Source organism: Chelonia mydas, chromosome 1 (assembly GCF_015237465.2).
Source record: "Chelonia mydas isolate rCheMyd1 chromosome 1, rCheMyd1.pri.v2, whole genome shotgun sequence".
In the NCBI taxonomy this organism is placed as follows: domain Eukaryota; kingdom Metazoa; phylum Chordata; order Testudines; family Cheloniidae; genus Chelonia; species Chelonia mydas.
The window spans coordinates 294017457-294137754 of NC_057849.1; the positions used below are offsets into that span (position 1 = coordinate 294017457).

The following is a 120298-nucleotide window of genomic DNA, read 5'->3' on the forward strand; positions in this document are numbered from 1 at the left end:
GTTTGAAAAGTTAACTTTCATGCTTCCATACAATGCTTGCTCGTGGTTTGGTAAAATGCAAATGATGAAAGAAAACAACACTTCATCCTAGAAACACTTACTTGATAGGTATTTTCAAATCATGTTAGTAGAATTTGCACAGTACTGTATTAGTGAAACCCCTGTTGTTAGGAAATAGTATTTTGTAAGACAGCTGATAATAGGATACAAAGATCCTAATCTGATTAGATGAGGAGTTGATAATGGAATTTTTTTTTTCCCATACCGGGGACTTACATTTTACACTAGCAATGCTGATCTCTTTAATATGATATAATAAAAAGCTGGGCATGGTGTCAAAAATGGAATTTATGTTGCAAAGTCAATAAATTTTGCAGATCTAGAAAGATTAGATTTTAAAATAATGTTAGGAAAAAAGTATTTCCTAAGGCAGCACCTGTGGGTCTTCTAGTACATTATGTATCGTCTAGGCCCTGATTCTGGAATTTGTTCCATACGGACAGACACCTACTCTCTTACAGAGCTCCACTGAAATCAGTGGGGTTCTGCATTGGTGCAGGGTTTTTGTGTGGAAAAAGTTGCATGACTGGGGCTGTATTCTGTAAACTTGTTTCCTTGGGTTAGAGATTGTGGGTAAAATCCTGGTCACATTAAAGTTCCATGGACTTGAACAGGGGAAGGATTTCCCCTCTTCTGTTTCTTGTATGGAACAGAGTGCACCAATGCTTAACATTATAGTAAATATTATTTCTAGAGCTAGTCAGGAGTTTTTCAACTACATGTTTTTTCACTGGACAATGCCAATTTGTCGGCCTTGAAACATCCCCTAGGAATGTGTTGACTTTAATGAATTGTTTGTTTAAAAAAAATTAGAAGAAAAATTGGAAGGAGAAATTGTTCTGTTTTGATGTTTTTGGAATAAAACATTCTAATTTTCAACTAGAAATGACATTAGGTTTTGAATTTTTTGTTTAATTTTTGTCTTAAATTTATTTTAAGAAAACAAAATCTAAATGAAACAATCTGAAATTATAAAAATGATAAATTTCAATCTACCTGAACCATTATTTCCCCTGGGTTTTCTGTTTGTGAAAATTTTTGAAATTTTGACTTCCTGTCCAGATGGCAAAATTTTTCAAACTCTTGACAATTATTATGGAAGAAGACAACCACTTCTTGTCCAGCTTTAATTATTTCAATCCTGCAATATGCCTGCATTCCTGTCCTATCAATTTTCTTACTCTTATTTCAGTGATACCAAAACAAAAATTACACTTTTTTTTTTTTGGTTGACAACTTCCCTATGCATTTGTGAACAATTAATTTATTGTCATGTTAGTGAAGCTAAAAGTATGATACTGTATTGACATATGAGTGGTTCACTAAAGTCTGGAATTATCCGTTCTGAAGTGCCAGAGAGTTACTGATGACAGGTTCAAAAAAATGAATAAGGAAGGGTTTTTTCCTTAATAAAACTATGAATCTCTCAGCAGTAATGTTGCTGCAGCAGCTTTCACAAGTGGAAGTTGAGCGCATGTGGCATCTTATAGGAAGGTCCCTTTTCAAAATAGGCCCTAAAGGAGGAGAAGTGACCTGAATGACGACGGCTCCAGAGTTATAGCCAATCTCATTTTAAAGAAAAAGCACTAGTAGTACCTGAAAGTCAAAGCTTTGATTGGAAAGGGAAAAAGCTACTATTTACACCATAGTAAGAGGGCAAATCTCAAGGGGAACCTATTGCCATCGTCATCTTTTTATTATTTTTGTATTACTAATATGGTACAGAACATACCACTCAATGTAGTAGAGTCCGTCTTTGTCTTTCTAAATTATTATTATATTACCATCTAAAGGTTGTTCATCGCTGACAAAGGCCACAGTATGATGTAAAATAATCCCAATAGCCACTATTGGCCTGTTAGATTGGTGACCAACAGTTCAAGCTTTGCTAATATGATATAACTAAAATGCAGTGTGATGAAACTGGTGATTTTTTTTGAAGTTTTATTTTTTGGGGGGGCTGGGGGTACTCAGGATAAGGATGATAATGACGAACACAACAGTATTTTAGGAGTAACAATTACTCACATGAGCAGTCCGGTTGATTTCATCCATTGACTTCATGGGAATACTCAAATGAGGAAGGAATGATTATGAGTAAAAGGTTACAGGATCTTGCCCTTAATTCCTGCATACAGAGTTTTGTTGTTTTCAATTCTGAAGGATTAAAAGGTGGTTGACAAAGTAAGAGGGGGTCACTCAGCTCCCTCTGATATGCAGCTATTATACTTCTGAGGCGGAAGGGAGCGGCTCTTTAGTGGCAGCAACACTACATCACAGGATTTTAAGGTGGGGAAAACAACAAACAACTAGTTTTCGTATTTCCCTTACAATTTTAGGCCAAAATTGGCAAAAATAAGAGCCTAAATTTAGGATCCTAAACCTATATTTAAGCAGCTAAATAAGTGGCCCGATTTTGGTAAGTGCTGAGCACCCAGCAGCTCCTACTGAGGTTAGCAGTTGGTCATGTAGAGTTGTATTTTAAAAAAAATCTTGGCCTTAATCTTAACCTTTACTGGCCTTTTCATTTAGTACCCTGTCAAGCTCTGACTCTGTTTAACCACCAGCGGCATAAATAAATGGCACACTAATTTTGAGTTCACTAACATTCTCAACAGCCCAGCATGGGGATTTAGTTTAATTATTATTTGTATTACCAGAATGCTTAGGAACCCTAATCATGGGCCACAACCCCCATTGTGCTAGGTGCCCTACAAATACACAACAAAAGCTGCCGCAAACAGCATGCTGAGCTCGGAAGGATAGAGCTCTTGTCCTTCATGTGAGAGAGAGGCTTGACAATGACAATCAAGCAAATCTAATTCAGTTCAAATAGGTAGGTGCATCTTGGCTTTTTTGTCATTTGGTTTTATATTTGTCCCACCTTTCCCTATAGCATCAGGGGTTTGCCTCTGCTGCAGGCATGATACTGGAATTGATGGACCAAGGTCTAGCCTTCGTTGGCAAGCAGAAAGATAACATAGTCCTGGGTGCTCTTTTTAGAAATCTAGTGTATCCCCCTGTACGTGAAATGGAATCTCCTCAGGCATTTAATAACTCAGCAACAGCTGATCCTGTGCTGGCAAGTATGACTGCTGGATTGCTTGGGGAATCTCCGACGAAAAGTGTTGGCAGTAGCAGTGGACGGGTTTCTTTCCTCTGACTTATTAGCAGCCAAGTAAACTGCCTCCAGTGGCAGTGAAGAGTCGCTCCATCAGAGGCCTTGTTTCTACACCTTGGTCAGAGAGAGTGAAGGCCACATCCTGTGGGATCTGACCTCAGTTACACCACCTCTTCCACAGAAGTGGATGCCAGGCATAACGTGTACTCCAGCTACCACTCAGGTAAGCCATCCTCGGCTCAGGAGATAAAGTTCTGTTCGCTGTTCTGAATGCCAGTACCATGGGAGAAGAGGAGGATGCTCGACAAGGGAAATTTTACTTAAAGGAGTTTGTTGAAGTCTTTCCTTTTTACCCCAACCATCATCCTTTCCTTACCTACTCCGTTCTCTTTCCTCTATGATGCCTGGCTTTTGGACTCTCTAGATGGGAGGGTGGGAAATGGCATCTGCCCATATATGCTCTCAGACTTTCGCTATTCTTTGCCTCCTTGCTCTGTGGTAAACAGCATCTTAAAGCCAGCTGTTCTGTACTGCCCACAGGGTGGGAGAGTAGGGGGATGCTTGATAAAATAGGGATGGGCATAAGTCTTGATATTTGGCATTTAGCTTAGTTACTGTCTACCAATGCTGCATGCAGTGTTGGATTTTCCTCTTCTCAAAGCAATGGGTCTGACCCAGATGGAATATTTGGTAGCTGATACAAGTCGTCTTCACCATCTCCCATGGAAGAGCCAATTAGGGTAGTCTGGGTGGGGATAATTTTTCTTCCCAACCCTGCCATGGAGAGCAAGGAAGGGGGTGCTGAGGGTCAGAAGGGTTCTTTTATCTTTTCTCGTGTGGTTGAGAAGTAGGACAGCTTAGGTCTGATGGCTCAGAGGTCATCAGGTCTTCTGGCAGCTGGAGCAATAATTGATTATTGCTTCCCATCTCTGCCTTTCCGTTTCTTTGGAAATTTCAGAATTTCCTGTGAATTTTTCCTGTTCCAAAATGAAATGAAAAGGGGGTGGGTGGGAGAGAGAGCTATTTCCTGCCAAACAAAATTCTAAAAAACATTTTGTTTCATGTCGATCCAAACATTTCATTTCAATAAAATAAAAATGTTTCATTTCAATTTTGACATTTAAAAATTCAAATTATATTTTTATAATTGTTTGGGTTTTTTAATTATATTTTATAAATGTCATTTTGAAGTGGAAAATCAAACCATCTGTTCTGAAGCAGTCTGTTCTGACCATATCAGAATACTCCATTCTGCTTTGTCTAAATAAAATGTCAGAATCAACACAGTTCCACAGAACATTTCAATGAATCAGCATTTACCTTATGGAAAAACATTGTCAGGAAATTTCCAAGCAGCTCTACTAGTCACTCAGCAGCAGACCCACTCTGAATATTTTTTGACTGTAAATATTACATAGACTCTATGGCCAGAAGGGACCATCGTAATCACCTACTCTCACCTCCTGCACATTGCAGGACACAGAATCTCACCCACCCACTCTTGTAATACACCCCTAATCTCTGGCTGATTTAGTGAAGTCCTCAAATCATGATTTAAAGACTTCAAGTTACAGAGAATCCACCATTTACACTACTTTAAACCTGCAATGTGATTAATATAATTTGTCTGAACACGAGTATTACAATATTTACTATCTGGCAGAGGTGGTAGATAGAGGGGTGGGTGAGTTAGTTTTTTCTGAATGATACCAAGTACAAATAAAATAGTGTGCTGGCAAATGGTATTAACATTGTGTCTAACAGACATATTATTAATAACCATAGTTCATATCGTTATAATTCCAACAAAGGGTCCTTATGCTGCAATAAACCACAAGAACAAAGCTCAACTGTGGGCTATAATTGTAACCTTGCAATCAGCATATGCAAATGCTTCTATTTGTAATAATGCATAACTTTTAAAATATTTTTTTCTTGCAAGAAGAGAGATTATCTCACTAGTCTTTGCCACCTTTTCTCCATAGGTTATTATTTGTGTATTACTAATGCTTATTCGTTGGAAATATGTTAATAGTTTAGAAATGAAATTGGGATTTTGAAGTATCTGATGCCCTTTTAACACATTTATGCTGTGCCTTAAGCAATAGTACTGGTTCTAAAACACAACCAGGTTCAAAAAATGTGGCTTTCATTACAGTGTATGTGTCTGGATTACAAGCTAGAAAACTGTCACTGATTGCTGGGGTATAATTGACCACTACATATGATAAACACATGATTGATTGATTGAATGTGACCTGGTTGTGTTTGAAATGTCAAAGAAAAAAATTGAATTGTCATATTATGTTGTGTTCTTGTTTGAGAAACAGACAAATATTATAACTAATGACAGCCTACCAAGGGTTATCTCAAGAATGTAGGGAATATTAATCATATGTGGTAGATCCACATTGATTCATCTTTGGTTATAAGAAGTAGACAGGGAAATAACGTTATATGCTTTGCAATGTGTTTTTTTTTTTTAAAGAGGCACTTCTTTAATTACGCAGATCCATCCTCTGTGACTGTCTCATTTTTCACTATGAAAATCTGGCTACTCTACCCAAGAGATGACACTTCCTGCCCCCCAGTCTTCATAGTGCCTCCAATCTCTCTGAGGATGCATACATCAGGACTTAGTCCCTCAGAGATTTCACAGCTTGCTCCTTATCATTTGGTCTGAAAGAAGAGGGAGGAGCCAGCTGTAATAGTTATCCTGTATGGGTCCCTTCCACTTCAGTTTTGGTAGCTGGCCCTGCAGAAGCTGCCCTGGTTCATAGTGTGAGAAATCGGTGATGGGGAAGGCTTACTGGCTCTGCAGTCTTAAGGCTATGCAGTAAGAAGCAACTCTCTTGATAAGCAAAGAAACATGGGAGTGAGTTTTTTAGTACTTTATAAATCAGTTGAAGTATATTATGTTTTATTTATGATTATTTTAAATATATTTGAATTTTTATTATACATATTTTTCAAAGATCTATGCATTCCTGAGGGGAGAAAAGTATCTCAAAAGAATACTGGGGATGACCTGATTATGAATAATTGTCATTTCTTCAGCCAATCTAGTTGAACTGACTCTCTAAGGGGCCAACTTGGCATAGAATTCCAAAGTTTTGTGCATGGTCTTATTGCAGAAGGTTATAGGGAAATGATTTAGGATTGCCTTTTCTGGAGAATAGATCTTTCCAGAAGCTCAAGAAAAGACAATGACGATGATATTGTGAGCAGAAAAGGGTTTCTAATGGTACTGAAAATATTTTTAATTTAGTCCAAAGAAAAGTGTTGCCATTTCCATTAGGGAACAGTGTCCTGAGCTGGAAAAAGGCCCAATTTCCATCCTAGACTTAATTTCACATTTTCAAGCTTGACCTTTTTGACTAAATTTTTTAAAATTCAGAGCAATGTTACCACTTTTTCAACAAAAACATGGGACAACATGCAGTGGTGTCACTAGGCATGGTGTCACTTAGCAGCTTAAGGGGTGCCTGCTATATTATTACCCCCCCCCATCACTGTTCATCAGATTTAATGTGGACTTGTTAGCAAGTGTATTAGTATGTGTTATGTTCATATATATTTTTTGATTTGTGGAAATAATTCAATTAGTATTTGTAGGGGATTGGTGAGGGGTAAAGGGGGTCCTAAAATATTCTTGGTTAGGGCTCTCAGTGGGTTAGCATTGCCTCTGCCTCCATGAAAGGAGTAAGAACCCCTCTAATACACCTGCATGGGCTACCCTAGAATTTGGGTCTGGGTAAGACTCCTTCTGCTCCCACTCCAGATCAAGTGGGCAGAGACTGGGCAGAGCCTTGACTCCATTCCCCCATTGACTGTCCAGTGCAGCTGAAATGACAGGGAGGTGACTGTTGAGGGTGGAAATGATCATAATGCAATTTTGCTGCACTGTATACTGAATGTCTGAATCCAATTAATTTGAAATGGCAGCTGGTGACAAGCACACACTAATCCAGCCACTGAATAGCCAGCTGCTATTGTGAAGCTTCTTGATCTTTTGAGAACATGGAAAACAAAATTACACCTTTCTAAACAAGAGGCAACCAGTTGTATATGACAGTTGTGCACAATGGATAATGTTTTCAGCAAATGTTTAATTACAATAGACCGGTGCCTAAATTGTCATAATTAATATGAACCTGTGCTAGAGTTCACAGCAGCCAAGACACTTTATACTGGTGGATCACTCTCTTTGAAATACTCTGCACTTAAATGGCAGGAAAAGCTGCTATTAGAAATCTCTGTAATAGCTTTTATGAAAGCTATGGCTAATTTAGAGCCCAATTAAACTCAGAAATCCAATTATTTCTGAATAACATAATTGCAAGAAAGTGCATACTTACAATGCTAGCTACTAACTATTATGGAAGATGCTTTTAATAAAAAAAAAATCAGTTCTGTACCAGTGAAAAAATGTTTGTAGTTATCAAGATGGCCTGCAGATTCTGGAATTCTTCTCAGTCACTACGGTACATCAAAAGTAAGAAATCCCACATTTTGGTCCCATGCATGTTTTAGTATATGTATTTTCTAACTCCAAATGGAGAACAAAAAAACATATTAAAGCAGAGCCATTTAAATGAATATCTGAATAAATATTCTCCCTTCAAACCTCTAAAGTACATCTACACTGCAAACCCTCCCCCACCCCCCCAAATTCTGTGTCAGTGAGTCTCAGAACCTGAGTCACTTAGACTTGTGAGGCTTACAGTATGGGTCAAAAAATAGCACTGTAGCCATTCCTGCTCAGGCTGGAGCCTGGGTTCTAAAAGCCTCCCCTTTTTCTGTGTTTTAAAGACTGGGTGCCAGCCTGAGGGTGGGGGAGATGTCTATACTGCTACTTTTATCTCAGTAGCATGAGCTCAGATCAGTTGACGTGAGTTCTGAGACTCATTGACATGGTTTTTTTTTTTCTTCAAGTGTAGATGTACCCAGAGTCAGTACAAAAAAGCCCTTTTTAGCGAAAGACCAATGAAACTGCTAAGCTCTCGCTGTACAAATAAATACAATTGACCTGATCACCTTAGACAGTGAAAACCAATAAGGACGATGCTGGAAAGAGGAGATCCTTGATGTGCACAAGCTAACAAAAGACCTGCCTTATAACACCTCTGGATGAATATGAGGGATGAATAACAACAAATCTGGAAACACAAAGATGGATTTGCCAACTCTGGATGTTAAATGACAAATTTGCTAGGGGCACACTCATGGCCCTGGCTATGCATCTGCTCAGGTTTGTAAGGGGCAAAGGTAGCTCTTATTCCCTTGTGTGGGCTTTCTGTATCTCTGCTAGCAGCACAGGGAGGAGTCCTTTGAAGGACTGCAACTCCCCTTCCTATACAGGTGGTCAGAGGCAGGGAGTAAGCAGAGCCTTAGCTCCACCCCTCCAACCACTGACCTGGGTATAGGGCTGCTGAAGATTACTTCCTGCCTGAAGCAATGGGGAAACAGGAACTGGATTGTGACTCTCCAAGTCACTGGCTGGTCCCTAGTCTGCCCATACATGCTGCTTTTTACCCAGGGCTTGTGGCAAAGCCACAGTGGAGTCTAATATGGGCTAAATATATTGCTTGAATGTATTGGGTTAACTCCTGCAGTCCCTTACTAAGGGTCAGATCATATCATTCTTATTTATGCAGTGAATATAGGCAAACCCACAAAAAAGGATGCAAACGGTGAGGGAAGGTAGAGAGTTTCAGCCCTTTTTTGCACCATTTCACAGAAAACCCTACCTATAATTTTGCACATTGGGGACTCTATAGTTCCTGGGAGAGTGTGGATGAGGAGGGCCTATGACTAGAGGAGAATTCCTCTCTGTGGCATCATTAATTTCTAAGCCTGTAGGCAGACAATGTCTTCAATATCTTATACAGAATCCTCACGCATGCTATCAAACTCTCTCATCTCCCCATGGGAACTTTGGGCCTAGGGAACTAGGGAGCATGGCTGCCAAAGGAGCTGGACTGCCATGAGTTTGAAGTAGGCCTGAGAAATAGCACAAAGCTACTGGACCTGCAGGTAAATGTACTGGTCATCTGAGGATGCTCAAGATCTGCAAGACTCACCCATGGATCTTGAGACAGCCACAAGTGAGAAGGGTACTGATCCCTTCCCACTCCATAGGGCAGGTAAAAGCATACACTTCCTCTACGTCAGGAGATGATTTGGAAGAAAGCCCACAAGCTGAAATTCATGTTCCTGTGAAGTTTTTACCTTAGGAGACCACAGTTTGGCTTTCAGTCCTTATTCAGGCAAAACTACAGCTGAAGTTAACTGAAGTTTTGCCCGAGTGAGGACAGAATAGGACAGCAGGATTTGGCCTGCTGCTGCTAAATTTCATTCTTGCTGATTTACATTATTTTATAACAGATGGTGTGACAATATGAGACAATAGGAATAAAATATTATACATGGGTGGGGGAGGGGGGAGAAAAGAAATGTCCTGATAAAAGATTAAAATCTGTAAAGATCTGTAAAATATCTTATCCATGTACCCAAACAGAAAGAGATTTCATGAGACTCTTGAGCCCCATTACACAAAAGAATAAATCTGTTCAAACGAATAACATGGTTTAGCAGCAAGGTTATCTGTTTAACATGCCTCTGCTGTACATACAGCTTTGTGCACAGCCTCTCCCAGTTTGATGAGAGCCAAGGTCATTGAAGCTAAAATGCTTTGTCTGTTTTTTTGTTTTTTTTAAAGATGTCTGAATTATGAGCACTTAAAAAACTATCTGTACAGAGCTGACAGGAAGAATTTATTATTTCAATTCTGGAAACAAGATAAAAGAAATGAAATAAAGTCTAACTTCAAAGTGTAAATTAGGGAAGGAAAGTGTTCATCTTCCAAGAGCATGTAAACTATCTATTTGCCATGCTTAGACATGTCATCTTTTGTTTTATACATGCTGTGAAATAATTGCCCTAAAGGGAATCAGATGTATTAAATGTAAGGTATTAGTTTTGCATATTGATTTTTAGAAGGTCAGTGGCCTTTTAGGACTTAGAAGAAAAATCTGTTATGCCCTGTTTCTGAATAGTGCCAATGATCCTAATTTGAAACTATTTCAGCCCTAGAAATATTTTTTTCCTTGCTGCTAATACTTTTAACATGGGGGAATATTTTAAAACATCAAAGGTATATGGAAGATTTCTCCAAGGATGATCAAATCAATTATTGGGAAAAGGTTACACAAATCAAATGCATCGGTATTTTGTCCTTGGTAAAACAAACTAAAGAAATTATATTGCAGAAATCAAATTATGATACTAGTGGAAAGCATAATGCTTAATATAGTTGGCAGAACCCTGCCAGAATCCAGTGCCAGTGAATTGAAGGTCTCTCTAACCAAGTGCTTTGGTGTGGTTTTTTTTTTTTAATTTGGTATCAGCATCATGTTAAATTTACATGTTTAAGTTATAATTAGCAAGCCTGATTACAAAAATCAACTATCATTTTAAAATATAAATTAACATAAAATGACAAGCATTAAAAGTTAATATCAACTCTTCTCATTTATTTTTGCATTCAAATGAATCTTATTACACTATTTAGTTCATCTAAATATCAGTATAATTTTCAGCTAATATAGGATGAGTATCATAATCTTCTTTCACTACCCCTCCATTATCTCTTCTGTGTCTTTCCAGTTTGTGTAATCTAATACAATACTTTAGAATGATATTATTTTCATGTTAAGTTAACTTGAGTATAGACAAATAGTTTTGATGCAAATTACCCCTTTGGGGCCCCTGTGCTGCTTTGATTCTACTTCTGCTGGTACAACTTATAGTTTCTCTTAGATCAGTAGGACACAGCAGTGAAATGTACAGAAAGAAGCAGTATCTGAATTTAAACAAGCAAATCAAGCCAATTGGCTTAGAATTATGATGGTTGGTTTTCTAATGCATATTCAGAGTAGGCTGAAAAGAAAGTATGAAATTTAATTGTACCATAAAGCTGTCCAGAGGAAAACATTGAATATCAAGCAGGATAACACTCTTTCAGTAGTGATAATCTCTGGGAGGTTTTTTATTTTAGGAAGTTGTTTCATTTTTAATGCTATATATCTGGACAAAAAAGGTAATTCTCAGAACCTATCCTTTGAAAAAAAAAAAAAAAAAAAGTAGCATGAGAGTGGATAATAAAATATAATGGGCCAAATTCATTCCAGGGAATGGAAACAGCAGGTTTCTGCACCTTCTCTGTATTCAGAATTTCTCTATTCAGCATATGGAATAAAGAATTAAGACGAGTGAAGGATCTCACTGAGTGCTCCTCTGTGTTCATGACAACATATGTACAACATCCTTCAAGACAGTGGCGCGAGGCCTACAGAAGTCTGTGAGTTGCAAAACATCTAGGTCCCAATTAATTACATGCAAGGCTCCTCCAGAGAATTTAAATGTCTCATGGACCTGCAATTGTGTCAACACTTTAACACATCTAGGGCTTATATAGTTCTCACTAAAACCCATCACTAATTTGTATTATATACATGCGCACAATAATTTTGTACGTCTCTTCTTTGTTCATCTTGAAGAAAAATAAAATGAATAGCTCATACATATCAAATATAGTTTTCATACACACATCACGTAGCATCCTGCATAGCCACCTAGAAGTCCTTGGATAATAATGCTTATTCTCTTCTGTAAAATGCTTTGAGAACTACGTCTGGCAAGTACTATACGTCATGATTCAAAGCTCATTTAAGTCAATGGCAAGACTCCCTTTGACTTCAGTGGGGTTTGACTCAAGCTCTGTTGGAGCTAAATATTATTATTACTTATTGCCTATGCAAAGGTGAAGACATTTCTACTGCTACTTATAAAGAACAAATAAATTAACTATCCTGAATATGCTTGTCGCATACAGTGTCAACAACAGATTTTTAATTCTCATAAGCACCACCTGAACATTATTTCTTCATTTTAATGTACAAACGAACTATGATGATTGACTATGATGACTGCTAGTAACTGAAGATGTCAAGAAGACAGGGAAGCGATGCTACCTATGTAAAATGTTGACACTGCTTCCCCTCTAAGTAGAAAGGAAGGGGAAGAGTTGTCACACCTGACTTTTTCTTCCTGATGCTCTCTGAAATGACAGACCCTGTTTTGGAGTCAGTAGCCTTATCTGATCAGCCTCTTTCTTAAGATTAAGATGATGCTCTTCCCACACCTTTTATAGCTACCTTTTTCTGTGTGACAGTACTGAGAAGAGAGTTGAAGATTATAATAGATTAATCTCATTGTTAATGCCAGAAGATCGAGCGACGTGATCGTTCCCCTCTATTTGACATTGGTGAGGCCTCATCTGGAGTACTGGGTCCAGTTTTGGGCCTCACACTACAAGAAGGATGTGGGAAAATTGGAAAGCGTCCAGCAGAGGGCAACAAAAATGATTAGGGGACTGGAACACATGACTTATGAGGAGAGGCTGAGGGAACTGGGATTGTTTAGTCTGCGGCAGAGAAGAGTGAGGGGGGATTTGTTAGCTGCTTTCAATTACCTGAAAGGGGGTTCCGAAGAGGATGGATCTAGACTGTTCTCAGTGGTAGCAGATGACAGAACAAGGAGTAATGGTCTCAAGTTGCAGTGGGGGAGGTTTAGGTTGGATATTAGGAAAAACTTTTTCACTAGGAGGGTGGTGAAACACTGGAATGCGTTACCTAGGGAGGTGGTGGAATCTCCTTCCTTAGAGGTTTTTAAGGTCAGGCTTGACAAAGCCCTGGCTGGGATGATTTAACTGGGACTTGGTCCTGCTTTGAGCAGGGGGTTGGACTAGATGACCTTCTGGGGTCCCTTCCAACCCTGATATTCTATGATTCTATGAATCTCAAAACATGAGGTTCCATTTGAAAAAGTATCTATATTTAAATAGTCACATTCTGACACACTCTGGCTCAGAAATACTGCAAGAATCACCTTCCTTGAGATTTTTCAGTGCTGGCTGAAAATAGGAAGTGCAGAGCTGCATGAAAATGACCTGGCTATTGTTGGCTGTTGTGATTTCAGAGAAAAATCTCAGACTGGAGTGTTTTGGTCTAAGTGGTTCTGAAGTAGTACAGACTTTCTCAGATAAGATATTTTTCCCCATGAGAAATGGAGTGTTTCAATTTCTAAGAAAAAAATCCATTGGGACTCATATGACTGTAGCCATCCACCTTCATCCTATATAGAGAATACATTTGAAATACAAATTTTATCTTCCCAGCTTTCTGCCAGGTCAAGGGTTATAGCAACCCTGTAGATGACTACTGAGAGCTGTGGGAGATGTTCCAAGACTGGCCTAAAGATGCATAACTTGCTGACAAAAAGAATAATTTAACCAGCACTGGTCTCAAAGCCTCTGATACAGACCTTTGTGTACTAAACATCCTTAGAATAAGAAATTCTTAACTAATATTAGTCTACATGATTTTTTTATTGGGTTCCATGATTTGAATGCATCTTCGATATTTAGAATATGTGAAGAGGTATTTAAGGATTAAACTTTCATTTTGGCCTCTTGTTTTTCAGTATGCAAGGACAGAGAACAGCCTACCTGTCAAATCTGTGAGAAATAATATCTAATTGTGAGATACCTGGGTCTTTTCACCACCAGCCTATTGCTTAAAATCCAGCACAGTGTCCAATAATATTAGTCTCCAAAAGCTGGTAGTAATGTTTTGTGGCCTGTGATAAATAAGTAAGTTGTATCAGTCTACTTCTTAGTGGGAAGATAATCACACCTGTATTAATTGAACACCAATGGCTGATTCTCAGCACAAATGCAAAATATTTTAAATGGGCCTGGAGAGCAATTCAACCCAAAAGGTAGTCCCCCCTCCTACCCCGAGCATGTTTTCTCTGAGACAAAGGATAGTTTGCAGAAGTTCCATGTCTGGAACAAAGGATAATAGGCTTCTCACTCTAGTGCTTTGCAAGAGTACTAAATATATTTTCAAAGAAAAAGTTTGATTGTATATTTTTCTTCATATGCTAAGAGGAGAAGAATACATTATTGTTGGTTTATTCTAAATCCCTTACACTTCATTTTATTTCTAGCAGGCATTAAGATTTCAGAGAAGACCTTTGTGCCCTATGTTTATCCACACATCTAAAGTCTAAAGCTACTTGGACCCTGCTCCAAAGAGCTGACAGTTTAAAAGAGACAAAATATACAAAGATTATGCAGAAGGGTAAGGGAATAGGGATACAAAAATAGAAGTGAAGTGTTCAAGGTGATGATTAGTCACATTTTCATAACATAATGTTTGAGATCACAAAGACTTTGGGGACTTTTTGTTAAGCTGTATAAACCATTTCCAAATCCCCTTGGAACTTACTATAATGAGCAAGGCTACGATTTAGTCATGGAGTCAGTGACTTCCAGCGACCTCTACAATTTCAGCCTGCAGTAATTGGGAGCTGTAGGGTCCCCCGCCACCTGCAGGGGCAGGGAGCTGCGGGGTACCCCCACTGCCTCTAGTGGCCCCTGGAGCTCCAAGCTGCCACAGGTGGTGGGGTACCCTGCAGCTCCCAGCTACTATAGGGGGAACCCCCAAGCTCCCAGCTGCTATGGGTCCCTGGAGCTGTGGGAAGCATGGGTACCCCACAGCTCCTGGTTCCTGTGGGCAGTGGGGGCACCCCACAGCTCCCAGCCACTGTGGTTGTGGGGGAACCCCTGAGGTCCCGGCCTCTGTGGGCCCCTGGATTTGTGGGTGGCAGGGGTACCCTGCATCCCCCAGCTGCTGCAGATGGCTCCGAGCCCCTGTGCAACTGCCCCCACTTCAGGCAGTGTGGGGACCTGCAGATCCCCATTTTGTCCTGGATATTTTTAGTAAAAGTCACGGACAGGTCACGGGCTTCCATGAATTTTTCTTTTTTTGCCTGTGACCTGTTCATGACTTTTACTAAAAATATCCGTGACAAAATCATAGCCTTAATCATGAGTTAGCATCCAGACAGTCTCAGCAAATCCAGCATAGTATGTTACATTATTGAACCAAGACATGTATAGGTTGGTACACCGATTCCACTTCTGAGCTCCTTTGATAACCAAGTATTGACTGGTCTCAGCACAATATAGAGAGATGGAAAGTGTTTTCGCATGCCTGGTCGTGTGCTTGATTACATTTACAATCATATTAATGCCTAGCCCTGCTGAACATGTGAAAAGATAATTATGACAATTGTGCCAGTTATTTTAAAATGACTATATGCCTATACATTTTTACATACGTTAAGGGCGTGTCTTTATCAAAGGAAAAATGTCTGTCTGTTATTCATTCATTAGCAAAATTGTGTATGCACAGTAAAATATTTGGCTTTAACTGAAAGAAGGTTCATTACACCTCCAAAATCAAAAGTGCAGAATTAGGTGGAAATTCAATTTGTGCTCTCTTTGACAGCATGCTAAAATTCTATGTTACAATAATATAGTTGGAAATTACTATGATCTAAAGTTCCCCAAGAATAGTCTTCCATTTCTGCAACAAAACACTTATTAATCTTATTAGCAGCAGGTAAAGTTGTTAGTGTAATAAACGGGAAATGACCATTTCATTTATATTATCTTCCTTTAAACGTTTGCTGAAAACTTACATCAAGATTCATTTCAAAGCATATTAATGGGGTATTGAAGGTTACATTCCTAGGCCCTCTTGCTAAGCTTCTTACTTTGTAATCTACTGTCAAGAAGATGACTGACCTTCCCTTTGATGCAATGCAAAAGTCGGAAGGTTGAGTAATAAAATTTCAGACCTCTTAGTCACGCATGAAGCCACTTATTCAGAGAGAAAAGGCTGGTGTGTGTGCTCAGCTTAAGGAATGGAGAACTTTACTGTACAGCACAGAGGTTTCTGTTTCATGAAGAAATATGGGTATGCAAATGTGGAAATAGAATGTGATGGACGTTGTGTAACTCTGAGGAAGGCAGGCAAATTATGAAGAGAAAAAGGAGGATGGGAGGACTAGTAGAAACATAAAATCAGCCTGGAGGACATGATGAAAATGATCTCTAGAACGGTGCCCACTCTTTGTAACACAGTTTGGGGGACTCATAGGGTCTGAGGTACTTTTGGATGCCCAACTAGTAGCAAGTGGCTTGCAGTGCTTTTCTTCCATGTATGCTTTTCTGCAAGAGTTTGTCCTTTTCTTTTGGATGAGACCCTTGCCACAATTTTCCATTGCTTTGGCTCTCAAAGATTAGACTACTGCAATAGGGTGCTACGTGACAAGGCCATTTGGGAATGCAAATTAGTGCAAAATGTGGCTGCCTGCCTAGTTCCACACAGTGAACACATCACTCCAGTGCTCAGGGATCTGCACCGCTGCCAGTAAGTTTCTAGTTAGAGGTCAAGGATGTGATTTTAATTTAGAACACTAAGTAGGTCAAGATTTTTAAATGGGACTAGAGGTTTTTGAGTGCCTCCATTTTTGGGTTCCCAATTTGAGACACTCTCTAGAAGCTTGATTTTTTTTTTTAAGGTGGGTGCTCAGCTCTTTTAAAAAGTCAGGTCTCTTAATGTCTTGCAAGTGCAGCACCCAAAAATTGAGGCACTCAAAATCACAGGTCAGTTTTGACCTAAATGGCTTGAGATCTGGTTGCCCAGGAACTGCCCCCTCTCCACATGAATTATTGCTACCGCTGAGAGTAGCCGAGGTGTTTGAGCTGGAGCCCTCTTGATGAGAAACAGAGGTGGTTGTCTGCAGGGCACTTGCTGTGAAGACATCTCAGGAAGTAATCCAAATGGCAGCAGAACTCTGGCACTGAAAATATGTTGGCTTTTAAGAATGAACCTCTTACACATTGTAACTAAAGTTAGTACTGTGGTTCAGTTCATATTTTACTGGTATAGGCCCAAATTTTGCCTTGGGATACATGGGTGCAAATCCCTTTGAAATAAATGAGTATTCACAGGCTAACCCAGGGCAAAATTATACCCCTGAAACTGCAATTTATGAGACACTTCAGAAGCTGTTTTATCCTTTTCTTAAAGCTGTAGGCTTCTTCAGATAGGGCAACAATTTCAGAGGGAAGCCATCAGATGTACCCTATGTAATTAGCATAAAGGAGAGGCCACTGCAGAGACAGTGCCTGAGACTATTTCAAAAAGCTCTTTGAGAATTTATTCCCCAGGAAATCTTGCAGTGGATTAAGTTACAAGCTTGTTCCCATTGAAAGGTCAAGGGAGTTTTGCTATAAGCTTTCAATGGGAACTGGATAGGGCCCACAGAGAAGGAAATGTCTCAATATTAGCTAAGGGGAAAGAAAGGAGTGAGCCTTCCTAGTCTCTAAAGACTGAGACATCAACTAGGATGTGCAATTCTATTCTGTTCTATTTTATATAGGTTCCTGGACTGTGCTCATCACAATAGTATCAGAACACGTTACTGTAATGTGTTAAGGTACGTCACTACACATCTGTCACATGTTGTTTACTCTCTTTTCTTCTGCCCAGAGGGAGAAGTGTGTGCAGTGGACTGTCTTGTTTTGATAGGGTGTAGATTATTTTTAACATAAATATACCTGTTGCTATGTGTTTCTATTAGAGAAGGCAAGGGCAAAGAAATTTAATCAAGCAGCAGTTCCTCTCCATATCAAGTGATTTTTTATACTTTACGAGTGAAATCCTGGCCCCATTGAAATCAATGGCAAAACTCCAATGGAAGGCAAGTTGACATTATTTAATGCTGCTAAAACCAAGAGATTTAGTTGTGGTGTCTGTAGAGTGGCTGTTACCCAGACTTTTACTGGCCCTCAACAACATCCTGAATTAATACAGTCCTTTTTGTAATCCCTTCACTTAGAATCAGTTGTGTGAATCCATAGGCAGCACAGGTGCTGGTGCTGGTATTGTCAGCTCCAAGCACTCAGAAATTATGATTCAGACCACAAAAATCATGAGACTGGCTTCAAAATCATGGGTTTTTAAAAATAAATGTATGGGTTTTTATTTCCCTTCTGGCTTCTGAACTTTTAGAGTACACTTGGGTCATCTTCTCAAACTTTCTCCCTCCATGAGGAGTCTAGAAACCCCTTTTTTTAAAATGAAGCCTGAAATTCTCACATCACCACATGACTCCAGGAGCTGGGACTGTAAGTAAAACCATGAGACTTTTAATAACATCATGAGAGTTGGCAGTATTGTGATGCCAATAGTTAAGGTTGCCCAACGCTTCTCATTGTAAGACTTTGTTTTCAGTTGCATATAACTACACTAACCATTTTGGCTGAAGTTTTCCATGCTGGGTTGTCTGCCCCAGTCTGAATTTGTTTGGAAATTTCAGCAAAAATGGTTCAGCCATCTCAGAGTGAGATTAAGGATTGGACCCCCTTTCCAGGGTCCCACTGAGCCCACCTGTCCCACGATCCTGGATCCTTGCTCCACTCTGTGCTGCTGTGTCAGGCTCTCAAGCCCCCCTTTCCAGCACACACAGGCATGGACATGCCCAGCTGTAGAATCTCACAGAGTCTGCAATCAGCTCTGTGTGGAAGGGCTCAGCTTGGGGAATTGCCCAGCACTCTGGTGCATACCCCTTCTGGAGCGTAAACCCAAAATTATATTGTCTTGCGCTGTATAGAGATCTATATAGCATAAGTTCATGAAATTTGCCCCCTCCCTCAATGTGGAGGAAGATCTGCACAGCTTTTTGCCTCCCCAGTTATGAATTGCACAAACTGGGTTTTGGAATAAACAAGAAACAAGTTTATTAACTACAAAAGGTAAATTTTAAGTGATTATAAGGGATAGCAAACAGAACAAAGCAAATTACTTAGCAAAATAAACAAACACGCACCCTAAGCTTAATTCACTAAAGAAACTGGTTACAAATAGTAATTTCTCACTCTAAATGTTGTTTTAGGCAAGCTGCAGAGTTTCTGCAGTTTAGAGTTCCAGGTATTTCTCTTTACAGGCTAGACCCCTGTCTCAGTCTGGGTCCCAGTCCTTTCTCCCCAGATCAGTCTTAGGTATTTAAACCCATTGTCTTTTGTCCTGCCCTCTGTGGAAAGAGAGAACAACTTTTCTCAATCTTTTTTTATGGCAGCTTTTCAAGTATTTGAAGACTGCTATCATGTCCATCCTTAATCTCCTCTTTTATAAACTAAACATACCCAGTTCCTTCAGCCTTTGCTTATGTAGCTTGCATTCCATCCTTTTGATCGTCTTTGTCACTTGTCTCTGGATCCAGTACTCCAGCTGAGACCTAACCAGTGCTGACTAGAGTGGTACCATCATGTCCCATGCCTTGCATGCTATGCCTCTGTTAATGCAACCTAAAAATGCATTTGCTTTTTTTGCAACAGCATCGCACTGTTGACTCATGTTGAGGTTGTGATCCACCACAACTCCAGATCCTTCCTAGCAATGCTGCTGCCAAGCCAGTTATCCCCCATTCTGTATTTGTGCATTTGCTTTTTCTTCCCTAAGTGTAGCACCGTGCATTTGTCTTTGTTGAATTTCATTTTGTTGTCTATAGCCCAGTTTTCCAATTTTTCAAGAACTCTTTGAATTTTAGATCTATGTGCTTGCAACCCTCCCAAACTTTTGTGTCATCTGCAAATTTGATCAGTATGCTCTCTCTTCCTACATCCAGGTTCTTAATAAAAATGTTAAATAACACTGAACCCAGAACAGATCCCTGTGGAACCCCACTCAAGACCTCCTTCCAATCTGACATCATTCCATTAATAGTTACTTGTTATTTGCGGTTGTTTAACCAATTATGTATCCACTTAATGGTAATTCTGTCGAGTCCTCATTTCGCCAGCTTACTTATCAAATGTCATTGGGACTGTGTCAAAAGCTTTGATAAAGTCCAGGTATATTATGTCCACCATATTCCCCCTATTCATCAAACCAGTTATTCCTGTCAAAGAAGGCAATCAAGCTGGTTTGGCACAATTTGTTCTTAGTAAATTCTTGCTGGCTACTAATGATTACCCCTTTATCTTTCAGGTATTCACAAATTGAATCTTTTATACATAGTTCTAGTAGCTTCCCAGGTATCAAGGTCAGACTGTCTGGTCTATAGTTCCCCGGCTCCTCCTTCTTTCCATTTATAAAGATGGGCAGTAGGTTAGCCCTTCTCCATTCTTCCGGGCCCTCTCCTGTCATCCATGCGTTTACAATCATAGAAGGACTTCAGCAGGTCATCTAGTCCAGTCCCCTGCACTAAAGGCAGGATTATGTAATAGCCTGTTCCTGACAGGTATTCCTGTCTAACCTCTTAAAAACCTCTCATGATGGAGATTCCAAAACCTCTTTAGGCACTTTGTTCCTGTACTTAACCACTCTGACGGTTAGGAAGTTTTTCCTAATGTCCAACCTAAACCTCCCTTGCTGCAATTTAAGCCCATTGCTGCTTATCCTATCATCAGAGGCTAATGAGAACAATTTTTCACCCTTGGAACTATATTTTCTGTACTTGAAAACTGTTATCATGCCCTCCCTCAGTCTTCTCTTCTCCAGACTAAACAAACCCAATTTCTTCAATCTTCCTCAGAAGTCATGTTTTCTAGACCAGTGATTTTCAACCTTTTTCATTTGTGGACCCCTAAAAATTTTGAATGGCAGTGCAGACCCCTTAGACATAGTCTGTGAACCTCCAGAGGTCTGTAGACCAAAGATTGAAAATCATTGTTCTAGAGACCTTTAATCATTTTTGTTTAATCATGCAGTTTTGGGGATGTAATAACAATTAGAACAGCAAATAGCAATGGGAGTGTAGGGTGAAAATAGTGGACTAATAGCTTAAATGTTTGGAAAGGCCAATTAGACTTCTCCTTAATCTTGGAATACCTTTCTCCAGAAAGGCTTTAATACTGTTGGGAGAGAGGGCACCTGTTATAGTATATTAACTGTTGTATTGTTATACAATTTGACTTTCTGTGAATTAGAATTGCAATTTTATTCAGTCTTTTAGGATTTTTTCCAGATGGTAGATGGCATTAAATATTATTCAGCACAATGTTTTACTAGCTCTCTTGTATTGTCATTTTTTCAGCTTTTCCACACAATTCATGAAAGTCCTAATTGAATTCCCTTTTCTAGAGGAAAAAACCATTGACATAGCATTCCTATATTATTTCATATCCAGAAAGTGGGTAGAGTTGACCCAGAAAAACCATTGGAGGTGAATTGTACTGTGCAGACAAGTGAGAGGACAAGATCCCTGCCCTAAGAAGCTTACAAGACTGATAACATAATGTATAATGACAATAGTCCAGGAAGGGTCAGGAAGTGGTGGGGGTGAAGAAGGAAGAGAAGTAGTAGAAAACAAAGGCCAAGGAATTCTGTGCATGAAAGAGTCATTATTTACAAAGAATGGCAATTGATACTTTGGGTTTTTTTCTAGGATTTATTTTTTGCTTTTTTGTATTTTTAATAATCAGGCACAAGTGAGAGAGTGCATAGCACTAGGGCTGAGATTAAAGATGAAAGGCTAACTGGAAGCCAGGACTTTTGAGGAGGGATTTGAAGGGAGAGAAACATTTTATTTTTTTCAGTCATGAACCAAGGTGGTTCAGGCATAAAACACACTTGTGCTTCATTTTAACTACTATGAGTACTTAATTTAAGACAATGCATAAATCTTTGCAGGAATTGGGAACTAAGTGGGCTGATTACTATATAATTAACTGCAAAGTTTGACTAGCAACAACCAATAACATAAAAGAAGCCAAAAAAACCCTAATAAAATTCTGACCACGAAGACATTTTTTGGAAAATGGGCGAACCCTGCTATTATACGGTTAATGCCAGCAATAGAAAGAACAGAGGGAAAATCAGTGCTTATTATTATAATCATTTAGAGATTTTTTTTTTAAGATTGCCTCAATTTATCTCATCTGGCTTCAACTCACTGTTTCCCCCTCAGAAATCATCGTTCTGTGATGTCACAAAGGAAGCACTTATTGGATTTTGGAACTGGTCTGTAGGGGGTCAGGTAAGTGGCATTATGTAATATATGACACAATTTTGGAAATGCTTTTATATATCATGTCGACTTCCGAAAGGATCTAAACATTTCTTAACAAGTTTTGGAAATGGACAGAATTATCCAAATTAGAAATCAACGGGCATCTGGCCTAAGTGTACAGGGATCAAATGAAACCCAGTCAGGAGGTAATACCAGAAATAAAAGATTTTTCTTATAGACTAAGACACTGTGTGATTTACTTTGTTACTGCACAGAATGTATCTAATAACTCAAAGGCTAGTCTCATTTCAAAATATACATCTTCCATGTGTCAAAGGTGTAAGAAAAATGAAGGCACTTTTCTTCATATTTTCTGGGATTGCCTCAAATTAAATAAATTCTTCAATATATGCCTGCATATCTAAAAATATCCATAAGTCCCATTTTCTTTCTTCTGTGTATATTTGATGAGAGGATAACAGATAAACAGGGGGATAATTTTTATGAATATATTTGAATTTAGCAGAGCCTTGTATTGCCAAATTCTGCACCATTTACAACACAAACATGGAGGAGTGATTTTTAAGAATATTTTACCCTCTGAAAAAAGCAATGTATTTACTTTGAGGAGCTGGAAATTGTATTCTGAGTTTATATGGAATTCTGTTGTTAACATTCAACTGCAAAAAGTATGTAAGATCCTGTCTCTATAGAATATATATGTATGATATATCTTGACTTTAGCAAAGCTTTTGATACGGTCTTCCACAGTATTCTTGCCAGCAAGTTAAAGAAGTATGGATTGGATGAATGGACTATAAGGTGGATAGAAACCTGGCTAGATTGTCGGGCTCAATGGGTAGGAGTTCAATCCTTGAGGGGGCCATTTAGGGATTTGGGGCAAAATTTGGGGATTGGTCCTGCTTTGAGCAGGGGGTTGGACTAGATGACCTCCTGAGGTCCCTTCCAATCCTGATATTCTATGATTCTATGAAAGGTGTTAGAATCTGGCCCATAAACTGTGATCAATGGTTCGATGTCTAGTTGGCAGCTGGTATCAAGCAGAGTGCCCCAGGGGTTGGTCCTGGGACCGGTTTTGTTCAACATCTTTATTAATGATCTGGATGATGGGATGAATTGCACCCTCAGCAAGTTTGCAGATGACACTAAGCTGGGGGGAGAGGTAGATACGCTGGAGGGAAGGGATAGGATACAGAGGGACCTAGACAAATTTTCAGCCAAAAGATATCTGATGAGGTTCAACGAGGACAAGTGCAGAGTCCTGCACTTAGGAAGGAAGAATCCCATGCACCACTACATGCTGGAGACCAACTGGCTAAGCAGCAGCTCTGCAGAAAAGGATCTGGAGATTACAGTGAATTAGAAGCTGGATATAAGTTAGCAGTGTGCCCTTGTTGCCAAGAAGGCCAATGGCGTATTGGGCTGTATTAGCAGGAGCATTGCCAGTAGATCGAGGGAAGTGATTATTCCCCTCTATTTGGCACTGGTGAGGCCACACCTGGAGTACTGTGTCCAGTTTTGGTCCCCCCACTACAGAAGGGATGTGGACAAATTGGAGAGAGTCTAGCAGAGGGAAATGAAAATGATTAGGGGGTTGGGGCACATGACTTACGAGGAGAGGCTGAGGGAACTGGGGTTATTTAGTCTGCAGAAGAGAAGAGAGAGGGGGGATTTGATAGCAGTCTTCAACTACCTGAAGGGGGGTTCCAAAGAGGATGGAGCTAGGCTGTTCTCAGTGGTGGTAGATGACAGAACAAGAAGCAATGGTCTCAAGTTGCAGCGGGGGAGGTCTAGGTTGGATATTAGGAAACACTATTTCACTAGGAGGGTGGTGAAGCACTGGAATGGGTTACTTAGGGAGGTGGTGGAATCTCCACCTTTAGAGGTTTTTAAGGCCCGGCTTGACAAAGCCCTGGCTGGGATGATTTAGTTGGTGTTAGTCCTGCTTTGAGCAGGGGATTGGATTAGAAGACCTCCTGAGGTCTCTTCCAACCCTAATATTCTATGATTCTATGAGAATAACATCTTTTATTGGGGGGATAGAGCATTGTGATTGAAATATTGTCATAGCTAGGGAAACATGGGGGAAAAATCTGCTAATTCTAATCCCATAAAACCTTGGCTTGTGGATGGGACCTAAATAAAGAGTGTATGGGATATTAGTTTGGCCTTCCGATCTTGTTTAAGTTTCTATTTAAATTTTCAGGATTATTAAAATAAACAGTGCATTTTAATGTCCAGAAGCAATATAACCCTTACCTCTGCTTTGTACAGGCAAACAGGAATTCTATACAAGTTCCCTCTCCTCTTCCTTACTCTCTCTCTCTCTAGCTGTATAGTATGTGTCTGGGTTTACACACAGAAAAAAATAGTCCCTTTCCATTTTTGCGCCTGGGCTCAAAGGCCAATTTCCATGTTCCATATACATATATATATGGAGAGACAGATTATATGGAATTCTAGTTTACGCATGTATAAAAAAACTAGTTGTGATATGTTCTAAGAGAGAGTACACAAAACAGAGCCATTACCTCTGTGAAAATGAGTCAAAATGGCTTCTAGTCACCTTTTAGACCACATGAATTTGGCTCAGCCAATCAGGGAAGAAGAATCAATATCACATTTTGAGTTTTGCGACCAATCGCAACTGATCAACACAACTGGAAATTTGAAGAAGTAACATGAAAATTAGTCACACAAGATTTGCAGTTTGCCTAGCTGCAAAGAAATATACCCCGACACCAACCAACCAAAATCCCAACCAAGAAAAATTTACTTGAAAATTTTAAAATTTTCTACAAAATTCCCTCTTTTGTACTCTCCCCTGTTATAATTTTACCTATCTGAATTTTATTATGGTTAAAATTTACTCTACCTGCCACCTTCCATCCTTATGTACTGTGTATAAGGGTCAAGCAATCCAACCTCTGCATGCAGTATAATTACAATTGTATCATGTAATCGTAATACTTCCCTGAATGTAATGTCCATTAAAGTATCTTGTTGTTGCAGTTAGTGCTTTTATTTTAGTGTACTTAGGGTGCTGTGTGTATTATACTATCCTCTGTCACACCCATTTATGCCAGGCAGTCTCAACCCCCTGTACTTTTCAAATTAAAGTGAATCCTCCCCTTGCCAGCAACTCTATTAACTGCTTTTTATTAGCCTCCCTGGTATTATATTGCTTTCACAGATCTGATGCAAAAGATTAATCTGAGACAGCTTGATATATTAATGGTAAAAAAAGGCCTGAGTACAACAATTGTGTCAGTGTTGGAATATAAATTACTATTTTCAGGGTGTTCGATCTTGGCTAGATTCAGTTGCAGTTGGCAGAATCTTGGTATATACAACCTGGATGTGTTTTCCGCTTAACCAGAGCATTTTCACTGCCATCAAATGAAGCCAATGGGGAAATACAGATGTGGCCAAGAACAGAATTTGGCCCTTTAATTTTCTAGTGGTTTAAATTTATTTTTTTGGTTGTGGAATAGCCATAAAAAATATACATTTGCATGGTTTCAGATGATCTCTGGCTTAAAAATGCCCTTAAGTGGAAAGCAGAGGTGGGGTGGGTTTGCTCACATTAATTCTAGTTCTTAATGCAGATTGGTAAATTTGGCTAATTTGAAATTTATTTTTAAACTGCTCAGAGGTTTATATTTGGAAACAGCTACTGAGCATGACATAGTAGCTACTTTCTGCAACATTTTATTATCTTGACTATGCTTATAATGGTGATTCGCTGCACTGTCACTGACATCTTTATGGCTGCAGCACCAATAGTGATGTTGGTGGAAGTATATGGGACTGACTTTAACATCTATGATATGGTAATGTGAGCCATTACAATGTCAGTGGTAGTTTATTGACATTATGGTTTAAGATTATGAGGGCATTACAATGCCACTGCAAACAAATGCTGCTGTTTTTTAAAAATAAGCAAGTGAAACACAAAAATGTGTCAAAAGACATGTAATATTAAACCCACAATAGCAAAAAATGTTTCAGTTAAGGAAGCCACTACCCCACAAGTAATCTGTGAGCACATAATTCAGCAGTGCACATAATTCAGCAGGACTGCAGGGTATTCTGCTGGAGTCTCCACATCACCAGCTAGTTGTTAAGAATGACCCAGCCCCGGTAGATTCTCATAACCAAAAAAAAATTGTGAAAGTTTTATAGAATTCAACCAAAATGTTAGGCCCTGATCCTGCAGTTGACAGTCAATTGCAAGTCAGGACCTTAGCTTATGAGCCAGGTGAGAATATTTGTGAAGTTCCAAGTATGTAAATTATAAAACAAAACCTGTATTCCCCCCCCCCCTTTTTTTTGGCTATTATAAGACAAAGAGGATGGCTGGAAGGTCGAATAAACAATCATGCAAAGCAGGCAACATTGTTTGATTAAAGACTGTCCTGGACCAAAACAAACAATCTGTGAATATCTGAACTCTAGGACTGGTCAAATTCTACACTCACACACTGATTTGAATTTCACAAATAGCCTTGATTTTTATAGGATAGGATTTGGAAAAGCATTCTGTGTTGGCCTAATTCTGCTCCCACTGAAGTCAATGAGAGCAGAGCTAGGCTAAATGATGAACATTTTGAAAATCCTGACAATAATAAACAGAATCGAAATCCCAGTTCTGAACAGCCCTAGACTTCAGATCCTGTCAGATCCAGCTCTGAATTTTGCACCTTGGATTCATTGAGTCATGCCAATCCTTTCTTTGAATCCTTCTAGTGATTCTACCTTTTCTACTGCATCAAGTTCAAGCCACTAACCCTCACTTTCAAGACCCATTTACAACTCTGCCCTTCCCTATTTATGTACCCTTATCTCTCATTGCCTCAACCCTAATTCCTTCTGCTCTGCCTTGATACCAGCATTGATGCGCTGTTTATCCACTTCTCACAACCATTTCCATGCCTTCTTTCATGCTGTATTCTGCACATGGAATTTATTTCCTGAGCAGGCCTGCAAAGCCACTGCCCCATCTATCTTCAAATCCTCATCAAGACCCACTTCTACCATAATGCTCACAACCAACCAACTAGTAATGGTGATGTAGAGAGCCAGCTGGAGAAATATGACACTTAATAAAAATGGATTTGTATGTTCTATTTGTCCATCTACCTACCTATCTCTAGGTTCTAAATGGTACATAAGGCTGTCTTATCTAAGCTGTTCCCTAGAAATAAAATTAAATAGGACAGGTTTCAGTGGTAAGTAACTTGGCTTAGGCTTTTGGGGGGAAAGTGAAGGAGGCAGGGTTGAACTAGTGTGTGTGAAGAACTACTATGTGAAAGTCAAAAAGATTAGTTTCATATTTAATTCCAAATGCTGTGAGGTTAGTGGGCATTCTTTTCTCTTAGGAAGGTAATAAGTTCCATGGCCTTGGTCCAGCTGCTGTGAAAGTAAGTATCCTGTGCTCATAAGTCTTCCCCAATTTGTTGACAGTTTCGTAGCTGCAGTATAACATAGCTGTTCTGGAAGATCATGACTGTGGAGGGATAGTCAATCTCTCAGGTATGCAGAGCCAGTCTTATACAGGGTTTTGAAAGTTAGGACAGAGACCAGGAACTGAGCTCTTTATATTCAATGGGAGCTAGTACAGAGAATAGAATGTGAGAGTGATGCTCTTACCGTGATCTATGTACCAAGCATATGTGCTGCTGAGTTATGTATCACTTGGTTTTTTTTCCATCGTGTCCAGTTTTATTTCTAGATATAATGACATGCAGAAATCAAGCTTGGAGGTTCCACACATGTGAATTACCATAGCCAGGTCTATGTCTGATGGGCTGGGGTTCAGTCTTGTGGTCAGTCACAGATGGAAGTGGGCTTTTTGCCACTGTGACTCTTCAGGTATCCAGTAGCTTTGCGTTGTCCAAAAAGATGCCAAGGCTGAGGACCAATTTAACAATCTGAGGGCAGATGCACTTAATAGTAGGAAATAATATTGAAAAGACAAGTTTTCTGAGACATTTCCCCTTTCCCATCAGAATCACCTCAGTCTTGTTTATGCTCAGCCTTAGCCATGTAGTCTTCTTCCAGGTTCACATTTTTGGCTAAGCTCTGAGAAAGCTAGACAAAGTTGCTATTTATATTTGGAGAAGGGAGGTATAGAGATGGGTGTCAGCTGTGTACGGCTGGTAACTGAGCCTGTTTTAGCTCATTAGCTCTCCCTATGGCTTCATATAGATGTTGAACCATAGAGAGAAGTGAACCATAGATGTTGAACCTGATGGGTCACTGCTAGGGAGGGTTTTGGAGATGGAGGAACAGGTGCCCATAATGCTTCTTTAGATTTGGTCTGAGAGAAAGGACTCAAGTAGTTTTAGGTCATTTCCATTCACCCCTACAGACTCACAGAAATAGGACAAGAGTATTTGTTGATGAATGGTATCAAAGCCACAGAGAGGTCTGGTAGGATGAGTATAGATGTATGTCCCTTATGTATAGACAGAAGGTTTATTCATCGGAGCAAGAAGAACTGTGTGTGAACTACACCTTGGCTTGAAGTCTGAGTGAGATTCAGGAAAATGGAAAACCTGCTTAACTGGCATTGAAGATTTTCTGCTATCTTCTTGGTTAGCTTGCTCAGAAAAGGGAAGTTAGCTGCTGGGTGGTAGTTTGAGATCTCTAACACTGAGTGTGCAGTTTTTTTTCAGTCCTGGTTGGACCATTGTATGGTTTAGGGTGAGCCCTTGGTAAATAATTTAACTATTTCTGTCAGTAGGAATCACTCCCCTTTTCCTTTCATCTGTTGCTTGTTGTCTTCTACTGTAAACTCCGTGGGGGCAGGAATTGTGTCTTCTTGGGGGTGTGTACAAACATGGCACATTCTGAGCACTATTGTAATACTACTACTAATGTTGATGATATGTAGGACAGCATGGAAGAAAGCATAGATATTCATGCTTCCATACCACCACTGGATACAGGAGACTCAAATGGGCAAAGTGCCATTGAAGTCAATGAAACTAAATTGATTTATACCAGCTGAGGATCTGCCCCAAACTTCTTAAAATTGATGATGGCAGTAGTGCTGTTAGAGTTACCAACAAGTCAGAGGAAGAAAGTTTAGGATAAGAGTAAAGTTTTTAAAAAAGTAGAAATAAAGGTCCTAGAGAGAAACCAATTGAAAGGTGCAAAGTTAATAGAGAGGAGTATAGATGTGCATCACTGCCCAGCAACCTGAAAAGAAAATTGCATCTATCTAGAGTAAGAGGATGGCAGCGATGTCTATTGGACATACAAGAAAAACATTGGTAGAGGGCTAGAAGGTACCCATATTATAGCATCTGTTCTAACAAGCCACTTGAAAAATAGCCTGAATGGAAGCCGTGTTTAAGCAGGCCACCAATGTTGCAGAAGGCAAAAGGTGAGTATGAGGAAATGGGGGATGAAAGTGAAACCAAACATAGCAGCTCGGAGGCTAGAACAGGAAACCTATGGAGTGGCATAATATAACCTTTATGTGTATGCATATGCATTGCTCTTCATGCAATGTCTTTTTTCACTCCACCTCAGCAAGAAGTAGCTAGTTATCTCGCCCACTGACCTGTGTCTATCAGCAGGATACTCTGCACAGGCAGCTGTAAAGAAACTATGCTGCAGTGAAATGCTGAAAGGGGCTGCATGCCACAATCACATAAAATACAAGAATAGAGACAGCAGCCTGTCTTTAGTGCTCAGCTGAACTTCTGCTTTTCATTTACAGTTTGTGCCCAGCTAGGGAAACCAAACAGCATGAACTCTGTGCCAGCTCACCTAGGGGACGCCAACCAGAGGCATGTCACCCTTTTATGTAACCCTTCTCCCCGGTGGAGTCGTTAGCAACAAGGGCCGGGTTCAATATCTAGGGGTTCCTCTTAACAATACAAAACAGAACTGGCTTGAGCCCCCACCCAGTAATCTGGGAAAATTAAAAAAACACCCCTGGGTGCCTCTAAGAGGGAATACTGCCCCACTTGCAAGGGGGTCGGTGTATAATAAAAGTTTTCTTTTGTTAAAAGGGAAAGGGAACCTAGCATTAATTTGGGAAAGCAGCACAACCGTAACTCAAAAGTTTGCAACCACGAGCAAACACCCACCCCACGGTGTGTTGGGCAGTGTCCTTTGCCTCAGTTTTCCACTTTGTGGTCTGAAAGTCCAATGAACACATGTGCCTTTACAATGTCCTGCCCTTTCTGTGTGCTACACCCCACTCACAGTTGGTGGCTGTTGGTCAGTGAGGACCCAGAGTTCAGAGGTGCATTCATGTATAGGGCCCTACCAATTTCACAGCCATGAAAAACATGTCATGGACCGTGAAATCAGCCCTTCCCCATGAAATCTGATATCCCCTGCTGCTGGGAGCCCAGGGATCCCCTAGCTGCTAGTCTGGACACGCTGGGGAGAGACAGGAGTTGTCCTTCCCCAGCCTGGCCACTCTTGGTGGGGAGATCAGACCCACCTCCAGAGACAGTGCAAAAACGAGGGTGGGACACCCTCACTCCTGCACTGCAGCAGCCCGGGAGCTGGGCTCCTGGCTTCCTTCCCTGCCTCCTTGTCCCCGGCTCCTGCCGCGGCTCTGGGCACTGAGCTCGGGGCTTCCTCTCCTAGCTTTTTTAATTTAAAAATCCTCTGGCCATGAAATTGATCAGAATGGACTGTGAATTTGGTAGGGCCCTATTCATGAGGGTCCACCACCATGCCTCTAAAAGGGGGTGGGGATCAAGCAATGTCTTTGTGGCTGCTGTTGTCTCTGCCACTGGCTCACTGCTGCTGCAGTTATCTCTGGTGCCACTTGCCGCTGCCTCTGTTGCTGCTTGCTACTGCTGCCATTGTTAACTCTGCCATCGCTGGCTGCTGCTGTTATCTCTGCCGTTGCCTGCTACCGCCTCTGTCACTGCTCAGCGCGGCTGCTGCTTACCACTCACTGCCGCCTCTGCAATGCCACGGTCTGAAGTTCCACCACGTAGCCCAGCTCTTAACGATTCCGCTGCTCACTGCTCGTGCAGCCTCTCCACGGGTTTTCACTACAACTCTGTCCCCACACCAGCTCTGAGGTTTAGCCCCTAAGTCTGTTCATCTGTGATGTCAGTGCTGGTAACCACTAAACCGAAACGAGGACACTCTGTTGAGTTCAATCAGCTCCGTCTTTAAACGCTGGACAGGGAAGGATCAAATATGTTTAGGACTCCTTAAGCAAAGTCCACACAACCAAGTAGGAATATCTGTCCCCTCTAACTTTCACTGGGATCCCTACCCAGTGCTTAACAAGTGAGGTTCGGTTTAGGATGACCCCTTCCACCAGAGCATGCTATGTAGGGTTCTGCTGCCCTTTACTTGTACAATAAGGATAACAACATTTTCTTACCCCTACATTCCACAATAAAAGTGAATAATAACCCCAAACCAGCCAAAATTGACCACTTTGGCAAAGCAGCTCTGTCTGTTGAACATCTAGGCAGAGTAGGAGTGTCTATTCAAATACAGTCTGCTTCTGAAGTCTTTCCCCCGAGTTTGTCACTAGATGTCATGAGAAAGCTCATTCACATCCTGCCTACATGCACAAATAAAAAGGAAGAGGAAGAGGAGGATGGATGGAGGGTATAAACAGGGCCCAATGTATTATGTACTTCTGTGGCCTCCGAAATAACTCTGGAATCTCCTTTTCTATATAAAACAAGTCTGTTGAGTTTGAGGTACCTTGAAGAGTCCCCTCCCTGACATTTTCAAAATCCCAAGATGGTCACTTTGTGGTGGTGTGATCCTGGTATACAGAAGTCATTTACATTTGGGAGTGTTGAAACATTGTTTTGCAGACAAGTTTTAGCAATTGGATTGCTAAAATGCTAAGGCTGGCTCTTTCGGTAACAGCAAAGCAAAATTCCCCTTAATGCCCTCTCAATTTGCCTCCACTTTCAGACTGGCCTGGAGAGAGCTCTGCTAGGGGTCTCCATACCTCATGCTTTCCTGGCACGTCTGCTGAGTTGCCAACAAGCATGTCAACTGTAACACTACTTTTAGTGCTCTGGATGCCTCATTACTAGAAATTGGCTGGGAGACCACTAACTCATTTCACACACCAGCAGGCCACAAAAGCCAAAATTCCCAGTAACTACCAATGTGGGTTACAATCCAGCAAGTGAACTAGAGGTGAAAGATCATTACATTCCCTTAAAGGACTCTGGTTCTTACAATTCTGATAAACAATTCTTACATAACTATTATTCTCACATGGATCAACATGCCCTAATAAATTAAAAGCCAAGAGTAAATGGTCAGTAGAGAAAAGAAAGTGGTTATCTATTTCCTCCAGCAGCAATATGGTGACCCAAGCAACCAAACAGCATGTGAGAGAAAGCCAGAGGCAGGTCTCAAGCTGTTATCATCCATCTGTGGAACTCGCTAAGGAACCTATTATTGCAACTGAAAAAAGGAATATTTTCTTCTGGGGCCTAGTAAATGCAAATGAAAAATCATCCTATTTGAAAAATCTTTTTGTTTAGGAATTTTGTATAAATACAAATAGCAAAATCCACAGAGTGAAGTAATATGTAGGGCATCACAGAAAAGGTAATAAAAATATACAACATTCTCATAGAATAAAACCATATTTTAAATTAAGTTTGGGGGTGAGATTTTTTAAAGCACCCTAGTGACTTGTACTTGTGACACTTGTGCTCCTAAATCATGTAGGCACTTTGAAAATCCCACCCTGAGAGTTTAACACAAAACCCCCAAGAAACACTCAGTTAAGGTTCCCACACCAATCTTAACTTGCTCTTGGGGCGGATGCAGCACAATAAGAATTAGAGTCAAGCCATAACATTTGTGAAGAGAAGCTCTCTGCTAGGACCAAGAGAAAAGGACCCGGGAGGTTCTTGTGGGGGAAAAGAGATTAGAAAAAGGGGAGAGAATGATTCAGCCTTTGTTTGGAGTTGGGGAGGAGAATGACAGATTTATGGATGGGATTGTTGGTATGTATCTGGGAAGACTGGTGTGTATGTGATTGATATGGGAGTAAACTGATGGATTTGGAGAATTTGTGTTGTGAAACACCCATTTTGGGATTATATGCAAGTTTTCTCAGGGTTTTTGTTGGGCATTTCTGATTATAATTAGGGCAGAGAGATTCCATATGCTGGTCAGGAGCCGTGGAACTACTCATTCAACCACCCCTCCTTGGATCCTGATCCTCTTTCCCCAAGTTGGGCCCACAGCTACAATAACTCTTGTGGGGCTATGGGGGAGAGAGAAGGCTGGGGAAAACAGGGCCTAGCTAAGTCCCCACAGAAAAGGGTTTCAAGAGTTCACTGAGGGCCTCTCGCCCTCTCCCACTGGATTGCTGTTGTTTCTTTGTCCGACGGGCCCCATCCTTTCTTGTCTGAGAGCTCCAGGGCTGCATGGCCCATTCAGTCTCCCCAGCTGTCACTTATCTGGGCAGGATTCCTTCTTCCCCCCATATGGACATCAGAGAAGTACAACTGGCAGACACTATGAAGGAATCATAGACTGTGCCCTTCGTGTGTGTAGGGGAAGGGGGGGTGTCTGCAAGAAAAGTGGGCACTATAGCCTAGATTTTTAGAAGAGCTCAGGGCCATATTTTCAGGTGCTCAGTGTCCATTTAGGTACCTAAATAAGGGTTCAGCACCCAGCTAATCTTAGGTTTTTAGAAAATCTAGCCATATGCCCACTGCTGATGGGTGCCCCTCTGTATCTGCTTTAGCCTTTGTGGTGGTGTAACACAGCCAGGCACCACACCAGGATATTCTAGGGACAAGAAGTGGACCCTAAGAAATTAAGTTTCACAGGAAAGAGCACAGGTCGGATATAGTGTTTCAGAGTCATTTTGAAAATATTGCCTTTTTAGATATACTATGATTTTTAAAGATTGATATTACTAAACTTATAGTTAGCGACAGCTTTGGGGAGAACTGTGAAATCACTTTGTTCTCATCATGATATCCCAGGGAGTATGAGCTTTCATACTTAGTAGGAGGAGCCCATCAACAGCAGTCCTAGAGGAGTGCTAGCAGGGCTTTTGGAATCTTCTTTGAAAATTTTAGTAACTATGAGCTTCCAAGACCCAGTGGGAAATTGGGAAACATACACAGAGTGGTTTATTGGCTAGTAAAAACTTTGAGGGTGGGAATTTCAAAGCCACCTACAAAATTAAAATGCCCAATTTCAATTAATTTCTAATGGGAATTGAGTTTCCAAATCCTCCATGCAACTTTGAAAAGCAATTCAACTCCATCTCCTCATTCCCTTTACCTTCCACCCCAAAGGAAAAAACCTTGATATTTCCTTGAAAGGAAAAAACCTGAAAACTTTTGAGAGAACATTTTGAAGTAAAACCACCTTTATATTCAGGCCACTATGTTAGAAATGCACAATGATTTGAACATGTTTCATGAATAAAGCTGTGAGAGCTTATCTCACATACGCACCAATCTCTTAAATGTTACTGGTTGTACCAATTTTTAAGTTATGCATTTCAATAACAATATTAATCTTTAAACCACTCATTGATATGGTTAATGGCTGGCTCGTGAGAGCATTAATAGCCTGAGGCAAAGCATGTTTGCTGTAAAGACCTCAAGAAAATACAATGGCTGCTGGTGGTGACTAATTTGCCAGGAATTATTGATGGAAAAATGTTCAAGGAGCAAGATAATCATTATTGTAAGGGAAGAAAACTTTTTCTCTTTTGAAGTTTTCGGAACAAAAGTTGTGGGAGGAACTGATTTGGTGATGGGAATTTAACTTGGAGAATCACCATGATTTCAGGGTATCAAAAGACAGGAATAGATATTTGGTTAGTTCTGGAAGCTGACCTATGATGTGTATCATAGTTGGCAACTTTGTAGACCTCATGCTCTCTTCCCTGCGTAACACCCCCCTCTTTGGAGTTTGCCAGCTGCTGCAGCCCTGGATTGGACTTGACGGGAATTACCCTATTGACTACAACAGCAATGGCTCCAGAGCCTCTGGACACCATTTCCAAGTCTAGTTACAGTCTGGGGCAGGGACAGAAAAGGCTGGAAATTCTTGCAAAAGCCAGTAGAGGGAAGCTTCTGATTGGGTGATTTATACAGACAGTTTGGTAAACCAATGAGGAGCCAGGACTGCATACTCCCTCAGTTGGAGGGGACAGACTCAGAGACAAAGGGATGACTAGTTTTAGTTCACTTTTGGAGCTTTTGAGTTTGGGACTTTAGAAGCTGAGATGCAGAACAGCTCAGGGAGTGTCTGCTTTGAACTGCTATGGGATGTAGTATATGGTCAGACAGTTCCTGCCCTGCAGCGACCAGTGGCCAGAGAGACAGAGGATCAACCCTGCACTGGCTATTGACAGTCATCTGAGACCTCCAGAGCACTCCAGACCAGGGAGCCTGGAGAGGACTGTGCCCCACTAAAGGTTGAAAACACTGTAAGAGGGCCTCCTTGCTCTTTCCTTAAGATGGCCAATGCATGCAGCACTGCTACACCCATCTCTGGACTCATCCTAGGCATTCCATCTGCCTGGAGAGGTGCCAGGGAGAGAGCTGGGGGTCGGCGTATAGTTGTGAATGTTGGGAGGTGGGGAATTTGTTATATTGTTCATGTTAGCTTTTTAGTTACTCTTAACCCTTTCCTTCTGTTTCTTGTCCCCAGTAAAGTCCCCTTTGCTGTAGTGTTATTTTGGAATATGGCATTTCATTTGTTGAAGTTTGTATTCGTGTATTTTGTTTCTTATGCACTGCATTATATTCCTTGCTAAGATTAGTAGTATTAGTCATTTTCCCAGAGGACAGCACCCACTGTGTCCCATGCACGGAGAGGCGTCACCTTCAGTGGAGGCACCAGGCATCACAACAAAGCCCCTAGGATCCAACTGAAGAGGGAAAAGCCACTCTGGTTGGTAAGCACCAGGGACCAGGTTTAAGCCAAGCCTAGGAAAAGGGGCTACACTCTTTTTCCTAGTAGAAAGAATCAAATGTTGAATGTTGCTGAGCTTCTTGAAGGTTAGAGCTTCTTCCAGATGTGTGTACATGTACAAAGGCTGTTTGCTTGGAGAAGTCCTGCAAAATGTCTATGCTGACAACCTCTGAGCTATAACTTTTGATATACTGCTATTGTTTTGTATGTATGGCTCTTTTAAAGGAATCTGACTCTGAATCTTTGACTTGTGGAAATCTTGGATTCAAGAATTAATTCAGAAAGTCATCACGGGTCAGAACTGCAGTAATGTTAGGTGCTTTCCCTACAGTATTTTCAAGTACTTGACACATATAGTCAAGTCTAGATAAGATATCCAAGCTTATATTTTTCAGATCTTTTAAAAACCTTATGTAGGGCTCTATTCATCAGTGTCATGCCATGTGTTGTTTGGTTTCACATATAAGCATATGAAAGTGGCTGGGAAAGGCAGCACACTGCATTGCTATGCAGGGGATCTGCATTGGGATTGGGAACCAAGCTTAATCCCTTGCTTCTAGACCAGGAGAGGGTGGAAACACTATGAAGTGGCAGTGTGTTTCGTCATTAGGGGAGAGGAGGAAAAAGGGTAACTCCTGCCATATTGGAAAGCTCCTAGACATCCAGGATATACATTGGCAGACTTGGAAGAAAATCACAACCTATCCTGTTCTTCTTGTTCAGTGGGCAGACAACTGAGAGACCATTGAGAGGGGGAAAATAGCAGGAACTGGGGGCACAAACACCTCTTAGAACAAAATATAGATAAAAATGTCTCTGATTGACAGTATTCCTGAAGTGCTCTGACATCAGGCAACTTGCACGCAGGCTGGGTCAGACACAACAATCCTGTTTACATTACAAAAATACAGGCTGGCTGAATCCATATTTAGAGTACATTTTCTGAAAACCTCATTTAAAAATAGGTTAAACTTAGCACAGATTTGAATACCCGGTGCCTGACGGGTGCATGTTGTGCTGACATTATGTCCCAGTGCTATTGCTTGCCCTAAGAGAGAGAAGGTCTGCATTCCTGGTTTCTTATTCCCCGGACTGGGAGTGATATGGAGACAGCCTCTGTATACGATTGAAGAGTAGTGTCAATAGAGCTGCTGCCTTCAAACCAGGAAGGGCCTTATTCAAGTTCTGGCAGCCATAATGTGCAAGCAAGTCCAATGACTGGATGGGGGATCCTGTTAATTGCTTAAATCTGCTCTGTCTGGTCAGCATTTGGCAGACACAGTTATATTCTATTGTTGATGTGCTTGCTAACTTCCTTTAATGTTAATGGGAGTTATTCCTGCCTACTGAGGAGTGAACAAACCTCACAGCCTATTTGAAACAGATCAGGCAGGCCTGCAAACATTTCTGTTGCATATGTTTTAACTCATTACTGTTATGCTCCATATGCTAAATCTATGTCTCATCCTCTGTTCCAATCAGTTGTTATTTCATCTCCTTACTTTAGATTGTTACTTAGAGCTTCTCTTTATTCCTGTAGATTGTCATATTTCCGTGCCTTTTCTTCCCTTGCATCAGAACTTTGTTACTATTTTCATTTCTGTAAAATGGTTCCATTGCCTTTTCTTTTCACGCGAACAATATTAATTGAGGGCAGAAGCTGTTGGTAATGTTTCCCAGACTCAAATTTGGGCAGCAATCAGCTGAAATAGCAGCATACTACAGAAGACTTGGAAGAAAATGTAAAGGGATATGGTCCATTTGCAGGGATATTTAATTAGAGCCATCTGGGATAGAAATGAAACTCTCCATTACATCAATCATTGCTTGGCACCTAATGGCTTACTGTGACTGGGAACCATACCACATTATAGAGATTTCCACCTGTTAAAATACCTCATATGTAATTAGATATGGACTTTTTGATGGAAATAAAAGGAAATATTGTACCTCCTTTCATGATCTTCTAACAATGAGCACCTCCTTAACACCCATACTACTTATAAAGGGACCCATAGAAAAAAGAAAATTAGACATAGATTTTAAGTATTCAGCTCTCACATCCATTTCTTTGTTTGAACTGAAGCTTCTTGACACATGGGAACTGTGGGTCTTTCAAAATTTGTGGCAAAATAACTAAACCCAGGGAGAGGAAGAGAAGATTGAGGAAGAAGAGCAGGGGGATTCATGGAGAGCCAAATCCTATGTGCTTAACCTGCTCTGTTCTACTAAAGTCAATCAGGCCTAAAGAGTAAGGAGGCAATAGAAAGATTAGATCATATAAGAATATGAATGCTGAACAAACTGATTTATATTGCATGTTCATACCACTGTGACAGGTGGCCTCAGAAAAACCTAAGGTGAATGGATTAAGAAAATGAAGAGACCAGTGAAAGAATGAGAAAAAATGTTAGTTTACTGACTGGTGGGAAAACGGTGAATAATTAATTTTAATGACTGTTGTCTGACCTTTGTTAGAACTAGTTGAATAGAGGGAAAAATTAAATGGCAAACAATTTTATTGGACAACTGATGGAACAAATTAGGAGCTAGATTGTGAGCTTGACTACTTGGCCATATACATGAGTAAGAACATCCAGCCAGAGGCTACCTAGTCTGTGGGTCTGGACACAGAGGATTAAGTGGTTGCTATGTGCCTGCTTGCTCCCTTCCAAGAGCAGACCTGGGGTAGGGAGAAGGTGGGGTAGGGAATGGGCATAGATGTGGCTCCACTCCTTCATACTCACTAGTATAGACCAGGCAGAAGATGGGGGAAGCAGAGGAACTGTTGTGACTCAAAGGTGAGTCACATCTATTCTCAGGGCTACTCCTGGGTGGGGCAGTTGATATACCACAGCTTGCTCTGGGCTGTACCTCATCACAAACTGGCTCCTGTTGAATAAAATATTCTGGATGTTGCTCAGTCATCTCTAACAGATACCTAGGAAAAGGCATCACCCTGACCAACAAAAATGTTGACACTCCAAAAATGTAGTTTAAGAGTAAAAATGTACCGTATATGCCTAGGAATGGTTTTAAACAGTGAACAAGCTGGTAGGAACTAATGCGACAGACAAGATAAGTAACTCTGTAGTTGTGCTGTTGGAATATCATTGGATATATGCCCTCCTGTAGGGTAACCCTCTCTTTCACTGTTAGTGTGGCCCAAATCTTGTTCTAAGTTGATAGCATCTCTCTGAAAAGCTGATATATTGACTTATTCGTTAATAGGCTGCTTGTATGAATAATTCACCATCTACATACTATATCTGTACTTTAAATGCATTACAAAGCATATATTAGATAGAGATTGACCTCTACTGTGGTTAACATCAAGATTTATTGTTCCAGGAAGCTCCAGAAATATTGACTTGAAACAAAGCCTTGAGGTACAGTTAATGTTGATACTGTATTACCAAAAGGACACAAGTCACATTTCTTTTATACTTTAAGTTTTGTGGCAGATGTCAGTCCCCCTTTCTTGGTTTGTTATTTTAATACTGTAACTTGAGTGTGGCTTTAATCATAAGCCACTCACCAACATCAGTTAGGCTTTGTGTTTTGTTCAGCTGCCTCTGGGGTCCTTGCTAAATCATTATTAATGTGACTCCTCCTTTCAGCCTGAAAATAATGTTTGTTTTCATTTATTATAATAAATGATTTTCTTTATAAATCCTTTCTCTCACTGTATTGTTATTAATTGTTTGGTTTCCCCCCTTCTAACTCAGACAGAGGAAAACCTATTTTTGTTTAAATGAGATCCCATCTGAGGGCTCTGATGCTGGCTGGAGCTGCTAACAATAAGATGGGTACGGGGGAGAGAATTCTTTGTATTTATCTCCCCTCTTTTCCCTTAAGGTTGACGGTAAATGAGGAAGGAAGATTTTTCTAGACAGTCTGGGGATCTGCTCTCCTCTCTCACCGCTGCTACTAATGATTTTCTAATTTATTGACGGATTACTACCTATGTGGGTTTCTTTTGTTTAAAGAAAATGCCCTTTTTGTGTCTTTAGTCTTATCACGTGCTGCAGGCTTTATCGCAAAGCAGCAATTATCAATGTGAATCCTATGTGCTGCTATTTCAACTGGTGCTTCCTCTGTATTTTCACTTTCATCTCTCTGAAGCCTGGTAACAGGGCTTACTCTACCCCAGAAGCTATTCCTGGAAGAGGATGTGCCCTGGAATGGAGAGAGAGCAGGGAACTGACAGCATGCATCCATATTTCTTTCTGTGTATGTGCATTTCAGCTTGGAGGGGTTATTCGTGGAAAAGCTTACTCTAATTAGACACACACGACACTGTGGAAGTAACATTAAGAGATGCAGCCAAAGAAGCAAGGCAATCCTGATCTGAGGATGGGAACTGACAAGGATATAATCATTACAAAACCCGTGCAAGAGCGAAAACTACAGAATCCTCCATTTCTTTCAGCAAAGAACCTCATAAATACATTGAGGAGGAACTCTCCCTCTACCTCCACATGAATCCTTCCCACACTATATCATCAGTGCATAGACAAACTAGAAAAGGGGAACCAAGGCTAGTTTCAGAAGAAATTGATGCGTGGGGAATAAATTAAATAAGTAAAAAACCTATTAAGAATCTTTCACTTGCCAAAGGAATACAGTCATTTCTCAGTGCATGTGCATAAATCTCACTGAAAAGTCACAAAAGTGTACAAGGTTGTGTCAAGAAGTGGGATGTTCCCTTGCAGATAAATGTTCCAGCTCTTCAGAGATCTACTGTAGAAATCTGAAAATTACTGCCCACTGTATGTTTCTGAAGTCTTTCTAGCTTTGCTTCTGGTAGGAGAGCACCTCTGCTGGTCTTTACTCTGACCCTTATCATTAATTACAATCTGCAGTATACTACAGAGAACAAAAACAAACTACTTATCCAGAAAGATTGTAATGTTCTCAAACACTGCCACCAATATATAACTATAGCTGCCTGAATTTGGAGGCATCATCATGGGGTTTCAAAAAGAGAAGGGAACCAAGTTGCCCTTAGAGTAAGAAAGAATTGGGGATGCCTTTGACAGGCCAGAAGGTGGCCAGAAGACGACACTGGCTAATGAGCATGGGTGGATTGCTATTAGACTGTGGTTTGTTATCCCTATGAGATCATTCAATGCTACATTTTGCTGGAGTGCCTGAGCCTATTAGTGAATCTTACTCAATGTTCAGTCAATGGTCTCTTGATATTTGCTTATGGTCTTCACTGGGGAAGCAGCTGATGAAGGAACCTCTGTATGGGACCACAGGGAAAAATTCGGCTAGTGGCCCATCATAACAAAAGCTGGGGAAATTCCAATACCTCTGTGCTTAGCCCCCTCATGGTTGGATATATTGTTTGTTGTAATGGACAGCTCCAAACAAAGTATGCTCAGGCTGCTTTTAATTATCTGGTTTAACTGCTTCATCTAGCATTGAGTTTCTGCTATCTGCTGTATCCTCCTGTTTTGTTTTTTTTTAAAGTATGTGTAACTACAAACCGCAAGCCATTATCTATAGTAAGTTTCCTGGGCTAGGCTCAGTCTCAACAACCCCTGTCTCTTTTATTGTCTAGGATTATTCCTTGAGGAACTTTAATTGGCTTTATCTTGAGTAGGATTTAAAAGCTTGTTGTTACAGCATAGTAGCTAACACCTTCTAATGTATACAAGGCAATGTGTACTTTAATAGGTACTAAACTGGAGCATTCAACATACTTCTCAATGGAGGTTGCTGCATACTGCTGATGGCTACTGGAAAAGCTATGACAGGATATATATCCTGCTACTGTGCTTATGTGCTGGAGAAGCAAATGCTTTGGAGTTTTACTACTTTAAATTTGGATTCCCATATTTCAGCTAGACTGTGCCACTGTGCCCTTTGTGGGCCATCCAGAAAACCCTGATTCTAAATAGAGTGGAAAGCAATATTGGTTTGACTTTGAGTGGTACAATACTGACTACAGACTGACCACCTAGCCACAGAGTCTTCAGGATCTAGTTAGAAATTGATCTGAGTGATGCTCAATCTGCAAGGAGGCTACACTCTGGGAGTTGCCTTCATGATACTGCTCTGTCTGCTCTTCATTTTTAATTCTACTCAAAGGCTGGAAAGCCAGTTTAACAACCATTGCCAGACAACATTCCAGTTGCTGGGTATGTAAAGCAGTGGGTAGAAGATCCTGTTATTCTCCTGATGGTGCTTTATTGGGATAACAGCTTCTGCAGCACTACAAAACAACACCTTTCACCCAGATAGAGCCGTTGTAATAACTGGACCTACACATTTACCTTAGTTGTGAGCTCAACGGTAAGAAGCTCTCATAATAGCCTATAATAACAAATATTGATGGGAAAAGGTTTGAAAGGGAGACAGACCGAACTAGTCCAAACTAAAAGGCCTGCTGATATAATTCAAGGACTGTGTTAAGATCATGCCCATTAAACAAGACAGTGTGAGACTGAAAATGAATGAACCAAAGTTGGTGTGTCAGAAACTAAGCCTAACTGGTGGACAAAATAATGAGAATATGGGCTATTCCACCTATCGCTCCCCTTGTGGAGTCCTCAATGAAAGAGATTTTGGGAGAAAAATTCGCTACAGGCACAAGCTTCACCATTATGGCTGCCACTGCATCCTTCTCCTCTGGCCCTAGATCATCTTCATCTTGATCCTAAAAGATGTCCTGACCAGACTGGGCCAAAGACGAAGGGAGCCCTAAACAACCTGATCCTGGCACAAGTTTGCTAGTCTCAGAGTGGCGGATAACACCATGTGCCATGCCTGTGTTTTTCCATAGTGAGGTTGCAAGTGAGCATCAACACCAGGGACAGAAGCTGCATTATCTGTCTTCGCTATTCTTTTCTCTCCCCTTTGTTGTGCATTTGTTTTGTTTTGTTTTCAAGGAAATGGGATCAGACTTTAATAACAACAGCAAGGACAGCTCCAGCTCATCACAAATAATTTCTTCGCCCCACCCCACAAAAAGGACAGTTATTCGATACCATCTAAACCAGTGGTTCTCAACCAGCGGTCCAAGGCCCCCTGGGGGTCGCGAGCAGGTTTCAGAGGGTCCATGAAGCAGGGCCAGCATTAGACTTGCTGGGGTTCCTGTGTCGTGGGGCCCCGGGCAATTGCCCTGCTTGCTAACTCCTAATGACAGCCCCGGCTTTTATATACAGAAAACCAGTTGTTGTGGCACAGGTGGGCTGTGGAGTTTTTATAGCCTGTTAGGGGGAAGCCTCAGAAAGAAAAAGGTTGAGAAACCCCTGGGTTAAAGGATGTTTAATGGTGTTTTTGCCATGTTACTGTGCAGGCCAACCTGGGCGTGGTGGCGTGCACCTGCAATCCCAGCTACCTGGGAGGCTGAGGCTGGCAGATTGCTTGAGCTCAGGGCTTCTAGGCTATGATGCGCTGTGCCGATGCGGTGTCTGGTGCCACTGACGGCCTGGCCAGCGGGGGCTGGAGGAATGGCTAGAACAACACGAACGGCATGTTGTGATCGGTGCTTTCTCTGTGAGGGCTGATAGACTGATCCATCAAGGTGACTGTGCAGGCCAACGTCTCTGTATACCAAACCTTGTTGTATACTGTTTAATATTGGACCGGGACTAGCTTCAGGACTCTCGGTAAACAAAAGTTTTTTAAAAAGCCCTACAAGCTATTTTGGTTTCTAGGCTGCCAAAAAGACCGCTTTTAAAAAGCTCTAGAATTGAAATAACACAATAGCATTTTTGTCAGGATCTTTTGTAAAAACAAATTTGTGGTTGTCTTACTAATACTTTTGACCCAGCAAAGCTGTTAGAGCCTCAAACTTCTTTGTTTATAATGGAAATGCTCCCTGACCCTTGACTATAGAGGTGCTACTGAACTGTTATAATAAATACTATCCACAGCAAACATATGTGCCATACAGGAATGTGCTGGCTCCTTGCCAGGACACTACTTTATGCCTGGTACCTAATGCTTCTGTGGCAATAGCTGTTGGGGAATGAATGATAGTGTAATCCCTTTTTCTTGTTAGAACCTCTCCATACATCTGATATGCTATTTGTCTGTGTATTTGAATTGTCCTAAAGAGGGGACAGGGTCATGTTTATTTAGGTCATTTTTATTTTAAAAAGCATTTGTATGTTCTTCAGTCCCCCAGTAAGAATTTGTGGCACCACAGTGCACCATTCTGGAGAGCTGTGTTTATGAACTAGGGGAGAAATTCTGGCCCCATTGAAGTCAACTGGAGTTTTGCCACTGACTTCAGTGGGGCTAGAATGTCACCCTGGGACTTTTAATCCTCTATGTTTGGTATACATTGTTAAGTCAATGTAGCTTCACAGAGTCATCTTTTCTAGCCATAGGGAATATGCATAACTTGTGGGTATTAGTTATATACTCCTAACAATAAAAGGGATTTCCTCTCACTAGAGATGTTAACTCGTGAATATTTATAGTTTATTTACAAAAGTGGAAATAGTTTAACAACTGTGAGATTTTACATTTGCAACAGTTTGTTTGCTTATTTCACGTCATGTCATTCTTAGCCCAATGATCAGCGTGAGTTACCGGGCTGCTGTTGGACAGGTGCCCATTGGGAAAGGCATCCTAGCTCTAAGCATGCAGCCACTGGCCTGAAGTAGCTCTGTTTTCCCTAAAGTGGGCTCCATTGCAGGTTAGGGTTATGTGGTGGGAGATGGGAGGATCCATGTGACAGAGAATCCTCTAGTCTGTCCAAGATTCCACCCACTCAGGCCTTGCCCCCACTCCTGGCTGTGCAGAATACTCCCATAAGACAGGACTCTGCACTAGACAAGGGATGTGCAGCCTGAGATGCGATTCACCCCCATGCAGAGTGTAAGTGGGACTTAATTAGAGAAGAGGGACCCCTTGTGAGACCCCTATGCACAAGGGTGAATTTCACTCTGCTGCCCCCTGCATCCAATCCTTCCCTGTGCAGAGGGATTATACCAGTTCTGCTGCCTGGGGGCTCTCCAGGACTGTAGAGAAGAAAGCTGGAACTAACTTTTAAGGCTTTGCTCCTCTACTTTTTGGAGCTACCTATCTATGTTTGTGAACAATCTGCACATGCTGAAAATGTTCCCTGCTCGGTTAGAAAGATTTGGAAATCTTCACATTTGCAACCTTTACCAAAGAAGCTCCAGAGTTTTATTTAAGTCACATGAGAGATACGACATTCCATGATGCAAGTGGTGCAGTTGCGCCAGGATCAATGGTTATGGGAGCCTAACCAGGAAAGGCCACTCTACCTTGGACACCATTGCAGTTACGCCACTGTCTACTTTTAGACAGACCAGCCAGGTCTCCAAAGAGGAGGAAACAGCCCGCAACCCCTTGCCAGGCTTCCCCCAGGCCGGGGAGAGAAAGTGGCTGAGACTCAGGTGCTGAGTGGCTCAGGGCTGCTCCCGGCAGCACTGCCAGTGCTGTCAGCGGTTCATGTTGCTGCCCAGCTTGTACCTCCATGGGCCCGGCTATGCAGGCAGCCCCCTGCCCTGTCCGCTGCTGCCCTGAACTCACTGTGGAAAGGTGCAGGGGACTAACTGAGGGATGCATCTGGTTTGAGGAGACCAGATGGGTGGGGGGTGCGGGCTGGAGTGGGTTGGGGGTGCAGAGTGTTGGAGGGCAGGCAGAGCTGCTTGGGTCCCAGTATGGATCCAGGAGCAGGGTGGAGGGGGTCCTGGTCCTAGCAGGTGAAGGATGAGGAGGCTGGGGGAGCACTGCAGGAAGTGGATAGGGAATGGTCTCTGATCAGAATTAATTTCTTTAATCTGTTAGAATGTGTTTCTCCTAACTAGGCTGGATTCACTGGTGCACTTTAGCTCCTAAGTAGCATTTTGACAATGGAAAACCATTGTAAACCTGGTCTGGTCAGCCAGTTAAATTGAGTTGATGGGGTGGCCTAAAAGTATCTTGAGCATACTAGTGACTCTTGCCCTATATGGTATGATCAAATCCTACCTGTATAATGTGTATATCTTGGAGGTACTTAGTAGATGTTACAGATGTTGGTAAGGGCTGGATTTTTTTAATCTAGGTTAGGCAACATTTCTATAATATGGAAGCAGACATACGATAAGTGCATGACTTAGATAGTATTGTAAAATGGACTAGGTCTCACGATCTTTGAGAAGTGCTGAGGATGTCATTGTTTTAATAGATTATTTTTAATTGCATGGCAGTATGAATCCTTGGTTTTGGTGTCTGTGACACACAGACCACATTTTCAAGAGTGGTCTATATGTTTGTGACAACACTTGTTTGCATTTGTTGCCCAGCCATGATTAGTGAATGAAAAGCAAATACTGTCTGTGCGCTAACTGCAAGTTTTTCCCTGGGCAAAATTGTGGGTTCAGGTATGAATATTTTGGGCTTGATTTCTCACTGAATTACTCCATGTTTACAGCGTTGTATCACCATTCTTTCAGTTTCCGTAGAGTTGTACCAACTTGAAACTGAGAAACACACTGATGACTCAAGCCCTTAGGCTTTTGACTAACTACATGTGTGCTTTGCATGCATCTTGCTACTTATTTGAAAGTTTTCCATATAAAGCTGAGTTGTTTGTTTTATGGTGATGATATGTGTATTTATTACCAGTGTGTGAAGTCTCATTGCAACTGGGCAGATTTTCAATTAGATAGAATAACTGGTAAAAATGTTAGTTTTGAATATGGGTTCTTTGCCTTATGATGACATCACACACAAGATAGATTTTGGAGACTATTTAATGCGTACCAGAATGATTAACTTGAAATCAGTTCTCCTGGGCTCCTGCACTATAACATTTAGCAAGACATCACTGCCAGTGAGCATTTTATATAAATGTGTTAATGGCTTGCAGAGTGTGTTTGTGTATTTATGGACAAGATGAGTATGTTCTGATTTTCCAAGATGGTAAAGGTAAGCAAAACCTTAGATTTTTGGAACTGAAAAGGGGGTCCCTTAACTATTCTTGCACTGGGGCCCTATAGGGCCATGCAGTGCCCTGATGACATTGACAACACTTACACAATATTCAGACATCCATGGAAATGACAGGAATGGTCCCATTCTAACTGAGAAGGAACCACAGTGCGGATAGTAAAGCATTATTTTTTTAAAAAATAAAACCCCCCAAACAAGTATAATTGCCATAATGACTTCAGCCCTGGGCATTTCCGAGGGTTTAATGACCAACTGGGGTTAATGACCCAAGGTTTCACCTCAGGCTATTAACAATCTCAGATTGTCGTCAATCCTCAGGAAGTTCTCAGTCTTTATTGCTGCCGTTTAAGCGATGCTCAAACGTCTGTGAATATTTACATCCCTGTTGGAATGTGCAACAAATACAGTCCATGCGCAGTATTTCCAGATGTCTTGCTACCACAAAAGTCCAGCATGCTGAGGTGTGAGTGAAATACTTTAAATGATCACAGAGGATTTCGTGTTCATTTTCATTATTTATATTGCAATATAGATGTGCGGGATGCTTTATATAATACACATGAAAATGTGTTCCCTGCCCTCAGGAGCTTACAATCAAAGGGCTTAATTCAGGAAGCTCTAAAACATATGCTTAAAACCATTCCTATTAGGGAATTTGTATCATGTGCTTAAGTCCCATTGACTCCAATGAGATCTGTACATGTGCTTACAGTTAAGCATACACTTAAGTGCTCTCCTGAATAGGGATGGCCAAAGATAAGATTAGTACAAACAGGAGGAGAAGATAGCGCAGGGTGATCTAGGAGTAGGAAAGGTCGGGGGAAGAGGACAATATGGTTATGCAGCCACTTTGGGAAGCTGTAAAATGAGGGACTCCTAAGATGAGCAAATACTGTGTGAGCTTTCCCACACAGCTCTGCCAATGCCCTTAATGCTTGACCTGTACCACCATTACTATTCTACCACTGGGCTTGTCTTGTGTAGCAGCTGCTATTTGTGCCAAGTTATGTGGGAATTTAGGGCCCACTTTAGCCCTCCGTTTACACAGCTATGGCTTCTACTAGGGTAAAGCCCATGTTGGCATAACTCCACTGAAGTCAAAGAGTTGCAGCCTCAGGGAATATGGCTCACTGACTTCAACACAAATTTCTTGGGTATACATGAGGGCAGAGCTGAGCTCTGAGTTTTGTGGTGTTTAGAGGAGAATGAGGCTGTCACGTTTATTTTCACTGAATCTGTAATGCAGGGCAAAAGATGAACAGATTATGGACTTGGAAATCTACAAATGAGAGGCGAGTACATAGGCCTAGGTACTACAGTGATGGGCAGTAATATAAGAGCTGGGAGAGACAGATAGACCTCACCTCGCTTGGGTAGTTATACTGTCCCTTTTGTAAAAGCCCTCTAGAAATTGCTAAAGATAAAACCCAGTAGGTTTCTACAGAAATTTAAGGGCGTTCTCTAGCTGTTATTCTAAAGTCCTATTGAATTTAGTATAGAACAGGGGTTTTTGTACCTTCTGATAGACTTCTATTGCAGGGATATAATTCTCTATTAAATTCTAAAGCATGGTTCGAAGAATCCTATGGAAAGGTCATCATTTTTGATTAAATCACTAGGATTTTCCATGAGGGGTACTTCAGGCTCAATAACTACAGAATGAATAAGCTCATTTAGTGGCACTTCTGTGCAATAAGAATGAGCCTGTTTCTACTCAGAGGGTTCCAGGAGCTGCATTTTTTCACAATTTCATAACCAGCACTGGTCATCATGTTTTGTTATTGCACCAGGGGAATGGACATTCGGCATACTGTATTTCAGGAAAAGGACAGAAATAGAGCTTCTACTACAATCTATGTAGCACTGGGAATCTCTTTTACTGCATAGTTTTGTGTTGTTTTTCTCTGAAGAGGGCAGAGTTGACAGGTCAAAAAATGTTTTGATTTCCCCTTATAGAAAAACAATATTTTGCATTTTATAATGCCCCTGTGATGCAGGGGGAAGAATCATGTCTTAAAAAATAAGTAGTGCCTTCATGCTTCCTATTAGAAGAGTATGATATGAATAGACATTTAATATAATTTATAATTTCTGATACTGTATCAACCTTACATTTAATGCTTCCTGTTCCAGTGGAGAGGTAGGACTGTACTGTTCCATGCTTATATCTCATCTACCACAAAGCTTCCTCTTCCAACAGGGTGTTATAATATTGATAGACAGGTTACTATTAAGCAGTCAGTTCTTAAAGGTACAATATTCTTAGATCTTAAATATGCATTATTGACGACTGCAGCTGGGGCTATAACTGCTAACAGTCAATAAAAATTGAAGAGGCCATGGTCAGGTCCTGGTTAGGCCACAGTTGCACCCCCACATTTCTCTTCCCTATGCATGATCCCTGTTGTTCACCTTCTTTTGTTCCTATTTTAAATCTGGGTCTGTTAATGTTTGTGCCCCCACTCCAAAGGCTTTTGCGTTACCCTGAGGAGCAGAACGGACTAACGCTCCCTTCAGACTTTGTCAACACAATTGTTGCCCGTGATAAAATTGTGACAGTCTGAACATGTGCTACATGTCATTTGAGTTAATCTGCAATAAATGGACAAATGCAGTAGGTGAGTGAAAAGCAAACCATTTAGGTAGAAAACAATGGGGATGACTCATGATAATAAGAACTATGCCTAGTAGTCAGCATTGGCATGATTTGGTGTTTAGACTGTGAGCTCTTTAGGGCGGGGATCTTTATATTTGCCTGAAAGGAGCTGTGTGTTGAGTAAGTTTTTTCTACACTATTTACTAACAGTGGCTTTTCTTCATCTCTGGAAAATGCTATTATCTCAAATGGCTTCCTTCTAATTGTGATGGATTTAATTGCTTGGATACACAAGGGTCTGTGCTGGCTGCAGTTGCTAGCTGGACAGATTCAGACAAAAACTGGATATCCATGTATAGATGTCTCTCAGTGGAACAGGAAATTCAGTATTCATGTCTCTCCTTACCTGCAATGGATGTCACCAGGTTTATGATGCCATTCCTGCCCCTCAAAGAAGTATTTCAATCCCATACCATCTCTGTGTGTTAGATCTCCATAAAGATGCTGCCCCGATGCATCTTCTCTGCTCTGTGCTTTGAAATGTGTGGGGTCACTGCAGAACTTTGCCTCTAGCTAGCTGTGCTTCCACTGCTTTCAGAAGGCTGACAACAAAGGTATAGCTGAAAATGTTTCCTGATTCAAAAAAAAAAAAAAAAAAAAAAAAGGAAATGAAGAAATCATTCACTGGGAAGACACAGCGGTAAACAAAAGCAGCTTCTCTTAGCACTTGGAAGCAGAGCTGGTAGAACATTAAGACATTCATTAGTGTATATTTTCATGCATAGAGGCACCAGGTTCATTTCACTATTGTTTGTAGGCTCATATGATTAATTATTTGGACAGCTGTCAAATATTTGTGAAAATATTTATGAACCCCAAAAAGTTTAATCTTTTTTAGCATGAATGGTTATTTGTCTAAAAATTCCCATTGGAAATGCATTGCTCACTGTTCATCATTCAGCATTCTCTTGTTTAGAAAGTTTCAGTCAGACAGTCAAACTGGTATCAGGTGTTGTAAGTGACTCCTCGCTCCATGAAGAGTGACTAGCTGAAATAAAGAGCTTCCAAGCAATCCATATGCAGAAATTTGTTCCTCTAAATTATTCAGCAAATACTTATGAATGGTTCCTTTTTCTATGTTTATACAGCACCCAGTAGAAAGGGGTCCCAATCCTGACCGGGGAATTTGCGCACGACTGTAATTTAAATATTTAATCGTAACAAATAACAAATACTTTTTCAGAAATCTAGATTGGCAGGTAAACATCTCACTAACAGAAAAAAAAGGCTAAATTTGCAATAGATATTCTCTGCAAGAAATAATTCAATCAGCTCTATTTCAAAGGAAAAATTAGGCCAAATCCTTCTCACTTTGCTCACATGAAGACAAAGGGGTACATTACACAGCTAAGGCAAGCGGTAGGATTCAGAGACTCCGGGAATTCACATTTTAGATCTCATTCAAGATCTCTGAAATGACATCAACACAAATGTAACCTTTTAAAGTGGTCATAAAAAAATTAGAAAACCTTTTACAGCTCAGACCAAAGGTTCTTGAAAGGCATCTTGGAGTTATAGTTAATATTAAATATTATTTTTGTTTTACTTTGCTTTTTTAGCCATTAATTTTCATTGAGTGCAAAATTAATTTTAAAAAGGGGCAAAAATGTACCTGTGGAGATGGAAATATTTCCTGGAAAGATTTAAATAAGAAAGTCCTTTACATATACTACTTAAACAGGAGGTAATCCTGCTCCATCCCTACCCCTATTCCATGGCTACAGAGAGCCAGGACTGCACTGAAACTAGAGCAGTTGTGCTGCATAGGTTGAAGGCAAGATACCAGGATCACACAAAGGGAGTACACAACCTCTGCATGCCATGGAGCTATGCTGTATTCAGGCTTCCTGATCAGCAGTGTGTAGGCTGTGGGAGCCAGTGCATTCAGGGGCAGTGAAGAAGGCACATCTGCAGTTATGCTAATGCAACTACCGTTTACCCCAAGGTGAGGTGCACGTCTGCTGTGAGAGCTATTGCATCCCTCAGGCATCATTAGAGACCATGGCTTACTCTGCTGCTGCTGATCTACGGTCTGTGGGGAAATGTTTTTTTGCCTCACTACCTTCCTGGAACTCCTGGAAACAGGCAGAACCAGAGGGGCTTAGGTTTGCAACAGTTTATAGATTGTGTTTTGGTTTCACAAAGCCAGGAATGAATTGGGTCCAGGTCCCATTTTATCCACATCATCGCAGTTTGGAAGGTTCAGATAAGTTTTTCTTATTCTGTCCCATCTGTCACCTTCAAATAGAAGTAGATGAAACCAGAGAAGATGAAAGTTTCTCTTTTTTTTTGTTTTTTGTTGCAGAACAGAAACAAGGGTTGGTTTGAAACTAAGTCCCAATTCAGCTGAACCCTCAGAGGTTGAAGGGAGGGGAATAATAAAGGGTTTTGATTTCAGCTCAAGTTTTGATCTGATCCAGCTCCCATTGAAATTGATGGAATCTTTCCACTGGCTTCAAGGGGAGTTGGATTGGGACCCTAGAGGTGAGCAAGTAACAATTCTACATTTTTTTCAAAAGATGATCTTGCCATAAAACCAGCAAATAAAAGCAAACACAGGCTAGTAAATCCTCCCCTCTCCTCTCCTGTTTATGAGCTACTTAGAATTTCTATTTATCAGCACCAAACTGCAACTGGACTCTTTGTGATGCTGCTTGTTAGTGTCTGATCTGATGCTGTCTTTGTCCAGGTTTAATTATGCATGAAAGCAGAACAAGCAGACAGTAATTGATAGCATTTCTTTCATTGTTTTAGACAGGGCTTTATCATCTTGCAGGAGACCAAGGGAAATCACAATAACTGCTGTACCATCACACATAAGAAATACAACCAGCTCTGGCCATAGTAAAATTTCTTTCTTTCTTTCTTTCTTTCTTTCTTTCTTTCTTTCTTTCTTTCTTTCTTTCTTTCTTTCTTTCTTTCTTTCTTTCTTTCACAAGAATCTCCTGGTGGGGCAGATAAGCAGCTAATTCTATTAATTTTGTTATCAAAATCAGTAAGATAACTGAAGCTCCCAGTTTAGTGATTTATTATCCAAAGCAAGCTAGGTATACAATGCCTTTCATAAAGTGTAATCAGCACTAGAGGAGAGGAGACTTGTAAGGAAGAAGGTTGCTGCTAGCCATTTCTATTTTCAACAGACTATTGAACAAACAAATGGAGCGTCCTTGTTTTATGCTTGGATAATTTTTAAATGATGAAGGTGCTGAGTAGCAATTTTACATAGGAATTAATTCCATTAATTAAATCTGAGTGTTCGCATGTGCCAGATGTTAGTATCCTGTACATTTCAATGTGGTCAGAAATAGATTTGCTTAACTAATTATACTGAAAAAGATAGCTCTAAAGAGAGGTCCCAGTCAAACCCCTAGATCTCAACATCCTAGACTCCGAGGGGGAGTAGTAAATCCCGATCTGAATCCCATAGATGGACCATGGATGCATGATCCTCCACTCTATCACACCGGCTATATGTTGTTGTACCTCCACTGACTCTGTTGAATTACACCAATTAAAAATTGGCATAATGGCGTGGAGAAACAACCCTCTGGGGCACATTTTGAGGGACATAACCAACGCCAGAACTTTCCAGAGCCTACCTTTAATCCTCTATAGACCAGCTGTCAGCAATGTCTATGGAGCACAGAAAGGTCTCCACTCTCTACTGATTCTTGCTGCATAAATATAATGGCCCAGAGGATAAATCCAAAGTTAAATGGAAAAGGAATGTAGGTACTGAATATGCCAGTGATGAATGGGCAGATTCCAGCCATCCGATCAGAACTATATCAGTACAGTCGCATTGAGATTATTCACATTCAAGTTTTATTCATACAGTTTACATGATGCCTGCCTGTGTGCATAAAATAAACAATGTTGATGATAAATGCCTAAGGTTGGACATTGGTGGTGTTTGTATGCGGTGTTGTTGCAGCCATGTTGGTCCGAGGATGTTAGAGAGGCAAAGTGAGTGAGGTAATATCTGTTATTGGACCAACTTCTGTTGGTGAGAGAGCGTTTAGCGTTTCCTTTGGAACTAATGAAAAGTTCAGGAATATTTTCTGAGGTCCCAGAGCAATTACAAGTAGAAATGTTGGCAGTGAAATTTTTGCTGAAACATTTTTTCCTTGGAAAGTGCTGGTTCGCTGAAACCAAAACGTTTCATGGGAACATACTGAGCTTGATGAACTTTTCACTGAAGAGTCTTCTGAGGTCCAGGATGGAGTTTCTGGTCCAAATTAGAGAGTCAGAGTCAGACGCACCCCAGAACAGCTTCACTTCAGATGTGGGAGGCCCAGGTTCAAGTTCCTGGTCTGACTCATGCAAAGCAACAACTTGAATCTGGGTCTCCTGCCTCCCAGGTGAATACGCTAACCAACCACCATGCTATTGGAGTCCCTCTGTCTCTTGTTTTTCATCTTTGAAAGGCCTCAGGTTCATCCCGATGGGGAATGGGAAATAGCATTTTAGAATAGCAAAAATGTTCCTGTCCGGAAAACCAGTTCCCACCCAGCTATCCATCAGCTATAAATTTGCTTCCTTCATGACTTTGCTGTGCCATGACTCCAAAATACTAAATAAAATGCATGCATGTATTGGTAATGCAATATCTCAAGCTAAGTGCTTAAAGCATTATTGGAAAAATAGACCATTACCCACAGCTATGGGATTGACTCAGGGATTGAAACATGTCTGCTAATGGAACAAAACAACACCTATAAGCCTTGAGGCCTTTCCATTTCTTTTCAAAAATAGTCACCTGTACCTGGAACTGGCTTAATTGGAAACTGGAGAGAGTCTCATCTTAATTGTTAGTAGACTGGATATGAGCACTTGGAGGAAGCAGCATGCCTTGTTTCCCCAGCTGACACACACGTGCCTATCCTGTAGTGTTCAGTCCATTGTGCTCACAAACTCGGATTTGTCTGATTGGTCGTGTATCAGTTTCTATTCTATAGAATTAATAAAATTCTTTAATAAAAAGATATTTTCAGTATTAAGAAATGCTACCAAAGTGATGGGAATAGAATGCAGAACACCTTATTTAAGTAATATTAACACTTATAAAATTGCTACCACTGCTATAGTGCAAAAAATGAGAACTAGTGTAGTGATTTACGCTAGAACTGTAGACTGCAACAGTTTCTTCTTTTTTTGTGTGTGGAAGATTGTGACACACAGTGGCAAGAAATTGAGAATTCAAAGTCAGAGCTGAAATGCTACCTTTTATCCATTGTGGTACCATTATTTTTTTTAAAAAAAGTGAAATGTCCTAGTCCTGGTGTGACAGGATGTATAAATCCCTCACCAGCCAGCAGAGGATTAAAGAGCAGCTCTGGGCTCAGGAGGCGCCGCCCTTGCCAAGCATGCTCTAGTTGGAGGCGGGGTTAAAAGGGAGCCAGCCAGCTCAGCTGGGGCTGGACAGGGCAGGGAGAAGGACCTGCTCTGGGAGCTCCAGAGCAGGATGTAGCCAGACCCAGGCTGGGAGAAGGATTGTTGGCGAGCGGCAGCTCTTACAATCAAAGACAGGTAGGCAACCCGCAAACTGGTACTTGAGGCCTGGTGCAGGAAAAAGGGAGGTAGAAAGTGCCCCAGGGAGGCTGATTTGAGGCACCTCAAGGTGCAAAGCCCTAAGAAAACCTCACAGGGCCTTGGGTCAGAACCTGGAGGAGTGGGATGGCCTGGGGTCTCCTACACCTGCCTCAGCTATAACCACTAGGTGGAGTGACTGCCATAGACTATAACCACTAGGTGGAGTCGCTGCCAAAGACTGTGACCACTAGATAATGGACCATGGACTTGTTCACACCTGGAACCAGTGCCCTCTGTTTATCAACAGAATAGGTTGATCGCATGGACAGCAATGGAAATTCAAGCTTCCCTCAGGTCTCTTTGCCAATGGACTTTTCTGAAGGGACAACCTTTAAGGGTGAGAAGGTAGCTCAGTCTTCTAGTGCATTCAACCATTGACGTCTGGGTCTGACTTTAGTGGGGCTCGATGCGTCTGCATGGTCTGCCCATGTAGATCTGATTGCAAGATCCAGGCACCTAAATCTGTGCTTCTTGGGCAGCACATGACACCTGTTTCATGATCTGCACTGACTTTCATTTGGGTTCCAGATTGAATTTAATGAGATGATTTTAACCTCTAAATCCCTACCTGGTCTGGACCTTTCTATTTGAGGGACCACGTATCTCTCAGTGCCCTACTCCTGCAGTTGAGATTAGTGCTTGAGCTAGATCCCTCTGGATTTAAAAAAGATGGAGCTGATGGTAGATGTTCTCCCTCAGCTCTGGAACAAGCTTCCACAGTGGGGCCCAAAATATCTGTGATCTTTTTACCTTCAAGGCATGTTGCAAAAGCACATTTAATGTGCAGGCTGCTGCAAGGTGAGGTTTGATGGAGGTTATCTCTGTGGGAGCAGGCCAGTTTGGGTTCTGCTGTCTAATTTTGTTTGTGTTTGTGACTCATGCCAGGTATGCCTCCAGCCTTGGCTAGGTGCCTCATTTTCAATTCTGAATACATCTGCATAAAATAAATGTCTATCGAAGGAGACAAAAACATGACCCTGACCACCTGTGGTCACTAATGATGCCACTTTTCATAAGACTGGTGCGGTGAGCCCAGTTCCATATTAGTTTTACAAGTCACTTACTATAAAATTCTCCACTGTAGTTTCAATTGGATACATTGTTCTTCAGTTCCCCCTGTAAAAACAGTACCCTGTACTGCGGCTCATGTGGAATGACTGCTACATTTTAATGGTAGTGAAGTAATTCCAGCACATACAGCTTGTAAAGCAGTTTGGGGTCCTTCAGGTTGAAAGTGCTATATTCATATGAGGAATTACTTTTATTATTTCTAGTGTTATTAAGGTGGTGTTATTAACTTTGAATTTCCTGATTCTTGGCATTTAGCATCACCACCTGCTGTTTGTACTTTTGAATTTAATAAATACACTTTCAGCTCTCTATCTGAAACTCTTCTTTTTAAGAAAATCCATAGCAGAATAAGAAACCAAATATTAAACTACTGAGAGGGCACTTTGTTATTCAGCTCTCTTAATGCTTTAAGGAATTTCTCCTCCGGATTTCAGTCAGGAGAATGCAAAAGATGCCATCATCTTTTACAGTCTGCAGTACTTAGAACCTTGCTGCTGAGGAGTGTGCTGCATTTATCCCACTGTACTACCAATCTACAATGATTTAGACATTTGTTTTGGCTTTTAATCTTTGCTTATATATATATATATATATATACACACACACCACCAAAATAAATCCAGTGAAGTATGTATACCAATAAATCTGTCTGTACTTCCACTCTTCTGAGATATTTCAGAAAAAGCTTGACACTTGCAATCAGAACTAGATGCTGCCTCAAATTGATTCAGTAATCCTCCCCTCCCTTTCCTGTCTTGGTTCATGTTAAGCATGAAGATGCTCAAATAGATTTGTTAGTCTCTAAAAAGTCCTCCTTTTCTTTCTGAAGGAAGAAAGTGGAAGCAGCTGGAGCAGAGTTGATGCACCTGAAGTTATGCTGCCACTCTGTTTCTTTTCCCCTCAAACAGAACACATTGCACTAGCCACATACCTTTTTCCTAGTGTACATGAACACAAAATCGTACTATCAGCAGAGGTACTTGCCTCCTAGGATGTCTAAACTGCAGCTTGGCACATGGTTCCCAGCTTGAGCTGACAGGTACACACTGGATATGCTTGAACTAGCGCACTAAAAATAACAGCGTAGTTGGGGGTAGCATGGGCAATGGCTTGGGTTGGCCACCCAAGTATGTACCCAGGGGGTCCAGATGGGTTTGTACACAGGTGGCTAGCCCAAGGTGCCCATGCTATCCCCAGCTACGCTGCTATTTTTAGCCCACTAACTTGAGCACAGATAGCACATCTGTCTCCCCATACTTTCAGCGCAGTGTAGACGTACCCTTATTAGAAATGAATTCCAGATGTAAGAGAGTTTGTTCATTCCACGTAAGCAGGACCAGCAGAATCCAAAGATTAAGCCAGAAACAAAGTATGCATACAAATGTGTCCATTTTCAATTTTACTTTTCACCTTGTAAGGCCCCTGATCTCTGTACCATTACATTCAAAGGGAGTTTTACTACTGACTTCAATAGATGCAGGATCAGGTTCTACATGCGGAAACGCAACTAAAAAATGACACTTGGAAAAATTAGTATTATTCCAGCAACTAAACTACCAGTGGCAGGTTCATTTTCTGAAAAACACCGATGAAATTTTACAAAGATATAGTGGAAGGTGGAGCTGGCTCAGAAAATGGAAAATCCAGAATGAAGACGGACTTCAGTATTTTGTTGACAAGCAGCACAGTTCAAGATAAACGCTTTATTAAGAACAGAAACTATGAATAGCAATAAGGTAACAAAACTTCCTACTGCTGTGTGGTTGAAGAGTGTACAGGAAGTGTGGCACCTCTGTGCTTCCTAGAGGATTGACTTTATGGCACGTGACTCAGATCTTTGGCTCTTTGGGTTATTGAAGGATCTACTTGTTCATCTCTAAGGCAGAAACCATAACTGTCCAAGGGCCAGATTCTGTAGCCCTTACTCACATCATATAGCCTCCTGAAGGCAATATGAGTACTCACATGAATAAGCACTGCCGAACTGGGGTCCAAGTCATTTGGGCTGAATGGCAATGATTATTCTCTTGTCTGCTTCTCCCCCAACCATCATCTTTTACCCTGCTTCTATTTCTTCTGTGATACCTCCAAGAAAGGATAGTCTGAGGGACAGCTGGGCATAGCTAAGATGTTTTATATTCATTTTTTAAAAAGTGTGTGTGTGTGTATACATTTGATTGCAACCCTCTCTATTGTTTTGTTCATATCACTTGTCTTCCAAGCTTATAAGGTTATGGGGGCAGAGAACATATCTTCCTGCCTGTTTGAACAAAGTCTCGTACAATGGGGCCAGAGAGGAGAAGGTTGCTATAGTCGAGGGGGAGAAATTGCCACGCATGGATAATGGTTTTGGTAATAGAAGAACAGTGGACAGATTTTTGGAGGAGACTCAAATCAGGAGGCTAGTTTTGAAGATGACTGAATAGCTCCAAGAATGACAGGGAATTACTGGGGAAGGGTTGAAAGAATAAGGAGTACTTGTGGCACCTTAGAGACTAACACATTTATTTGGGCATAAGCTTTCGTGGTCTAAAACCCACTTCATCATATGCGTGGAGTGGAAAATACAGTAGGAAGAAACATATATACAGAGAGAACATGAAAAAATGGGGGTTAGGGTTAGGGGAAGGGTTGGATTCCCTCAATAGTTTTTACTGAGCTTTTTCACTGACCTTCCCCACCCTCCCACTTCTTGATATATTTAAACAAAATTTAAAACAAAACAAAGTGGGAAAAGAAACATTTGTTTAATATTTTATGTGAAGAAACTGGACACCTGAAACCTTAATACAGGTCTGGCCTGGCAGACCTGCGCGTTTGCTCAACTCAGCTGCATCAATCTCATGTGGAGATCATTCAGCTATACAGAGTTCATGCTGTGGAACTTGGAGATTACATCAATGTAATGTGTTTGCTTAGATTCCTTGGTCAAAAGTTTCTAGTTAAACAAGGAAATTGTCCCATTTGAAAAGAATTGTCTCACTGGAGTTACTCTGGATTTAAGCCAGTGTTACTGAAATCAGAATCTGGCCCAGTGGCAGTAGGAATAAAGGGGATTAGGAAATAAATTGTTTTGAGACAGAAAAGGTGATTTCATGTACAGGGCAGCAAGAGAACCACTACTTTGATTGAAGACCTTTTTGTTTCCTTTTATGCTTGCGTTTACCGGGTGTGTTGTTTATTGCTGGTAGACAGTGTATCATTAGATTTTCTATATCATTTTGGTTATTGGGCCATGTTGCCATTTGGAAATTTTCTGGGTTTAATGCCTTTTTGTGTATGTACAGCACACAGATGTTTCTTCTAGAAAAATAAATGTATCATTATTATTAATAATAATATTGAAAAAAGAAAGACATATTGAGCTGAAAACCCTTTTCCTCTTCTAAAATTTTGTATGTTCTTACTGTTTTGAAAGGTAGAGGTAAAAAGCAAGGTAGAGGTAAAACACAGCTGCTATTTTCTACTAAATTATGGACTTTTGATGCCAAGCTTTAAATAATTCACTAGTTCACTGGGCTTTTTTTTTCATGTAGATTTTTTTTTTTTACAGGTGGAAGCTTTTAATGCTATCTGCTTATTTTTCAGGCAACTTATTCTGACTCTGATGTTTTTCTTTATATTGGGTCATGCTGGACTAGATGCTACTTGCCGGCCTCATTTTAAAAGATGATTTAAGACTCTTACTATATATTCATTAGGATCACTGGTAATTAGTCTTTTAAGTTGCTGCCAGATGGAGCAGACAAATGATTAGAAGTTGTCTGGCAAGCACTAGTGCAAGTGATTCATAGATTTATTTCTCATTAATATGCCTCTGAGGGAAAAATGCAAGGAACATACAGTGTGTCCATTTAGTAAAATTGATTGAAATATTTTTGACACAACAGTTTGCTGTCAGAAAATGCTTTTTTCGTTTATATGAAAATGTTTTGTGAGAACATGTCAATTTTGAAGAAATTTTCAATGGGAAAATTTCAAAACAATTCATTTCACATTCTTGTTACCTTTCGATAATATCAAAATATTTCATTTAGACTTTTATATTATATAATAATAATAATGTAACTATATATATATATATATATATAAAATATGTAATATTTAATATGGACTAATTTAAGCTAGTGCTGTATTACATTATATCAGCATTACTGAAATGAAACAAAATGTTTCCGAAACAAGATGTTTTAATGTTTCAAACTTGAAATATTTTTGAATTTCCCTTATGCAAAAAATTTATAATTTTCTGTGGAACAGGAAGTCCGTTTTCTGACCAGTTCTGTATCATGATCAGTGGAACTGGAGTAAGCTGGTCAATGTTCCCTGGAGGGACTGCTATTGATGCAACACCAGAGGAACATGGAATGCAGCGAGTTCGGCTGGAAGCAACTCAGTCACATGGCCAGATCAGTCCATAGGGTTAATAAAGTTTCACTGGTTCAGTATAAGCTACTCTCAGGTTCACACTTTGTAAATGAAACACGATGGCAGCATGTAAGCTGAGAGTTCTCTGCAGTGCAGTTGCTGGTAGTGTGAGCTAATGAAGCCTGACCCAGAGCCCTGGATTTGCAGACACAACCTAGCCCAGTGGTGGAAGGAGAAGTTTGAGCTCTACACAGAGCTGGCCATACCTGAGGATAACACAGCAAAAAAGGAAAAGTGTTACTATACCATACTGGGGAGCAAGGCAGAGAAATATGCACCACTATGAAACTCACCACTTTCTCAAGCCTCACAGCAGTCCTAGGACATCTGGGGAAGCACTGATCCCCAAAACAGAACAAACAAGTGGAGTAACACGCTTTTTTTCACTAGGGAGCAAGCCGAAGAGGGTGGGCTAGACCACTATATTACAGCCTTACACACATTGGCAGCTACATTCAGTTTTGGCAACTCGACAGACTCCCAGATTTGGGACAGGAAAGTATGTGGCACTTGGGATCACCACCTTTGGGAACAGCTGTTCTGGGAAGGTGATCTCACATTCCACAGATGTATAGGCATGAGGGTGTGCAGCAGAAGCCTCAAGAGAAAAGATGAAAGTCATAGGAGCCACAACACCCCCCAGAAGTACATACCGTGAGCTAACAGCAAAGGAGAACAGGCGGTCAAGGTTCCATACCCATGGTGAGATACATTTACTGTGGGAGACAGCACGAGAGGTGTCCTGGTGCAGGAAACCATTGCAGGAATGTGGCAAAATGAACCATTTGAACCATGTGTGCAAGAGCAGAGGAAAGTCCCAGAAAGATTCAGTCAAACTTATGTAAGTGTGGGAGGGCTCACCAGACAGCGGTGATGACATCATGACTGACTCCTTGAATCCGAGAGCATATCAGGGTCAGGCTGTCGGGACAGGAAAGCCAGAAGGGACAATGATCATCTAGTCTGACTTCCTGTACATTGCAGGCCACAGAACCTCACCCACCCACTCCTGTAACAGGCCTATAACCTCTGGCTGAGTTACTGAAGTCCTCAAATCATGATTTAAAGACTTCAAGTTACAGAGAATCCACCATTTACACTAGTTCGGTGGTTCTCAAACTGTGGGTCAGGACCCCAAAGTGGGTCACCAAGGCTGCTTAGACTTGCTGGGGCCCAGGGCCAAAGCCCAAGCCCAGGCCCGAGAGCTTGAGCACTGAGCTGTGGGGCTAAGGTTACGGGACCCCTGCCTGGGGCAATGGGGCTTTGGCCTGCGGGTCTGTAGTATAACTAAGCATTATTTTAGGGGAACCTAAGGTAGCTTTCTTCCCCAAAGTGATTTTGGCCCAAACAGACTGTATTATCCATTCCATCACTTCGAATTTATATACTGTCTACCCCATCTTTAATATACAATGCTATAGACATACAATGGACATCTGCTCACAGCAGAGGACTGAAAGTAGCTCCCAATAAGATCAAGGCAGTCAGACATACCAGGTCCAGTGGATGTGAAGGGGTAAAATACTTCATAGGAATGATACATTTTCTGTCCAAGTTCTGTCCACACCTGGCTGCAGTTGTGGAATCCATACACCAGCTCAAAAGCATTCCCAACAGCAAGAATTTCACATGCTGAAACAATGAATGTCCCTGTCCTGAAATTCCTACCAGGTAGGAGAACCACTGACACTCCAGTGTGATCCCTCAGTGAAAGGATTGGATATAGCTCTTTTGCAGTTGCAGCTGGTTGTTTATGGCATCAGAACTGTGTCAGATACTGAATGAGAGAAACCCAAATAGAAAAAAAGCTTCTGGCTGTGGCATTTGGAGTGGAGCAATTCTATCAGTAAACTATCACCTCCATGCAGTAGTGCGATCAAACCAGAAACCCCTGGAGCGCACAGAACCTTCTTAGTGCTCCAAAGAGATTGCAGTGCATGTTGATATGCCTTCAGTGCTACCACAGAGAGATCAGCTATTGTCCAGGATGATTACTGGTGTTAAGTGACACCCTGAGAAGAGCATAAATACCCAGCATGAGTGAGTTGAGGGAAGGGGATCAGAACATTTAATCCATTAACATACTGCGCTTCCCCCCAGTTTCAGCAATGAAGGTGACGGAAATCAAAGAGGCTACAGAAAAGGACATTTAACTACAGGCAGTCGAGAGGGCAATACTAGCAGGGTGGCCAGTAGACAAAAGCCAAGTACTGGTAGGAGCAGAACCACATTTTCAAATTAAAGATGAGCTGAGTATGCAGGATGGAATCATATTTTGAGGACAGAGAGCTGTTTTCCCGGCCTCATAAGAATGCCATGCAAAAAATATCTGCCTCTCACCGGGGCATTGAAAACTGTCTTAGACATGCTCAAGAGTTTATTTATTGGGCAGGAATGAATACACAACTCTGCTCCTTGATATAAGGGTGTGACATCTGCAGATTATGTGATAACCACTGACAGAAAGAGACTGTCACTACATGAGCTGCCTACCCGCCCATGGGAAAAGGTTGGAGTGGACATATTTACATTCAGTGAAAAGCAATACTTGATTACTACTATTTAGATTTTTGGGAACTTGATGCCCTGCCTGATACAAGGAGCAAATTAGTGACTGGTGGACTGAAGGCCCACTTTGCAAGATATGGCATCCCAGAATGGTATTCACTGACAACGGACCCCAATTTGCCTTGGAACAATTCAAGGAATTTGTACACAAATGGGAATTTGATCATCACATCTCCTCCCCAACATACCCACAGATAAAGGTGGAATAATGTGAAAACAGCTAGGAGTCTGTTACACAAGGCTGTTTCTTCTGGTTCAGACCCCTGGTTAGCATTTTTGGCACATAGGAGGAATACCCCATCACAGGGGAGCCACAACATTTCGGTGTAGGCAATGATGGGTCAAGGACCAAAACCCTGCTACCAGTGAGGGGAGACCTCTTGCAGCCAGTAGGATGGAGGTGCTGCCAGGAGGAGATGGCCACCAAAACAGAGAAAACAGGCACTAGAGTATCACAGGTCAGCCAAGGACCTACCAGCCCTAGAGACTGGCACTCTTGTGTGGATCCAGTCATTACAGTGACCCCAGAAGGAGTGGATTAAAGGATTCATGATGGGTGCACTGGTACCCCGGACATACGAGGAGACTACACAAGAGGGACAAGTGATCTGAAGGAACAGGAGACACTTATAAACCAGAAGACACAATACCCAGAGATACAGAGATCATCAAAGGACAGAGAGACAGAGAACCATCTGGAGGCCACCCCACAGGGAGGGAGAAGACATCACAGAAATAATTTCCTAAACTCAGAGGCAAGTGATAGTCTGTCTGGGTGTGATCACAGGTAAGGAGCCCAAACTATCTCACAAACTATGTAACCAGCTGAATGTGTTGTAAAGACCATACTCAACTATATGTTCTAGTAACCTCTGGGGTAGTGGGACACTGGGTCGGGATTTGATAACCAATTGTTAGTTTTAAATATTTATATTTAAATGTTTGTAAGAGAGGGAAGATGTATGCTGATCAGTGGAACTGAAGTCAGAGTGCCCATGTTCCCTGGAGGAACTGTTATTGATGGGATACCAGAAAATCAGGAAATGCAGGGAGCAAGTCTGGAAGCAACTCAGCCACATAGGCAGAGCAGTCCACAGGGTTTATTAAAGTTTCATTTGTTCAGCTTAAAATGCATTCAACTTCATACAACACCTAAGTTACTTTGTGGATCAGGGCCCTAGCCCTCAACCTGATATCAGATTCCCTGCACATGGTGGCACATTGCATTACTGTTAGACCTCTGAGCCAGCCACTTCATCCCTTTACGATAAATCATATCAACGTATTTGCACCAGTTTTAGGTGAGAATACTGACCAGGGACTGGGGATCTGCTGCTCCTCACTTATTAGTAAGATTGTACATTAGTTAGTTTATCTCATACCTTCAGTTAAAGTCAAAAGGTTTCCCCCAAATAATGAGTGAAAAGTTCCCTAAAATCAGGTCACTTTTAGACGAAGTAATTTTGCGCTGATTAAATCTGCTAAATCCTCCTATTTGAGAGGAGAGGTGAAAGTTGATTCTGAATTAGTTCTAGCCCAAAACAGTCTGTGTGCAACAGAGAGAGTGATGTTGGCTAGCTGTCCTGATCAGTAGTGTGATGGGAAAGGGGATATTTGTGAACAGACTGGCCTGAAGGGACACCACATGTTGGACTCTGGAGAGAAACTGTGTGGCTTCTGTCACTGGATGCAGCGAGCTGAGGTGCTTTTGTGCGGAGGCATAACCCTAAGCATAAGTCCCCAAATCCCTCTCAAAGCCAGGGGCCCTCCAACTAGTCTGTGTCACCCCCCAAAGCGGATCTAGCAATCTGTTCAGTGTTCAGTTTCCCTGTGGTTGGAGGGGAATTAGAGTAACTGATAAAAGAAAAGCAAGTTGGGTGGGTTAAGATGCTGCTTATGTAAAATGTTAACGAGTTTTGTAATCTCTTTATCTATTTTCTAACCACTGTTGAATTAATATAATATTTAAAGAAGAGCTCCCTAACCACTGACACTGACAATAATTTAATTCTTCAACTATATCTAGAACGAAAGGTTCGACTGACAATAAATCCTTTCAGAAAGGAAAAGGGTACAGGACAGAGGAGGAGAGATTAAGGCATTGAATAGAATCACAGAGCTGCTAACAATGAGGGTGACAAAGGGAGCTAGAATATATAAGAATTGAGTTATTTTCCTTCCCTGCATCATTTTGCAGAACTTCACTGGTGCTTTGTGATGCCTCCCCAGAGGTGCTTCTGCATTCAGTCATATTATTTCACAAAGTAAAATTATGCCATATTAGAGCAGATGAAAAAAAGATAGTGAAAGCTTGGGGAGGAGATAGAAGGGTAGTGACCAGAATAGATGGGAGAGAAGGAACAGGACGATTCTGGTCATCTTTTATTGCCTCTCTCTTCTTCTTAGGGTGCCTTCTGCCACATTTTTTCCTCCCCTCCAGATCTACCCAATTATGATGTAGCTACACAAGAATATTTTGGCAAAATGTCTCTTCTGTTGTTATCACCAGGGTAGCTGCACCATTGGTCTCAACAGTGGGAGTGTTAGTATAAGAAGGCCTCTGACTGCTGCCAGCATTTTAAAAACCAGGTCTTTTGGACCTGCTCTGGGTTAGACAACACACTCCTTGCTGAACACAGGAGCTGCACAAGTGTTCCTACTGGTGCTGCCAGATGTGGAGCAGAGTGCGACATTTTTGACAAAAAAAAAAAAATCCTAGTGCAGTCACAGCCATGGACTCCTCCTTGGTATAGGACGCCCACGTAGCAACAACAGTATAAAATCCTTTTTACCACCTTTTGCTGGCCAGGCAACTTTTGCCAGAAGCTGAGACTTGACAACAGGATGGATCACTCAATAGATAGCCCTGTTCTGGCCATTCTTCTTGAAGCATCTAGCACCGAGCCCTGTCAGAAGACAGGATTCTGGGCTAGATGGACCATTGGTCCGACAAAGTATGGCCATTCTTAAATTCAGCTCCTCACACAGTCACAATAATCCGGGCATCTATGACCTTCAGGCTTAATTATTGCAATATACTGTACTTTGGACACAACCACAAAAAATAAGGGTATTCCAGGAGTCAGAACACAGCAGCCTGCCTGCTGGCAAGCACTGCTCAAAGGAAGTACTTTATGTGGTACCCTGAACACTGCATTGGTTACCCACTGAATATTCGATCAAAGTTAAGGTCCTAGGGCTCTATTCTCTGTCTCACTCCTGCACTGTTGTAAAGCATCAGATCTGGCCAGCTTGTGTGGTGGGAACTTGTGCATTGTGTAGAGCCCGCACAACCCCCATCATCACCACAACCTTTAATATAGGGGATTTTAAGGGGCATGGCAGGAGCACCTCCATATGTCAGCTATTCCTGGCTGCTAGAATGGCCCTGTTTGGCCATAGAAAGCCATGTACAAGCTAGAACAGCCCTAAGGTTTTCCTAACTTATGCCAGGGGCTGAACCAGCCCCTACGTGGCAACAGAACTATGATGTAAGACTACCTTTACAACTCCAAAACATAGATATTGAAATGATGACCACTTTTGATATGTTAAACTCTAAACAGAGAAACCTGTAGGGATACCAAAGTCAAGCTTATTCAGTAAGACTGAGGAGTGGTGAAGACATGATGATCAATTGGCTCCAATTTATCTGCATACATTGAGTGGCACACATCAGGTGCCACTGTATCAGCTGCTCCTTGCAGTGGGGAGCAAACTTCACCACTATGGGACTGGTGAGTACCTCAGGCTGACAGGTTAACTAAAGGCAGACAAAGATTTATTACAAAACTTACCTAGTGGATGAAAAATGGTTCAGTGGAGATACATGAGGTTTCCAGAGACTCAGTGTTACGACAAAGATCCTGGATAATAGAACCCAAACAGAGCTTTGTTTTTAAGAAAATAGAAGTACAATGCCAATTCTGTGCAGACGGAACTAATGATCAAATATTATCTGCAGTGATAACTAATTCAGGACACTATCACCTCAAGTTATGTCTTCATGTTTGTCATTACCGCTACCCAGAAACAGAAACATTATCATTGTCTGTGATTAAATGGATCAGATTTTGCCTCTTTCAACCCAACTTCCTCTTTTGCCATTTTATCAGTTGTAGGCCATCTGTAAACCATAGTGATCTGTGTGCCTAGCAGGGAACTAGGTGCTGCCAACGTATGCTGAGTTAACTGACAACAAAAAGGAAATACAAAGGCAATAGATGGCAAACACATTCCTTCTCAGAAATAAATCTGATGCTTGCCTTTTAGTCTTGAAGAATTTGGTCAATCAATGGTTAAAAGCAGTTCCAGAAGGTGGAGCTAGGGAGCAGAAACAGACCTTCAGTGCAATGTGTTCTGAAATCACATAGCTGTGTCTTCCAAATCTAAATTCTGGTGATTTCTGGAGTAAGCCTTGGCAGATAAATCTGACAGGCTGAGCTCTACAATCACTGCCCCACTCTTTGCTAATTTCAGGGGACCCCACTCCAAAGCTTAGATCTCAGTGGTTCTTGTTGCTTAACAGTTATTTGAGAATGGTCCAGGACTTTGGTAAATGAAACATTCTAGGTTTACTGTCTTGGCTTGGAGAGCCAGAGTGAGCACAGTATTACAACTAGAAGACATGTATAAGGTGACAAACAAACCCTCCATCTCCTCACTAGAGCTGGTGGAAAAAAATTCAACAAAACTTATTTTCTGGCAAAAAATGCTGGTTTATTGAAACCAGTGTTCTGTGGAATCATTTCCTGTATACCAGGTGAGTGCACTAAGCAGGGGGCTATTTGCTATTGTGGGTTGGGTGGGACTTTTTCTCTTGTGTGTCTTTTTTTGTGAAAAAAAAATTAAAGATCTAATTTTTGTTTCAGATCAGAATAAAAACAAATTTTAAAAGGTTGAAATTTTTCACAAATGGAAATCTTGTTCTCTGGCCAACCCTCCTTCTCACCTCCTTTAGAGTCCAGTACATCATCTCCCAAACACCCCTCTGCTCCCATAGTCAGAGAACTAATCCCTAAAATCACTCATAAATCTGTCCTCCTCTATGGCAGGTTGCTTCACTATTTCTGCGGCCCTGCCTACATGAGAAAGTTTTACCAGTTATATAGTTATATCAGCAAATCCCACCATGTAAACACTCTTATTCTGGAATAAGAGTGACTTTTTTTGGTTTATCTTAAACCATTTTCCCAAACAATATACCTTAAATTGTAAAAAGAAACTCTTATACCACAATATGTGTGTGTGTGTGTTATATTGGTATAACAATATCAGTTTAAATTCACACCTTATATTATACTGAAAAAACTTCCCCATGTAGACAAGACCCAAGTCACTGAGCTGACCTAGCACATATTCATTTTCTTTTTAACAAAACAGTTCAGAAGAATCTATTTTCTCCTTTTCCCCATGTTAAAAGAGAGCCTCACATTGTGAAATGTTGATGTAAGCAGGGTCTGAATGAGCTCTCCCCTGACATGTAGTGATGAGATGGGATAGAAGACTTCAGGAATCAACCTTGTTTGCATAGACATGCACTCTAGCTAGGTGCACAGCAGGATGGATCTCCTTTGCTCAAATGATCAGTTTTGGCTGGTATTTGATTGCAAGTCATTCTGTTATTGGGTGCAGGGCTAATAAAGGGGGTAGGGGTGCCAAAGCTCAGAGAAGATGAGATTGAGAATGGGCAGATGTTTCTACCTGGTGGTATGGGCCCTGCCTAAGAATACTAGACACCTTTGACCCTCCTCCTCTCCGCTGTGTAATAACAGAGCTGATTAAGTCTCACTTGAGAGTCTTTTGTTGTGGATCACTAGAGCTGAAACCACTGATAACCAGGTCTACGTATTAGACCTGTGGTGGGACAATGTCTCTGCTGAAAGAGACTGCCCAGCTTGCATTTGCACAGAGGCCCCCCCACTAACAGCTGAAAGTCATGTTAAGTGGTAGGACTTCAAGATACCCCAACAGTTGCAGTAGAGAGGGCAGTGTGGAGTGAGTGACAGCAGAGCAGCTGACAGTGGAGTGAGCGACCAACAAGCTGAGCGAGTGATGACAGAGCAATTGATAGAGGAGCAAGCCAAGGCGCCTCCCCCGCTACCCTTGTGAGAGGTGAACTCACGCAAATGCACCTCTGAACTCTGGCAAAGGACAACAACTGTGAGTGGGGTGTGGTGGTGGGGGAGGGGAGTGGCACATTGAAGGAACTTTGGTTGGTTGGGCTTTCTGGCAAGGGCACTGCCCAATGTACTCCGGGATGGGTGTTTTGTTCATGGTCATATGCTTCTGAATAATGCTTGTGGCGTTTTCCCAAGTTAATGCTGGGTTACTTTTCCCTTTTTATTAAAAGTTCCTTTTCTTCACACAAGTGCTTCTGAGTGGGGAAGTATTGCCTCCTGGAGGTGGGCAGGGATGGGGTGCAATTTTTCCAGGTTACTTGGTGGGGGCTTGAGCCGGTTTTATGTTTTATTGTTAAAAAGGAACCGCTAGAATAGATATTGAACGCAGCCCTTGTTGCTGCTGACTCCACGTGGCAGAAAGGTTACGCTATTCTGTATTGTTGTTGTTTTTATCATATATTTATATTACAAGTAGTGTCCAGAAGCCCCAGTGCCAATTCCAGTGTAATTCATTTGGGTTGAATAGTATTGACTAACCTCTGCTCCGCATTCCGCACAATGTTCTGGAACAGAATAGGGTTTAGTTTTTTTCACAGAACACATTTCATACTCATGATATTCTGAAGTGCCTTACAGTGATGAGCTAGACACTGGTAGTGCAGTGATTGTATAGGCAATACAGCAGCCAGTGTATGCCTGCAATAATTAATATGTAGTCATGGGCATTTGAAATCTATTTGATTGATACAAGGGATATCGGATCAGTCACTGGAGTTACCACTACTCTTTTCCAAAAGTGACATAGACTTTTAATTTAAACCATCTGTTTGCTGAATGATTTATTTGGAAAATACTGTGAGCAAATAAAATTATTTGGCTAGTGGTTCTTAACCAACTCCACATGGCCTCTCTAACTCCCACCTGTATAATAGAATGAACTTCAATGTAATGTCCCACTGAAGAACAGCTACTCTCTCAATGCAGCATCTACCTTCAAACCATCAACATTCAGTGTAATTTCTAGTGCTAGTATGGAGTATGCGCTTGCAGTCTTTGTTTGAACAAGCTCCAAAGCATGCAGCTGTTCTAATGAGAAATAGTATAATGAATGAATAATTCAGGTGTACATGAGGTATAAGGCTGATTACATCCGGACTAGCAGCCATGAGAAGTATGTTTCCCATCAGTCCCACACCAACTGAACAGTGCTGCTGTTATTACACCTCATTTTGTAGAAGTAAAGTCACTTAAAGATCATTTTCATAGGTCCTACCCATGAAAATTAATTCACACCCAATACATGCTTGTATACTGTGGTGGTGATCGCTATAGAAAAGCTTAAGATAGAGTCAAATGGGAAGGGTTTCAGATTCCTCAATCTGTGTTTTATCACCATGGCACACATGTACTCCATGCTTGTGTCTCTAGCAGATGAAAGGATTTCTTCACAAATGCCGCATTTTATAAAAATATAACTTCTGTCAATCAGTTGTGAGTTTTAAAGTCTTTAAATCTTGGCTCCAATCAGTGGGAGGAGAGGGGGCGGGGGGAAAGGACCTTCTGAAAAGCCAGCATTCCCCTCAAAAATTATTGCTGCTTCGAACACGTGCATCTTTCAGTCCATCTTCTGAGCTAGATCAAAGCAGGTTTCTTTAGGGAAAGGCACTACGGGTTTAAGTTCCCCAGTCTGCTAATGCCTGTCATGTTTATTTACATCTAAAATTAGCTGAATAGAAGGAAAAATACCCGTAGTAGATAAAAATATTTCCCCTTCTACGTGTTCATGGATATAGTGGTACCAGCACAAATATAACTAACAATTATTTCTGCCCTGAAAGGGCTGAGAGAAGCAATATGTTTCTTGATGAGTCATGTGGACTGTAAATATTAGTCTGTTTTATTCTGTACATAAAAGAAAACTGAAAACACAGAATGTATGTTCTATATACATTGCACTGCACTCGATAACTTTTAAACCCCATTAAACCAAGCAGTGTTTTTCCTGTATGTAGAATAACTCCCTCAGAAGACTATTCTGTTCATTGCATTTGGCAGTCACAGCCACATAGTAAATGATCACATTATATGCAACATCCTAATGTTGTGCAGAATGTAAATGCTGAGGAGGATAATGAATAGGGCAATTGGAGAGCAAAATTACATTTCCTACTCACGGCTCTGATCAGCCCTAGTTAGCATGCTCATAAGTAAAGAGTTAGTTATGGGAAGGTTGCTGGTGATTAAATGAGTGCAGAAACACATTTGTTTCATAAAGCAGAACACATGGTAATAAATGGGTGCTTTAGCCAGCACTCCTGTCAAGGTTCCTTCCCCACTCTGAACTCTAGGGTACAGATGTGGGGACCTGCATGAAAGACCCCCTAAGCTTATTCTGACCAGCTTAGGTTAAAAACTTCCCCAAGGTACAAACTTTGCCTTGTCCTTGAACCCTATGCTGCCACCACCAAGCGTCTTAAACAAAGAACAGGGAAAGAGCCCCCTTGGAGACATCTTCCCCCAAAATATCCCTCCAAGCCCTACACCCCCTTTCCTGGGGAAGGCTTGATAAGAATCCTCACCAAATTGTACAGGTGAACACAGACCCAAACCCTTGGATCCTAAGAACAATGAAAAATCAATCAGGTTCTTAAAAGAAGAATTTTAATTAAAGAAAAGGTAAAAGAATCACCTCTGTAAAATCAGGATGGTAAATATCTTACAGGGTAATCAGATCAAAACATAGAGAATCCCTCTAGGCAAAACCTTAAGTTACAAAAAGACACAAAAACAGGAATATACATTCCATTCAGCACAGCTTATTTTACCAGTCATTAAACAAAAGGAAATCTAACACATTTCTAGCTAGATTACTTACTAACGTAACAGGAGTTGTAAGTCTGCATTTCTGATCTGTTCCCAGCAAAAGCATCACACAGACAGACAGACCCTTTGTTCCCCCCGCTCCAGATTTGAAAGTATCTTGTCCTCTCATTGATCATTTTGAGTCAGGTGCCAGCTAGGTTACCTTAGCTTCTTAACCCTTTACAGGTGAAAGGGTTTTGCCTCTGGCCAGGAGGGATTTTATAGCACTGTATAAAGAAAGGTGGTTACCCTTACCTTTATATTTATGACAACTCCCGATGGGGTGACTTTGTTTAGGTGAAGCCATGCAGAAAGTGGGTTATTATTCTTGATGATGTATCAAGTATCTGTACTTTATTAAGAGGACTTTTCTATTTTGGAACTCATTTTTAAATGCAACACAGTATTTTTCTGATTATACATTTCTAATGAACTTTAGTTTTCTGATTGACCTCCCAAGAGACTTGCTGTGAGAGCTTTCATTTGATCACTTATCTATGAGATGACACACCCATGAGGTAACTGGGCAAGTCTAGATGAAAAATCAGTCTTATTCAGAAAAGTAAAAGCAAACTGCTTCCACATTGTGTCTGAATAGTTACCAACAGACTGATAGTTACCTACAGAGTGTTTTTATTCTTTCCTTCTGCTAATTCTAATCTGCACTGATTTTTACCTAGTCTCTTCTCTGCGTCACTTGGGATTACACCTGTACTCCATTATTTCTAGGTTCTCTCACAATTTTGAGCTACCTCTCTCCATATTGTGGCCAGAAATCATTTTGGCTCTTGACAGCTGAGTGACTCAGCTGCAGACAGCTGGATATGGGATGGAGGGGCGATCAGGATGGCCCTAGAACCATAAACAGCAGCCCAGGCAGCCTCCGCGTCTCCACAGCCACATATTGGCTGGGGTCCTCCTTCAAATTTTGAAGGCGTCTCAGCTGTGGATTTTGCAGGACACAGAGACTAACCCTGTATGTCAGACAATGGAAAAGTACAGTGACAAAGTACAGTGACAAGCTCTCAACCTCAATGACTGGTTTATATGTTTACAACTTTATTCAGTATCATCTGCAGTCAGAGTACAGTAAGACACTTGAAAGAGGAGACTGTTCGCATTTTCATCTCAGCCCCAGAAATCCCAACTAGTCATTAAGTTGCAGACTTTGCAGGTAGTGAGTGAGTCTGTGGTTCTTTACTGTGTAGAATGTACCATGGGGCCATATGACTCTGAAGTCTGCAATCACAGACTTCTACTAAACTAACTGCTGTGAAAAGTGCACAGATTGAGTTGAACATAAACTTATTTTACTTTGATATTATTTTCTGAGTAGAGAAAGGCCTCTGCTGGTAGACTGTCACTGCTCCCGTACATCTGGTCTCCTTCCAGAACTACCTAATGCTCCTTTTTTATCTTTTTATATCCTCATTTCCCTCCTCCAGCTGAGTGCCCACCTGGTTCTCAAGGTAACATCAGACTCCACCTACCCATCCTCCAGTTCCCAGTTTCTCCCACACACACATTGCTCATCCAAGATGGTCAAATCCTAGCCCTCTGCCAACATGTCCAAATTCCACTTCTTGAATGGCAAACCTGCCCAGAACAACTACTTTTCCTACCCTGTATCTTTTTCATGGCAACAGACAATGCTATAAGCCCATGATTAACTTTTGTGTAGGATCAAGTTGGGTTGCAAGTCTATTTTTAAAAAATATCTTCACTAATAGCACTGCCTTACCTTCCAGGGGTGTTGGAGTGCTAAAGATTGTGAGACACTCACCAGAGAGGTGATGCCGGAGTCAGAATAAGATGTTGGTACTGGAAAAAGGGGCAACAATACATTTTGTCTCCCTGCTTCCAACCATATACAGAATAGTCTTTAACCAAAGTTCTAAAGCGGTGCTGAGGTCATTTCCCTTACTCACTTTCAGATGTGGGCAGGCAAAGTAAAATGCTTTTTCTTTACTTGTCTGTTTGCTTTAAGTGTTGTCGTAGTCGTGCTGGGTCCAGGATATGAGAGAGAGAAGCTCCAAAGCTTGTCCCTTTAACCAACAAAAGTTGATCCAATAAAAGATGTTCTCTCACCCACCTTGTTTGCTTGGTTTCCTGGCATATACAGCCAGTCAGCTGTGTGTACATATGGCTGAGGTCTCCAAAATGGGATTGGGTAAAACTGAACTGGGAATTAATGCTTCATTCCTTATGTGCAAGTCCCAGTGAAATCAATGGGAATATTATGTGCCATCAACGTTAAAAGAGCCATAAAAATGACCTTGAAACAATTGTTCTTAGTTTCAGGCTGATACTGGATACATTTCATTCTTATGTCATATTGTGGTGGTTTAAAGGTGCAAGACCCTTCTCACTACTGTCCATTGTAAGATAACTCAGGGAATAAAGTGCTCACAACTGCAGGGTATTTTTAGTTTGGTGGGAATATACCCTCGCTCCCCATTTGCCAGAATTGTATCTGCTGTGATATCAGCTCACCTCAGAAACAGAGCTGCTGTTTCTCTTTGGTAGAGTTCAGGAATAGAAAACCAGGATATCTTTTTCCATATCACAGTGGGAAGCATTTTGGGTGCTGTGTGGGTGGTGGTGGTGGTGGTGGTGGGAGTTGGAGAGAATAACATTGAAGGGGATTGTCCTGACAGTATGAAGAATTTCTGGCAGCAGGGAAATAGGATTGGGCCCAGTGCAGGGCTGGCTCCAGGCACCAGCTTTCCAAGCAGGTGCTTGGGGCGGCATTTAGAATGGGGCAGCAGGCGTTCTCATGGCACTTTTGTAGCTGGCATTGCAAGGTATTTACTTTCCAGATATGCTAAACATTCGTATGCCCCTTCATGCTTCGGCCACCATTCCAGAGGACATGCTCCCGTGCTGATGATGGGTTCTGCTCGGTAACTATCCAAAGCAGTGCTGACCGATGCATGTTCATTTTCATTATCTGAGTCAGATGCCACCAGCAGCAGGTTGATTTTCTTTTTTGGTGGTTCGGGTTCTGTAGTTTCTGCCTCAGAGTGTTGCTCTTTTAAGACTTCTGAAAGCATGCTCTACACCTCATCCCTTTTAGATTTTGGAAGGCACTTCAGAGTCTAAAACCTTGGGTCGAGTACTGTAGCTATCTTTAGAAATCTCCTATTGGTACCTTCTCTGTGTTTTGTCAAATCTGCAATGAAAGTGCTCTTAAAATGAAAAATATGTGCTGGGTCATCATCCGAGACTGCTATAACATGAAATATATGGCAATAAAAGAGAGCAGGGGACATACAATTCTTCAGTCACAAATTTAATGAATGCATTTATTTTTTTAATGAGCGTCATCAGCACGGGAGCATGTCCTCTGGAATGGTGGCCGAAGCATGAAGGGGCATACGAATGTTTAGCATATCTGGCACATAAATATCTTGCAATGCCAGCTACAAAAGTGCCATGAGAACGCCTGTTCTCACTTTCAGGTGACATTGTAAATAAGAAGCGGGCAGCATTATCTCCTGTAAATGTAAACAAACTTGTTTGTCTGAGCGATTGGCTGAACAAGAAGTAGGACTGAGTGGACTTGCAGGCTCTAAAATTTCACATTGTTTTATTTGTTAATGTAGGCTTTTTTATAACATAATTCTACATTTGTAAGTTCAACTTTCATGATAAAGAGATTGCACTACAGTACTTGTATTGTGAATTGAAAAATACTATTCTTCCGTTTTTTTACAGTGTAAATATTTATAATGAAAAATAAATGTAAAGTGAGCCCTGTATACTTTGTATTCTGTGTTGTAATTGAAATCAGTATTTTTGAAAATTTAGAAAACATCCCATAACATTTGAGTAAAATGGTATTCTATTATTGTTTAACAGTGCGATTAATCAAGTCATTAATTGCAATTAATTATTTTAATCATGTGATTAATCACTATTAATTTTTTAAATCACTTGACAGCCTTAATATATACTAGTCCTTGAACAGAGATGGTCAAACAGCATGCAGGGCAACTGCTTCTTTAAGAAACCTCAGCCCAATACCAACGCCCTGTTCCCATGAGCAACTCTGCCTCGAGAACTGACTCTTACCAGAAACAAAGGTAGAAAGAACACCACACTTCTCCCTCTCCAAGCACCAAGAACATAAGAACGGTCATACTGGGTTAGACCAAAGGTCCAACCAGCCCAGTATCCTGTCTACCGACAGTGGCCAAAGCCAGGTGCCCCAGAGGGAGTGAACCAAACAGGTAATGATCAAGTGATCTCTCTCCTGCCATCCATCTCCAGCCTCTGACAAACAGAGGCTAGGGACACCATTCCTTACCCATCCTGACTAATAGCCATTAATGGACTTAACCTCCATGAATTTATCTAGTTCTCTTTTAAACACTGTTATACTCCTAGCCTTCACAACCTCCTCAGGCAAGGAGTTCCACAGGTTGACTGTGCACTGTGTGAAGAAGAACTTCCTTTTATTTGTTTTAAACCTGCTACCCATTAATTTCATTTGGTGGCCCCTAGTTCTTATATTATGGGAACAAGTAAATAACTTTTCCTTATTCACTTTCTCCTCATCACTCATGATTTTATATACCTCTATCATATCCCCCCTTAGTTTCCTCAAAGTCCTAGCCTCTTTAATCTCTCCTCATATGGGACCTGTTCCAAACCCCTAATCATTTTAGTTGCCCTTCTCTGAACCTTTTCTAATGCCAGTATATCTTTTTTGAGATGAGACCACATCTGTACGCAGTATTCAAGATATGGGTGTACCATAGATTTATATAAGGGCAATAAGATATTCTCTGCCTTATTCTCTATCCCTTTTTTAATGATTCCTAACATCCTGTTTGCTTTTTTGACTGCTGCTGCACACTGCGTGGACGTCTTCAGAGAACTATCCACGATGACTCCAAGATCTCTTTCCTAATTTGTTGTAGCTAAATTAGCCCCCATCATATTGTATGTATAGTTGGGGTTATTTTTTCCAATGTGCATTACTTTATATTTATCCACATTAAATTTCATTTGCCATTTTGTTGCCCAATCACTTAGTTTTGTGAGATCTTTTTGAAGTTCTTCACAGTCTGCTTTGGTCTTAACTATCTTGAGCAGCTTAGTATCGTCTGTAAACTTTGCCACCTCGCTGTTTACCCTTTCTCCAGATCATGTTTACCCCTTTCTCCAGACTTGTAGGCTCTGAAGTTTTACATTGTTGTTTTTGAGTGTAGTTATTTAACAAAAAAATCTACATTTGTAAATTGCACTTTCACTACAAAGAGATTGCACTACAGTACTGGTATGAGGGGAATTGAAAAATTCTATTTCTTTTATCGTTTTTACAGTGCAAATATTTGTAATAAAATAATATACACTTTGATTTCAATTACATAACAGAATACAATATACATGAAAATGTAGAAAAACATCCACAATATTTAATAAATTTTAAATTGGTATTCTATTGTTTAACCGTGTGATTAAAACTGCAATTAATCGCGATTCATTTTTTAAAATCGTGATTATTTTGTTAGTCAGTCACATGAGTTAACTGTGATTAATCAACAGCCCTAGTATATATGTATATTAAAGCAAGGCCCAGGATGTCACCAGAGTGGTGACACTGACCTAAGAATTGTACATTGGTACTGGAAAAAGGGACAGTGATACATGTTGTCTCCCCTGTTTTCAGCTAGATGAAGAATAGTCTTTAACCACCATTGTAAAATGCTTAGGACACATATCTTGCCTACCCACTTTCAGATCTGGGCACACTTCATTGTATACAGTAATAGTATAAAATAAATGCCTCCCTTGTTCCTTCTGACTTCAGGGACCAGTTTTTTGTTTAATTGGTTTTTGCTAGTGAATTTCAGGCAGAAATATCACTATGCAGTTACAAAAGATGGTCAGATAGGTCAGTATATATCATTAATATATATAACTAGGTGCCATATAATTAAGGTATCACTTTTAAAATGATGTTATCTATCCACAGTCCTTTTGTACAGGTTAAGTTGTGTTTTGTGATTTAATTTCTTTTGATTTTAAAAACTAGTATTACGAAATACTTTGATTTAGTTGGGGATTGGTCCTGCTTTGAGCAGGGGGTTGGACTAGATGATCTCCTGAGGTCCCTTCTAACCCTGATATTCTATGAAATAAAGCACGCCAAAGACAACAGTTATCCCCAGAGCTGGTGCCCTAGGCACATCACAACATGGTGTCTCCCATAGCTCAACCCTGCAGCCCTGCCCCAGCCATATCCCTGTGCCATGGGCCCTGCCTCCACAGAGAGGCAGGGATTGCAGCATGTGGCCCCTTTTCTGCCACTGGAACTGGCAACAAGGGGCCCCCTTTTCCTTTGGGAGTACCAGGGCCTCTCATTTGCAGAGTTATAGGGTTGGTGTTTGCAGCAGCAGTTTGGATATATTTACTTGACAGCTGGGCCAGGGCTGCTGAACTTTAATCCTTCTTTCATACACAAGAGTCCTCTTCTGGGGTAGAGGTCCTCTGTTGGTGGGCCCTTCCCCGCATAGCAATGGATCCTGGAATTACAATCACAACGAGATGAATGAGGCAATCCACAGTAGTGAGACCTGTTGTTTCAGGCTGTCTGCAGACTCAGGCAGACATCACTGCATTGGTTGCACTCAAGTCATATTTTCAAGCTTTTCTTCATAATCATGAGGGCTGTTCTGTTCTAAATATTTTGTTCTACCATGCCCATTCCTGTAGCATCTGAATGCCTTCCAGCAGTTCATTAAGCAATGTGACTACCATCTATCCTATGTTTGTACTCTCATCCCCTCCCCAGGGGAGAAGTGTGTGCAGTGGGGTCCTTTGTTTTTGATTTTTAATAATAATAATAATAATTAATTAATAGTAATAAATTATTTTTATATAGAGAGATGTCTATGTTAGAGAAGACAACATCAAAGAAGTGCACGCTTGGAGCGGAAGATGGTGAGGTTTGAAATGGACCTCAGTTCCTGTGGGAGTTCATTCCATGGTTCTGTGTCAGGAACAGGGCCTTCAGCAGAGCCAGTCTCCAGCCAACCTAACGAGCATAGCTGGCCTATAGTAGGCTGTCTAATTGGCTACAGTGCCTGATTGGGGGGAAGAGTCATCAGACTGGCTCTTAAGCCCAGCAGCAGTTCAGCGGCTGCTCAAAGCATTGTTCATGGCTGTGATAGCACCTGTGCCTGCTTGTTCCCAGCTTTGGTCCAACTCTGCTCCGGCCTTGGAGCCAGCCATGCCCCTGCCCTGCCTCATTCCAGGTAACCTGGTTCTAACCCTCGGCTCTGATTCCTGACCTCTGACTCTGCTGCTGACCCTTGGCTTTGGCATCTGGCCTCTGACTCTGTTTCTGATGCTGGGCTCCAACTCCTGGCTACTTACACCTGCTCTAGCAATGAGGCTCAACCACTCCTATCCCGGTTGCTGTCAGGCTCCTGCACAGATGAGCTTTTACCTCATTGTACAATATTCCATTGTGCCAGAAGAGTGAAGTTATTGTCCACAATCTTCATCCTGGAGATTTAGTTATCTTTTAGATACCTTGGGGCCAGACCATTGTGTGCCTTGAAGATAATGATTGAGAACTTGAACTTGAGTTGAGATCATATAGGAAGCCAGAGTAGGGCACAGAGGACAGGTTTAATATGCTTTGTGTGTTACTTAGGAGTCCTGCTGAAGTGTTCTATACCAGTTGGAGTTTCCTAAGCGCTAAAGGCTTCATGCCCAAGTGAATATCTGAGGGCAGGTAATTGTTCGCTAGGATGGGATGGAGTCTCCCACCTAATTGGTGATTGTAGAAGGCATTATTTATGGATATTGCTATGTGAGAGCTTAACATCAGAGAGGCATTCAGGAGCATTTCTAAACTGTGGACTGAATTGACCAATTGTGGGTGTGTATCTTCAACTGAAGGTGACTGCATCATGGCTACAAACTCTTTAAAATGCTTTCCTCTGCCCACCAGCTTCATCTCTGTCTGGCTTGGGTTCAGCTTCAACCAGCTTTTTCTCTTCTGTGAGCTGATCTCATCCAAACACTGGCCCATCCCTGTGATTGTGGGCTGTTGGTGGGTGGGTGTAGGTGGAGCAGGTCCAGGTTGTTTGGGAAGCCATCCCCCATGTGTGTGATCTTTTCAGCAAAGCAGGGTAATAGTTCTTCACAGCGCTTGGTGCTCAGTTCTGATGCCAGGCACAGAGGGTTTTTGAAGTGGTTTACCACCCTGGGAAGCTCCCTGGGATGGAGGGATGATTTGGCAGCTTCAAGTGAAGGCTAGAAGGAAAGTTCTCTTGACCTCTAATACAGCCTCAGCATAAGCTGTAAGGAACACATTTTATTCTGTTTGTATCAGCCTTCATTTTCTGCCATCAGCACTTGAGTTTCTGAACCTCTGTCTTCATCTGGAACAGGGTGTTAGAAATCCAAGGAGATCTCTGTGGACAGCGGGGAGGACCGTTTAGGGGCCAGAGTGTCAATGGTTGAGGCTAATGTACAAAGATAATGATTCACCAGATCCTCATCCTGTGCGTGGAGTGTTTTTGTCCTTTGCAGACTTTGGAATTTGGTGGAGCCCATGAGACTTTGTGATCGAATCAGGATCCTGGGTCTTTCTTGTTGCCTGGGATCTGGAAGAGCTCTGACCACTGCCTTAATGAGGTGATGAATTGTCTATGACAGTGGCTGGGTTTTGATGTCCTTGATATTGACACCTGGGCCAAAGATCAGGTCCACTGTGTGACTGGCCATGTGGGTTGGACCAGAGATGACCTATGAAAGTCTTAGGAAGGCAAGTGTGGAGATGGGTTTTGGGACTTATGCCCCTTATCTATGGCCTTGTTGATATGCATGTTAAAATTTCCTGGGACGACAAGGCATCAGCGAGCTCCTTTATGAACCCATTAGTCTGTGGTGGTTTGTAAATGAGCGTGAAATCTGTTAGCATTGGCTCTGGTTTCGTTTGTCAGAGGAGTGAATTCAAAATGAACTTGTCTTACCTGAGGCGTCTCTTTTGGATTTGATGTTTGATAAGAAGATGAACGCTGTGTTGCCTGATCTTGTCCTCTTCTTCTTCAGAAACCTACTTTTTTAAAGTGAAAGCAGAGATTCTGCTGTAATTACATGACTCCATATGCTGCATACCTAGACATGGGCCTAGAATACCTATGCCCTAAACCACTCCTCATGCTCCCTATATTTTATATTTAGTATGTTTGTGGCAGCTAATGTGGGGTTGTTTTGTATTGTCCTTGCTCAACTGGCTGTCTTGTGATGGATGGGATTAAGCACTGGTCTGCTATTGCTGTTCTCTTTTTGTTACAGATTGTGGTTTTAATTTTTATCAAGGTTCTTAGAGCTTGGGAGAGTTGAATTTTATGTATCTCATCTGTTTAAATTGAAGTAAATAAATTAAATAAAGGTACTTTTGGAATAAGATATTTTGTTCGCCAAATAAAGATATTAAGAAAATGTTAGTCATGTGGGAACAAATGAATTGGAACATATACATTTTCAGTCTTAAATATCTAAGCAAAATAAATTCAATCCCTATGCATGAGTACTGTATAGTCAAGTGATAGAAACAGCCATGAAGCCTGCCGCTGTTGCTGGTACATTAGTAGCTGCTATAAAAATTCTTGCAGTCTCCAATTGTTTTTATGTTTTATAACAATAATGGTGCTGTAGATGACAGCTAATGCCAAATGTTGACAGCTTGTTCCTTCTCCCTCTGATTTGTGTAATTTAAATTAGATGTGGATTTATATTATTTCTGCTGGATTCTTTCCTCTTTCTTAGAGAGGATAGGCTACACTCATTTATATACCTTACACAGACAATTGTCCCCTAAAATGGTTCCTTCTGGATTAATGTTTTGATTAACACAAATATACTCCCTTCAATGAATGTAATATGTAACCATTGTACTGTCTGTTAATAGGAATTTTGCACACACATCAGTGACAAACCTTCCTTATTTTCATAACTTATAAAACTGCCATTTGGGGAAGAGGGAATAACTTGAATGCTACAAAAATAGATGAATATTTAATAAAGAATTCTCTTAAAGGCACATATCCAGGTTAAATATCATCAGCCAGATCCTGCTTCCTTATAAGTCAATGGGAGATTTGTCATTTAATTAAATGAAAACCAGATCAGGCCCAATATATTTAACTATGTATAATTTTCCTATGTGGTATATAGAAGTTTAAGAACTTTGGTGCTGCCTTGGGTTACTGCACCTTTACGGTCTGGAACATTATGTGTGGTAGAATTCCAAAGACTTGTCTATTGGAAGCTGTTGAAACTGGCATTGACTGCAGATGGAATTGAAGAATGAAGTTTGGCTGGATGTAGATTGTAAATAAGGATCCTCTTGCCAACTGGACTAATTTATATTGTCAATTTATTTGTCTGGTTGTTTTTGTTGTTCTGAGACAACTGAAGTCATTCAGTGAATTCAAAAGACAGAACTGCCTTACTGGAGCTTTGGAAACATGTCACTTTATCTATGCTGTTAAGAATACTTTATATTAGTCAAGCTGAAAGAATTTTTAAAAACTAATTCACTTTGTACCATTGACGTTGCTTGTTTAGTTTGTTCACTACATTCGCCTTCACAGTAAATACAAATAAACTGCTCTGAGTATGAGTCTGAGATGAGGCATCCCTTAGGGCCCAATCCTGCTCCCACAGTAGTCAATAGCCCTGCATACTGCCACAATGCTTGTGTTGCAAACACTGCTAGGAATTGTTTGAATCTTACAAAACCACCATTTCCACTGGAATTTATTTTTAAATGCCATACAAGCATTTCCACTGAATTTAGGTTTTGTCAAACCTTATTTTTACAAAACTTAAACCTTCGGTCTAAGTTGACCTCACAATATGCCTTTAATTGTGCTTTTAACAGTGTCTTGTCCCAAACTTATTTTCCTCTCCTTTTGTCTCTGATTGTTTGTTTTGAAAGCAGTGTATACTTCACAAAACATCCATTTTTTAAAATGTGTACAATGAGTGTGTGTTTGAGGCTATTTAGGGCAAAACTTACAGAAATCTGAAAAAAAGAGATTCAATAAAAAGGAAAAGAATTTTAAAGCACATCCCCATCTAAGACCATATGGAGAATGTAGCCCTTTCATTTTGAAGCTAAACCACAGCTCTACCTACAGCTTGAAAGGTGAAGATGGCTAATCCGTTAAATAGCTCTTGGTACTTGATGATTTATGATGATTAATTGTAATATGCAAAGACTGTCCCAGGTGTAAAAACCTAATAAAGTCAAAGATGACCCAAGTGGGCTATTAGCTCCTATCCTAGTGGTAAAATAAGTCAACTTGTGATCTAATAATTAACTTTTCATCTTTGTGATTATGAGTGTGTTTACAGTATGTAAAACAAGGATGTTAGCTAGTCTTGTTTTTATCTACATTCTCTCATTTGCTTTGGATATGCAAATATATTGCTTGGATTGTTTGCAAATCTAGAAAACATGTTTCAGTACTCTGTAGGGACTCCACTGTATTACTTCCTGAGTCTTTCTCTTGGAAGGAGGAGCTGTGTATTTATTTCTTTTCCCCTCCCCTACTCGTCCATAATGACTGACCCTACATAGAAGAAACCTTATTAAGGTATATGTTTAATGACTGCCGCAGTGATATGAGTGGCCTGATAACAAATTGAAATGTCTGACACTCCAGGACTCTCAAATAATATTTAAATCTGCCAAGCCCCATTAAAATGCTCTCGAATGGTGTTATCGTGCGACAGTAGATCAGTGCATCCCCCATCTAATATAGTTACCACGTGGAACGCTGCAATATGATCCATTTAATCAACAGAGTCAAAAAACCAGTGGGACAGAGGCTAAAAATGGTCCATTGTTGTAATACCGTACAATGACCCTCCCCCCCATTGACTCTGAGAACTGCAGAGAGAGGGGAAAGAGTGAGGATTTGATTGATACTCACTCAGGCATGTCACACTCTAAAGAGAAAAAAGTAACTTCCAAATTTGGATGAACAGGCTTTATTTTATTTTTTTCCTTAAATGGAATGTTTTATTGCATAAGTCATAAGCTACTTTTAAAAGGACAGGAGCCATCCACACGGTTCTGATGCTGACTTTTTCACCACAACTTCCAGTTGCTCCCCTGGAACTCTTACATGGACAGCAGGGCAGTTATTTGTTTCCAGATAGGCACAATGAGAAGTATCATTAAAAATATAATAATAATTATAATTAGCAAAACAAAAACAACAACAATAGTAATAATCATAAAAACAATATTACATTCCTCTTTAGGCTTTTGCACCTCACTGAATATTTTAATGTGTGGAGGGCATATTAATATATTTAGATTGCATCAGTAATTGCACTTGAATCCATGCACTGTGTATAGAGAGATCATTAGAGAGATGGGGGTAGCTGTCTTGTCATGTTTCGAGAAGCACTCTCAAAAGGTCTGATCCAAAGCCCACTGAAGCCCGTTGCCATTCACCACTACATTGGGCTTTGGATCAGGCCTGGAGTGAGGGATTCTTGCCTACGCCTCCCATAAGGGAAAAGAGGCTGGAGGGGAGAAGGAGGCTTGCAAGTCATAGTCCAACCCCCACCACTATTACCTCCCCTTCTCTTCCCCCTCCCCCTCTGCTCATCCCCTCCTGCAGCATTTCAAAGGGAGGAAGTCAGGGCAGACCTATCTTTCTGAGACAGAATAGAGATCTACTCTGCTACAAACCATTACCTTATCTCTCTGATCCTCAGTTCCCAGCTGTAAAAGGGTTTAATACCACTTCCCTACCTCAGAGGGGCGTTATATTATTAAGCTGATTATGGAGAAAAAAAATCTGAGATGAAATCTGATTACAGAAAATAATACCCCTCTGAGTGAATTATTACAGAACATTTCCCTTTCACAAACTATTGTGGCTCACTATATTTCTATCAACTACAATGCTTGCCAATCAAGTTTTTCCAGTGCTTATGTGGTGCTCATATACTGTGGTAATAGAGGCCAGATAAGTACCTAAGCTAGAGAGAGAGATCAAGGTGCAGGTAAGTGGTTTTGCTATGTCATATCTGGGGCTCCGGGGCGTCCTTTACCGCTTCTCCATACCAAATCTTTTTTAAATTACACCCACATTGGGCTCTTAAGTGACCCTGACCCTCACTTATTTACAAAAGGAGGATCAAAGGTACAACATCACTTCACAGGAATCTTTTGAAGACTGGAAATAGCGATTAGATTTTGGCAGCAGGCCACTGGTGTTGTCCAACGTGATGTTAAAACAGCTCTACTCTGAAAAGTGACTTGGTAAAACTGTCATGGTGGGTTCCATATTTATTGTCTCTCAAGAATGTCTTTAGCCAATGTGCTCAGCTTGCAAATTAAAAGACAGATATTCTAACTGCCAATCCTGCAAACTCACCCTGGGCTCTCACTGCCAACTTTAGATTCTCTCCATCTCACCTATCATCAACAGTACTAAAGATCTGAAAGCCAAATTAGGCCCTCAGTGACATGTGTGGAACACCATTGGCTTCAGATTATGCCCTTAGTGACACTTCTGAAACTCCCTTAATGTCAATAGGTTTCCAATGGGTTTCCACTGATTGGAACTTAGTAAACAATTTTGTTGATGATGTACAAAATGAAACAGAATCTGTTGGTTGGCAGCTCTGCCAAGCAAACAGGAGTAAAAAGCAATAAACAGTTGAAATTGTTGAACCTCAAGCCTTTGGTGCAGTATAGTGTGTTTGTATCTGGTGAATCCTGAGAAAATTTCTGTCGTTATTGTAATTGGCTTTGGCCTGCCTTAAATGTATAGATTGCCTTATTTATGTCTAGAATGCCTTATTTTTGTTTTTCTTACATTGGATTTTAATTCTGAGATTTATATCCTTTTGGTACAGAAGGATCCTATCCTGCAATGAGATCTGCCTGGGTGTAGAGGGCCACCAGAACAGATCTCATTGCGAGACTGGAGTGTGCAGCTCTGATCCTGCAAAGAGGTACACACATGCTTGCTTTTACGCATTGCAGGTAGTGCCACTGAATTCCCATTGGGATAGAAGTCAGTGGGATTACTGGCAATGCATGAAGTTAAGCATATGCATAAGCCTTTGCAGAATCCAGGCACTAAGTCTGTAATAATAATGATTGCATCTTTCCCTTTAATTATTCCAATAATTCCTGCATGCTTAGGCCCCACTCCTGCAGTGGAACTGAATTTTCAAAGGCTGAATCCCAAGTACTTGAAAGAAATTGCTCATGAATTATCTACAGACCAGGAAGTGTTTGGTAAATCATTTCACATAACAAATACATAGAGGAAATCATCAAGTGCTCACAGACGCTTTGTGAATGCAAACAGAAAAAACCTAAGGCCCTGATCCAGCACACACCTAAGTGTGTGTGTAACTTTACTCATGTTAGTCGCCCCACTAGATTCTTTGGGACCTCTGACATGAGTAAATTGCACTCAATCATTTGCAAGTCTGGGGCCTAAATTTGTTCACCACATTATTATTTGCTGTCAATTATTTACTCAAATCTATTAAGATATATTATAAAAGATCTTTTATAAACTTTATTGAATATTGTTCAATGTTCTTGTATTATCTAACTTTCTTGTCCTTAATATTTACAACATATACTCTAAGCCTCATTATATATTCCTATCTATCTGGCATATATACCTTGCATATGTCCCGAACTTATTTTGACAAGTTTCAGAGGGTTAGTCATGTTAGTCTGTATCAGTAAAAACAATGAGGAGTCCTTGTGGGACCTTAGAGACTATCAAATTTATTTGGGCATAAGCTTTTGTGGGCTATAACCCACTTCATCTGATGCATGGAGTGAAAAATACAGTAAGCAGATATAAATATACAGCACATGAAAAGATGGGAATTGCCTTACTAAGTGGGGTTGGGTGTCAGTGCTAACAAGGCCAATTCAATTAGGGTGGATGTGGCTCATTCCCAACAGTTGACAAGAAGGGGTGAGTATCAACAGAGGGAAAATTATTTTTTGTAGTGACCCAGCTACTCCCAGTCTTTATTCAGGCCTAATTTCATGGTGTCAAATTTGCAAATTAATTCCAGTTCTGCAGTTTCTCTTTGAAGTCTGTTTTAAAAGTTTTTTTTGTTGAAGAATGGCCACTTTTAAGTCTGTTATTGAGTGTCCAGGAAGATTGAAGTGCTCTCCTACTGGTTTTTGAATGTTACAATTCTTGATGTATGATTTGTGTCCATTTATTCTTTTGCGTAGAGACTGTCCGGTTTGGCCAATGTACATGGCACAGGGGTATTGCTGGCACATGATGGCATATATCACATTGGTAGATGTGCAGGTGAACGAGACCTTGATGGAGTGGCTGATGTGGTTAGGTCCTATGATGGTGTCCCTTGAATAGTTATGCGGACAGAGTTGGCAATGGGGTGTGCTGCAGGGATTGGTCCTAGGTTAGTGTTTCTGTTGTGCAGTATGTAGTTGCTGGAGATCATTTGCTTCAGGTGGGGGGCTGTCTGAGGACTGGACTCTCTCCCAAGGTCTGTGAGAGTGAGGGATCATCCTTCAGGATAGACACCTGATGATGCGCTGGAGAGGTTTTAGTTGGGGGTGTAGGTGATGGCTAGTGGCGTTCTATTACTTTCTTTGTTGGGCCTGTCCTGTAGTAGGTGACTTCTGGGTACCCTTCTGGCTCTGTCAATCTGTTTCTTCACTTCCCCAGGTAGGTACTGTAGTTTTAAGAATGCTTGATAGAGACCCGGTAGGTGTTTGTCTCTGTCTGAGGGATTGGAGCAAATGCGGTGTATCTTAGGGCTTGGCTGTAAACAAAGGATCATGTGATGTGTCCTGGATGAAAGCTGGAGGCATGTAGGTAAGTATAGCAGTCAGTAGGTTTCTGGTATAGGGTGGTGTTTATGTGACCATCACTTATATGCACTGTAGTGTCCAGGAAGTGGATCTCTTGTGTGGACTGGTCCAGGCTGAGGTTGCTGGTGGGGTGGAAATTGTTGAAATCCTGTTGGAGTTCCTCAAGGGCCTCCTTTCCATAGGTCCAGATGATGAAGATGTCACTCCTTCTTGTCAGCTGTTGGGAATGGGCCTAATTTAATTGGCCTCGTTAGCACTGACCCCCCACTTGGTAAGGCAACATCCATCATTTCATGTACTGTATATTTATATGTGCTTACTGTATTTTTCACTCCATGCATCTGATGAAGTGGGTTATAGCCCATGAAAGCTTATGCCCAAATAAATGTGTTAGTCTCTAAGGTGCCACAAGGACTCCTCGTTGTTTTCCCTTATTTTGGGAATTTTCCTTTCAGGCCTGCTGGCTATTGTCAGTTCTGCTGTATCTATTACTAGATGGTATACATCACCTTTGGGCATGGAGTATATTAAATCATCTTTGATTGTTTCCCCCTGTGTATACTTCTTCCCAGCTTTTAGATTTTCTTCCAGAATAAGCTAAACAGCAATTTAACGACTTTATATATATATTACTGAGATTGGTTTTGCTTAAGTTTTAATTATCAACATCTGCACTATCAGAGCACCTGTTTTCTTTTTCTTTAAGTCATTCCTGTATTTGGGTACTGATGCCTTAGAAATTTCCTCTCTTACTGCTTTCCATTTTTTTCCCCTAGATCCTGATTTTGTTTTAAAGGAGCAAATATCAAAACTGATAGCCGTAAAATTAACCTATTTTATCTTAGAATAATAGAAGATGGAGATGGAAAAGACATATTAGATCATCCACCCCATCTTCCTGCCAATGCAGGATTACTCCTAGAGGGCATTTTCTAGTGTTTTGTTTTGACACTTTCTCGGGGCTCCCAGAACTATGAGTCACCTTGTTACTCCTCTGCCTCAGCTAAAGTGAAACTTGCTATTTTAAACTATGTAGCAGTTCCTTGATCCTCGGAATCAGTTAGCCACCCAAACAATCCCTCCCTAGCTCTGCCAGTCTTTGCTTTGCCTTGCAAGTAACACTTGGTGAGCCCAGGTTCCTGAGGCCCCTGGAAGAGCATGCCCCTGCAGTATCTGTGTCGCTGAGCACTCCCAGAGATGACCAGATGACCAAAGAGACAGTGCATGCACCAGGTTGTTTGATTCAATTAAGAATTCATGCTTTGCTTAAGATTAGAGTACTGACATGTACTTAAGATAAATCAAGACATTTATTAGCAAAGATAGAGATTTAAGTGATAGAAAGCAAGGATAAGGGAAACAGATATGGTTACAAATAAAAGCATAACAGGCTTCTAAGAGACAAACATAACTTTAGCAGACTAAAATCTTTGTCTAAGATAAGCGTCTGACCTAAAGTAACCTCTCGGCATCAGCAGCCCCCCAGGGCCAGGATCCAGTTTTCATGGATATAAAAAGTGTTGTCCTTTTTGCTCCTTCAGCGATGGATAACCCAGGGGTGGTTCTTCCTCCTCCTCATAGTCCAGTAAACCTTTGAATGAGATGTGTCCTTTTGAAGTGTACCCCCAGATAAAGTTCTTCTCTGCCGCTGCTTGAGCTCTGCACCATGCTGCTTCATTATCCTTCTGTTAAGTTGTCCCTCCTGTATAACTCAGATGCAAATACGCTCCATTGTATTTGGTTTACCTGGCTTAATTGACAACAGAGACCTAAGCAGACAGGTAAATCAAAATTCCTTTCTCTGGGAAAGATTTGTTTATCAGCCCTGTGTGGTTACATGATTCAAACTTATTTTTAATACATACAACTTCTTGAATAACACCCGTACACAAATCTCACAATATTTATGGTGACCAGTATGACACAAGCTTTCATTTAATATCTCACACGAGCTTCCTTACAAATAAATACCATGAGAGCAATGTGTTAGAAGAAGTGAGTGTGTCAGGCCTCATAGGAGTTGCTGTTACAGGACTGGGAATCTTTTGCCAGTTAGCACTGAGGGGCTCATAGGGTCGCATTTGTCCCCCTAGTTTTAATAGTCCCAAGTGTCAGAGCTTCTGCCACTCCCCTTGGAAGACTGTCCCACAGCCTAATATATCTCACTATCTGGAAACGGCTCCTAATAATCACCCTCAATGTTCCTTGTCATCCCATTAAGTTGAATTCCACCCCGTATGCTACACTCAGTAATTACTTTCCAGGCTTGCACCCCAGACATTCCAGCTGGTCCATTTGGACTGGTCTCTGCGTCTGCACAGAGCCTAATAGAGGTCATCGGGGCTAAATGTTTGCACAGGGAAGTTTGGGAATAGAGGCCTTAGTGATTACACCCTTTTCAGGTATTTGTTGACTGTTATCATGTCCCCTATACAAGATTAGCTTGACTAGTAGTTCTTTATAAGTCAGCCCCCACAGTCCTTAGATCATTTTTGCTGCTCTTCTCTGAACTCTCTCCAGTTTGTCTACATCTTTCTGCTAATTTGGTGCCTTGAACTGAACACTATATATTCCAGACATATTTATCTGTAGGGAGTCTATTTCCTCTCTGCTCCATTGAGCCAAAGCCTGTGTGCTTGCAGCCCAAAATTGTGTTTGCCTTTCACAGTTATATCATACTGAAAGCTCTTGTTTAATTTGCTGTCCATAGTAGCCCTAGGGTTTTCCTCTCCTATTGAGTTTGTGGTTTCCCCCAACATGAGTATTTTTCCCCTGAGGTATGCATTAGTTTGTGTTTTTCAAAGCTGAATCTCATTTTGCTATTTTGAGCCCATGTTTCTCTAAATTCCTATCTATTACATTTCTTTATCCTGACTGGTGCTTGTGATGCCCCCAGTTTAGTATTATCTGCAAATTTAATTAATATGCTCTTTACTCACGAATCTTCATGGTGATTAATAAAGTTGTTAAATAAATATTGGACCTAATAGAGTTCCCCATGGTACTGCACTTCCAGCTATGTACATTGCTGTTATTACTCTTTGCTTATGGCTTTTTAGCCATGTGACAGTGTTCTTATTGAATTTGAATTTTCCATTTGAATTTTCATGGATGCTTTTATGAGACATTGTATCAGTGTCTAAAACCCTCCATCTGTTTGTCTGTCTGCAGCATTGCAACCCCAAATAAGTCAAAAATCATGAGTCAGGCTCACCAAAAATAATGAGAGTGGCTTTAAGAGCATGAGATTATGTAAAAATAATAGATTTAGTGTTCTTTTTATTTGCCTTCTGCTTTGTGAGACGTTAGGGTGCATCAGGGTCACATTTGAAGCTTTCTCTCCAGTCACAAGGGCTAGAAACTTACTTTTTCTTTAAGAATGAAGGCTGAAATCATCACATATCCACTTGACTCCAGGAACTGGTGCTTTAAGGAAAACAATAATTATCATGAGACTCATGACAAAATCATGAGATCTGGCAACACTGTATCTGTCTTTAGATTGTTAGCTGTGTGGACGAGGACTGTGCCTTCTTCTCTATAATAATAATCCTAACATCACCATTGTGCCCTGGAGGGATTAGTTTTAGGAGTGAGAATCAGTCTCCCTGACCTTTCACATTTGGCCTCTTCACCAAAACTGATAACCATGATGACAACTGTGATGATGGATTTTGTGGGCTTGGAATAATACATGGTCTACAATGTGAGCATGGATATAGACCGAGACCATAACTAGTCCTAGGGACATGTGGATGTTGCTATTGTACATATCAACCTATAGCCCAAGACTCCTCTTCAGTAGCTAAGTTTCTACATCTGAGAACAAAAGCAATTAAGTACATTTTTCCTTTTCAAAGTAGAAAAAAGTTGGATAAGGGAAGAGGAGTGAGATTCACATACAGAATGGGGTGAACATGGGAGCTTCCTGGTAGAAGGAGAAGAGAACAGATTTTGAAGAAACGTGCTCCCTCTAGGCAATTATTACACTTGTAAAAATGTATAAGGCCGGCACTGATTTAGACCATCACCACATTTCACATAAACTACCAAAGAGCTGTCAAAGGGTAGTGACTGTCAGTCAGTATTGACTTGGTAGAATTTTAACAGTGACCTAGAAATGAGGCTCTTTGTCCAATTACCAATATCCTGAGCCATTCATTCCCCTGTTGTGATAATTAGTGGATTTCTATACTGATTGGTAGCCATTATTTTATAAGTATCACATGCTTTTCGTTATCTACAGAAGTGCTGATTTCTTTCCATATAAAAACGCAGCAATTATCTTTGCAACAATTTGTTAAAAACAGAAAGCAGCTAAAAAGGGAACATGAAATGAGCTCACCATTGTCAATGAGGAGAAGCAAGTAAGTGAGCACTTTATTCAGAAAACAGACTTTTGTTATATAATTCACTAAACCCATTTCTGGGTCACTACTCCATTTTTAGGGAGAGATGAAGCATCAAGCACTGAGTACAAGGAACAAAGGCTCAGGTCTGCCACTAAACGGTGCCATTACCTATGTTCTGAGGAAGCATAAAAGACCTATTAGATAACTTTGCATTGCTTATGCTAAATTTCAATTACATTTTAAAAGACCCTAATGCTAAAGGCTGGCATGCCTGTTAGTGCTCTTCTTTATTGCGGAGCAAAACACGTACGGAATACATATGATACAAGCAAGTGGTATTTGTTCTGAAATTTTGCCATTGTGTATCTTTTGTGCTAGCTACCCTTGTAAATAAGATTGAATGTACCCTGCACCTGTGAGGAGAGCATGATTAAAGAGGGAAGATAGCATTTAATCCATGTTTTCTATAAAATTAACAGTTTAGGGTCTGATGCTGATCCCAATGAAGTGAGTGAACGTTTTGCACTGACTTGATGGTTAAAAGAGTCTGGCCCATGGTGGTGCTTGTTTGCATTTGGAAGCAATTTTGCCAAAGGAGTTTGTTAGACAAAACAGCAGTAGCATGGTGTCAAGGTTCCTTCCCCACTCTGAACGCTAGGGTACAGATGTAGGGACCTGCATGAAAAACCTCCTAAGCTTCTCTTTACCAGCTTAGGTCAAAACTTCCCCAAGGTACAAAATATTCCACCCTTTGTCCTTGGATTGGCCGCTACCACCACCAAACGAATACTGGTTACTGGGGAAGAGCTGTTTGGACACATCTTTCCCCCCAAAATACTTCCCAAAACCTTGCACCCCACTTTCTGGACACGGTTTGGTAAAAAGCCTCACCAATTTGCCTAGGTGACTACAGACCCAGACCCTTGGATCTTAAGAACAATGAACAATCCTCCCAACACTTGCACCCCCCCCCTTTCCAGGGAAATGTTGGATAAAAAGCCTCACCAATTTGCATAGGTGACCACAGACCCAAACCCTTGGATCTGAGAACAATGAAAAAAAGCATTCAGTTTTCTTACAAGAAGACTTTTAATAGAAATAGAAGTAAATAGAAATAAAGAAATCCCCCCTGTAAAATCAGGATGGTAGATACCTTACAGGGTAATTAGATGCAAAACATAGAGAAGCCCTCTAGGCAAAACCTTAAGTTACAAAAAAGATACACAGACAGAAATAGTTATTCTATTCAGCACAATTCTTTTCTCAGCCATTTAAAGAAATCATAATCTAACATGTACCTAACTAGATTACTTACTAAAAGTTCTAAGACTCCATTCCTGGTCTATCCCCGGCAAAGACAGAATAAAGACAGACACACAAACCCTTTGTTTCTCTCCCTCCTCCCAGCTTTTGAAAGTATCTTGTCTCCTCATTGGTCATTTTGGTCAGGTGCCAGCGAGGTTACCTTTAGCTTCTTAACCCTTTACAGGTGAGAGGAATTTACCTCTGGCCAGGAGGGATTTTAAAGGGGTTTACCCTTTCCTTTATATTTATGACACATGGACACCATTCTGTCATTCTGAAGAATTGCAGAAAAATAGTCACTTACTTGCACATGGAAGGAGGAATGGTTGTATCTCGCTGGAACTTGCCAGGTTTATTATTAAATAGCTAACACATTTGGCTCAAATATGTCTTCTAAGAAAATGGCTGTGATGGGATTATTTGTTTCAGAAGACAGAATGCAATCCCATTTCCCAAACTCCTGCTGCTGTGTGTGTGTGTGCGCAATAAGAGGGGAGGAAGCCATAGGGAGCCTCTTACAACCCTGATTCCCCATATATCACCAGGTCAGGATAGCAACCTAAGACTTGAGTGCATAATGTGGTGCTGCACAGTGTGAAAGGTGCATAGTCTGCCAAATGAGTGACATATTCAGGCTTCCAAGCTCCCAACACTTATTGCTATAGTGTGTAGCAGGTGCTGGGTATGGGGCATGCATCTTATTATTCCTTTTAAAAGGAGCACCGTATCAGCCACTCTGAGCCCATTTGTCCTGCACTGTCAAGATGTCTTTGGTTTTATCACTTGGTCAGCACTGCTTCTTACCCCTTCCTACCACCAGTGCAATTAGAAATAGCCAGTCCAGAATTTTTCCCATTGTTTTTGATATACTTCTAGGGTCAAAAAAGGTATATTTGCTGAAAAGGGGTTTCCAGGAGGGACTTAGATGGGGGGTTTGGAGAGTCATACGAGAGATACCACTTTCTTCCTGATTGGCCTGATAGGATCAGAGTCAGGAAATTCTCCCTGACATAGAGCAAGTGATCTTTGCTTTCCAGAGAGGTGAGATGCTCTTTATGTCTTATCTTTTGTATACGTTTTTACTATTTGTAGCTATATTTATGTGAGTAAGATATAGGCCTGGGACTTGTCCCATGAAATAGGCATTTTTGTGCATTGTATTTATTCTTAATGTTTCTGAGTTGTGTGATTTAGCTGTGTTCTGTAGATATCTGGAAATATGTGCCAATATTTTAACAGATAGAGGGAGGCTGAGTTTAAATATTAGGCTTACTCCATGCACAGTAACAAAGAGAGCATTACCTAGCCTTAAACTATATCTCTCTCTGCCTCAGAAGCTCATCTGAGAATAATTGTGTGTAGCTAGCTATATCAAAAGAGAGCTTTATTCAGGGAGGGTCACCTGACCGAAGGAGGCCAGTGTAGTGTTCAGAGAAGAAAGAGAATATAGGCGAGACCATATAGGACAAAGAATTTTCATCACAGACAAAATAAAATAAGCAGTGGATATCCTATGCCACATGCTTTATGCATTAATCCTACTTGAGAATGAACTCTCTCTGTGCAACACACACACAAATGTTGTAGCAGGCATGTATTTTTGTGTGAATAGAGTAGCTTTTCAATAAAAGGCATTGTGCAGGCACAGAAGATAGAGCCAAAGTGTGCAAATTCATATCTAAAATGGTTTAAAAATTAGTAAGGATAGTTTATTCTAGCAATAACCCCCTCAGAATTGGTTTTTACCACTATTAATGACTTGCTAGTTAGAGTATTAATGGTCCATCACCAAAAACTGCTGGTAATGACCTATTTCAAAGGGCTTATTGCTTAATTAATGGCACTCCACCTATCCTCAGTCAGTTTTGTAGGTATCCATTTTATTGTCTATTTCAGGACACTAAAACCAGTTTATTACGTCTGAAAAAACCATCATGAAGAGAGATAAAACATACAGTAATTTTCTGGTTGTTGTCATCTTTTCATTTTGTGGCCAGTTGACTAAATTGCTTCTGGATTTACTTGTCTGTTATTAACATAATGCTTCATATTGGGGTATTTTATGGGCATGCTATACAGAAAAGCAAGGAACATGTTTTGGTGAGCAGGATGAAAAAAATATTTTTTTATATCCCATTTTATGTCATGTTTTACCCATATTTGATTTAAATGACAATATTTTGAAAAGGTTTTATTTTTCACATCAGATTTGTCAAGTATATTTTAAAGGTGTGTTAGATTTTTTTGTAATCTATCCATCTTTGTTGAAAAATGGGTATCTGAATCCTGGAATACAACTAATGATGTGAAATGTACTTAAATACAATGGTGATAGGTGCCAATACAAAATGCTAAGATAAGGAAAGACTATTCTTTCCTTTCATTAAATTTCCTAAGACTGTTTGTTTTTTTCCCAGGACATTTTTGTTTCTCACACAGCTCTCTAAAAGTGGGGGGCCCCCCACTTGCATCTGAACGTGGCTGTGCCCTTGTGTCACACCTTTCTCCCGAGGTCCTGCCCCCACACTGCCCCTTCCCCTGAGGCTCCACCCCCGTGCCACCCCTTCCCCCAAGATCCTGCTCCCTGCTCGCTCCTCTCTGCCCCCTCCCCTTGGTCGCTCATCCTTACAGCTGGTAAAAAGTGATGGGGCCATGGCCCCTTGTCTCCCTCTATTCCGGTGCCCCTGAACCACACCCATGCTCAACTTTAAACATGTCAGTAATCTGACTTCAATGGGACTTTTCATGTGTGTTAACAGGTCTGGGGGGCTTACTTTCTTCCATATATTTGTGTTGTTTCTCAGGGGCCAATCCTGGAAACTCTTACCCATGTGAGTAATCTTACCCAAGTACTCCCATGGACAGAAATGGGACTTTACTTGGGTGAATGAGGATTATTATTCACATGAATATAAATTTCTCTAAATATGAGCTAAGGATTTCAGGACTGAATTCCTAACATGTAGTAGTAATCTGAGAAAGAAAAACTCTTTTAGAAAATTATAGTGGCAGCTCACGGGATTATTGTTAAGATGTAGGATAGTTCAGATGTTTCATTCCTTTTCAGTAGAAAACTTCAGAGACTGCAAAAATTTGAGCTTCAACTACTTCAAAATGAACAGCACCATAATTTAATTCACTATTAAAATTTCCTTTTTAAAGTAAATTTTGATTAGTTTTAGTGACTATCTATCCTGTTATATTTCTAGAACCCACATCTGAGAGACTACGAGCCTTGGTTAAAGAAAAAAAAAAAAAGTCCAGTGCGCACACAGATGGTAAAACCTCAGATTAAATTAAAAAATAAGTTAAATTAAAAATCATCCTTCATTGTCTAAGGAAATGGTGGGGCCATGAAACAGCATGGTTGTTCCATGCATTCCTTTGGGCATTATTGCCTTCATTTAAACAAATTTTGGATCACCAAAGGATGATTTTTTAATTTAAAATGAAGGCCTACCATCTGTGTACATTTTGAACTCCTTTCCCTTATGTATTATCTGCACAAATAGCACCAGGTCTGATGTATTGTCTGAGGTATGAAGATAATAACAGTGGATAGTGGCAGGTGTAGATCAAACAAATACTATACCATGCTAGCTTCCTCTACCTAGCTCATTATTGTACTTCATGACAGCCTTGTACTACCCCTCATATTCAGTTCTGGGCTAAATGTGCCAAGCAGCATAGTGATTTTCTGATATGGACAACTGACCACTACGACTAAATGGAGATTACCAAATCCATCTGTGTGGTTTTAATGCAGGTATCCAGAGGTGAAAGGCTATTTTCCAGTCCTAGTGGATCACAGCACCTAGTCTCCTATCAATTTTTACTGAACTTCACCCTTTAGGTTTTCCTATGTGTAGATATTTTAAACAAGAGGTAGGTAAAAAGCATGTAGATGTTTTATCACATTTATATGTAACAGTAAAGTCACTCTGCTCTGTAAAACCAACACTACAGCATAATCTATAGCTTTACTTTTCAAATACAGAATACATTTTTGTATACCTTATGCCAACAGTGGGGTTAAAATTATGTTGGTGCTAAACATTGAATCCATTTTAGTGAGATGGTTTAATTAGCTAGGCAACTTCTCCTGATCTTGTGTACTCTGTGCAAATTAATGGTACACACACACTCAGCACACACACACACACATTCTCTCAGTGCCTTGTTTCTGTTTACAGCCTGTGAATCCTATCTACCATCCCACACCTTGCACTTGCACAAATGATTAACTACCTCAAGTACTCATTTCCTTCTCAGTGGCCTTGTTGCAATACTTTCTTCCACTGAAGAAGAACGTGGTGGGGGAACCAGCACATAGCCATTTTTCCCCCAAAGGTGTTGGTAACTTTATTTCAAAGCCTTTAATTCTAATAAATACTGTATGCAATAATGGAAGTTAACAAAGAAAGGGTCATTTTATATTTTAAAAGTGTATTTTACTTAATACACTGTTATGTAAAGAGGAAGCAGAGAGGTTGACTGTCTAGAACCAGAAATGTATCAAGTTGCCTTCTTATGGTAAGAAAAAGGCAGGAATTTGGGGACCATACAGAACTGAAGGTGCACCTCCCATTAAACAACTTAGTTTCACGTTATGAGAAATGATCCACCATTCACAGCTGGAATATATAACATCAGTCCTTCTTCAGAGTGTATTACAGATATGCCAACATTGTGTCTAATGCCAATTCTATTCTATTCAGGTTCTTGTACTGTGCCAACCACCAAGTTATCCAAGTGCCTATTGCCCAGAGTTGCAGAATTGAGTGCGGGAATGCAGTTCCCACTTGAGAACACTAGAGGTTATGTAATGATGTCAATACAAAGACTACCACAGTGTTGGAGAGTTGTTATAATTTGTAAATAAATAACCTAGTTTAATCATACTGACTGCTTAAAATACATAAGCCAAAATAGGACACTCATACATTTCAGTACAATAGCACACATACTGCTGAGTCATATGGTAATTCTGTCAATGTGCATCAGAAAAGAGATCAAATTCCCAGGTAGAGTGTAAAATCCATCCAGTATTTTGACCAGCTAGAGAAATGGTCAAAAAACTTCATCAACATTCAAGTATTTACCCTGCTCAAAAAAAGGTTGTGTTACATACCCAGGGTAGAAACTGGGCCAATGAACAGCTGTGTCCCCTCAGCTCTCTAAGTCGTGGTGCCTTTTACACTGCTTTGCTGTGAGAGCTACCATTCCTGTTCTGTTCACTCATAACCTCCAAGATGTAAATTACTCCCGGTTATATTGTATGGGTGCTGTAGCTGTCCACACTTGAATTACACTACAGAGCAACACCAGCAAACTCCCAATCCCAGACTTTCCCCAGAAATGTACATTTTGTACTGCCCAACAGCACTTTCCTGGACAATACAAGCTCATATAAAGTCTGTCCCTTTATTAATAGAAAATGATATGCACAAGTCCTGTTCTCCCAAATGGAGTTTCCCAAACAACTCGATTCAAACACACTGGTTTAGATAAAACAATAAAACAAGTTTATTAACTACAAAAGGATAGATTTTAAGTAAATACAAGTAATGAAGTCTAAAGGTCAGAGTTGGTTACAAGAAAAATAAAAGTAAAATGCAACTAATGCCTAACTTAACAAATTAGAGTGAATTTGAAGCAAAGTCTCTCTCACCACGTGTTTCAGCATTCCTACTAGCTAGTCCATCCGTCCGTCAGGTTAGTCAGGCCAGTGCTACTTTCTTTGTTCTTCAGGTGTCATCGGTGCTGTGGGCAGAGAGAAAGGAAGGAATGATTTGGGACATCTGCCCTGCCTTATAGTTCTTTCCCTTCTTTAAGAAGCATCTCCAGCTGAGGTTCAGGAGACAAAAAGTTTGTGTGGACGGGAACCCAAAGCTGCTTCTTTTTAAGATGTAGATTTTCCACCCGTATCCCTTTTCCTGCCAAGTTAGTAGCCACTTAAGCAGGTGATGGCCCATTTGACCTTGTTTACACCTGGCTGAGGTGTCCGCTTGTTTTTGTCTCTGAGGAACTGGCTTGGCCATTCCCCAGAATATGTCTTAGGCCATGTGTGCACTACCACTTAAACTGGCAAAATTTATGTTGCTAAGGAGTGTGAAAAAAACACATCCCGAGTGACATACGGCATAAGTGGCAATGTGCGCAGCGCTATGTCAGCGTGAGAGCTTCTCCCGCCAACATAGCTACCAGCACTCATTGGGGGTGGTTTAATTATGTCGATGGAAGAGCTCTCTCCTTTTGGCATAGAGCAGCTACATGAGAGATCTTACAGCAGCACAGCTGCATTGGTACAGCTGGGCCACTGTAAGTTCTCTACTGTAGACATAGCCTCAGTAACACCATAGAGTGGAATCTTATAATTGTACATATAATCTTGCCACACACATTATATCAGGGCAATATTGACCAGCGAGTTATGAGTTTTCAAATAATACCTCACAAGGCATACTGTACAAAGGTTATTCTAAGAATGTGCCAGAGGTGAATACAGACCATCAGTATGTGAATTTTTCATGCAAATTGTCACCAAAAACATTCTGATTTTTCGACCAGTTCTATTTTCAGGGAGGGACTGAGTCAAATCCAAAAGCTTGGAATATAAGGGGAGAACCAGAAGTAGGATTAAGTGAAAGACGATTACTTCATTCCAGATTAGAACATGGGCAACAAAATAAAATAATAGCTGCCAAGAATCCCCTGTAATGTCAGCAATTTCAGTTAAGAGATTCATTTTCATCAAAGAAAGGGCTAAATTGAGAGAGACAGGCTACTTAGAAGGAAGGTCACAATCAGCATTTCATCGGGAGGTGTTTACAGCTGATGAGATCTGGTTTCATGAGACAAAGTTAATGAATGCCTGTTCCTAAACACTGGACAGTGCAGATAGTCCCGCCTAAGACAGATGCTGTTGATGCTGGTGGCAGGGGCAGAGTATTCCAGTGCTTCTGGGGAACTGAGCTGCCCTCTCACCAGTGCTTGTCATGTGGTTCAGAGGCCACTGCCAGGGCACAGTTGCGTTGTGCTCAGTTACAGTGAGTGAGGCAGCTGTTTGTTCTGAACCAGGAAGGACGATGTAAACCCCACCTCTTTCCTGAAGCAGGATGCACTGTACAAAAGTTGGGCTGAAAAGAAAACCCATTGCAGAGAGCAGGCTCAGACTAAGGTCCTGAATTTCATAGGCACAGCGGGCACTAAATTCCACTGTTGCCCTAGAGCTCTTATTGATATGATGGTAGCGCTTCTTTGTGCTGGGTCCTGTGATAAAACACAGAACAGACAGTCCCTGCCCCCAAGAGTTTACAATCTAAGTTGAGACCAGACAAGAGGGTATAACAAGTAGAGTGTATGAGGGGAAAGTTTTGCTCTTCCCTATGTCTCTTATTGTGGCACAAAGACCAGTCATCTGAATTCCTTCTTGTAACAGCAGTTGTAGTCAGAGATGCTGATGTCGTCCCCTCTATGATTGCCTTTCTTACACTAGTTGCAGGGCTGTTGCCCTAGACCTCACCTCTAGGGGCAGTCCTATGGTGACACCATAAACTTCAGTGGAGAGAGAACCCATGTGCACCAACAGAAGTGGAGCTGATCTGCTGAGGTAACAGAAAACTACTCTCCTTGGCATGATGAAGACCTATCAGGACTAAATGAAGGTAGGGGATCTGCACATAGATATAAAAGGGAGTGGGGCCTTGGGCCATTGAAAGGTGCAGGAGGCATGGTAGGAATTAATCCAAGTTGGAATTTATTATAGAAATCAGTGAACATGAGTATGGCAGAGATTCGATAGATCTCTGCCACTTGAAAAAGTTCATATTAGACTGAGAAATTCCCTGGCCTTTCTAATAAAGGTCTGTGTGCTCTGAGTGGTGGGACTAGAGGAACATTTGACTTTCCACTTGGCAACGTTTTCATGGTGAGATTTTTGTGGAGTTCTTTGCCAAACTATGTTAACTGCTGAGATTCATCCAATGTTTTGTTTTTAAATTTCAGAAATGTGCCATTTCAAAAATGTCATTCTGCTGATTAATTATGCCGTTAATTCTCATGAGTTAGGGCTAGGAGAGAGAGAGAGAGATGTTTATAAGGAATCTGTTGAAAGTAGTCCAGAAGAAAGGAATAGTCTTTTTAAAATGTGAGTTAATTTAATGCTTATGAAAATGAGTAGTTCATGGAAATGACTTGATCTGGGCTTACTTGGGTCCCGCAGAGGCTGCCTCATGCTACTCTGCTCATGTCATTTAATTGTGATGGTCAAAAATTATGTGAATCTGGTCCACGTTTCACTTGTGCATAAAAGACATTTGCCTACATAAAAATGTTGAGCCAAAATATCTGTTTGAGCAGAGTCTGCCAGTTATGCTAAATCAAGTGCAATGTCTTTTTGGGAGCAGTATAATGGTAGAGTGGATGATTGACCAAAAGGGGTTTAATTTTGTTTGTTTGACAGCATCATATTGTCCAAGACTGAAAGCAAACAAATTTGGGGGTATGAACCGAGTATTCTTTCTAGATCGACTATAAAATGGATAGGAAGGCTGATCACTCTGGAAAGAGCCAATCATGGGCAAGGAAACTGTATGTTCTTGTCTACCCCATAAAATGCTGCTGCTGAAAAGAACAGCTTTCAAAACTGTTCGACACCAAAACTAAAAATATACAAAAAGTTGGGCCCTCTCTGCGTCACCGCTGACTATACACCAAGCATAAGACTGACTTACAGCTGACATTTGCCATTGTTATCCAGGTGCCCGTGGCTATGTGGCACACACAGGGCAACATGAGGATATTTGTCATCAGTACAGTTATTCATTTGAAATTTAGATCATAACAAGTTGAGTTGCTATGTATAAGCATTACTGCTTGTAACAAAGAAAGCAACCAATAAAGACAAACTAACCTTACACAATTGGCAAGGAAAGGTGATTTTCATTGTTTTTTCACTGATTTCTCCTTTATGGATGGGTGGTGGGGCAATCCTGTAAACTACATATTGGTAAGGTAGTGTAAATCAGTGTAAGTTGCACCCTGTGGGAGGAGGGAAAGGATGTGTAGCAGGAAAATCCATCAACAGTAAGGTGGAGAAAAGAATAAATCAGGATGCTTTATGCTTTCTTCCTCCTTACTGTTGATTGCTTTTCCTGCTCCAAACCTGCTCTTCTGCCCCTCACTAGCAAGGTAGTTACCCGTACTCAGCTTACATCAGGATATAACTGACCATGACATTTGCATGTGGCAAGTACAAGAGTAAAAGTATAGTTTATAGATGGTCATTATGACATGGACTGAATATTGTGGATAAGTGAGAGAGTCATTTCCATACTAAATGTTATACATCTCTTCATTCTTTTCTTGACAAGGAAATGTCAGACTCTCAGACAGTTTTAAATCAATAGCCAGTCACTTTGAATACACTCAGTGACTGAACTGTGCCAGTCCTGCACTAGGAGCTACTGTTGGTTGTGCTTTGCCTCCGAAGTCTCTGAATACTAATGAGACTATGCTGTTTGATTGCAAGGTGGTATTTGAGATGTCTTCGAAATAGCCCTGTGACTGCTTTGATCAACATCAGCCCAGCCCATAAGCATGATCAGAATGAACGAGATTATGCATAGCATGTAGTTTCTGATGCAGATTGTCATAAAACTGAGCCAAAGGAGGAAGGAAGTATAGTATTCTTCATTGTTTTAGGGAAAGTACATTGAAACACTTATTCTGAAGGGACATACTGAACATATGTATTGATGGCATCTCTGCTTTAGATTTAATGTCTGCCTCTTCTTCATCTTCTGTTTTAAAAGGAGAGCCTAGTTTGGGTCCCAGGCCCTAGAACTTGAGCTGGGCGTGAGTCTTGGCATGACCATAACAGTGAGTACAATAGTGTAGGACGAAGCATGGCAGTTGCTGCTTCTCTGTTCTAGTGACTAATTCCATTGAAGTCCTGAGGAGAGAGACGCTGATCCAAATGCCAGCCCACATCACATTCACCACTGTCATTAACAATCTCCTCCTCTTTTGAAATAAGTCTCATATACCTCCAATATATATAGTAACACAATACACACACTATGCTCCTTGTGATCATCCTATAGTTCAAAACCCCAATTCTGACATCATAGTTTCCCAAGGGCAATAGAATACATTATACAGTTCACCCAGATACAGTTATCTGATAGACATGTATGTTATTGTTCCTGAAATTAGAGTTAAGGTTTTGCCTTACACTGCGATGGTGGGGAGTATGATGGATGTAACAGTGTTACTGTACATGGTGGAGATATCCAAGACACATTTATAGAGGGGTCGAGCTGTCAGTGAAAGTGATGTGAGAGCATATAGGAGGAAGATCTGAACTGGACATTTCCTTATAAGAGCTTGCGTGGGTGGTGTTTTATTGAATTAAGCTTCTGGCCTCCTCTGTGAAGTAGGGAAGTATTTCTATTCCTATTGTACAGATTTCCATAAAGGTATTGTGGGAAGTTTTGCAGGAAGAGAACCCAGATTATCAAACGTACATATAATTATTTTGTATATTTTGCTCTATAAGACATGAGAAATCTTCTTGGAGTCCCTTTGTAGAAAAGAACAAAAATAGTTATTATAAAAGATAAAGTAATGTACAGGGATTTTCTTAAGGCATCCAAAAATAACTAGGTCATTTCCTTTGTCCGATAATTTGTTTATAGATACACGCTAGAAAAACTTACCATTACTGAGATGCATTGAAAGGTAATATTTACTGCTTAGTATTTTACTCATTAAAGAAATACAAAGTGTAACCAAAACATGTCTTTTTTCACTTAACCCTTATCACTGCAGCCATGCACCTTAGCTCAGAGAAACAGAAAATGGATAAGAGAGAATATTTCTTCTTTCCCTGTACATGCTCTCAGAGATAATAAAGGCGTAAATTACAGTGAAGTTAAGAAACACAGAGACCCTTTGACATTTGACACAAGAGCCTTTTCTCTTTAATTTGGCATCCTAATAATACTCTGAATCCCTTCCTTCCAGCAAGTCACTGGCAAATGCTTTATTGTGTCTGTTGTTTCTCCTCTGGGGCTGTACATTAGGTTAAAATATCACAAATAGCTGCTATTAAAGTGTGAGTCACAGTAGCTATAATTTTTCATGACAGCCAGAGGAAATGTGACATGTTTAGGAAACGCTGTCATTGATGCTAACACTCAGATCTTCAGGCAAATGTTTAATGACATACTCAGCATGCTGTGCAAACTTCACTATCTACCAAACAAAAGGTTACTATTGGAGCACCATAAATATCTGGAAATGTCACTAGACAATAGCATCGAAAGGCTCTTTTCCTGATCACTGAAGGCGAGATAAAAATCAGTCTTTGTTTTGCAGCTCATTTTTACATATCCAGTTATTTTTGTATGGTTCCTGTAAATGTTCTGTTGAATATTCTGTGGAATATCCATTGCCTCTGTTTGTGTTTAGTTCAAAGCTATCAGCTGCCTCATCTGTTCCGATATAAGCTTGTGCCTGAGTAAGAGAGAGTCCGTGCTTATGATGTGTATCTGCTTTTATTCTACTTATATTATGGAAAAATAGGAGCTGAATAAAAGACACTCTGGTTCAGGGGCTGAGCGGAATGAGACAAGGCACCCTTCATTCTGGAAACAGTTCCCACACTGCCCTTATGCTGCAATAGTAATGTTGCTGTGCAGTCTTAAGAACCTGTTATCCAAACCATTCATAGCATACATCACTTCACTGTCATGATCTCATGGCGCACTGATATTTACCTTCTTAAATTAGAGATTACATATTTATGTAGTGTTTATGGTTCCTTTTAGGTACCAGGGCTATTTTGGTAGTAACCAGCAAATGACTGCTAATGTATACGGAAGGTCTATGTAATGACCGATGGATTGTAACAAGAATAAATATAAATCGCTGCATTTTGAATCTAAAAATTGTAAGGTATTGTATCCATTGATGGGTAAAGTCCTAAATTTTATGGACATTTAAAATAACTTCAGAATTCAAATTAACCGTAATATGAAGAGGAAAAACAAATTGTTCAATTATATCAGAGAAGGCCAACAGGGCTCTAGGCTGCATCAAAAAAGCTCTGATAAACAGGGAAAAAGAAATTACTATAGCATTATACAAGGCCATGAGAGGGCTCACCTCGTCCTCCACTATGTCAGGTTTGGGGCAATTAATTTTGCCTTTATAGAGAGGAACAATTTCTGGTGGTGAACTAAAGATGGGCTACTGAAATGATCAAATATATATGAAGGATTTTATTTATGGTATTATGACAGGTTTAAGACCGCACAGCTGGGAGACGGTGAAGCCTGGGGCTGGGAACTCACTGCAGCATATTAACACTTAACTGGGGATTACAAAATCTTGGGCAAGGAGAGAGTTATACCTAACTTCAAAAAGAGAAACAGAAATTACAGACCAGTCAACCTAACTTCAATAGCTGGAAAGATACTAGAACAAATTATAAAACAATCAATTTGTAAGCACCTAGAGCAGTGTTTTCAAACTTTTTAGGCTGCATACCCCTTTCCAAATAATGTAGTCTACTGCATATTCCCATCTGAGCTAGTCATAATATACCTCTGAAAAGAGGAAAAATGGTCTGTAAGGGATAACGTGATGCAACACAATGGACAAGTCCTAAAGTGTGTTGTCCCGGATACAATTAGTCTAATTGTTATATATACTTTCGCTTTGCAGAAAAATAGTCCCTCAAACAAGTTTCTAGTTGTTGTAAATATTAAATTGGAAGTTTTTAATGTCATTTTATTGTAACTAATGAAAATGAAAGAAGCCTCTGTACTGTTCTCAATCACTCAGAACGGGCATAACCTATGACACCCTGTTTGTGACTAAGCAGGCCCACTGCAGGGCTCTATAATTGTCCCAGCAATGGCTGGATGTGCTGTTCTCAGCAGATGTCTCCCCACCAGCACCCACCCACTCCATGCACCCCCATGCAAAGAGATCAGAGTCCTCATACCCCTACAAGGGGATGAACAGCCCCTGCATCTTCCCTTCCCCACACAAAGGAATTAGAACCCTTTAATCCACCAGGCCCCACCATCCCCAGGCACAGGCGGAGAGAGAGTCCCCCATTACCACCCTTACTTCTGTGTTTCTGCTGGCGGCAATGCGGCCTTCAGAGTAGAGCCCTGCAGTGGGACTGGCATCCCATGGGTCCCGCAGGATTCGCTGCCATAATAGTGGAAGTCAAGATAAAAAGTCAAGAAACAATGTGGGAGTAGGTGGGAGTGGGAATTGCGGGGTGGGATGGGAGCAGGATTAAAAAAAAAGTCCTCCTCTGCCAGAAACAACATGAATGCCCCAGCCAGCAGCTGCCATTCTCAGGCCGTACAGCTCCGAAGTTCTGCCCTGCTGCTGACAGCAGCGCTGTCTGCAGAGCTGGGTGGCTGGAGAGCGGCGGCTGCTGGCCAGGGGCTTTGCCCCCGCAAATATACAAGTCAAACTATGCCTGTCATTGTCTGCTGTTGCAGGATTTTTCCTCACATACTTCCTGATGAGAGCTCACCAACCCCGAGTGGTACACTTACCCCAGTTTGAAAACCACTGACCTAGAGGATAGTAGGGTGATTTGTCAAGAACAAATCATGCAAAACCAACCAAATGACCTTCTTTGACAGGGTTACTTGCCTAATGAATGGGGGCGGGGGGAGAGAAGTAGACATGATATATATTGATTTTAGTAAGACTTTTGGCATAGTTCCAGGTGGCATTCTTATAAGCAAAGTAGGAAATGTGGTCTAGATGAAATTGCTGAAAGGCGGGTGCACAACTGGTTGAAAAACCATACTCAAAGAGTAGTTATCAATGGTTCACTGTCAATCTGGGAGGGCATATATAGTGGGATCCAACAGGAGTCAGTCCTGGGTCTGGTACTAGTCAATATTTTCATTAATGGGGATAATGGGGTGGAGAGTATGTTTTGTAGATTTGTAGACCCCAAGCTGGGTGGGGTTGCAAGCATACATAGGCATCGACTCCATGGGTGCTCAGCACCCATCGGCAACCTAATGAATCAGCTTCTCCCCCTCCTCCCGCCCTCCGTGATCAGCTGTTCAGCGGTGTGCAGGAGGTGCGGGGGGGGGGGATGGGGAGGACTAGGGGCAGGTAGAGGTGGTGGGAGGAAGCAGACTATTGTGTGTAGTTCCGGGTGCCACATTTCAGGAAAGATGTGGACAAATTGGAGAAAGTCCAGAGAAGAGCAACAAAAATGATTAAAGGTCTAGAAAACATGACCTATGAGGGAAGATTGAAAAAAACTGGGTTTGTTTAGTCTGGAGAAAAGAAGACTGAGAGGGGACATAACTGTTTTCAAATATATAAAACGTTGTTAGAAGGAGGAGGGAGAAAAATTGTTCTCCTTAACCTCTGAGGATAGGACAAGAAGCAATGGGCTTAAATTGTAGCAAGGATGATTTAGGTTGGACATTAGGAAAAGTTTCCTAAATATCAGGGTAGTGAAACACTGGAATAAATTGCCCAGGGAGATTGTGGAATCTCCGTCTTTGGAGATTTCTAAGAGCAGGTAAGACAAACATCTGTCAGGGATGGTCTAGATAATACTTAGTCCTGACATGAGTGCAGGGTACTGGACTAGACAAAGGTGCTGGAACTAGGAATGCTGGAAATGCTGCACAACCCCTGGCTTGAAGTGGTTTTCATCATATACAGGGTTTACAGTTTGGTTCACTGCTCTCAGCACCCTCACTATACAAATTGTTCCAGCACCTCTAGGACTAGACAACCTCTCGAGGTCCTACAATTCTATGATTCTATACTGCTGTAAAGGATCTGGGAGTTATAGTGGACCACAAATTGAGTATGAGTCAACGATGTGATGCAGTTGCGAAAAAGGCTATCATAATTCTGGGGTGTATTAACAGGAGTGTTGTGTGTAAGACATGGGAGGTAATTGTCCCTGTCTACTGGGATTGGTGAGGCTTCAGCTGGACTATGCTGTCTAGTCTCAGGCACTAGACTTTAAAAAAGATGTGGGCAAATTGGAGAGAGTGCAGAGGAGAGCAACAAAATCATAAAAGGGGTAGAAAAATATGACTAGTGAGGAAAGGTTAAAAAACTGGGCATGTTTAGTCTTGAAAAAAGAAAATGGGGGGGGGGGGGGGGAGGGTTGGAGGATGGACCTGATAACAGCCTTCAAATATGTTAAGGGCTGTTATAAAGAGGATGGTGATCAATTGTTCTCAATGTCCACTGGAGGTAGGACAATAAGTAATCAGATTAATCTGCAGCAAGGGAAAGTTAGGGTAGATATTATGGAAAACTTTCTGTATAGATAGTTAAGTATTGGAATAGGCTGCCAAGGGAGGTTGTGGAATCCCCATCACTGGAGTTCTGAAGAAAAGGTTAGACAAACACCTGCCATGGATGGTTTAGGTTTACGTGGTCTGCCTCTCTGGAGGAGGCTCCACTAAATGACCTCTCAAGGCCCCTTCCAGCTCTACATTTCTGTGATTCTATGTGGCTGTTCGTGGAAATTAAAAGAGCGGAAATAAATACAGAGAGAGGCTTCTATTCCCATAGTGTAATGATCACTGCTTGGAATTATCTGCCCCAAAGATAAAGGCAGAATCCACTTTAATTCAAAGAGGAAAATGGTATTTTTTTTAAAGATACTATCTCCACACGTTCTCATTCTTGTGGTCTCATGCTCCCACCATGAGACGGAGGCAAACTCCTCCACCTCAGAGCTTTTGGTCTTTAAAGGTAGTGGTAGTTAAGTGAGAAAAACCATACACATCGAAGGGCAAAGTACATTGTGGTTTTCCCATCACCTGAAATGTTGTTTCTCACCATAGTTATTATTGATCTAAAAGGACTGCATCTAAAAGGAATTTTGATTGCATCGCTTACTACTATAACTTGGCAGGTCTTGTCATGGCTCATATTCTCTGATCCTGGAAAGCATCTCTGTTTCAGTTCAAGCCATATGGGTGCTCCCTGCATACCATCATGCAGCACAAATGTTTACAGCCAGGTTGTAGGAAACATTTCTAGTTCAGTCCCTTGATACCATACTTCCTCGGTTTATCCGCGACTTCCTGCTGGGAGGGCTGCAGCCCCCGCGTGGAGGGGAGGCCCTGAGGGGGGGTTGGAGAGCGAGCCCATCCTGCACTCACCCCACAATGGTGGCTCCTGTGTCCTGGGGGGCTAGGCTCCCACTCCCACCTGCTCTGCCCGCTCTGAGTATTGCAACTTGGTACACAGGGTCGCAGCTCCACTTTCTCAAATTTGGCCCGGCTGCCCAACCCCCATCATAACAGAGGGCCAAACCTGAGCAAGTGGAGCTGTGACACCAATCATCCAGTCACAATACCCAGCCACCACTGCCCGTGCCTGAGGTGAGTTCATGACAGCTCACTCTCAACCTCGAGGCCCAGCCACGGGGGACACAGGAACTGCTACTGCCTATGCCCAGGGTGAGTGTGGGATGGGCTCTCTCTCTAACCCCCACCCACCCCTGAGGCCTCCCTTCTCACCGGGCCAGGATTAGGGTTCTGGTCCCAAGGTGGAAAGTGCTGCTGTGGGTGGCTGGTGCTCCCCCATTTTTTTTTTTTTTTTGGTCACAGATCATGGAGCAATCACTAAACCTGTGACTTCTACTACGTTTAGCAGGACTGCTCCATGAATTTTGATAAAAAATGCCCTGATAAATCTGCAGCCCTGCTTTCCCTGGCACCGAGTGTGTGGATAACACTCCCTAATCAGAATGGGGAGCAGTTACTTCCCATGTAATTCAGGAACTGACTGCAAGTAGGGACTGAGGTACTTGCCCAGGTCTCACACTGAACTCTCATTCTTTTAGAGAGCTAATAAATCCTTTGGTCTACCAAGGGGGGTTGTGCTGGAAGAATGACAGCCAAGCAAAGATCATTCTTGTTGGTATCTTCAGATAGAGAAGCAGAATTACAAGTAATTTTTCCTTACTTATATACAGCAAAGGCAGTGAGGGCATAAATGAGATTCAGTGCTTAACCACAACAATCTTACCTTCATAAAAAAAGGTGAAAAATGTGAGCTTTGAGCTTTTTCTCCTTCCCCATCCACGTGCCCCACAGAATTTAACAGTGGGGATGTTAGGTCCAGAAGAGCCAGAGCCAGTGGCCTGCTTCCTTCTCTTCACCTTCTTATGCCAAAGAAACTACCACCAGAATTGTTGCTGGGAGCCCAGAAGAGAGACTCCTTTACAGGTAACTTTCTTTTCTTATTTTTGTAACCTACTGAATCTCAAATTTTGTGTGTGGAGGGGCTACATGGGGGAAAGTACACAGGGGTAAAGAGATGCCAGAAAGATGACTGCTCCTCAGCACAGCTTCACTTTACATGTGCCAATTTAAATAACTTAGAGAACTGGGAAGCCCCACAACCTCACCTACCAAACAGCTGGAGATCCCCAATGCCAAAATGTTAGTACGAAAATGCTCTTTGGATATTAAAATCTTCTTTGCAAGCTGCCAGAGAGAAGCAGTGGGACCCACTGAGGAGCTCCCTGTGGCCAATGTTCCACTTGCAAACAAAGTACAATAGAGAAAGATTGGCAGACATTAGAGAATTACTGCTTGAAGTAATATCAGTGCAATCTGAGATGCAAGCTTCTTTCAGGGAATGCTAATAAAAAGTAGAGTAACTAAAGTTGAAGCAGGCTTAAACATTTAAACTTAGTTACTGATGTGGATAGGGGACTTTGCATTGTTGAGAGCAAGGAGCTACAAATAGATGATTTGGAGAATTGGGAGAGAAGAAATAACACAAGAATGAAAGGACTCTCAAAAAGGACTGACAAAGAGGGACTGTGCAGGACTCTTAAAAATATTGAGCCCTTCTGAAAGAAACTCTTGGGGAAGGAGAATTTCCTTTGTAGATAGACTGAGCACACTGTATACAGTTTCCACAACATGGTGAGAATAATTAACCACAGGAAGAATTTAACAAGGGTCTTTGTGGATTCTCCATCAACGACAATTTTTAAATCAAGATTGAATGTTTTTCTAAAGATGGGCACTAGGAATTATTCTGGGTAGTTCTCTGGCCTGTGTTAGAGGAGGTCACACTGGATGATCACAATGGTCCCTTCTGGTCATGGATTCTATGAGTCTAGGAATTCGCTGCATGGTCTGACTCTAGGGCTACGGTATTCTGCTGCACTAACATGAACACAACAATAAGTGAGAATCATTGCAGAATGATATGTCCCTTTGGCAGATCAGGGACAAAAAGGTTTTTTAAATCTGTCCTAATTTCCACTAAAAAGAAGCATGGAGTTTAACAGAATGAGAGAGGAAGGATGGTGCAGTCATTAGGTGATAGCCAAGAGCTGGGTTCAAATCTCTGCCCCATCACAGACTTCCTGTGTGACCTTGGGCATGTCACTCAGCCTCTTTTGCCTCGGTTCCTCTTATGCAAAATGGGGATAACTTCTCTACCTCACAGGGTGTTGTCAGGTGCTCTGATACTATGGCAACAGGGCCTTTTAAATACCACAGAAAGAAAGAAAGAAAATCACCAAACCATTCAGGCTTCCCGTTTGTACTTTTCTATTCCCATAAAACTCAAGATTTTATGATCAGGCCTGCAGGGAAAGGTAAAGAACCCTTAAAAGATGGGATTACACTTTGAGATTAGCAAAAGATCCCTATTGATGTGGCAGTAGGTCAAGTCCCAGAGGACCTGCAGCCAGAAAAGGCACTTTCCAGGTAGAATAAATGTTGAGGAAACAGATGAAGTAGTAGAAGAGAAAATGCAGGAAAGAGAAGAGCCTACCTGGAGCATTAAACAAAGACAGTAGGATTTTGTCTCCCAAGCTTGTTAATTTGCTTAATAGTCTCCTAGAATCCTCTCAAATTTCAGAATCAATAGAAGCTCATATTTAATTGATTTGAAACCTAACAAAGATAAATTTGATTGTGCTTATAGACCTGTATACCTGTTAAATATTGATGTTGAGCTATTCTGGCTGGCTAATTGGCTGGACTCTCTGCTGCCATGATTAATTAGTAGAAACTAGATAGGGTTAATTCAAAGCCACTAATTAACAGATAACATATGAAGAGTTGTAAGAACGATCCATTTGGCTCAGATGCCTGGAATGTTACTGACCCATGATGCAGAGAAAGCCTTCAGCCGGGTTAAATGAAATTTAGGAGATAGATTGACTCTGGCAGAGGGATTTAATAAAGGGATTCTAAGTTAGTAAGAGCTCCTCTGAGCCTTTAGAGAGGCATGTGTCAGGGATATCTTCTGTTTGCAATGGTCATGGAACCTTTTGCACGAAAACTCAAGAAAAATGACAATATCTTGGGAATAAATTGTGGGTGGGCGGGGAGGTTGGTAACAAAGCCACACCGAATGTGGATGAAGTTTTAATGAAGTATGTTGATTCCCTTCCCTTTTCTTATGAAAGAAAATATGAAGTATGTAGAAGTCTGAGGCTTTCGAGTCAATTGTACTAAATCTTGAGTACTAGCATTTAGAATAAATCAAGATACCAGAAAACAACTACAAAAAATTAGATTCAACTGGGCAAAAATTTTAATGAAGTACTTAGGGGTCCATATTACCGCCCCTCTGGGGAAAGCACATGATACAAATTACATGTCTACTGAAAAGATTTTTAAAACATTTAATACACTGGGACAAGCTAATGATATTGTGGATTGGTAGAAGCAAAGTGGTAAAAGCAACCCTTCTCTCTAAGATTGTTATTTCAGATACTTTAGTAACTAACCCAATACCATGATAGCAGGAGAGCAGCATTTCTCTATTTTAGATATTATTTGGGGGAAGATGTTCTCTCTGGTCAATAAAAAAAATTAATATAAGCCAGAATTGGAGGGTGGGCTACTGGTCCTAGACATTATTACCAGGCAGCACAAGTACAAGCCTCAATTACCCTTAAAAATGTGGAACAAAATAAGAATGAAAACCTGCCTTGTTCCTTCTCTTCCAACAACAGTTGAAGTAATTTCCTTCAGGAGCCACTGATCCCATTTTTTTAAAAATAGGAAAAAGCAATCCTGAAAATAATGATGCAGTTAATTAAAAGGCAGGAAATGCGGGAAAAAAACCATTCAATATTTCTAACTGTTACAGTGGAGGTTGGGTGAAACCTCCTTGAAGCTGGTGGTTGTAACAGATGTCCTTCATTCAGGGGAAATGTAAGAAGCAATTAAACTCCTTTTGGAGTGAGGTAGCTGAAACAAGAGGAGCCACCATCCAAAACACAGGCCATATGTAAAACCAGTCATGAGCTAAGTTATATGGGTAGAGAAGTTTCACTGGAGGCTGAATTCAAGCACAGGACCCGAATATTCGCTAACCATTTCAGTCAAAAGGGTCCTAACAAACCAATATTATGAACAATTAATACTTTATATTTCAATCCCTGGAAAAATTGTGGGCTTCAAGAGATCACTTACTGAGACCAACAAAGGGGATGACATGAATGGGGGAATCTGATTATGTACAACTTATGAATTCTAGTTTGATTTTGTCAACTGTCTGTATCCATATGTCTTATGACTGTCTTTTACTGTGGTCTGTGTGCTGAGGAGACGGAGTGGTGCCTGAATGTCTGTCTATGAATAGGTTGATCATTAAAGAGTATGAGCACATGACTAGATCTTACCTGAAGAGAACAAAGGAGTAACTGCATCCTAAATAAAGCTAGTGTTTTCTAACTTCTCAGCACAGGTTTGAAGGAATGGAATTTCTCCAGATGCAGGACAAGGTAACCCTGTATTGCTGCTAGCATTTAAAAACTCAGAGACAGAGGAAATCTGGGCAGGAGGAGGAACACAGGGCTATGCTTTCATAGCAGAAGGGTCCTTTGTGACTGTGGGACCAACTCAGTAAGAAGGAAGCTGGCTGGAGGAGAGAGAGGAAAAACTCCATGTTCCAGAGGTGAAGTCCTGAGGAGAGAGGCCCAGAAGAGGGGACCTGGAATCCTGAAAAAGACACTGACCTGAAACCTGAAGAACATTCCAAAGTGGTGTGGAAACTGAGGCAAGGGATGGCATATAGGTGTGTTGTTGTTTGGTCTATATATATATATATGTATTTCTTGTCCTGTCTAAAGTAAAGAGTGATGGCACTGGAGCCTTTAGCAAAGTTTCTGTGTTATGTGCTTCAAATATCACGTGTCCCTAGTGAGGCAAACTGTAAACCAGAATGCCCACAATGTTAGACCTTGGGGAAAGAGTGTTAAGCTACTGGAAAGTCTTGGGATGAAGGGGTAATAGACACACAGACATGAAGGGGTAACAGAAGTGTGCCAGCGAGGCCAAGGAAAGAGACGGTGCTGGAGACTAGGGAAGCTAAAGAGCATGTGGGGCCGATGTGGTGGTACCCAAACATAGCAGCCTGGTGAGGATTCTGCGGGGCTAGATTTATCAGGGCTGTGACAGGAGATAATGAATTCTACAGAGGTGTAATTTCAAAACTGAATAGTGAACTTATTAATCTTGGTATGGAAGATTAATATAATTACATGAATAAGTGGGTCACGGCTTGAGAGAAGGAAATTCCCCTAGAACATTGGCCCCTTATATGGCATAGGACAGCCTCCTCTTCCACATGTGTAATGGTAGACAAAAATTGTAAGTTACTGTTTAAGCAGCACCTGACATTCTCTCATTCAAATAAAATCTACAAAGATGTGTTGGACAATTGCTGGAGGCGGTGTGGAATTTAAGGTCCCTTTAGTTATATTTGGTTATAGTGTTCCAATGGACAGGAATATTGGACAAGGGCGGTAAACATCAAAATGGATGTAACAAAAAGGAAGTTACTAGTAGCTCCATTAATTGTGTTTTGGCTCTCTCAGTAAAATGACTGTAGTATATAAGAATAGGGTAGTTTGTGAGCCTTCTGGTGTTCTGTTTTAGAAGCTGACAGAAACCAGTCAGCCCAGCAGTATGTAGCTAGGCCTGGCATATTTGTATATGTTTAGTAAACATAGTTATTTGGGACCCAGCTGTGCACTTGTGGTTTCTTCATATTGTGGTGGTCTGTGAAAAGCAAAAATCACAACGATTACCTACCCACTCCATAGTACTAAGTTGCTCTCACACTTTCAGATAGCAAGGATCCATGCCACGTGATCCACAGTCCATATGGGAGAATCCCCTAGGTGGAGAAAAGACAGCATTCTCCCACCCCCATGTGGGGCACCTGGAGCCTCAAGTTGAACTTGGTAGAATTTTGAATTAATTCTTTCTCTAGAAGGACTTTGTGGTTCAATGGAGTATGGGAAATTCTCATAATGGAAAAGATCTCAGATCATCTGACCTTCTCACCCATTGGGCGAACATTTCCAGAATATGAAACTGACAGAAGAAACAGAGAGACTTGCAAAATATAGAAAACTTGTTTTACTGTAAAAAAAAAATCTACAATCTTTAGTCTTTGTCTTTGTTAATATAGAGGGAGATTTTCAAAGACCGGAAAGGCAGTTAGACACCTAATCCTAATTGACAGTTAATGGGCATTAAGTACTGTAGCCACAATTCATGCCTTTGAAAACCTCTCAGATATAGTATAAATAGAACAGGAGGATTTAAACTTATCTTCCTGTATCAGCTCTTCCTCCAAAAATTGTCACAGTGCTACAAATATAATTTGAAATGTAGCAAAGATTTTTTTCCACTTATCTACCCAAAAGTCTGCAAAATATAAACATGACACAGACTTCCCAGGATCTTGTAGTGCTGGCGGGAAAACTAAATTTCACTTCCACAAAAAATTTCAAGGTTTTGGAGAATTTTTTTGGTCTGTCCCTAACTGAGACAAAAAGTCAAACCCTGGACATTGTTTGCAGAAGTGAAGTTTCTGCAATATTTTGTTTTGGGAACACTGAAATGTTCCCACAGCACAGATGTTTCAGTGTTTCCAAAACAAAATATGCTCCCCAAGGCCCTGGAAACCCTAGCTCCGTGGCAGCCTGCAGTGCAGGCTTCAACAGAGTTAGGAAGCCTGGGCTCTCCAGCACCCCTCCCCCACCCCCCAGCAGGCTCCCATGGAGCTGGGGAGTCTGGAAACCCTGGGAGCCATCCAGCCTGGGGTGTCAGCCTCCCAGGGAGCCTGGAAGTCCAGCAGCCTGCCTGGTGAGCTGCCACGGAGACAGGAAGCTCTGGGACTCCTGGCTGCCAATCTCCCCTCCAAGTAGGCTGCTGGGGAGATAGGCAGGAAATCTGCCTGGTTTCCATGGGAAGTTTTGGCAGAATGACATGTTCTCGCACAAAATTTTGATTTAAACTAACTGGCATTTTCCAGTGGAAACACATTCCAGCTCTAAGCTCTTGGGAGATCAATGTGGTTAGAGGGCTATGGCAGCTGCCCCTGCTGCAAGCCGTTAAACACTCTCTTTCTCAGTGGAACTCTGAATAGTGGATGGGCAAATATGGCAAAGGAAGCATAGAGCTTCCACCTGTTAGGCTGGAATCACAGTCCTGCTCTGGGTCATGCTGGTACATAGGGGCAGTAAAGACAGCTTAGCTTAACCAGCTGACTGAGGAGTCGTCCTCTCCTCCCCCCCCCCGGCTTGTGGAGGAACCCCTGGGTGGAGAAGAGATAGCATGCACCACCCCCATATGTGTGGAGAATGGGGGGAAGCTCCCTGAGAATGGTGGGGCAGAGGGATATGCCGGTGAGTGAGTGGAGGTACTGAGGAGTCAGCAGTGGGGGCGGGGAGCTGTCTCCAGGCTGGGAAGGAGGGTTCTGGGAGCTTCTACCTGCTCCTGGACATGTTCCAGCCCCTCTGGGTCTTGCTCCCTGCTCCTCAGCCCGATCATGGGCCCCATAATGGCAGCTTCAGCTCCTCTGGGTCCTGTTCTCACCTCCACCCTCACCCCTGGAAGTGCACGAGTTTCCATAGCAGGGGCACTAGCTCCCTCCATCTGCCTGGTTCTGCCACCCCAAACATATGGAGCACCTAGAGTAGGAGACATGCCAGGGGAACGGCCAAGAGCAGGTGACATGGCTGCCTGACAGGCTCCAAGATCAAAACGGTGCAAATCAAATTAAGTGAAAAACAAATCAGTAACTAGCAGTTAGGGGCTCTGTACAGATACCTGTTGTGATTGTAGGGTCAGCGCCCAAGTTCCTTGCCCGTACTGTGGCAAAGATAATCTGGCAAATGTGACCCAAGTGTAAATCAATGCAAATCTATCATTCTGAGGGTTGAAAGTGGTAACTCTGTCAGTTGAAATGTTAATATGTTAGCTCTTTGACTGGCTAGTCTTTTTAGCAGAAACATCTACCAGATATGCTTATCCCACAATCCTTACCCACTTCACATGCTTTCCCTGCTGTCAAAAGACCCGACTGTTCTCTACCCAGTTGACAAAACCTCTCATGTCTCCTAATAACTTTTACAAAGCAGTTATGCATTGCCAGTAGCACGTCTTAGCAGCACATTTTAAACGTGGGTGCAGTGTAAAATAAATTAAATTTAATATTAAAAGATAACAAAAGGCATTCCCCCCTATTTGCATTATTATATTTAATGTAATAATAATCTCAATTTTTAAAATTTATCCACAGCGACAAAATTTCCAGTCTGCTGCTCTAGAGTGTCAGAGAAACCAGAGGATCTTACTGCATAATTTAGGTCCAGTTTGTCACAGGACTGGGTTAGAGACTGGAATTCTGGAAAAACAGATAATTAGTGAGAGCTATAGTAGCTTCAAGGTGGTTACTGGATGGGAGCTGTCTCATAGCAGACAGTATAGACGGGACAGCGAAAGCCTAATTAACATTCAAAAATACTTAAAGCAAGGGATGTCATAGTCACTCTGGGCAGGAAAAGGGATACTAACATTTCAGGTTAGCTATACAGCTACATAAAGTAGCCATATAAGTGGTAATAAGCTGACTTCTGCAGGAGAGAAACCATTGAGTAGGAAAGAAACTTAATTGTCTGTGCATCTTTTGATGTTGTTGAGCTAGTTTGCATCTCACAAAAGCAGATTGGGGGTCCAAACCTCAGTAAAGGAGTATTATAAATACAGCGGGATCTTGTGCTGAAAAGGGGGCTGTAATAAACTTATTTCCAGGAGCTGGACCAGAAAATTAAACAGTGCCCATATAACAGAGGTGGGCAAACTACGGCCCGCAGGACCATCCTGCCAGGCCCCATAGCTCTCCGCGGGGGAGGCTAGCCCCTGGCCCCTCCCAGCTGTCCCCCCTCCCCCACAGCCTCAGCTCACCATGCCACCAGCGCTCTGGCCCGCTGCTCCTGCCAGACAGTGCGGCCGCAGCGTGGCTGGCTCCAGCTGGGTGGTGGGGCTGCGAGCTCCTGCTCCTCTGAGCAGCATGGTAAGGGGGCGGGGAGTGGGAGGGTTGGATAAGGGGCAGGGGGTCCCGGGGGGCAGTCAGGGGACAGGGAGCAGGGGGTGGTTGGATGGGGCAGAGGTTCTGGGAGGGGCGGTCAGGGGATGGGGAACAGGGGGGGTTGGATAGGCGTGGGAGTCCTGGGGGGCCTGTTGGGGAAGGGGTGTGGATAGGGGTCGGGGCAGTCAGGGGACATGGAGCAGGGAGGGTTGGATCGGGGCGGGAGTCCCAGAGTCGGTTAGAGGTGGGGGTCTCGGGAGGGGGCGGTCAGGGGACAAGGAGCGGGGGGGGGGGGGTTGGATAGGTCAGGGGTTCTGAGAGGGGCAGTCAGGGGGTGGGAAGTGGGAGGGGGTGCATAGGGGGTAGGGCCAGGCTGTTTGTGGGGGCACAGCCTTCCTTACCCAGCCCTCCATACAGTTTTGCAACCCCGATGTGGCCCTTGGGCCAAAAAGTTTGCCCACCCCTGCCCTATAAGGCTATAAAGGAAGATTTCCAGGCTAGAATGGTCATTAATGCAAGATGTTCACACCTAAAGATTAAAAGGCTTTATGGATGTGAGCTCCACTGATGCAGATGAGAATGACTTGAGATGCTGTGATGCCAACAGAGAAAGAAGAAAAACCTGAGAGAATGACACCTGAGCTCTAGTATGGAAGAGAACACTTATTTGAATCACTGTAACTACAAAATATAACCTGTCCTTGTGATGCTGTTACCCAAACCTTAGACTAGATAGGATTTTATACAGTTCACCTTTTATTTACCTTGATTTAATCATTTTTAAAGAGCATATTAATATCAGAATGTTACTGTGGTAACAATTGCAGACCATTCACAGAGACAAGGAAGATAAGCTTGTGACCTCTAGCCAGAGTTAGAAGAGGGACAAAAGGTACCTTTCTATAGGCTTGATCCAAAGGCCATTTGAAGTCTACTGGAATCTTTCCACTGACTTCAGTAGGCTTTGGATCAGGTCCTTGAAACACGTGGTGCAAGGCATATGGCCAGATATGCCAATTCTCATTAAGAGTGCCAGGGACAGTAGCTGTGGTCAGTGTCTGATGACCACGA

At 41.3% G+C, this 120298-nt stretch overlaps 1 long non-coding RNA gene across 2 annotated transcripts; it reads left to right on the forward strand.

Moving 5' to 3' along the window:
• Nucleotides 1-22070: 22070 nt before the first annotated feature.
• On the forward strand, nt 22071-115360 carry LOC122466287. Of its 2 annotated transcripts, none has more exons than XR_006291689.1 (3): nt 22071-22141; nt 110959-111090; nt 114585-115360. It is a non-coding gene; the product is annotated as an uncharacterized LOC122466287 (long non-coding RNA). The 2 variants fall into 2 exon arrangements; XR_006291688.1 differs by lacking the exon at nt 22071-22141 and adding an exon at nt 101336-101493.
• Nucleotides 115361-120298: the final 4938 nt, after the last annotated feature.